Source organism: Macaca thibetana, chromosome X (assembly GCF_024542745.1).
Source record: "Macaca thibetana thibetana isolate TM-01 chromosome X, ASM2454274v1, whole genome shotgun sequence".
NCBI classification, from domain to species: Eukaryota; Metazoa; Chordata; class Mammalia; order Primates; family Cercopithecidae; genus Macaca; species Macaca thibetana.
In genome coordinates, this window is record NC_065598.1 from 130,845,369 (window position 1) to 130,989,547 (window position 144,179).

Sequence of the window (144,179 nt, forward strand, 5' to 3'; positions counted from 1 at the left end):
AGTGACAGAGCGAGACGCTTTCTCTAACCAAAAAAAAAAAAAAAAAAAAAAAAAAAAAGTAGAAGAAGAAGACATCTAAGATGAATCATATTTACTCAACTTTACTTATATAATTTTTGTGCAGGATCTCATTTTCCAAACCTTTAGTCATGGTCATTATTCTTTTCTGGGCCCTCTCCAATTTCTTCACCTCTAAGACAAAATTTTACACAATACTTGATCGATATCAAGTGCAGTATAATGCATTCCTTACAAATGTAGTTCTATTTATAAACTTCACAATCAGGAAGAACCAGGAGATAATCTCTCTATAGTTGACAGGAAAGTGCTTCCTTCTCTGCCCGTGGGAGGTAGTAAGATAGAAAAGATAGTTGACCAAAAAACTCTTACAGCTTTGTTTTAGCTAAGATAATAGTCAAATTGAAATTAGCCTTTTCAGATCCCCTATAAAATTACCCCTTCTTCAAGACCAGCCTGGCCAACATGGTGAAACCCCATCTCTATTAAAAATACAAAAAAGTTAGCCAGGCGTGGTGGTGAGCGCCTGTAATTCCAACTACTCAGGAGGCTGAGGCAGGAGAATCACTTGAACCCACGAGGCGGAGGTTGCAGTGAGCCAAGATCGCACCATTGCACTCCAGCCTGGGCAACAAGAGAGAAACTCCACCTCAAAAAAAAAGAAAAAAAAAAAAAAGAAAAGAAAAAGAAAAAACCATTTTAATATCAATTTATCTGAAGCAGAAAATGATTAAGAGTTTTCTTGTAAGACCTGAGCTATGCTTCTTTTCCTTTAAAAAGATGAGGTTATAGGAAAAAGGAAATTCAATAATGAATCTGGTATTTGTATAAACCACCGATGCCTTATCCTAGTCTTCGGGGAGGTCACCCATGTCCAGATATTGAGTTTTGTTTTCTCTATTGCCCTGTTAAGATGCATTTCTCACGCTCTTCTTTTTTACCTGTTTACCCATATATTGAGTGCAAGAGAAACTAGCCGTGTTTCACATTTTCTAGTAATACATGGTTAAATTATGTTCAGGGAGTGAGATTTTAATTGTCTTTTCTGTAGATTCCAACCTGAAGGGAAGCCAAGGTATTCATAGTCACAGTTACCAAGGACTCTATCACTGAAACAAGTATCTTGGGTTCACTCATACATGGTTCTTTAAGTTGCAGTTAATCCCAAAGGTGCAAGGTACAGCTAGTGGTAGCACTATTTTCATGAGCTTTTAGAACAAAAGTCAAACCTCATGAGAAAGTGCATTTAAATTCCTAAGTGACCCCAGAAGTGCTGTTTGTTTTTCCAAAGAAAGAACCATTTTCCATATGTACCTTGGATAAATGATGTGGATGTTATTAAAGATGGGGATAATGGTCTCTAAAGCGTTTCCTACTGAGATGTTATTTGTGAAGACTCATCATGTTTCCCAGGGTAGTTCACTGAATAGAGAAAGCACTGCTATCCCAGACTTGTCTTCAGGCTAATTGACTTTATTACATGCCACCCAGCTCCACGAGTATCTTCACACACTACTTATCCACGTCTCCATTTTCCATGCAGATTCTCCCTCTCTCTGGCACACTCTGTCCTTTCCCACCTGGTTCAAAATTCCACTTTCCTTAGGAATATGCTCCTGGCTATTATAGATATTTATGATGTATATATCTATTGTAGGCACTAAACGTTTCTTCGAGCTATTTATATTTTGTACAACCTCTCTGGGTAACACATTCTAGAAGTTTACTACCTGCTGAGTAAACTAGTACTTTCAATACTGAAATCGCATCCTGTTTACTTTTTTCATCTTTACCAAAGTGGTATGAGCTCACTGTAAGAAATTCAAGCAATAAAAAAAGTATTTGTCTTGAAGCATTAAGTGGTACCTTGGTATTTTAAGTTTTGAATCTTAGTAAACAGTACTGTGGTTACATGATTCATATCTTTAAGTTTTGTTTATTTACTGGATGATTTATACTACAGTGGTTAAAAGCATATGCTCTGGAATCCTATTGGGTTTGAATCCTTGCTTTTCCTTTTCTACCTCTGAGAGATCGGAGAAGTTACTTAACTTCACCATGCCCCAGTTTTCTCATCTGTGAAGTGAGGATAATAATAGTGTTTACCTGCCTAGGTTGTTATCAGGATTGAGTGAGATGATACATACAAAGTGATTAGAATAGTCTTACACATAGTAAACACTAAATAAATGTTAGCCATTGTTGTTGTTGCTATTGACTCTTCTAGCTATTTTTCCAAGCTAAAGAGGTTCCTTACCTTTTTAGTCTTTCCTAAAACGTCAGTTGCTTCTCCCCTTTGACTATTTTAATTGCTCTTCTCTGGACCATTTCCAGATCTACTAATATTTCTCTTAGGGTTTCATTACCACATCTGCACAAAGTATCCTAGGTTACTTGTATGAGGTTAATATGATTATTCATTTCAAATAGCCTTCCTAGCTGGGCGCGGTGGCTCACGCTTGTAATCCCAGCACTTTGGGAGGCTGAGGCGGGCAGATCACTTGAGGTCAGGAGTTCAAGACCAGCCTAGCCAACATGGTGAAACCCCGTCTCTACTAAAAATACAAAAATTAGCCAGGTGTGGTGGTGCATGCCTGTAATCCCAGCTACTTGGGAGGCTGAGGCAGGAGAATCACTTGAACCTGGGAGGTGGAGGTTGCAGTGAGCCAAGATCACACCACCGCACTCCAGCCTGGGCAACAGAGCAAGATTCCATCTCAAAAGAAAAAGAAAAAAAAAGAAAAAGAAAAAATCAAATAACCTTGCTAATGACACTGCAAATCTTATTTGCTCTTTGAGCACATTGGGTTGGTCTGTTGAGAAAATAAACTGAAACTGATCCAGTGGTCCTGTAGACTGTTCTTTTTGATAAACGTAGAAATTGACCCTTCTGGTCTTAAAACTTGAAACTTACATTTGTTTGATCTGAGTTCCTTTCTCAGGAAAGGACCTTCAGGCCTCTCAAAAAAAAGCATCAAGTAACTGAAATTCACCAGACCACCACAGCAGATACCACCACACCAGATGCCAGACCCCTCATTCATCATGATTGCTTCCTTTCCCCTCCCCACTTTTTGTCTTCTTATACATTATTGCATTTCTTCCCTGCTTTGTAAACCCCTAGTTTTAGTCGGTCAGGGAGATGGATTTGAGACTGAGCTCCCATCTTCTCCGCTGCAGCACCCAATTAAAGCTTTCTTCCTTGGCAGTACTCACTGTCTCAGTGATTGGTTTTCTGTGCAGCAAGCAGCAGGGCCTAGATGGGACTCCTGGTATTTCAGTAACAAAACTGAAAACCTCAGCATCCTTATCCTGGGTATATCTGTGACCTATTCTTTGTTCCACACGAATATAGGCATTTTCTATACTACTACCTCAAGTCCAAGTCTCTTTACACCTTCTCTTCTTTGGCGCTGTCACAGCGTCAATATTATGCATATAGCTCAAAAATCCATCGCTGGTCCAGTCTTTACTCCTGAACTGCAGAGCCAAGTTTCTAAGTGCCTATGTTGACATCTGTTCTTGGATATCCTACCAGTTCCTTAAATCCAACCTGTCTATAGTTGAGCTCTACTTTCTGACTCCCACATTAATGCTACTGACAGCCCTCTGTTTTTCAGTTATGCAAGTTCAAACCTTTGGAGTCATCTCTCAGTTCTTCTTCCTCAGGCACTCCCCACTCACCCACCCAATCAATTCCAAGACAGGTTAATCCTACCTCTGCATTGGCTCTTTGCATCTAACTTTCCATATACATTCCTACTGCACCTGCTAAGTTAAGGCCTCACTACTTTTCAGCAAGATGACCTTTCTAACCTCCTACCTGGCCTCCCTAGTACTTATCTTTCCACATTTCTTTTTTTTTTTTTTTTTATTGAAACGCGGTCTTGCTCTGTTGCCCAGGCTGGAGTGCAGTGGCACGATCTTAGCTCACTGCAACCTCCACCTCCCAGGTCCAAGCGATTCTCCCACCTCAGCCTCCCGAGTAGCTGGAATTACAGGTGCACACCACCACGCCCAGCTAATTTTTGTATTTTTAGTAGAGATGGTGTTTTACCATGTTGCCCAGGCTGGTCTTGAACTCTTGACCTCAAGTGATCTGCCCACCTTAGCCACCCAAAATACTGGGATTACAGGCATGAGTCACTGCACCAGCCTCCACATTTCATTCACCCTCTTTCCTGTTGCCAAATTAATATTGGGGAAGTTTTTGACCAGGAAAATGAATGAGTTAAAATTTTCTGTGGCATAGAGAACTTCCACAATATGACATCAACCTAGTTTTTCAGCCTGTCCCCAATATGTGATTTTTTTTTTTTTTTTTTTTTTTTTAAGGACGGAGTCTCACTCTGTTGCCCGGGCTGCAGTGCAATGGTGCAGTCTCGGCTCACTGCAACCTTGGCCTCCCCGGTTCAAGTGATTCTCCTGCCTCAGCCTCCCGCCAATACATGAATTATTCAATTCAGTGTTTATCAAGCACCTCCAATGAATCAATGACTATGTTGACTAAACTTATCTATGCTGTTCAGTCATCTAGTATTACACTGAGTGAAGCTCTCTTTTCAGTTTATCCTTTAATTGAATCTCTCTACCTGGAAAAATGTAATGTTATCTGCAGATATGAAGATTTCTTTGGCACTTAATTAAATTTAAGAGATATTTATTTATTATTTTTAGAGTCGGGGTCTCACTCTGTTGTCTAGGCTGGAGTGCAGTGGCATGATCATAGGTCACCGTAACCTCGAACTTCTGGGCTCAAGCAATCCTCCCACCTCAGCTTCCGAAATAGTTGGGACCACAGGTGCACACCACCATACCTAGCTAATTTTTAAAATTTTTGTAGAGATGAGTTCTCACTATGTTGCCCAGGCTGGTCTCAAACTTCTGGCCTTAAACAATCCTCCTGCCTCAGCCTCCTAAAGTGCTGGGATTATAGGTGTGAGCCACCATGCTTGGCCTAAGAGACATTTATTGATGCACAGATATGTTTTATTAAGTTTCTGTTTTGGTTAGGCCTTATGCTAGATGCTGTCTGTAAGGAAATAAATGAAGCCTAGTTCCTGCCCTCAAGATGCTCATGACCTGTTGAATGACGAACTTGTCAATCAAACATGACAATACATCATGAGAGCTACTAGGATAGAGATCTTCCCAGGGGGCCATGGAACCCTTTCTGAAGAGGGGCCCTGTATTAGTCTATTCTCACACCGCTATAACGAACTACCTGAGGACTGGGTAATTTATGAAGAAAAGAGGTTTAATTGACTCACAGTTCTGGAGGCTGTACAGGAAGCATGACTTGGGGAGGGGGATCTCAGGAAACTTGCAATCATGGTGGAAGGCAAAGAGGAAGCAAGGAATGTCTTCTTATGGCAGCAGGAAACAAAGAGCGAGGGAGGAACCGCCACACACTTTTAAACCCTCAGAGAGCCTGAGAACGCACTCACTATCACAAGAACAGCATGGGGGAAATTGTCCCCATGATCCAATCGCCTCTCACCAGGTCCCTCCCCCAACACGTGGGGATGACAATTCGACATGAGATTTGGATGGGGAGACAGAGCCTAACCATATCAGGCTCCTAACTCAGCCTGAGGGCATCCTGGAAAATTTGGTGATCTTTAATCTGAGTTTTGTCAGACAAGTAGAACTTAGTTAGGTGAGGGAAAAAGTTGAGGACTATCTAAGCAGAAGGAATACATGGAAAGGCACATCGATGGCAAGAAACCACATGAAGTATTCAAGGAACTAGAAGGAGTTCAGAATGGCGGAAGCAAAATATATTTGGGAAATACGGACAGGATATAAGGGTGAAGAGGCAGTCTGGAGGCAGGGTGTGTGGGGCATTGGGTGCCAGGCTAAGGAGCCATAGCCAAAAGCAAGGCGGGGGGTATTAGAGGATTTGTGTTCCAGAATCACCCCTCTTATAAAAGTGTAGAGGAATGATTGGCAGAGACTAAAGAAAAGGTCAGCATATCTTTCTGGCAAAAGGCCAGATACTATATATGTAGACTTTGCAGTCCACAGTCTCTTTCGCAACTGCTCAACTCTGCCCTTGTAGCGCTAAAGCAGCCATAGACAATAAGTAAAGGAATGGACATAGCCATGTCTGATAAACCATTATTGAGGAACACAGAAATTTGAATTTCACATCACTTTCACATGTCACAAAATATTCTTTAATTCTTTTTTTCTCAGCCCTTAAAACATGTGAAAAACATTCTTAGTTTCAAGACATACAAAAAGAGGTAGGAGGCTGGATTTGGCCCTCAGACTGTAGTCTGATTTTTGATAATCCCTGGACTATCCCTGCACTCCCTGGATGGGAGTGCAGAGAACGCAGACAACTCCTTTGAGAAGCTTATCTCTGAAGAGGAAAGGAGAGATAGTGCAGTAGCCGGAGGGGTGTGGATGAAAAGGTGTTTCTCAGAGGAGACCTGAAAATGTTCATGGAGAGCAGAAAGAAATGATAGAGAAGGAGCCACTGAAGATAGTGGAGGCGGGGGCGGGTTGGTGGGGGGGCGGTGATTGTTGGAGTAGATCTTAGAAGAAGAGGAAAGGAAGTGATGACATGCAGAGTACAGTTTGATCAATTCACTTTTTTTTTTTTTTTTTTTTGAGACAGGGTCTCACTCTGTCACCCAGGCTGGCCCGATCTCAGCTCACTACAACCTCCATCTCCTGGGCTCAAGCCCTCCTCCTTCCTCAACCTCCTCAGTAGCTGGTGCTACAGGCACGCGCGCACCACGCCCAGCTAATTTCTGTGATTTTTGTAGAGACAGGGTTTCGCTATGTTGCTCAGGCTGGTCTTGAACTCCTGGGCTCAAGTGATGCACCTGCCTTGGCCTCCCAAAGTACTGAGATCATAGGCATAAGCCACCATGCCTGGCCAATTAGCTTCTTAAGGGAGAAGGAAACACCTCTTCCACTGTGGCTGAGAGGAGAAAGAAAGGATGGGCACTGCTGGGATATTTAAGTAGATAGCAGGGTAGGATTTTTCCAGAATGCCTTGACTTTCTCAGTGACAAAGGAAGCAAGGCTGGATTCGGGGTGAGTTGTCTATATGAGCAGTGAAGTCACTCAGGATGATGTCAGGCCTGGGGAGTGGGGTGGGAGGAAAGAGGAAGCCTGTGAACCAGATTCCCTAGTACTCAGTGAATGTGTAGGAGTGACCAGGAAGCCAATAAGTGACGACCATGGGGAAGGAGAAGGTGTTAGAACTTCAGTGGAGGGTGGAGGGGTGAGTTTGAAACAATGTGAAACAATGGGAAGTGAGCACAGTGCCAACTCCTTCACCTCACCTGATGCAGGGTGTGAGTTGTGTATACGTGTAGGACAGTGGGGCTGTGACCAAATGAGAATGAACAACCTCCACTTGCAACAGCGTCTGAGTGTGTGACATCCTGGGAGAGACGTGGGTTCTGGTAATGAAAGGAGATGGAGGGGCCATCCATGCAGTGACTGAGAGGATTGAGTAGTATGTTTACAAGGAAGAACATTCCAGGGAGCACAATGACAAAGATGGAAAGGGAGGGCAGTAGCAAGAGGAGAAACCGGGGTGTAGGCGTCAGAAGTATAAAGCAGTGTTAGATGAAGAAAGAAGTACATTCTGGGGGGAGCGGATGCCACAGGGGGATTGGCTGCCCTGTAGAAGTTATTACCATTTCAAGATTCCTCCTGGAACTCGAATACAAAGAGGTTGCTGAGGGGCATACTAAGTTGCTGGGGCCACATAAACAGAGGTAGTAGAGTCTGGTGCTTGAACACATTTGCTGACTCTGGTCAGGGAAGCAATCTGTGGCTCCTTTTTTTTTCTTCAAGTTCCAAACACTCAGTGAAAAGTGGGTTTGTGCTGGGACAAAACAGCCTTGGAATGAGCAGTTAGGCGTGAAGAAGCAGGTAAGCTCATTTACTAGGTCTTCTGGGGAGGGGATGATGGGGAGACTGGGAAGGATCCTCACCTAGGTTTCTTGCTTCCACAAAGCCCAGCCCTGCGTGAACAGAACAGTGTGGTTCGAGTGGAATCAGAGTATATGGGAACAGGCAGCCATGAGGTTTCTTGGGAAGACACAGACCCAAGTATTAACAGCAGAGAATGGGCACACAGTCACTGGCTCTGATCTGGGACAGTTCCTGACCCGATGGACAGAAAGTGGAATTGGACATCGTTTGAGTGCTTTTTTTGTTTAGCTTATCATCCTGAGAGCTTAGAGAGCCAGTTAGTGAGGATGAATACACACAGGGACAGCTTGGAGTTGCCTGAGTATTACTTGTTTTAGCAAGGAGGTTATATGGCCATGAGATGGAAAGAAAGATTTGAGAATCATGAGTTCCAGGCAGAATGATAGGAATTGAACTGATAGTGGTACCACTGATGGTATGAAGAATTTGAGAAGGAATTTGCACTTGTAGGGGGAACTCATTTCAAATGAGCTCATTTTAAAATATTTTTAGTTTTGAGGGTGGTAGGAGCCTCAACAGGGTATGCTCAGAATCCAACAGGTAGAGGCCTGAAGTTAGGGCAGCAGGCCAGGGCTTGAGACTTGTAGCTCATTCATGTTGAAATCAAAGTCTTGAGAAAACGAAGAGCCCACACAAACTAAGGAGCGATCTGAGAAATATGGAAAAAATAGGAAGTCACTGTTCTCAAAAAACAAAGCTCCAGTATAGAGGTGATAACTGAAAATTCTGGTGAGAGAGGTTGGACAGGCTGAGAACAGAAAGAAAAACACTATCCTGAGGAATACTAAAGAGGAGAGATGAGAGATAGGGGTCAAAGGTGACTTCTGAGCTGGGAACATTTACTTTAAAACAGCAGTTAAAAGGAGCAAGAGGAGAAGGAGAAATCCACCACACTACCCAAGATTTCTTCTTCAGGAGGGAAGTGTTTACGAGCATTGGAAAATCTAAGCACAAACCGATCCAATCTTTGCTGTAAGGTTGATGAGTTTCTGTGTACAGATTCCTATTATGAGAGATGACTTATATCAGATGTTTACATGTAAAGAAAACCGACTACACAGACACACACATAATCCATACCTTCGAGTCGATTGTTTTATGAACTGCTACAGTGCTGTGTGTGTGTGTGTGTGTGTGTGTGTGTGTTTTCCAATGAGGACAATACAAGGAGAATCCGATTTAAATTTAAATTACAGAGATGGAGATTGAGGCTCCTCCCAAGGGGACGACTTATCCTGTTAAGAGACACTGGGGGACGATATTGAGATGGGTTATGAAAGATCGATTCCCCTGAGAGCTCTAAGAATAGGATCAAAGTAGACAGCGCAGTCTGCCTCTGCTTGATTACACTGAGCTGATATTTCTTTAGCCGAAGGCAGTGGGCTAGTTTAGACGGCCTTTCATTCCCCGGCAGCGCCTATGGGTGCGTGTGACCTAGGACAGAGGGGCAAAGGAACGGGGCAGAGCGAGCTTGGGATGCGCGGCCCCTTTAAGAGCGGCTGCGGCGGCGCGCGCTCCGACGGCTACCCCCGGGCCCCGCCCCTTTCCCGTGAGCCCTCGGGGAGTGGTCCGACCGCGGGCGGCCGCCGGTGAGGTAGGGGCGGGAGGCGGGGGGAGACATGGCTCCGCGCGGCTGGCGGCGGGCACCCCTCCGCCGTGGCGTCGGCGGCGGTCCCCGAGCCCGCAGGCTCATGCGGCCCCTTTGGTTGCTCCTCGCAGTGGGCGTCTTTGACTGGGCAGGGGCTTCGGACGGCGGCGGCGGAGAGGCGAGAGCCATGGACGAGGAGATCGTGTCCGAGAAGCAAGCCGAGGAGAGCCACCGGCAGGACAGCGCCAACCTGCTCATCTTCATCCTGCTGCTCACCCTCACTATTCTCACGATCTGGCTCTTCAAGCACCGCCGGGCCCGCTTCCTGCACGAAACCGGCCTGGCTATGATTTATGGCAAGTGCCTGAACCCTTGTCAGCCCCTTGGCGCTGCCCCTTTCTCTGCCCGCCGGCTGCTTCGCCTCCTCTCCTGGCCCTGCTCGGCCTACGTTCGGCTCCCCTTCCAATTCCTTCCATTTTCTGCCTCGCCGTCCCCCTACCCCGCGTTTCTCTGCCTCACCCCCTTTCCTCTTAAGCCTCGCGCCCCATTTTCTTTGCCTCTCCACACCTTTTTCGCTTCCGACCCCACCCCCTTTTTCCTCCGCACCCCCACCCCCCACCCTTTCCTTGCCTACCAAGCTCGGGACCCGGGGCTGAGGATGGAAAAGGAGTGGGTGCGGTGTCTGGAATTGGGTTGGAGCCTGGGGGAGGGGAGACACCATTGCGATCCATTTCTCTGGGGTGTCAGTTTGTTTAAGGTTCATTGAAACTGCAGTAGTATCTCTACTGCCCAGAATCTGGCGTTCTTCTGGAGCCAGAGTCGACCTTTACTCATCATCTAGCTCCTGCTACGCCCTGTCCTTTCGAGGTTGCAAAGGAAGATCTTATTCCTGTGGAGTCCGAAAAAAAAACCCGAACGTGAAATAGGCTACAGAAGGCTTAGGGCATTTTTAATGATGTCCCATTTATTGTACTATTCCTCTAATATCTGATATGGATACATATGGTTGACCCTTCCAATTCAGGCGAACAAAAGTGAGGACGAGGAAGAGTTAAGGTCCTTCCAGCAGTGTAGTGTACTATACGATGATCAGGACAGTTCAGACAAACAGTAATTACAAACACCACGCATATGCAGTATGGGTGACTTGCTGTTGGCATGAGGTTATTGACCGATTGTAGAATAAATGGCTTCGGTTCTTGTGTCTCAGTCTGCTTTCTGAGGTTTATTTATTTGTTTTTTGGTGACGAGGCGAGAAGGGTAAATCAAAGTGTGGGCTCAGAGGCATTTTGAGCTGTGCTGGGGCCTCAAGAGGGGAAAAGAAGATACATATTGCCGGCTGTATTAATCTGACTGTGCGGGTATTGCTGAAGAGATGAGGGCGGACAAACAGTTCTTTCTGTGCAGTACATTTGTGAAGATTATCTTCATTTGGAACATTTAAACCAATGAGCTTGTCGAGGTTTGTCTCTCAGACTTGCAGATAGGTAGATGAAGCTTTGGCACAAAAGACATTTCTCCATGCAAACCCCCGCCCCCCAGTAAATCCAGACTTCTGGAATGTGCATCTTTCAAGGGTAGCAAGGAAAGGTAGTTGTGTGCCTCAGGAAAATGCATGAACTCAGGCTTATTTTTCCTTTGTAAGAGAATACAGTTTTGAGCCTGCGTGTAAAATATCTCTGCTCACTAAGATTCCTAGTTTTTAGACATATTAGATGGCTTTTATATTTCATATATTTTGCATTTCATTTGCAGTGCGCCTTAAGCCACATTGGCCAGATAAGCTATACATTTCTATGTAATTTTCTGCATAACAGTGTGTGATTTACTATCCTCAACAAACATTTATTGATAAACCTTCTATGTATTATGCTCAGAAAATACAAAGAGGTGTAAGATCTTTGCCTTCAAGGAACTTGTAGGCAGATCTTATAAATAAAATAATGGCATCTTAAATTTGGTTAAATGCCAAATGAGTGTTATTGAGTTAAAGTAATGAACTGATCACAGATACTTCTTTTATAGAGGGACATAGTATGATGTGGTAATTAAAGGTACAAGGCTTTAGACCAGAGGTCAGCAATTTTTTTTTTTTTTCTGTAAAAGGCCAGGTGGTAATGATTGTTGACCTTGTGGATACGTAGATCTCTGTCTCTGTTGCATTTTTTCTTTGATTTTTTTTTTTTTTTTTTACAAAGTTTGACAAACATAAAAACTATTCTTAGCTCTCGGGCCGTACAAAAACAGACCAAGGGCTGTAGTTTTCCAACCCCTGCTTTAGAATCAGACCTAGATTCCCACCCCACTCTGCCCATAGGTATGTGTGATCTTAGACAAGTCCCTTACTCTTTTTTTTTTTTTTAATTTATTTATTATTATTATACTTTAAGTTGTAGGGTACATGTGCATAACGTGCAGGTTTGTTACATATGTATACTTGTGCCATGTTGGTGTGCTGCACCCATCAACTCGTCATTTCCCTTACTCTCTTTTACCATCATCTATACTTTGGGGATGATGATAGTAGGATTACTGTGAGGAAGACATGCTTTTAGACTAGTAACTGACGCTTAAGTAAATGCCCAAGAAATGATAGCTGTGCTATTATTATTATTATTGCTGTTAAAACTGCATTTTCTCAGATTAGGCCCAGAACAACTCTTTTAATTGGTCAGTCTCATAAGTCAAGGGACAAATAACAGTCTTTTTAATAGAATCAAATAGGGGCTTTGAATTGCCCTGGATATATTTTCTCTTTGGTAGCTGATATCACTAACCTCATCTAACTCTAGGACTGAAGTGGAAAAGAAGGATTACTGATTGCATTTTGTGAGGTTTCTAAGTTAATAAAAAGTGATAGAGTACCTTGGTGTTAATATTTTTTGAAGGAAAAACAAGGGTATCTCTTGTGGACTGTAGAGTGCGAGAGTGTTAGTCTGGGAGTCAAATCTGGAGTTGACTTGGCGTTCTTTAGCCTATCCTATTTTCTCATTGTGGGCAATGGGTGCTGTGGACCAAACAGCCTCCTAACTTAACTCGCAAGTCCAGTTTGAGAATAGATGGGATTGAGTCAAAGTATTTCCTTCCTTCCTTCCTTCCTTCCTTCCTTCCTTCCTTCCTTCCTTCCTTCCTTCCTTCCTTCCTTCCTTCCTTCTCCTTCCTTCCCCCTCCCTCCCTCCCTCCCTCCCTCCTTCCCTCCCTCCTTCCTTCCTTCCTTCCTTCCTTCTTTTATTTTTGTGGGGGGTCAAAGTATTTTCAATACCATGAAAATTGAAGTTTTCTTTTTCTTTTTTTTTTTTCTATTTTTGATAGAGTGTTGCTCTGTTGCCTAGGCTGGAGTGCAGTGGTGGGGTCATAGCTCACTGCAGCCTCAACGTCCTGGGCTTAAGCGATCCTCCCACCTCACCCTTCTGAGTAACTAACTACAGGTGTGCACCACCACACCTGGCTAATTTTTTATTTTTATATTTGTGGAGACGCGAGTGTAGGGGGGTCTTCACATGTTGCCCAGGCTGGTCTCAAGCTCTTGGGCTCAAGCTCTCCTCCCACCTTGGCCTCCCACAGTGCTGGGATTATAAGTGTGAGCCATCTTGCCTGGCCAGAAATTGAAATTTTCTAGTCCTATTTAATGTCTGTCATTTTTCTTACAGCTCTCACAACATCATGGCTATCTTATTATTAATAATATATTATTTTAAGACCTTTATTTTTCCGCATGACTCTGGGGTCAAAATGGAATGCCTAAACCTCTAAGATTCAGCCCACCAGTGATCTTATTCCTGTGATATTGGGTTAGCTATGTAAATCCTGGAAAATGCTATTAAAAATGAGCTTTTCCTTTATCTGAGAAGCAAGAGTAAAAACAGTTTAAATTGCCAAAGTAGTCAGTTTCTAGATTGTAATATAGACCAATTGCTCCAGTTACAAACACACAATCGCAAAGCACCCACATGTTTTGCTCATTGGGCTAGCTTTCTTAAGAAGCTTAAAAGTGAGTCACTGTTAGTAAAAGTTGCCGAGGTAGTTAAAATTTAAGTCTGAAAAGTGATCACTCACTATGGTGTGCTTATAGATGGTGTAAAAAGCAAAATATGGCAGAAATATTTGTTTTGCCTTAAGCTTAAGGCATCCGGAGTCTGAGGCTTAACCAATGTGATTCATCAATAAATATTGATTAGATGTCTATGATGTATGGGATATGATGAGAAATACATGTCTAAGCCACAGTATCAGCCCACAAAGCACTTATCATCTAATGACTATGGCTCATACCTTATTTCTCATCATATCTTTCACAAAACTAATCTGTAGAAATTGTATCAGTTTTGGTCACACTTAATGCCCTAGTGATGTTCTTCCTATATTTTTTGACTATCAGAGGCTTCAGGTGTGATTGGCTGGAAGAATGGGCTGAAATCCATGAGGAAACCAGTCGCTGCCAACTGGGAGAATCACACATTAGTGGGGCCTTGGGTGATGCTGAATTTTGTATCACTGGGGGAGTTTTCAGCACAGGAGGGTCAGAAATGTGTAGAAGGGGTAGGACCTCTCTGTTTTGTGAAAGATATCTCTTTGTGGTTATGTTTTTCTGTTTTTGTTTTTGTTTTGAGATGGAGTCTCGCTCTGTTGCCCAGGCTGGAATGCAGTGGCGCTATCTGGCTCACTGTAAGCTCCGCCTCCTGGGTTCACACCATTCTCCTGCCTCAGCCTCCAGAGTAGCTGGGACTACAGGTGCCCGCCACCACGCCCAGCTAAATTTTTTGTAATTTTAGTAGAGACGGGGTTTCACCGTGTTAGCCAGGATGGTCTCGATCTTCTGACCTCGTGATCCACCCGCCTCGGCCTCCCAAAGTGCTAGGATTACAGGCGTGAGCCACAGCGTCCAGCTGTGGTTGTGTTCTTTGTTGCCTGTTAGTGGTCATTTAAAATTTCATAATACAAATATTTTCTGTGCCTCCCTCTATGTAGGAGGCTAGAAGTTTCTGCTTTAGCCTCTTAACAAAGCACTGTTTTTGTATCCCTTCACTGAGAATTGCTTTGACTCTCTGACTAGGATTTGGCCTTTTAAAGAACCCTTGTTAACTTTATCTGTGAATTTTTTTCAGATAAATCCCAATTTTTCAGAGGCTGGTGCCATAATAAAGGGATCTTGATTTTGTTTCCAACCTAAATAATTATTCTCCATGCTGTTGTTTTATTGACCAAAGTATGTGTTTCAAATTTGCCCAAGTGCTGAGCTCTCCTCGGGGTACCCAGTGATGCTTTAGCATAGGGTTGGGCTGACAGTAGAACCAGTGGGCACTCGGGAGGCGGAGGTTGCAGTGAGCCGAGATCACGTCACTGCACTCCAGCCTCAGCAACAGAGTAGGACGCCGTCTCCAAAAAAAAAAAAAAAAAAAAAAAAAAAAAAAAAAAAAAAAACCATGGTTGGGCTTGGGGACATGGAAAGAATTTATGCTACCATTATTAGTATTTGTAGTAGCTCGTCTGTGATTTTTGCATGTAAATATAAGAGGACAGCTTTTCCTGAGCCTCTTAATTAGCTCTCGTGGAATAGTAGAGAAAAGAGCTGTTTCTATCTCATACAGGCAGAACGACTGGATCTACAGGCTTTTCTAGGTTATGTCTGTCAAGCACAGTTGCTATCTAACAGTCAGTTTTTAATTTTGTTTTTGGAGGTAAGATATTTTTAAAGGGTGTCTTTCGTTTATTTTAAATTTGAACCTTTGTTTAAACGTTTTTAAAGTTGGTGTCATTATATTACTGTTCAGGAATTAATCATTACTACTCTAAAAAATATATGTGACTCTAAATTGACTAGAAGGATCACTCCTCTCTACTCCCTCCCTGCTTCCTGGGCAACTACTGCCCTTTTTTTTGGACAGAGTTTTTGCTTCATTGTCCAGGCTGGAGTGCGGTGGCATGGTCTCGGCTCACTGCAACCTCCACTGCCTGGGTTCAAGCAATTATCCTGCCTCAGCCTCCCAAGTAGCTGGGATTACAGGCGCCCGCCACCACCCTCAGCTAATTTTTGTATTTTTAGTAGAGATGAGGTTTCACCTTGTTGGCCAGGCTGGTCTCAAACTCTTGACCTCAAGTGATCCACCCGCCTTGGCCTCCCAAAGTGCTAGGATTACAGGTGTGAGCCACTGTGCCCGGCTGGCAACTACTGCTCTTATACCTCCTCATTTCTGCTTCATCACTTCTCATTTGGGTCTGGTTTCCACCCCTGCTACTCCACTGAAACTGCTCTTATCGAGGTCACCTATGGTCTCCTTGTTGCTAAACCCAATGGATACTTCTAATGCCTGCCTTACTTCACTTTACTGTAGCATTTGATAGTTTTTGTCACTTCCTTCTCCTCAAATATGAATTTTTTCCCTTTCTTCCTGACTTTGCCACCACTGGTTCCTTTTTTTTTCCTACACCTGTGGGGTTTTCCTTCTCAGACTCCTTCATCAGCTCCTTCTCCTCTAGCAGACCCTTAATGTTGGCTATTAATAGATCAAACCCCAGATCTATATCATGGTCTTCTTCCCATTTTATTTGCTCCCCTGGCGATCTCATCTACATCTGACTTCAACCATCTTATGACTGCACAGTGTATAACTCCAGTTGAGACCCCCGGCTTTAGCTCCAGATACCATATACTCAACTATGCCTGTGTCACAAGTACATCCAACTCAACCTGTCCAAAACTGAACGTAGCCTTTTCCCCTGTAAATCTGTTCATCTGTATATGTTCCTTACCTCATTGAATGGCCTTGCTATCCCCCTCGGTGCTCAGGCCAACTTACCTACCTGGTTACCAAGTCAATTAAGGTTCCTCTTAGTCTTTCATCTCCCTTCCTCACAGTCTATTCTACTCAGTCAATAAATCTTACTAAAATACAATACCTTCTTAAAATCCTTCTCCCCTCCTGTCAGTACTCTCTTAGGTTAGGACCTAAACTCCTATTGCCTGAATGCCTGCAGTAGCCCTGTATCTAGCCTTTTAGACCCTCTCTAGTCTAGGCCAGTCTTTCTAAAGTAGAAATCTGATATCAAGCCTCTGCCTTCCATGACTTCATTTTACTTTTGGGATAAACTTCAAATTCCCTTCCCCAACAGATAAGATCTTTTATGATTCAACTCCTGCCAATCTTTCAAACCTCAACTCTTGTCACTTTATAAGCCGGCCATACTGAACTACTTGATTCACTGGATGGGCTGTGTTCTCTCCATCCTTGACTGGATATGTACTACTATTCCCCTACTTGGAATATACCTATTTCTTCTAGTTTGTTACCTGCCCAGGTGACATCTCCGGAAAGACTTCCCTAATGTCTTACTCCCCCAGGCTTGGGTAGTTGTCTCTTTTCTGTTTTTATAATACCTTGTGTGTGTGTGTGTATGTGTGTGTGTGTACGTGTGTGTGTATGTGTATATATATATGTGTATATATATATATAGCATTATGATTGTCCAAGTTTTCCTTGAAGGAGGGACCTTGTTTTCATCTCTGAACCCTGGAGGCCTACCTAGCATAATACACTCATTCACATATTAAAAGAATAGCTGGCTAGTCAGAATGAAAGGCAATAGGAAGGTAAAATGCAGTTAGTAGTGGTATACTATGCATCTTGGAGTTAAGGAAAGTTCCAGAAGTTTAGGTTTTATTTGTAGTTGAGGTATGTCCATACAATGAAATATCATTTGGCCATAAAAGTAAATGAGGTTCTGATCCATGCTACAACATAAATAAACCTTGAAAATATTATGCTGAGTGAGAGAAGTCAGACACAAAAGGCCATATATTGTAGGAGTTCATTTGTATGAAATGTCTAGAAAAGGCAGGTCCATAAAGAAAGAAAGTAGATGACTGGTTGCAGGGACCTTGGATTTGGGCATGGGGGAATGGAGAGTGACTGCTAGTAGGTGTGAGGTTCTTTTTGGAGGGATGAAAATGTTCTAGAATTAGATAGTGGTGATTGATATCCAACTTTGTGAATATACTAAAGACTACTGAATTGTACAGTTTAAAAGGATAAACTTTGGTGTTTGAATTAGATATCAGTAAAGCCATTATTAAACAATTACAGTTGATCAATGTGGTTTTATAGGGCTGGGCATGGTGGCTCACGCCTGTAATCCCAGCAGTTTGGGAGGCCAAGGTGGATGGATTACAAGGTCAGGAGTTTGAGACCAGCCTGGCCAACATGGTGAAACCCTATCTCTACTAAAAATACAAAAATTAGCCGGGCGTGGTGGTGTGCGCCTATAATCCCAGCTACTCGGGAGGCTGAGGCAGGAGAATTGATTGGACCCAGGAGGCGGAGGTTGCAGTGAGCCAAGATCGTGCCACTGTACTCCAGCCTGGGCAACAGAGGAAGATTCCATCTCAGGAAAAAAAAAATTAGTTTTATAGTACCTAAAACATTGTGCATATTTGAATGTCAATAGGATGATCCAGGTATAATCTTAGCAATCTGTATGTCATAGTGCCAGATTCAGGACTTCTATTCCATGTTTTGATTTTGAAGCAGATAATTTAAAATTAAAATCTGATCTTTTAGAAGTAGAAGAACTCAATCAACCTACAAATATTATTGACTTTTCAAGTTGTTAAATGTGCATTATTTGGCCAACCATGTGCTTTGGGAATAAACTTATGAAGTGCATTGTTTAAGTCTTATAAATTGATGGATGGAGGTGGAAAACACATTTCTTTTTCTTTTTCTGTTTTATTTATTTAATTTTTATTTTTTTGAGACAGAGTGTTGCTTTGTTGCCCAGGCTATAGTGAAGTGGCATGATCTCGGCTCACTGCAACTTCTGCCTCCTGGGTTCAAGCAATTCTCACACCTCAGCCTCCTGAGTAGCTGGGATTACAGGCACCCGCCACCACGCCCGGCTGATTTTTTTGTATTTTAGTAGAGATGGGGTTTCACCATGTTTCCCAGGCTGGTCTTGAACTCCTGAGCTCTCAAGCAATCCACCCATCTCGGCCTCCCAATGTGCTAAGATTACAGGCATAAGCCACCACGCCTGGCCAGAAAACACATTTCCAACATGATTGCACTGTCGAGTTGGGACACATTGGAGTACATTCTGTCTACAGATGATGTGAAGATATTTTCTCCTTTTGTTACCTTCCTCATTACTTGTTTAGATATTGATCTAGAAATGCAGCGATCTGTGCTGCTGTCCTAGGGAATGTTTTTCTCTCCTGTTTCACTGGATTACATGAAGACTGGGCTGTTTGTTGTATGAATTTAGTAATACTTTAAAACTTAACTGCTTTCCATCTAAAAATCAGTTCTGACCTACAGGGAACTACCGTAAGAGATTTTCTCTTATTCATAGTTATGCGTGGGGTACAAAAGAAGTGGTCTCTGTTGGCAAGAAGAGCTTATGTTGTTCTTTTTTCCAGGTCTTTTGGTGGGCCTTGTGCTTCGGTATGGCATTCACGTTCCGAGTGATGTAAATAATGTGACCCTGAGCTGTGAAGTGCAGTCAAGTCCAACTACCTTACTGGTAAATGTTAGTGGAAAATTTTATGAGTATACGCTGAAAGGAGAGATTAGTTCACATGAACTCAATAATGTTCAAGATAATGAAATGCTTAGAAAGGTAAGTTCTTAAAGGAAATGTTTGAATCTTTTTTGTGTCTAACTAGCAGCAAAATGATTCAGGAGAAAATAAGTAATGGATTTTTAATGATATTTAAAATAATGAGTCTTTTTAAATGGAGTAAAACCTGAATTAACAAATGTAATAATGTAAGGAAATGGATATGCCTGTACAACTCATTTTCTGATTGAGGCTAAGTAGTATAACTCTTTTTTGTTTCACTCTAGGTTATTTACAGCTTGTTGTGATAAACGGAGACTGGGATTGAGTTAAGCAGAATTTATAAGCGTTTCTTTCCATTTGCAGATGGTCCTTATAGTTTTCTTTTTCTTTTTATTTATTTGTTTTATTTTTTCTGAGATGGAGTCTCACTCTGTCGCCCAGGCTAGAGTACAGTGGTGTGGCTCACTGCAGCCTCTGCCTCCTGGGTTCAAGCAGTTCTCCTGCCTCAGCCTCCCAAGTAGCTGGGATGACAGGCGCCCACCACCACGCCCGGCTAATTTTTGTATTTTTTAGTAGAGAGGGGGTTCTACCATGTTGGCCAGGCTGGTCTCCAACTCCTGACCTCAAGTGATTCCCCCGCCTCGGCCTCCCAAAGTGCTGGGATTACAGGCATGAGCCACTGTGCCCAGCCGATCCTTATAGTTTTATAGTACTTCAGCACATTGGCTTTATTTGATAATACCTAAAATATTCTATTAATATTTCTTTCAATTCTTTCTTGCCTTGCTTGTATTCTATACTGATCACAATTTAATCTTTCTTTGATTCACAATCTGACACAACTTCAGGGGCCCTAAGTGGGAGTCTGAGGTATTGTACCATGCTGTACATAAAGCTTTATGTTAGAGTTTGGGTTGCAATTGTACTCGCTCCCAGCCATCCCTGGAGCTGCTTTCTCCTGTCTCCCTCATAGGTTTATCATGGTGTTTCTCAGTGCTACTTTGCTCATATCTCTTTGTTTTCTCCTGCCCTTTGCTGTTTGCCTTCACTTCTGTCTGCTACACTGGCAGGACTTGACTTTTTTTTTTTTTTTTTTTTTGACATAGGGTTTTACTCTGTCACCCAGGCTGGAGTGTAGTGGCATGATCTCAGCTCTCTGCAACCCCCGCCTCCCAGGCTCAGGCGACCCTCCAACCTCAGCCTCCTTAGTAACTCAGACTACAAGCACGTGCCACCATACCCAACTAATTTTTGTATTTTTAGTAGAGCTGGGGTTTCACCATGTTGTCTAGGCTCGTCTCAAACTCCTGGGCTCAGGCGAACCACCCACCTCAGCCTCCCAAAGTGCTAGGAGTGCAGGCAGGACTTGACTTTTATAGCTACTTGGTTGTGTTTCTGACCATATTTATTGCTTTTAAAATTTCATATGAACTTGAGGTTTACCTTGCAGCAAGAGTTCTTTCCACCTGTGGAAAATTCCAATTCCTTAAAAGTTTTAGTAAATGAAGTTTTAGCATGGGTTTGTGTGTAGCTGCTTTGTGTTCATGTCACATTCTGCTGCAGCCTTATGAACAGAAGGGGGCATTTACATTTTTATGGTGACTAGATCTTACAATGAGTGGACTATCGAAAGTAGAAATCTGAGCCGTACAGAAACTTTTTACTACAATATTATACACCTTTAGAGATGTTATCTATGTAAGAAATCTGTTTCTTTTTGCCAACAATAATACTGTACTCTTAAGTTTTATATTACCAGTTTGGGGTTTCGTTCATTCATTCATTTATTTTTGGGACGGAGTTTCGCTCTTGTTGCCCAAGCTGGAGTGCAGTGGCACGATTGTGACTCCTCCGCCTCCTAGGTTCAAGCATTTCTCCTGTCTCAGCCTCCCGAGTAGCGGGGATTACAGGCATGCACCACCATACCTGGCTAATTTTATATTTTTAATAGAGATGGGGTTTTGCCATGTCGGTCAGGCAGGTCTCGAACTCCTGACCTCGAGTGATCCACCTGCCTCGGGCTCCCAAAGTGCTGGGATTACAGGCGTGGGCCACTGCACCCAGCCAGGTTTCTTTTATTTAAAGCAAAAATAATGTTCATCCTTTCTCTTATTTATTTATTTATTTATTTTTTGAGACAAAGTCTCACTCTTTTGCCCAGGCTGCAGTGCACTGGCACCATCTTGGCTCACTGCAATCTCTGCCTCCCGAGTTCAAGCGATTCTCCTGCCTCAGCCTCCTGAGTAGCTGGGATTACAGGCACGTGCCACTACACCCGGCTAATTTTTGTATTTTTAGTAGAGATGGGGTTTCACCATGTTGGCTAGGCTGGTCTTGAACTCCTGACTTCAGGTGATCCACCCACCTCGGCCTCCCAAAGTGCTGGGATTACAGGTGTGAGCCACTGCGCCTGGCCCTATTTTTAACTTTTTGTTTGTTTGTTTAGCTGGAGTCTTGCTCTGTCACCCAGGCTGGAGTGCGGTGGTGCAATCTCAGCTCACTATTAGCCTCTGCCTCCCAGGTTCAAGCAATTCTCCTGCCTCAGCCTCCTGAAACATTTTTTAATCGCATAGTATTTTAATACACCTTCCACAGATAGGCCTTAACCGATTGTTCCAATGCTATCTCCTGGTCGTTTGGTTGAGAAGTAGAACAGAAGCTATCCTTTTCAGGCTGGAGTGCAGTGGCCGGATCTCAGCTCACTGCAAGCTCCGCCTCCCGGGTCTGCGCCATTCTCCTGCCTCAGCCTCCCGAGTAGCTGGGACTACAGGCGCCCGCCACCTCGCCCGGCTAGGTTTTTTTTTGTATTTTTTAGTAGAGACGGGGTTTCACTGTGTTAGCCAGGATGGTCTCGATCTCCTGACCTCGTGATCCGCCCGTCTCGGCCTCCCAAAGTGCTGGGATTACAGGCTTGAGCCACCGCGCCCGGCCCAGAAGCTATCTTATATGAAATATTTTAAAGTTAACACAGTAATGTTCTTGCTTTTGACTAGTTTAACATTTAGTATTTTTTCTTTTTGATCATTTGATAATGGAATATGAGGTCTTCTAGGGAATTGATCTAAAAGAACTCTTTATTTTAACAGGTTACTTTTGATCCAGAAGTATTTTTCAACATATTACTTCCTCCTATCATATTTTATGCAGGTTATAGCCTGAAAAGGGTAAGTCCTTTTGTCTTTCATATACTTTGAATAATCTGAAACTCCGTGGGCTTTGTAATATTTGACACTTCAGAAATGGGCTGTTCTTTCCAGATTCCCTCCTTTCTCCTCTCCATACCCTTTTTAGATGTTAAAATTTATACCTGTACAAGAATGCTTTCTCTTATTTATCCTAGTGAATAATGCATTTAGTCCTAGTGAATAATGCATTTAATATTAGCATAGCATAGAAAACCTTTTCTTTTTCAAATAACTGGTAAGTATTCTAACAGTGTAACTTTTTTTTTTTTTTTTTTTGTCAGAGACATTTTTTCCGAAATCTCGGGTCTATCCTAGCATACGCTTTTCTTGGAACAGCAATTTCTTGTTTCGTTATTGGGTAAGTATTTGAAGCTTAAAATACTTTGTAGCCTTCAAATTATAATTTTAAAATCATATATTTTTGATTTATGCAGTGTTATATTCCTGACTGGGTCTAAAGACTTTTGCAGTATTCTCATAGGTAATAAGTTGTTTGAATTTTCCTTAAGACCAAAGTATTACCATATTTCAATGACATGAATTAAATTTGGGATTAGTCACAAAGTACTACAGTAAACCCATCTTCTTATTCTTACTTTATCCTAATTTTTTTAACAGTTGATATTTTTTTCTAAAGTAGGACTGTGTTTATTGAACAGGTCAATAATGTATGGCTGTGTAACGCTGATGAAGGTAACGGGACAACTTGCAGGAGATTTTTACTTTACAGATTGCCTACTGTTTGGTGCCATTGTATCAGCAACTGATCCAGGTATGTTTTATATGAGTGGAGTTTACATACTTGAGGTACATTGTTTTGCAGTCAAATACATGTGGGTTTTTCTTTCTTTGAGGTGTAGAATTCATGATTAGGTACTTCCTTAGTACTATACTTTCTAATTGTGGAGGAAAAAACAAAATTCATGATTCCTTTTGGCTTCAGCACAAATTTGTTTCCTTTTACTTTTTTTGTTTTTATTACATTTGCCTATTACTGGTCCACAAGTTGATGCTGTTTCAACAAGGACCGTAAGGTACTTTCTTCAGAAATTCATGTTGGTCTTTATCCCTAGTGATTGGGTATAGAAGAAGATGAACTAGATTATAGATTAGTTTAAATGGGTAGTAATTATATGTTTCCATTCAAGCTTTTAGAAAACCAGTTCCCTAAAAATCTTTCTGTTTCTATTCAGCTGTATGCATTTAACAGTAAGAAAAAAATGTTTAAAAATGATTGTTAGAAGGCAGTTGTGCTAATACAGGTTTGATTTGTAGTCATTGGAGGACTTTAATATACATTAAAGAATTGTTTTTATAAAATTAGCTTTATGATTGTACAGTTGTTTGTTTAATATTAACACAACTTGTTCCCCTGTACTTTTAGTGTCAGATCTTCTACAAGTTGTGTTCCAGAATGATTTTAATTGTACTGAGTTAGGGTTTGGTTTTCCTGATAGAGTATTGGTAAACTTAACAGCTACATTCAAATTAGGAATTTGGAGAAGATACAGAATGGAAAGGTTGGGGTAGGAACACAGACTGATGTTTTTGAACTAAGGATGGAAGTTTTCTTTTAGCATGCTTTAAGACTCGTTGAAGTTCATTTTGTTTTGCTTTTTAACCTTGTAAGTTAATCATCTTTAATTGTCACCCAGCACAATTAAAGGTAGAATCCTAAGGTTATCTCTGAATTCCTGTGTTAACTCTGATAACACAGGGCTTTGTGGGAAGGAGAAAAATGTGTTCAATACTCTATGAGAGATATTTTGGCTGGGCACAGTGGCTCATGCGTATAAATGCTAGTGCTTTGGGAGGCCAAGACTGTAGGATCACTTGAGACTATGAGTTCAAGACCAGCCTAGGCAACACAGTGACACCCTGTCTCTACAAAAAAAAAAAAAGAAAAAAAAAATAGCTGAGCATGGGAGTGCATGCCTGTAGTCCTAGCTAGTTGGGAGGCTGAGGTGGGAGGACCACTTGAGCCTAGGAGTTTGAGGCTGCAGTGAGCTGCAATGAGGCTGCAGTCTCACTCTGCCTGGGCGACAAGAGCAAGAACTTGTCTCCAAAAAAAAAAAAAAAAAAGATTTAAAGATTAGTTAGAAGGCCATTTTAGAGAATTTGTGTAGTTTAGCATTTTTAAAACTGGAAATTAAATTGCTTCCTTAAAGACCACCAAGGCTGTCCTCTTGTTGTTTGTAGCTACTCCCATTATCAACATGAAGGTAGGATGGTTTTTGCAAGGAGCCAGTGGTCTCTGGCTTCTGTGTCCTTTCATTATAAGCAAACTTCTCAACTTTCAAATCCTATGAGAAATCTCATTCCATTGGCTTGGCTACATTATTTCAACTTTCTGGTTTTGTTTGGTAGGACTATTGCCTGAATAGCCCAAGCAAATATCTTTTGCTTATATAAAGTTGAACTGTTATTTTTTTCTGAATTATGTAGGCACTTGCCCCATTTCTATTATTTTGCCATAGTTAACTTGCTCTTAGGTGGGTATTTGTTTTCTTATTTCTTTAAGAAATTCTGCACTATTGCTCTACTCTCCTTCTCCCTTGTCTTGGTGAGCTTTGGTATCAGTATATTCCAGCTGCAATGCTTTGTAGTAGAAACTAGAACTTTTAAAATGTACTGGACATGGTGGCTCATGTCTTTAATCCCAGTGACTCAGGAGGCTGAGTCAGGAGGATCACTTGAACCTAGGGGTTTGAGGCAGCAGTGAACTGTGATTGTGCCACTGCACTCCAGCCTGAGTGACAAAGCAAGACCCTGTCTCTTAAAAAAAAATTAAATAAATAAAATGCAGGTTTCTTGTTTTTATGATTGGCATTTGAAAAAGCTCTCTTGGCCGGGCGTGGTGGCTCACACCTATAATCCCAGCACTTTGGGAGGCTGAGACAGGTGGATCACGAGGCCAGGAGATTGAGACCATCCTGACTAACACAGTGAAACCCTGTCTCTACTAAAAATACAAAAACTTAGCCGGGCGTTGTGGCAGGCACCTGTAGTCCCAGCTACTTGGGAGGCTGAGGCAGGAGAATGGCGTGAACCTGGGAGGCGGAGGTTGCAGTGAGCCGAGATTGCGCCACTGCACTCCAGGCTGGGCAACAGAGCAAGACTCTGTCTTAAAAAAAAAAAAAAAAAAAGGCTCTCTCACCTCTGGTTATATTAATCTTTCATGTCCGCTTGGGTTTCTTTAGTAACTGAGCTATGTGACTTAGTAATTAAAGTTAAAATATAACTTCAATCTCATCTGATTTTCTGAGATTTCTCACATAATTGCTTTCCTAAAAGGAAGATTTATTGTTTTTCTTCTTAAGCTGGAGTATCCTCATAGTTGGCTTCTTATTAAGACAACTACAGCAGCTGTAATTCTGGTCATAAATTTTACCCCAACCAAAAACTAAACCTATGTTTTCATTTCCTACTGTCTTTGCTAAACCTTTGTGCTTGCAATTTGTAAGTCAAGTACAAATGAGTTGTAAGGCCCAAAGAAACACAGTTTGCAACATTAGATTCTTTTCATAATCTTCTTCTTCATTAAAGATTAATGACTACATGGTCTATAAGAAATTCTGAATATATTCTTTGTAAGATCGAGGAAGGTGGGAAAGAAATGTACAAGACATGATTATTAACATCTGCATGAAGAATGTAGGTCAACTCAGTTCTTCAAGTTTACTTTCAGCCATTTTTAAGAGAGAGAGGAGAAGTTTGTGCAGGTACACAATTAGAAAGAAAAATATTTACATAAAATTACAGGATCTTTAATATGGTAAGAGAATGTTTATTACGATTGAATTCTAGGAGGAAGAAATGAATTTCTAAATAACTCTTATAGTCATCTACTGAGGAGAATATGTTATACTTGTAATGTCTAAGTATTCCTCTGACTCTTTTTACTTGCTAGTGACTGTTCTTGCTATATTCCACGAGCTTCAAGTTGATGTTGAACTCTATGCACTTCTTTTTGGTGAAAGTGTCCTCAATGATGCTGTTGCCATAGTGCTGTCCTCGTAAGTGTTTGTTTTCTTATTATATTATGAATATTAAGTGTGAGGGTACTAGGAACTGAAAGTCACGTATTGAATAAAGTACATTATGAATGGAAACATTTGGAAGAATGAGGCATTTTTTTCCCTCTTGAAAAAATCCATATTTTATAGATAAATTGGAAAATACAGGGAAGAAAAAAATATGTACTGCCACCACCTAAAGACAATTACTGTAAACATTCTAGAACATTTCCCTTTTCTATGTATGATATTGTTACATAGTTGTGATTGTAGTGTCTATATAATTTTGTATTCGATTTTAACATTACAACATGAACATTTTATTTTTTAAATTAGATTTAATATTTTCTTTTCTTTTTCTTTTTTTTTGGAAATAAGAGTCTCACTCTGTCACACAGGCTGGAGTGCAGTGGCGTGATCTTGGCTCAGTACAACCTCTGCCTCCCAGGTTCAAGTGATTCTCCTGCCTCAGCCTCCTGAGTAGCTGGGATTACAGGCGCCCGCCACCATGCCCGGCTAATTTTTGTATTTTAGTAGAGATGGGGTTTCACCATATTGCTCAGGCTGGTCTTCTCCTGACCTCAGGTGATCGACCTACCTCAATCTCCCAAGGTGCTGGGATTACAGGCGTGAGCCACTGTGCCCGGCCTTAATTTTTTCTGAATACATAATATATTCATGTGGCTCATAAATCAAAACCATGTAAAAAGTTACACACAGAAAATTTACACTCTTACATCTGTCCTCATCCACCTGTCCCCCTACTTTTTTTTTTTGAGGTGAAGTCTTGCTCTTGTTCCCCAGGCTGGAGTGCAATGGCACAGTCTCGGCTTGCTGCAACCTCTGCCTCCCAGGTTCAAGTGATTCTTCTGCCTCAGCCTCCTGAGTAGCTGGGATTACAGGCTCCTGCCACCACGCCCAGCTAATTTTTGTATTTTTAGTAAAGACAGTGTTTCACCACATTGGCCAGTCTGGTCTTGAACTCCCGACCTCAGATGGTTTGCCCACCTCAGCCTCCCAAAGTGCTGAGATTACAGGTGTGAGCCACCGCGCCTGGCCTAGATAACCATTTTTATTAGTGTCTTACCTATCTTAGTATTTCTTTATTCAAATGCAGGCACAACTGTGAATAAATAGTCTCGTTTACCTCTCATTTCTTATTTTTAAAGTCACACACTGTCTATCTTCTGGAGAACTTTGCATATCAGAAGAGTGAGTATTCTCATTCTTTGCAGCTATATAGTATTCTGTGTGTGAACTGCATTATTGTTTATTTGCTCAGTCTCCTATTGCAGCACATTTGAAGGGTTTTTAATCCTTTGCTGTCCCAAACGGTGCTGCAGTGATTAACCTTGAACTTACCTTGTTTTATACATGCATAGGTATATTGGTAGGCTGAATGCCCCAAAGTGAGGTTGGTAGGTAGGATAAAGGGTAAAAGCCATTTGTAATTTTGTTCGACATTATTAAGTTGCTCATCAAAGGAATTGTAGCACTTTGCACTTTCACCATTAAATTACTGGTCTGTTTCCTCACAGTTTTGCCAGCAGAATATTTGTCAAACTTTTATATTTTTGCTAACTTGATAATTGAGAAATACCTCATTGTAGCTTAATTTGTGTTTCTCTTATTTGACATAATCACTTCAAAGCATTTTAATCTCTAGAAGTGTTAATATATATTATAGATAGGTAATTATATAATATATTACTTATAACAATTTAATTGCAGACAATTTTGAATGAGCAATATTTTTTATCTAATTATAGAAAATACTATACATGTTACTATAAGGTGTTTGCAGGTTGAAGAATGAGTCTGAACCTCTGAGGAATTCAATCCTGCCTCCCTACTCTTTTTTTTTTTTTTTTTTTTTCCTAAGACGGAGCTTTGCTCTGTCACCCAGGCTGGAGTGCAGTGGCACAATATTGGCTCACTGCAACCTCCACCTCCCAGGTTCAAGCAATTTTCCTGCCTCAGCCTCCTGAGTAGCTGGGACTACAGGCATGCACTACCACGCCTGGCCAATTTTTGTATATGTAGTAGAGACAGGGTTTCACTGTGTTGACCAGGCTGGTTTCGAACTCCTGACCTCAGGTGATCCACCTGCCTCGGCCTCCCCAAGTGCTGGGATTACAGGCGTGAGCCACCATGCCTGGCCCCTGCCTACCTACTCTTATTAGGCAAATATCTAACTCTATGGGCAGTTGCCTTTACTTCATACCAGAACTTTCTGTGAGAGAGAAGTAAGAGCCCTTCACATTTTCTCTTTATTTTTATTTCTCTCCTTAATTTCCACTTGTTAGTTATGAAAGAGTAAAACATCACTGGCTCTGTTTTGCATAGCCTGATTGTCTTCTGCAAAGTTGGAAATTATTATTTCTGAGATGTAACATTAATCCCTTAAATGCTGTGTATGAAGATATACAAAAGGCCATATCCTTTTTTGTGAATGCAGTATATGTAAATATTACCCCCTCCCCACCATATTTATTGCCAGATTTTTTTGCAGCTGTCTGCAACTAATATAAATTTAACTTGAGAAATAAAACCTAAAGGCTGTAACTCATATTGATACTGAACTTTAGCACGTTCAGTGATGATAGGTGCAGAATAAGAGTTTTATATTATTTGAAGTAAGGGAGAAATGGATAGTGTGGTTGTAAAACATTTTATAAAAAATGGAGCAACAAAGATTGTTGAAGCTTCCAGTGCGTAGGTACATGAGCGATTACCAGCAGTAAAAAGTGAAGAGAGTAGGTACAGGCAGTCACTTTTAGCATCGATTCCCTATCCTAGACAACTATTCCACTGTTCAATCATTTTACTAGTAACTGTTGTCTTGTCATTGCCCTAACGGCCTAATGGATTAAGAGTTAGAAAATCTCTGTTCTGGTCTTATCTTTAAATGATGTGCCCTGTGCCTTAGTTTTTTCCTGTTAATAAAATAGCCTATTTTCTGCATTTTAAGGAACAGTTGATTAGTGTTAGCGGAAAAGATAAAAACCCTCATTGAAAGATTTTGAGTTTGGGGTTATAAATAACCTATTTCCTGCAACGTCAGGAATAGTTGATTAGTGTGAAAGGGGGCAAAACTTCATTGAAAGATTTTAAGCTTGGGGGTGTACATACCAATGTTGGTGAAGAATAAATGCTAAAAAGAGAGAGCCAGCTGGGTACAGTGGCTCACACCTGTAATCCCAGCACTTTGGGAGACCGAGGCGGGCGGATCACCTGAGGTCAGGAGTTCGAGACCAGCCTGGCCAACATGGCAAAACCCTGTCTCTACTAAAAGTACAAAAATTAGTCGGGCGTGGTGGCACATGCCTATAATCCCAGCTACCTGGGAGGCTGAGGCAGGAGAATTTCTTGAACCCAGGAGACGGAGGTTGCAGTGAGCTGAAATCACGGCACTGCCCTCCAGCCTGAGCAATGGAGCAAGACTGTCTCAAAAAAAAAAAAAAAAAGAGAGCGAGCCCTTTCCATAGCATTTCTCACAAAGGGCCATACTTCTCCTTCTCTTGCAGCCTTTCTCAAACAGGGTTTTCTGTGAGAGAATGAAGCCTTACGGGAAACGATTTGAGTGAGTCTTTTCTCATTTCACCTAAGGATGATAGCGAGTTAGTGCCATTTTAGATTTGTAAGAGATAATACGTTAACTCATTACAACCTCAGTGGGACTCTGGTGGAGAAGGACTGTATCTAGAGAGGAGCATAACAGATAAATTGTTAGCTCTGTCTTAATAGAGTTGAAAAAATGAGTTACTGCCCAAAAGCTGAAGGGAAAGCAGTTGTGTGCTCGCTGTGGGAGTTTACTAGCTGGAATGATCAGTGGTATGATGCTCATCATTCTTCATTTACCTTTTATGTGTTTTGAAGTGGGTTAGATGCAGATAATCTACTTTGTGTTGAATTTTCTTAGTTTGAGGATTGTCTGTATTCTGTGTAAGCAGCTTTGCATCAAGGGGAGGGAACCCAAAAGGAGTTCTGTTTGGCAGTTAACAGGTTAAGGCAACTCATCTTGAAGTTTATGTTGGAGGTTGTTTTTGTTTCTGTCTGATTTTTTTTTTCCAACTTTTAAGCTCAAGGGTACATGTACAGGATGTGCAAGTTTGTTACATAGGTATATATGTGCCGTGGTGGTTTACTGCACAGGTAAACCCATCACCGAGGTATTAAGCGCAGCATCCATTAGCTATTCTTCCTGAAGCACTGGTTTTTGTTTTGTTTTTAACCTATTGGAGTAGCAGCTCTTTTATTTTTATTTTTATTTTTTAGTAATACTTTTAATCCAGTGAGGGTGAAGTGAAATTGACTCCCTCATACATGGCTGCATGAGGTAGATCTATATGTATATTGTTATATTATGGTAAATAAAGTATATGTAGTTAGAGGTAAATTATAAGTTGCATAGTATTCCACTGAATAGATTACTGTGATTAGCCTGGAGACCTAAATTCACATTAGTTTAAAATATGTTGTTTAGTCATTTATGTTTTTATAAAAGAGGATGTACAGAGAGATAATAAATGTGATAAACTGTTTAACTTCACTAATTATCAAAGATACATGCTAGGATCAGTAGCTATTTCTACCTATTCAATTAACAGGACATAACTTTTTTTTTTTTTTGAGACAGAGTTTTGCTCTTGTCACCCAGGCTGGAGTAAAATGGCACGGTCTTGGCTCACTGCTACCTCCGCCTCCCAGGTTCAAGCGATTCTCCTGCCTTAGCCTCCCAAGTAGCTGGGATTACAGGTGCATACCACTATGCCTGGCTAATTTTTGTATTTTTAGTAGAGATGGGGTTTCACTGTGTTGGCCAGGATGGTCTCGAATTCCTGACCTCAGGTGATCCACCCTCCTTGGCCTCCCAAAATGCTGGGATGACAGGCAGGAGCCACTGTGCTCGGCCAGAATTGTTAATGGTAATAGTTACTACTGGTAATGATATAGTACAGTCATTCTTACAATTTACCACCCCCCACCCCACCACCACACACACACACAGGATATTTCACAGTGTCTGGGGGCATTCTGGCTGTCATCAATGGGAGGGGGTTCCAACTGACATGGCCTAGTGGGTAGAAGCTTTCAATGCACAGGACAGCATTCCCCTCACCCCACCTGCATCACAGCCAACAAATAAATATCTGGCCACAAATATCAATAATGCTGTGGTTGAGAAACCCTGGTGTAGTAAAACTAGACCACTCATATGTTGCTGTTAATATTGAAATTGGTATTACCTTTTATCACTATTTGTGATAATGTTAAAATATATTTGTGGCAAAAATTCAAAGCATTTGACTCAGAAAGTAGAAAATTCCTGAAATTTCAGCTCAGAAATAACCACTATTAGGATTTTAATCCAGACTTTTTCCATTAAGATAGTAATATGCATATAAATGTGTTAATAATTTTTATAAACAGAAAAAGGCATAGTAGTATATATACTTTTCTGTAACTAGCTTTTTTACTTGGATATTATACTATATTAATACCTCTATTATCACATTGGATGGATGCATTACAAATTTACCTCTCCAATCCCCTATTGATTGATTAATATTTGGTGTTTTCTAATATTGTATTATTATGACTAGCATGGCAGTGAGCATATTTATGTGTAAATCTTTGTGAATCCCTGTGAATATTTCTGTAGGGAATTTTTTAGGAGTAGAATTGCTAGGTCAGTGGGTATGATCATTTAAAAAATTGGGAGATATTATCGTATTTCCCTCCCAAAATGTATCAGAGACCTTTTGGAAGGCAGTGGAGCAACATGTAAAATGAGCCATAGGTATGGTAATAGTCTATTTTTAGAAATATAGTGCAAGGAATAGTCTAAAATATGTAAAAAGCAAGAAGGTGTTCTTTCAGTTATTTATAGTAGCAAAAATAGTAGAAGCAACTTTTAATGTCTAACAATGAGGAAATGGTTGAATAAATTGTCCTATATCCATTTGGACCATTGTGAAGTCTTAACTGTAGTTATAAAGACTATGATTTTTTTTTTTTAGATGGAATTTTGTTTTTATTGCCCAGGCTGGAGTGCAATGGCGTGATCTCAGCTCACTGCAACCTCCACCTCCTGGGTTCAAGCAATTCTCCTGCCTTAGCCTCCCAAGTAGCTGGGATTACAGGCATGCGCCACCACGCCCGGCTAATTTTGTATTTTTATTTTTAGTAGAGACGGGGTTTCTCCATGTTGGTCAGGCTGGTCTTGAACCCCCATCTCAGGTGATCTGCCCACCTCGGCCTCCCAAAGTGCTGAGATTACAGGAGTGAGCCACTGCATCCGGCCAAGACTATGAATATTTTTATGTCATTGTCAGTTAAAAAAGCAGAAATCAAAATCACACATTCACTGTGATTACAGCTAAATAAGAATTAGCATGCATGTAACACAAAGAGGGGAAAGGAATACAGAAGGAAAATAAAATCGATCTATCAGGGTAGTGGAATGATGGGAAGATTTTTCCACCTCAACTGTACATTATATTACTTTCAGGATTTAAAAAAAACTATTCATAAAAAATGTTACTGCCTCAAGATAAAATATCAATTGATATGGAAAAGATGAGTTAAAATTTCAATCCAGAGGCCAGTGTCTGCCTAAGAAAGAACAAGCCTGTCATCTGCTCTCAGCCCATCATGTTTCCCATGTGTTCTTATACATTTTAATGATTAAAGAATGAAATAATGATTAGTGTGAATCTTGAATTTACGTGAATTAATCCAGGGAAAGCAACCTCAGGAGGCATAGCATAGATACTTTGTTCCAGACAGCATTTTGAAAAATACCACCAAAGGAAAAGAAGGTTGTATAGCAATTTTTTTCTTTTCTCCAGCCAGCTACTGTATTTTCATGTTATAATGGAATCAGGTCTCGTTCATGGTAGTAGGACCCTTTATGTTTAGGTAAGGTAGCCTGATGTTAAAGGCCATTTCATATTTATCAAAATGATATCAAATCCTCTCCAAAATGATGTGGTTACTTTGCACATTTAAACGTAAATGTTTAACATTTTCAATTTAGAGTGAGTCTCAGAAATTTCTGGATCCCATTATCAGAAATTAATATTAGTGCTATATTTCAATAAAATAAGTACAAATTAGGAGATTTTAGTTTGATCTTAGATTTTTTTTTTAACCTGGGAGATATGAAAAGAACTTGTACGTGGTATAGCAAACACATTTTTCAGCCTTGAATCAGAAAAAAACATTGCAGCAACCACAGGGAGAATTCATTATATTTTTAGGAATGTGTTTTTCCTTCTTTTCTTTGACGTGATTTGTATGATGTTGTTGAGTCTGGACTTTTTATAATGCTGGTCTCAATTAACTGAGATGAGAACTGATTTAGTAACGGTAAGCACCGTTGCCAGAGACCTGCTGGCAACAGCAATTTTCTCAGGCATTTCTATTTCCTGGGTTGGTAACTGTTATAAAAGAAGCTTTTTCAGACCAGGTTTGGACTGTGAGTTCAAGATGGAGAGCATCTCCGATAATTGCCTGTCTTGGCCTGGTATAGAGTGACTTTCTTTCAGAAGCTTTAGGTGGAAGATCCAGCTGGTTATGCTGAAAGTACTGTTGAGTGGATTCTAATTCCTTGGGAGGTCTTTCGAGTGCTTTTTCCTATAATAGTCCATTTCAGTGAATGAATAGATATTAGGCATTTGGCCCATTCTGGTATTCTGAAAGTTGGAAGGGTCTGTCAGTTACCTTTTTTTCTCATAGGAAAAACAAAATGTGACTGGGTTGAGTATTGAATAATGTTCTTTATGTTCTTATGCCTCTACTGGAAACAAGTGGGATTTTTCATTAGTTTGTTCACATTAGTATGTTAAGGCTTTCGGACACTCAGTACTAGTAATTCTGAAATAGAATCACAAAAGAATAATACTGCACAGTATCTTGGGGATGGGGGAAAAAGCTTGGTGCAATTTTCATATAGAGGATTTTACAATGTTCTACCCTCCTGAAATTAACATTTAAGGAAAAGCCAAGTTTTCTTGCTAGCCAGACACATTGCAGGATTTTTGGGTAATTTTGTCCTTATTTTGGCAATTCCAATCAAAACATTTTTTTTCTTCTCCCTCTAATTTCATCTTTCAAGCTCTATACTACATAATGTTTTTTTTTTTTTTTTAAGTAAAAGTTGCTTCCAGAAGTAAAAGCAGTCTCTCTTCTGTAGCTCAATAGTGGCATACCAGCCAGCTGGAGACAACAGTCACACCTTTGATGTCACAGCGATGTTCAAGTCTATTGGAATCTTCCTTGGAATCTTCAGTGGATCTTTTGCGATGGGTGCTGCTACTGGAGTGGTGACAGCTTTAATATCCTTTTGTTATATTTATCTTTTCTTGTTAACATAATGCAGTAGTCGAATGCTGTATTCCATTGTTTTTCTTAGTTCTATGATTAGAACTGTGTTAGAATTATTAATCTTATAACTAAGTACTTGGTTTGAAAACATTAAGCAACATAAAAGAACTGTATTGTTCTGTGTAGGGTTTCATGCCCTAAAACTTTCACTGCAAGCGTATAATTAGAGATGGTATCTCTTTGAGGGTGAATTTTATAGTTGTAGATTAAATAACTATAAAGGTAGCCGTATTCCAAAGAGCCTCTGGGTGTTCTGTGTTGCTGGTCAGCCTGGCAGTCTTTTGCTCTTTTTTTAATAGGACAAATAGGAAATGTACAACGGCGATGCCAAGTGAACAAAAGGTGGTTCCCTGGTTAGGATAAGTAAGAGTTCATCTCAGTTCTCCCGATTTTAACCTTTGTGCTCTAGAGCCCTGGACGGGCAGCTCAAAGGACCTGAGTTGTAGTCCTGGTACTACCACTAGTCAAGTTATTCTTGTGTTCATGCAAAGGCCATTTTATCCTGGACTTCACCACCATGCAATACATCCATGTCATAAAACTGCACTTGTGCATCCTGAATCTATAAAAACAAATTTTATTTTTATTTATTTATTTATTTTTTGAGACAGAGTCTTGCTCTTTCCCCCAGGCTGGAATGCAATGGCATGATCTCGGCTCACTGCAACCTCCGCCTCCCAGGTTCAAGCAGTTCCCCCGCCTCAGCCTCTCAAGTAGCTGGGATTACAGGTGTGCAACACCACACCCAGCAAGTTTTTTTGTATTTTTAGCGGAGATGGGGTTTCACCATGTTGGCCAGGCTGGTCTCGAACTCCTGACATCAGGTGATCCACCCACCTCGGCCTCCTAAAGTGCTGGGGTTACAGTCATGAGCCACCGTGCCTGGCCTAAAAACATGTTATAAACTCCCAACCCAAAACAAAAAGCCAGAAGGAATGTCTTGATCACCTGCTATATGTGCTGTGCTCTGTGTATCAAAGCTAAAGAAGACAAACATGACCCCTGCCTCCCTGCTGCTTTCAGTATAGTGGCAGACACAAACATGCTAGAAGCTTTGACACTTCACCTCTTTGGATCTCAGTGTAGGAAAGTGGAGGGTGGGGATGGTAGGAAAGAGGAATGGGACTAGATGATGTCTAAAGAGTTTCCAGCTCTAGACCGAGCATCGTGGCTCACACCTGTAATCCCAGCACTTTGGGAGGCTGAGGCAGGCGGATCACAAGGTCAGGAAATCGAGACCATCCTGGCTAACACGGTGAAACCCTGTCTCTACTAAAAATACAAAAAATTAGCCGGGTGTTGTGGTGGGCGCCTGTAGTCCCAGCTACTTGGGAGGCTGAGGCGGGAGAATGGCGTGAATCCAGGAGGTGGAGCTTGCAGTGTGCCGAGATTGTGCCACTGCACTCCAGCCTGGGTGACAGTGCGAGACTCCGAATCAAAAAAAAAAAAAAAAAAAAAAAAAGTTTCCAACTCTAAAACTTCTATGATACCTGTATAAAACAGATATCTTATTCTTAGTTGGTATACTTCAGCCTTGTGCTGGAAGAGGCTTCTTTTATGGCTTTTTATAGGTGAACTGAGGCATAAAGCAGCAGTAAAAAGTGTTCTGAAGGTGATGCCAAGACAGGTAGTCTCTCTTCCCCATTACAAGTTCCTTGAGGGGAGAGAATATATCTTGTTAATCATTTTGTTGTAGTGCCTAGCTGTAGAAATGACTCTAAATTCTAGCCTGAGATTGGTCGTAACTTGGCACAGGCCCTTCCACCGTCAGCTAACAAATAGTTGTTCAACTAGTATAAGGGAGTGAAGTGCCTCAATTTCTTCATCATGGAATGAATGCTGTATATCACAGAGGTGGTAGCAGATCAAATTAGTGTAAACTCTCTTGGAAATTATATATTTTTATAAATGTAAATTGCTATAATTATGGAAGCTGTCTAGCTTTAGGTCTCAGATTAATAGAGGTGGCATGTTATGGATCTGATCTGTTATTCCCATCTCTGTCCATCCTTTACTGCATGGTTTCTGGCAAGGTATGTGATACCCATGAAACAATTGGAGTGGCTAAGCCGTAAGGCTTCCTCACTGAAGGGAAGGCAGCTGACTCCTCAGTGAGATGCTCATTTAAAAAGTTTCTCCACTCTGGTGGTACCTCCTTATTCTGGGATTTTTGTGTTAGAGAAGCTAGAGAACCTTCTTTCATGGTTGCCTTGCTTAAACTGTCGTTTCTTTCTAGTCACACTTTTGTGTTACAAGATCTCATTACCAGCCTTAACAGTCTTACGTGACAAAGTTCACCAAATTACGGGAGTTCCAGTTGTTGGAGACAGGCCTGTTCTTCTTGATGTCCTGGAGTACCTTCCTCTTGGCTGAAGCATGGGGCTTCACAGGTAGGTGACTTGCTCCCTTTGATTGTCAACCCTTAAAAGGAGTGACTTTGCCAGTCAATTTTGCTCCAAGTGGATCAGCTCCATTAGTATTTGAACATACTTATTATGGTTGGGATTTAGGTTGTCACTTTAGAACATCAAAAAAATTTTCAGTGGAAGTGGTTCCTCTTAACAAAGTAAGTCACAAATGAGAATTTCCAGACAAAGCCTGTAATCTACTGTGAAAAAAAAATCTCAGTATAAAAGGTGGGAACCATCCTTTTATGTGAACTTGAAATTTGTTGTCTTTATAGGTGTGGTTGCAGTATTGTTTTGTGGCATCACACAAGCACATTATACATATAATAATTTGTCCACGGAGTCTCAGCATAGAACTAAACAGGTAAGAGGAACTTTATAGTTTGTGAATAGACTTTTCCTTCTTTCAGCAAAACAGAAGTCTTTTTTACTAAAAAAAAAAAAAAAAAAAAAAAAGTCTTTGATCTGTTCAAGATGATATCTACTCATTTCAGCTCCTCTTTCTTTGACTCTAAAAGTAGGTGGGATTGGCAAACTGAAGAGTGACAGCGTTTAGGGTGGAAATAGATCAGCAGAATAGCCAGAGACTATTATTATCGTGGCTTCAATAACCAGTGGAGTAGCTTCCCTTTCTCTCAGTGTTTTCCCAATTTAATGGCTTTATAGGGGAATGTTTTGGAAGCTCACTCTGGTTTTACTCGAACTACTGTTGTGTGACGTAGACAAGATTAACTTCTGATCTGACCAGACCTACTAAGAGATGACGTAAAGAAGATTAACTTCTGATCTTACTAGACCTTCTAAGAGATGACGTAGATAAGATTAACTTCTGATCTGATTAGCCCTACTAAAAGAAGATCAACTTCCTTCAGTCTTTGCTCAGGTGCTGCAAAGCTACTATGTTTCCAGGAATGTCGGGACTAGTCAGTGGTCTGGTTTTATTTGGTACCGAATGATCAGTTGTGCAGGGTATCTGAAGGGAATTATAAAGGAGATAGAATAGAATTTTCTAGTCTTAGGAGGTATAGAGGACAAATACATGAACAAAATGTAATATCTGGAATAGAAACAGGTACATACTTGACTATGGCTATAGTGAGAAACAGGTTTAAATTTTGCCAAATGACAAGAAGGTTATGGGATTCGCCTGAAAAGGAGTGGTTCTAAAAGCAGGAGCAACAGTATTTATTCTTCCTGCTGGAGCCACAAATTAAGTTTATGACCTATGCTTTTCCCCAGCTCCTCAAAAGAGATTAGGCTTTTTTCCCCCAAGCGTATACATTAGGGCTACAAATCTTTTTTACAAATTAATTCAGTGCAATAAGTAAAGAGAAGAAAATCAGCTGGCGGGGGGCAGGGTGGGAGGGGAGTCAGCATTTTTCCAAGTCATGGGTGGGGAATAAAAAACAAGAACAGGCCGGGCGCTGTGGCTCACACCTGTAATCCCAACATTTTGGGAGGCCGAAGTGGGCGGATCACCCGAGGTCAGGAGTTTGAGACCAGCCTGGCCAACATGGTGAAACCCTGTCTCTACTAAAAATACAAAAATTAGCTGGATGTAATAGCATGCGCCTATATTCCCAGCTACTCAGGAGGCTGAGGCAGGAGAATCGCTTGAACCCAGGAGGCAGAGGTTGCAGTGAACTGAGATTGTGCCACTGCACTCCAGCCTGGATTACAGAGCAAGACTCTGTCTCAATAACAAACAAACAAAAAGCAACAATAGTAAACAGGAACAGAGTAAGAGCTTCCGGTGTTGTTGGTGATATGAAGCTTATGTACATTTAAAAAATATGAGGAATAGGAATCCTAGATTATGTACTTCAGATTATATGTCATAGAAGACATCAGAGAAGTAGGGGAAATGGTTTGAGGCTTGAGGATCTGGAAAGCTATCCTAGAAGAAACAGTACCCTTAGAAGGATGGGGAAGATTCAGGAAGGCCTAGGGGAGGCAGTACAGATAAAGGCAGGAATAAAAAGAAGGCAGTAAAGTGTAGAGCAGAGGGTGGCGGACTCCAGCCCTTAGGCCACATCCGGCCCTTGCCAGTCAATGAGCTAAGAATGTTTTTCTTTCCATCCATTTTTAATTGATTGGCAAAAGATCAAAAGAAGAATATGTTGTGACCCATGACAGTTATATGAAATTCACATTTCCGTGTCCACCAATAAGATTTTCTGGGCACACAGCCACACCCATTTTTTAAAATATGTAGTCTATGGCTACTTTTGTGCTCCACTGGCAGAGTGAAGTAGTTGTGACAGAGACCTCTTGGCCTGCAAATCCTCTCATGTTTCTGGCCATTCACGGGCCATTCATGGGCAAGTTTGCCGATCCCTGTGTTGCAAAGTAAAGCCGGGACTCTGGAGTCTCTGTATTGTTTTAAATCCTGGTTCTACCACTTGCTGGCTGTGTGACCAGGAGCAAGTTCCATAACTTCTCTGTGCTTCAGTTTTGCCGTCTTTGAAAATGGAGATAATAATAATACCTACCTCACTGAGTTTTTGCGGGATTAAAACGAGATAATGCATATGAAGTCCTTAGTATGGTGTCGGACACCGGACACACAGTAAAAACTGAAAAAGGTATAACTGTTATCATTAAGTATAAATAAGTAGTAATAATAGCATATTAAATAATTTAAAGAAAATTAAATACACGTTTACTTATTTTAATTTTTATTCTCACTTTTGGGTAATAAGGCAACCCTGGTTTAAAGAGATTAACTAACTTGCCCAAAGCCACACAGCCAGCAAAGGGGAAGACAGGGCTAAAGCCTAGGCATTTTGATTCCTAAGCCCATTTCTTAACCACTTTTCTGTTATGTGTCAGAGGGCTCATAGTAACAAGCCATTGTAGATAACACTGGTGGCCAGAGGGACACCAGATTATGAAGGGCCTTAACTTCATTCAGCAAGTATCATATACCCTTGCCAAGGCTATGATGTGAATGGGATGGGGCGGACGGGCAGCAGGGTTTAGTTCTCCCCACAGATAGTTCTGCTATCCTACACATCGATCTCTTCCACAATGTGGAAGCCCTATCTGTAGGATACTTACTCCCTACACAAGGGTAAGACCCACGCAAAAAGTGAAGTCACAGGGCAAGCCGGGAATACGAGAGTTCTCACGAAGCACTCTATGCCAGGATCAAAAAGTTGAATCTTATAGCTTGCAAGAGGAAAGTATCTTGAAACTATCAGTTTTAGAGATTCACTGATTTGGGGGAGCTGGAGGATGAGGGATGGTTAGAGGTCCTTTTTCATCATCATGGGTAGGAAGTGATGAAAGTTTGACTAGGGCAGTTGCAGGAACACAAGGAACATTCAAAAAAAAACCTGACAGTTTGGAGGAGGAGGAGAGGAGTAATTGGAGATGGGGCTTTGGAGAAGGAAAGCTGATTAGGGGAAATGAGGGGGGAACGTTTCTGACTTTTTCTGCAGGACTAGAAATGTCATCTCCACATTTGCTCCCTTCTGAACCACACATTTTGTGTGTGTGCATGAACTTTATCTATTTGAGTGTCTGTTTTATTATCTTAGTAATACTCATGCTTTCAAATTATGTAACTTTATTTACTGGACTAATCTTTTACAATTTCGTTTCAGTTGTTTGAGCTTCTCAATTTCTTGGCAGAGAATTTCATCTTCTCCTACATGGGACTGACACTGTTCACCTTCCAGAACCATGTCTTTAACCCAACATTTGTAGTAGGAGCATTTGTATCCTTTGTTATGTGTTTTATTATGAAAACTATTTTTAATTGAGATTTTTATGTGGGTTTTGAGTATGTGGTTCATAAGAATACATTTAAATATATACAGTTTTCCTTTGAGTAAAACAAATAAGGATTCCAGTTCCTTTTTCTAGTATATTTATTTTATTATATTCTATTTCAATTTGTGGTTATTGCACAAATAATGTTGACAGATTAAAATGACAGACAAGTGTCCCACTGTTCTGCCAACCCCAAAAGATAAGTGTTTTCCCTTTATTACTACAGGGAAGGAGAGGTTGGATACTGGGGAACAGTTAGCAGTCTATGCCACACGGCAGAAGGTGAAAGATAAGGAAACGTTGAATGAGGCCGCTTTCTTTCTCTTTCTCTCCCTCCCCAACCCCTTTCTCTCCCTCTCTCTTTCTATCGCATATATACAAAGAGTCTTAAAAAAAACCCAGCCTGGGCAATGTAGCAAGACCCCATCTTTACAAACAAAATTTTTAAAACTAGCCAGGTATGGTGGTGCATGCCTGTAGTCCCAGCTACTTGGGAGGGTAAGGTAGAAGGATCCCTTGAGCCCAGGAGTTTGAGGCTGCAGTGAGCCGTGATTGGGTCACTGCACTCCAGCCTGGGTGACAAAGGGAGACCCTGTCTCAAAAAAAAAAAAAAAACAATTGGAAGGAAGAAACTGAGTATATGAAAGAGAGGAGGCAATAGTGAAAGCCTCTTGAGAAGGCAGGAATGAAATCCAAAGCATGTAGAGAGAAATTTTGCCTTCACTGGGAGGAGAGACAACTCTACCATGACTACAGGAGAGGATAGGGTATGTAGAAATGAAGGCATATTTGTAAGATGGAGCTCCTCTCTGATGGCTTCTATGTTTATCTGTTAAGTAGGAGGTGAGATCATCTGCTGAGAGTAAGATGGGGAGTTGTCTATTGTGTAACAAATTACCTTAAATTTAGCAGCTTAAAACAACAGACAGTTATTATCTCACACAGTTTCTGAGGGTCGGGAATCCTGGAGCAGCTCACCTGAGTGGTTCTGGCTCCAGGATCTCTCAAGAGGTTGCAGTTGTGCTCTTGGCTGGGACTGCACCTTCTCAAGACTTGACTAGGGCCAGGGAATCCACTGCAAGCTCACTCAACTCACATCACTGTCAGCAAGAGGCTTCTATTCTTCTCCACGTGGATATCTCCATAGGGCAGCTTACACCATGGCTTCTTCCCCCAAACTGAGTGAGCTGAGAGAGCCCTAAAATGAAAGCTGAAATGCCTTTTGTAACCTAATCTTTGAAGAGACATACCAGCATCACTTCCATAATATTCTATTGGTTATACCGACCAAGCTGGTACAGTGTGGGTGGGGACTACGCAAGGGTGTGAATACTAAGAGGCAGGGATGGTTAGGGACTATCTTGGAGGATGGCTTACACAGATCATAGGGATTCTGAGGAAGGTGCAGGTTTGTGAAATAGTTGTAGAGATTGGAAGAATAAGTTAACCAAAGAAACTCAACAGGACTGCTGAGAAGTACTAGGGATCCATTGTGTTTGAGGAATAGGAATTAGCAGTAGAACCAGTCTTCCCCGTTGAATGACTTTATCCAGCAGTACTTACTGTGACCGTGGAGTAAAGAGATAGTTGGCTCCTTCCAGGTTTGGAGTTTTTTCAAGTGGGTGCAAGGCAAACAGAAGGACAAGAGATCATAGTGTTATTACATGACTGATGCAATCTAAACACTTCATTTAATGTTTAACATTAAAAGGTGTTATTAACATGATGGTAAGAAGGGAAGTGAGGAAAGAAGACATTGTTTCAGGAAAGAATATAGGGATCTTTGGACTGAAGGTCCCAGTGCTACGGAGGAATGATCACAGTGGGATAGTTGAACACAAAATATGGAAGGAGCAATTGTGGTCAGTGGGAATGTTTGAATAAGGAATTTTTAAAAGAAATATTTTAAAACCTCACCTCAGAATGAAGATTCTGCCAAAGAGATTAGCAGAAGTTTTGTTTTGTTTTGTTTTGTTTTTAATTAAAACTCTAGATAGGATCTCTGTTAGAAAGTGAAGTATTATTGAAATACCATTCTTCAGAGCCTTAGTCTGCAAATGAACTTTAGGCAAAAAAGATAAAGTACTGTTAATAGGAGAAGATCTTAGCTGAAGGACAACCACAAGATCAGTAACTTAATGTCCTGCTAGTCTTGGAGAAAATTTTGAACAGTCAAATGGCTCTATCCACTGTACTTAATCTGGAAACAAAGCTAAATATTCTCTATAGGTTTCTGAGTCTGTTAGGAATTAAAATTCTTCAATACAAAATCCTACCATGAAAATGGCCTCTTAACAGGAGAGAGTTGCTCTATTTCTGGCTATATTAGTTAGGACATAGGTTTGGTTTCATGTGAAAAGACTCAAACTAATCCAGGTTTAAACAGCATAGAAATTTCTTTCTTATCTAAAAATCTGAACTGGTATGGCAGTTCTGCTCCATACGGTCATCAGGGACTGAAGCAATATTGTTGCTAACATCCTTAGGGACTTGCTCTTGTTCTTGTGATCCAACGTGTCTCACCCCTGTCTGCCGGTTGCCTTGAAGGGCTTGACCCAGAATGTGCACACGTCCCTTCCACTTAACATCATTGATTACACCTACTCACAAGGAAGGCTAGGAGTTATATACTTTATCTGGACGGCTGCATAAAGATGAAAGGGAGGAGTGCCAACTACCAAGGAAGAAAGCAAGAACAGATGTTGGGGAGAACTAGCAGTCACTGCCGCATTGGCCCACATGTTTAGTGGTTATGTTTTCTCTTCTTTTTGGGGAATCACTTTTTTTTTTTTTTTTTTTTTTTTGTGAGATGGAGTCTCCCTCTGTCACCCAGGCTGGAGTGCCGTGGCGCGATCTTGCTCACTGCAAGCTCCGCCTCCCGGGTTCACGCCATTCTCCTGCCTCAGCCTCCCGAGTAGTAGCTGGGACTACAGGCGCCCGCCACCGTGCCTGGCTAAGTTTTTGTATTTTTAGTAGAGACGGGGTTTCACCATAGTCTCGATCTCCTGACCTCGTGATCCACCCGCCTCAGCCTCCCAAAGTGCCGGGATTACAGGCGTGAGCCACCGCGCCCGGCCGGAATCACTTTTTAAAATTTTTGATTTTAGAATAGTTTTAGGTTTACAGAAAAATTGTGAATATAATACAGAAAGTTCTCATATGCCCCACACTCAGTTTCCCCTATTATTAACATATTAGCATGGTACATTTGTCACAATGAATGAACTAATATTGATATTACTAATTAAAGTTCGAACTTTATTCTGATTCCCGTAGTTTTTCCCTAAGGTCCTTTCTCTATTCCAGGGTCCCATCCAGGATACCACATTACATTTAGTTGTCATGTCCCCTTAGGCTCTGCCTGCCTGTGACAGTTTCTCATATGTGTTCTTTGTTTTTGGTGACCCTTGACAGTATTGAAGGGTACTAGCCATGTCTTTTGTAGAATGTCCTGCAGTTGGAACTTGTCTGATATTTTCCCCATGATTAGACTGGAGTTACATGTTCTTTGAGAGGAAGACCACAGAGGTAAAATGCCATTCTCGTGACATTATATCAAGGGTATATACTTAATAATGTTGATGATAGTCTTAATCACTTGGTTAAGATAGTGTTTGTCAGATTTATCCATTATAAAGTTACACATTTCCCCCCTCCCCTCCCCATGTTGTACTGCTTGGAAGGAAGTTGCTATGAGCAAAGATTGAGGAATGGGGAGTTAGGTTCCACCTCCTTGAGGACACAGTATCAGCAAAATTATTTGGAATTTTTCACACAGGAGATTTATGTATTCCTCATTTGTTTTATTCAGTCATTTATTATTATTATTATTATTATTATTATTTTTTGAGACAGTTTCACTCTTGTTGCCCAGGCTGGAGTGCAATGGCATGATCTCAGCTCACTGCAACCCCCACCTCCCGGGTTCAAGTGATTCTCCTGTCTCATCCTCCTGAGTAGCTGAGATTATAGGCATGAGCTGAGATTACAGGCATGCGCCACCACACCTGGCTAATTTTTATATTTTCAGTAGAGGCGGGGTTTCGCCATGTTGGCCATGCTGGTCTCGAACTCCTGACCTCAAGTGATCCACACGTCTCAGCCTCCCAAAGTGTTGGAATTACAGGCGTGAGCCACCGCACCCAGCCCAGTCATTTATTTATATCAATATGGATTCATTGATATGTATTTTATACTCTGAGTTATAATACAACTTTTTTTATTTTGTTGCTCAAACTGTTCCAGCTTGGCCATTGAGAGCTCTTTTGGCAGGCTCTTCTGTGTGCCTTGGATATAGCCTCATCGTTTTAAATTTTTATTCTCATCATTGTTTTTAATTGTTTTTTTTTTTTTTTTTTTGAGTACTTCCTTACTCCCTGGAACTACAGGATGCTTCAGGCTCATCTTGTATCTGTTCTGGCTCAGCCCAAGAATTGGCCATTTCTCCAAGAACTCCTGGTTCCGTTTGTTGGAGAATAGTATTAGAAATCAAAATCTGAGCACTAGGTGTGCTCAGTGTTACTTGGTGTCTTTGCTTCTAGGCTCTCTCAGCTGACAGAGCAAGGAATTATATATATATATATCTATATATCCATATACATAGATATAATATATGCTAACTCATATATGCATATATATCTATACATATTTCTGCATATAACCATGTGTATCTCTATTAAGCTCAATATGGGTTCATACTGATGTCTCCAACTTTAATCCATTACCACATGGATTATTCTGGCCTCCTCCCCTTTCTGAACTGTAAACTCCCATTCTAACAGTAAGAAACTTTGCTGTCACCACTTGCCGTTCGTTTACCTAATTGTTCAGTTTCAGTATACATGTATAATAGTATCAGAATTGTTAACCAGTGTTCCCATGGGAAACAGCTTTGTCATGAGCATAGAATGCTTTTGTGCACTTCTTCTGCCTTTAGTCTTACAGATTCTACTCTTTTCCAAAGTTACTTAGACCAAACACCATTCCCCCCACCTTGTTTTTTTATTTGTTTGTTATTGAGACAGGGTCTCACTCTGTCACCCAGGCTGGAGTGCAGTGGCACAATCTCAGCTCACTGCAGCCTCTGCGTCCTGTGTTCAAGCAATTCTCGTGCTTCAGCCACTGGAATAGCTGGGATTACAGGTGTACACCACCATGCCCAGCTCATTTTTGTATTTTTAATAGAGACAGGTTTTTGCCATGATGGCCAGGCTGGTCTTGAACTCCTGGCCTCAAGCTGTCCTTCCGCCCCGGCCTCCCAAAGTACTGGGATGACAAGTGTGAGCCACTGCACATGGCCTTATTTTGTTTTTAATCTTAAATTTTCCCTTATATTTTTCTCAGGAAATGAGGTGGAGACTGTATCATGACTCCTGAAATAAAAATTGCCATCATAAAGTAGGAGTCCTATAGACAGCAAACTGGAGAAAAAGATACTAAAATTGGTTTCTAGTTAAAACCAGTCTGAATTCACATTAAACTTTCCCTTTGAAGCAAGTTGGAAGTATGAACTCAGTGGAGTACAGTGGGTCTGGCAGCCATTTTAGTGCTATGAGGTGGTGATTCAGCTGCACTTTTCTTTATTCTGAGGAAGGAAGGGGAAGTTTTCTCAGCATTGCTCTTTTTCCTACCAACACTAACAATGAAAGTGAATTAACCTGTTCTATTAATAATCTTAGAAGTATAGTAAAGAAACTCCGCTTTTAAACACGTTTCTCTTAATCTAGTAAATTTCCTGCATGTTACACCTGCTCTGTCCAATTTGGTAGCAATTAGCCAAATGTGATTATTTTAATTTGAAGTAATTAAAATGAAATAAATTTTCAGTTCCTTGGTCACTCTAGCCACATTTCAGGTGCTCACCGAATTGGACAGTGCAGATATAGAAAATTTCCATTGTTGCAGAAAGTTCTGTTGGACAGTGCTATGTTAGACAATGGAACCAAAAGACTGTGTGTTAGAAACTGAGTTCCCTAAAATAGTCTTTCACCATCTTGAATGTATAGTCTAAATAATATTAATAGTAAAATGAAATGATCCTTAACCTATTAATAATTTTAGGTTGCTATTTTCTTGGGAAGAGCTGCCAATATTTACCCCTTGTCCCTCTTACTTAATTTAGGTAGAAGAAGTAAGATTGGATCAAATTTTCAACATATGATGATGTTTGCTGGTAAGTTATAACTTTCTTCTCTTGCCCACCTCAAGCGACCATTCACAATGCGTATGCCAGCTTGATGTAACACTGAGATGTTATGCTGGTCATATAATACTCCTTTATTTTTATATTATTTATTTATTTAGAGACACTGTTTCACTCTGTCACCCAGGCTATAGTGCAGTGGCACCATCTTGGCTCACTGTAACCTCTGCCTCCCAGGTTCAAGCAATTCTTGTGCCTTAGCCTCCCGAGTAGCTGGGATTACCAATATGCCTGGCTAATTTTTGTATTTTTAGTAGAGATGGGGTTTCACCATGTTGGCCAGGCTGGTCACGAACTCCTGACCTCAAGTAATCCACCCACCTTGGCCTTTCAAAGTGCTAGGATTATAGGCATGAGCCACCGTGCCTGACCTATAATACTCCTTTAAACATTGAAGTTGCATCCTTGAATAGAAAATATATATATGTATATATTTTATATATATGTATATACATATATTTTATGGGACAATATAATATGTATATACATACACACACACACACACACACACACACACACACACACACATACATATATATATATATATTTTTTTTTTTTGGTCCCATTCCCTTCTGTGGGAATTTTTCATATTCTGGTTCCAAATCCTTGGTTTAGAATTATGTCATAGAAAGTGAGAAAGATAAAGATGAAGTCATTTTCAAACAAAAACCTGGAGGTGAATGTTTATAGCAGTTCTTTTCATAATTGCCAAAACCTGGAAACAACCCACTTGTCTGTCTCTCAATGCGCAAATAGCTAATCAAACTGTGATACATCCATGCTATGGAATACTACTGTGCACTAAAAAGAACAAACAATTTACCCATACAGCATGGATGAATCTCAGAGGCATTATGCTAAGTGCAAGAAGCCAGTCTTGAAAGGTTACCTGCTGTGTGATTCCCTTTACATGACATTCGCAAAAAGACAAAGTCATAGCGATGGGGAATGCATCAGTGGTTGCCAGGGGTTTGATGGAGTGACAAGAGGTTAGACTAAAAAAGGGTAACACAAAGAAATTTCACTGGGGGAGGGATGTTTAAACCATTCTGTGTCTTGATTATAGTAGTAGTCACACACACCTCTATTAATTTGCCAAAACTCATGTGGCTATGGACCAAAAAGAGTGAATTTTACTGTTTGTAAATAAAAAATGAATTTTAAAAAATTATTAAAACATCAGTACATGTCAGTAACATATACAAGTTCTATTTCTATTTGTACTTTTTTTTTTTTTTTTTTTTTTTTCGAGATAGAGTCTTGCTCTGTCACCCAGGTGGAGTGCAGTGGTACGATCTTGGCTCACCGTAACTTCTGCCTCCCTGGTTCAAGCAATTCTGCCTCGGCCTCCCGAGTAGCTGGGATTACAGGCGTGTGCCACCATGCCCGGCTGATTTTTGTATTTTTGGTAGAGATGGGGTTTCAGCATGTTGACCAGGCTGGTCTCGAACTCCTGACCTCAGGTGATCTGCCCACCTCGGCCTCCCAAAGTGCTGATTACAGGTGTGAGCCACCTTGCACAGCGTATACATATTTAAGTATGTTAACATTTACTGCATATTTGTTCACATGCTTCTAAGTTTTTAGAATGCACTTTATTGCTCTGAATTTATGAAGCTTGCATTGGTAATGAGTTATTGAAGAAATACCTTTTCTGTTCCCCTGTAGGCCTTCGTGGTGCAATGGCATTTGCCTTGGCCATTCGAGATACTGCCACTTACGCACGGCAAATGATGTTCAGCACCACGCTTCTGATTGTGTTTTTTACTGTGTGGGTATTTGGAGGTGGCACCACTGCAATGCTGTCATGCTTGCATATCAGGTAAGTACTAACTGGAGACCTCATTTTAAGATTAAATTTTAATTTGGTTTATTTTTCTGCCCATTTTCAATTTTTAAGCTTTGGTGAATCTGTAATGTTTAATTTTTTCCTTTTAAAAAATATGTAGTATGTAGTACAGAAAAAGGAAAATATATACGCAAAAGAAAAATTCATTGTTAACACTTTGAGGGATATCTTTCCAGACCTTTTGCTATATATGATATGTATTTTTGACAAAAAGGGGCAATACTAAAGGTACTCTTGTAGCCTCATTTTTAAATGTAAAATAGCATGGACATTTACATTGTAAATATGTTTACATCATTGTTTTAATGGCTGCATATATCCTGATTTATTTACTCAAATCCCTGTTGTTGGGCTTTTGTATTGTTTCTAGGATTTTGCTATTACCATTACAATTTGAGGATTTTGCTATTACTATTACCATTAACAGTGTGAACATTCTTAAATGTATACACCACTGTGTACTTGTCTGATTATTTCTTTGAATGCATGTCTAGAAATGAAATTGCTTGCTCAAAAGGATATGTATATATTTAAGGCTTTTGATCAGTATCACCAGGTCAGATAAAAAATTTGCCTTCTACCTGCAATGTATGAGACAGTGCAGTTTACCCCAACCCTAATCACTACTAGATATTATCATTTTTCTCATCAGCACTGTTTTTAACCTAACAATCCAAAGCCAAGATCATGAGGTCTTAGTCTTGAATGTGTACCAGTTAATGTATTCAATTTGAAAGCTCCCTTGTATCTCAAGAGTTCTGCATTTGTTTCCATGGATACAGCAGCCTATGCTGCTAAAGCCTTTGTAGATTTTAGTTCTGTGTTTGGCTGAAACTTCATAGACATTAAGAGCGACCAAGCTTCCAGAATACATAGGGCTCATTAGAGAAAACAGTATTTCACACTTTATAGATCCTGTCCTCCATTTTTAAAATTCTATTATGCCTTTTTAAAAACATTCTAAAAACCAGCCAGCCCTAAATCACACTTTGAATGTTGTTGTTATTGTCTTAATTTCTCTTTACTATTCAAATCCCTTATAATTTCTGTGCTTTTATTGTGCATAGTACAAAATACACAATATTCTTATAACCTTAATTACTACTTTAGGGAGGACCTGGCATTTATTGAACACTTACTATGTGCTGGGCATTGTGTTAAGTACATTTTACATATTTATCCAAACGTGATAACTCCATTTCACAAGTGATGAAATAGAGGCTTAGAAAGGTTCTGAGTTGTTCAGGGTCATCTGGATAATTAAATGGCAGGCAGAGGAGCCTCCAGTCTTTCTTAATTTCTTTTAGAAATTAATTTCATCAAACAATGGGCATGGTACATTTTGAAAGGACACAGTTCCTTTCTTTTCTCAAGAGCTTGTAGATGAAGACTTTCCCTCATTTTCCTAAGGATAACAAAATTAAATGTAAGAACAAACCAAACAAAATATCTATGCTTACCATCTTCCCAAAAAGAAAAGACAAAAAAAAAAAAAAAAAAATACCTACTCACACAAAATTTAATCTACATCACTAGCTGTCAAAGCTCTTTGGCAGCATAGTGCCTGTCCTGTAACAGTTTGTCACTTAATTATAATACTGTCTTATAGTCTTAGGTTACTTCTTATTGTTTTCTTGTTTTATTGGTATTATTCTTGGCCTGTTCGTGAACAGGGGCTGTATTTTAAGCTTCTCTTTCCTCCCCCCAAATTTGTCTAGTACAGTTTTAAGGGCACTGCTAAGTCCTGAAAGTTTAAGATTCATGCAGACTTAGACTTGGCTTTGACTTCTTGCCCCTTCATTGACGAATTCTGTGATCTTAGGCAAGTTCTTTAACCTTTTAAAGCCTCAGTTTCCTCATCTGTAACATGTATGTTATAGTACCTACCTCCTTGGGTTGTTGTAAGGATTCAGTGAGCTAGTATCTGTAAAGTTCTTAGCACAGCATTTCAAATATACCTTTTATTCATTCATTTGATAAACATTTACAGAACACCAGCCATGTGCCAGGCACTGTAGGTTACAACTCAGTGGTTCTTTTTTTTTTTTTTTTTTTTTTTTTTTTTGGAGACAGAGTCTTGCTCTGTTGCTCAGGCTGGAGTGCAGTGGTGCAATCTTGGCTCATTGCAACCTCCACTTCCCAGGTTCAAGCAGTTCTCCTCCCTCAGTCTCCTAAGTAGCTGGGACTACATGCATGCACCACCACGCCTGGTTAATTTTTGTATTTTTAGTAGAGATGGGATTTCACCATGTTGGCCAGGCTGGTCTCAAACTCCTGACCTCAAGTGATTTGCCTGCCTCAGTGTCGGGATTACAGGTATGAGCCACCTCGCCCAGCCTCAGTGCTTCTTAAGGATACTTTTGCCCCCCTCCCCGCAAGGGACATTTGGCACTTTATGGAGACATTTTTGGTTGTCACAACTGGAAGAGGGAGCTGCTGCTGGCATCTAGTGAGTAGAGGCCAAGGATGCTGCTTAACATGCTACAATGCATAGGACAGGCTCCTCACCAACCCTCACCACCTGCCAACAGAGAATTATCTAGGCCAGAATATCAGTAATGCTAGGGTTAAGAAATCCTGCTCTAGAGAAGCACAGTGATCATAATAAGATAGAGAAGGTTCCTAGACTCATAACATCTAAACTTTAGTGAGAGAAGACAGACAATAAACTAGTAACACATAAATGAACCTGACAACTGTAGATGATATTAAATGCTATGTTGGGAATCGGGCAAGGTACTGTGATAGTGACTGGGGATGGGTATGTATTTTATACAGGGAGGCCAGGGATGGTTTCTCTAAGAGGTTACGTTTGAGTTCAGTCTTACCTGCGTGACTAGATGTTGCCAGTTAAACAGTTATCAGGAAGAAGAGCAGTCTAGGCAGAGGGAAGAGCAAGTTACAGAAGTCGTGAGGCAGGGGCAAACTTGGCCTGTTGAATGAACAGGAAAAAAGCTCTCATGGCTGGAGTATAGTGACTGAAGGGTAGGTAGGAAGTGAGGTTGGCAAGATCCTATGGAAGCAGAGGTCTGCCAACTTTTACTGTCAAGGGCCAGAGAGTAAATATGTCAGGCTTTAGAGGCCATACAGTCTGTCTCGGCTACTCAACTCTAGTGTAAAAGCAGCCCTAGACAATACGTAAATCAATTGGCATGGTTGTATCCCAGTAAAACTTTATTATTTACAAAACAGAAGAGGTACTGATGTGGCCCGTAGGCTGTAGTTTGTGGACCCCTAATACAAAGTTTTGTGGTAAGGGATTTGGATTTTAAAATACAATAGGAAATCCTGGAGGATTTTAAAGCAAGGGAGTGACATGAAGTCATTTACAGTGTAAAAGGTTCACTTTAGCTGTCATGTGGACAGTGGATCCTCAGTAAATTTGAAACAGCCAGCTATTCCCATGTCCTTTCGCATAGTTTGTGACAGTCACATTTGGCTCTCTATCATTTACTACACATCCTTTGCACTTCTGTGTCTCTGAGCCTTTGCTCATACTGTTCCCTCTGCCTGGAATGCTCTTTCGCTGTTAGTAAATGACACAGCTTAAGTGCCACCTCCTTTTCCCCCTGTTCTTTTCCCTCAGAACCACTCTTCTGTTGGTGCAACATTGGGCCTCTCCAATTGTAGAACTTATTTTATTCAGTCTTGTAATAATATTGTTATAAGAGCTACCACTTAGTGTTAATGTTTCAGATACTCTTTTAAAACCTTTTCATACATTTTTTCATTAAATCCTTGCAGCAACTCTGTGTGGTGGATATTAGCCTCATTTTCCAGGTGATAAAGTGATGATTTATAGGACTGTATCACTTGACTGAGTTCACACAGCTAGAAAGCAGCCAAGTCCAGATTTGAAGCCAGAGCTCCCTGATAGAAGCCCTTAGGGATTATGCCCTAGTTGTGTCGGTTTCCCCCACTAGTCTGTGAGTTCCTTGATGGCAGGGGCCATGTTTAATTCATTTCTATGCCCTGTGCCTAGTACAGTGCCTGGCAAATAATAAGTGCTCTATAAATGTTTATTACATTGACTTAGCTTCTGATAATGTACCCTCTGAGTATTGCAAGTGTGCTATCTTCAAGACCACTAGATGTCACTCGAGATGCATAAATGTGGTTAGAGTCTAATGTGACTGAGAAGATGTTAAACAGCTCCTGGCCATTTTAACAAAGGAAAAATGAGCCATTCTTTGAATTATGAATCTGGTCATAGCGATCTGTTTTCAAGTCCTTGACCATGATTCCCTTGCTTTCCAGATGCAGCCTTGCATCATTTTCTCCCTTCAGTGTTATTTGTGTTCTGGGATGCTACTGCTACAGCTTCTAGTACTGCTTTTTTTTTCTGTGTTGTCTGTAGTAGTTAATTTAATCAATAAACATTTGAGCACCTATTGTGTGTCAGGTACTGTGCTAGACTCTGGGCATACAGAGATGAATTGAGACATGGCCTTTACCCTCAAGGAGCTCACAGTCTTTTTGGGGAGACTGACAGGTAAATAACTATACTCTACTGTGCTAAGTATCATAACAAAGGACTGTAGAAAGTGCTGCAGATGCACAGAGGAAAAAATGATTCTGCTTGAAGGGGTCATAGAAAGGTTACTTTGGAACTTGAAAAACACGTTAAAAATGAGGGAAAGCACATTGCAGCTGGAGAGAACAGCATGAGCAATGGCATGGGAGGCTCAGGAGAGGATGGATTTGGGGAGAGGAGCAGGCAGGTATGGCTAGAATGGGGCATGTAGAAGAGAATGATGGAAAATGAGGATGGAAAAGTAGATTGGAGTGGGGTGAGGATGCTAGTTTGTAGAGCGTCTTGAATGCCCCACAAAGGACTTCAGACTTGACCCTCTGGGTTGTAAGCCACTCTCAGAGTCCTTTGTCAAGGGAGTAACACAGCAAGCTCTATGCTGGCGACAGCTGACTCTCAGGGAGAGCCTGGCAGCTGAAAAAGCTTCCATGACAGAGCCCATGAGCCTCAGGATGAGGGCTGCCCTTGAGCAGTTGGGATGGACAGGAGAGAAGACTTGAGAGAGCATTTAGAGGAGGAGTGAACAGAGTTGGTGAGTGCCCGTGTTTAGGGAATAGAGAGAAGCCAGAGAACTTTGTAATGAAGCTTTTCCCTGGGATACAGAAAGCAGGAATTTTAACCAGATAAAAAAAGAATTGTGAAGAAGCAAGGCTAATGTCTATCCATTAGCCTATGAAAAACCTGTAATTGGACCCTCTCTTCAGTCATCAAAACAGAATGTTGCCATGAGAGCTGCGAGGTGAATTGCACTGTGCCAGCCTTGTTTTTGGAGCTACCCAGTAATTCTTATTTAGCAACTGGGGCAGTGCTGCTCTCTCTGATTCTGCTTCGAATGGACCTATATTCAGAGAAGAAAATGCTATTTTTTTTCTGAAACTGGTAAGTAAGATTGCAGGAAGAGAATCATGGGTACACCCTGCTTGCCTTAGAATCCAAGCTGTTGCTAAGGAAAGTGGCAGGAGCCAAAAATCTGCATCAACAGCCATAGAGAAGCAAGAAAACATTAACCATTCCATAGCTTCTGTGTTGAGAAAAGTGGTTGCCTGACAATGTACATGTGTGAGTAGACCATTTTTTGGCTTCCAAATCTCATTTGCTCTTTGTGTTTCTTCTTTAGGGTTGGTGTTGATTCAGACCAAGAACACTTGGTAAATATGCGTTTTTGTTGTTCCTGGCATTTCTATCAAATGTGCAGTCATTTGGAAAGAAAACAACCAACTGTAAACTTCATCCTTCTATTTAGATCCTGTCCTCTTTGCCTCAGCTTTTAACTGACATCATTCCTGGCTTTTCTCACTGCTCCATAGAGACAAAACCAAGTTTGCCACAGTGCCATAGTGTGTGGTTATCAAGGGCGACAGCTTTCATGTCTCTGGGCCATCCTGCCTGGGCTTTTGCCCCAGAGGAGAGCAGTCTCTTAAGGACTTCTGGGTTTTCGAGTGACTCCTCTGGCACGGGGAGGCTTTTTCCACTTTTGTTTGCGCATGAAGCCTTGTCTCTGATGTAAGCCCCACTCCAGCTGCTCTTCCTGTGTAACTTTCAAATTGGATGACCAGCAGCTGCCCTAGAGAACTGCCTAGAAGCTTTTGAGTCTTCAACCAGTCTTCCCTGCCTGCTCAGGGGAACGCACTTTCTTACCTTGCCCCTCAGCCTTGGCCACGTTTCCTTGCTTCCTTCCTTCTGTTGTGTCAGTTTCTCAGTTGTTGCTATGAACTTGAGCCCGTTGGACTGAATGCATTGTAACTCGCTGCCCTCTCTAGACTGACCACCCTTGTCTGGTATTTTCCATCTGTTTTTCAATCGCTTCTGAGCACCATTGAATATATGCCTCCATATAGACATTAGATGAGAAATCACAGAAATTAGATTTTTGAACATGGAAAGCATCTCTTTCAAAACACAGTTTTTTTCTTGTCTGAAACAAACCCCAGTCAGTATATTTGTCTTCAGGGTGAGGTTAAAAAAAACATTTGTCAGATTCATTTCCTAAATGCTAATTTTGTTAGCTGTTGAGTGATGAGTGTGAATGTATGTATGAGATATAGTAAGTACTTGCCTCTTGTGATCAGATCCTTAAAGTAGAATTCCATGGGCTTGACATACTTGTAAAAACCAAGCTGGATAAATTCCCATGATGCCAGGCTCCTGGGGTAATGTCCAAGGAGTAATAACTCCTCAGTGCCTTCTCCCTGTGTCAAAACAAGAATAAAGTTAATCATGCCGTTCAAAAGACAAATGCTCGATCGCTCTCTGTACAAGTCTCCACCAGCTGTGTCACCTCTGTAACCACAGAGGAGAAATGGAAAAGGAGTAACAGGGAGAGAGCCAGGTAGGTGAGTGCCAGTCATGACATACAGAACAAAGAACTGTTTTTTTTCCCCTTACCTTCAAAACTCTACGGCTGGGCCTGGCATGGTGGCTCATGCCTGTAATCCCAGCACATTGGGAGGCCAAGGTGGGTGAATCACCTGAGGTCAGGAGTTTGAGACCAGCAGGGCCAACATGGCGAGTCAGGAGTTCGAGACCAGCCTGGCCAACATGGCGAAACCCTGTCTCTGCTAAAAATACAGAAATTAGCTGGGCGTGGTGGTGGGTGCTACTCAGGAAACTGAGGCAGGAGAATCACTTCAACCCGGGAGGTGGAGGTTACAGTGAGCTGAGATCGTGCCACTGTACTCCAACCTGGGCAACAGTGCGAGAGACTGTCTCGAAAAACAAAAACAAAATTAAAAGAAAACAAAAACCCTGTGGCTGTCTTGGTTATATTGTTTCTTTAATATTTTGAATGTCCACCAGAAAGCGCAGAGGAACATTATACTAAGTGTGGAGTGTGTGGGGGTGGGATGTACAGGTGTTCATGTGGTGAGGGATGGTGAAATGTTGCTTTTCAAGAGGTGGAGGCACACAAAGATACTTCTAATGATGTGAAAGGAATTGCAGGTGTTCTTCAGCTTTTGTAAGCCCATACAGTGTTTCCAAACATTTTTGTGTTGTGTATAAGTTGATATATGACACATGACACGTTGAGGGAGAGAGAAATTTATTTTGAGCATTAGGAAGGACAGGAAGAAACCAAAACCCAGAATCTAAACTCTATGCTTGCTTGCTTGCTTGCTTATTTGTTTATTTACTTACTGAGATGAAGTTTCACTCTGTCGGCCATGCTAGAGTGCAGTGGCACGATCTCAGCTTACTGCAACCTCCACCTCCCGGATTCAGGCAATTCTCTTGCCTCACCCTTCCAGGTAGCTGAGACTATAGGTGCCTGCCACCATGCCTGGCTCATTTTTTTGGTGTGTTTTTCGTAGAGATGGGGTTTTGCCATGTTGGTCAGGCTGGACTCGAACTCCTGACCTCAAGCGATACACCCGCCTCGGCTTCGCAAAGTGTTGGGATTACAGGCATGAGCCACTGTGTCTGGCCTAAATTATGTGCTTTTAGAAAAGAAGATTATGGAACCATAGAACATGAGCACTGGAAAGGACCTTCAGGATTCTCTAAACCTCATCATGTTTTTATACATAAAGAAATTCGAGCCCAGAGAGAGAAAGGGACTTCCTTAAACTACTTAATGTCAATAAGCTGGGACTGGAAGCAGATTGCCTAACTGCCCAACTGCTGACTGCACCACATTACAAATAAAGACACAGTTTATATTTTTGGAAACTTTTAGGAGACGCCTACTTGCTGTGTTAGTTTCTCCTCCTGGCTGGTCAGGCTTACCATGGAATTTCAGTACTTGTTTTATTTTGCTAATGTTTCAAGAACATAGTAGCAACTTTGAAGTTGCTAGTTACTTTCGAGATCCATGACAACTCCCAAATATAGGGATGTTGATGTGATGTTTTCTAAGGTGCTATTACTTTGAGAGTTAAATCTTTCAGGTTCAGTACATGAATTATTCCACATTGATTTTTTTTTTCTTTTTTTCTTTTGTTTTGAGATGGAGTCTCGCTCTGTCACCCAGACTGGAGTGCGGTGGCACGATCTCAGCTCACTGCAACCTCCACCTCCTGGGTTCAAGTGAACCTCCTGCCTCAGCCTCCTGAGTAGCTGGGATTACAGGTGCACCCCACCACCCCCAGCTAGTTTTTGTATTTTTAGTAGAGACGGGGTTTCACCATATTGGTCAGGCTGGTCTCGAACTTCTGATCTCATGATCTGCCCGCCTCGACCTCCCAAAGTGCTGGGATTACAGGCGTACCCCACCACACCCGGCTAATTTTTGTATTTTTAGTAGAGACGGGGTTTCACCATATTGGTCAGGCTGGTCTCAAACTCCTGATCTCGTGATCTGCCCCCCTCAGCCTCCCAAAGTGCTGGGATTATAGGCATGAGCCACCGCGCCCGGCCCCCACATGGATTTTTTTAAGTGAGAGTAGATTTGTAAATTAGCAAGCAGCCTGAGTAATGGAGGTGTTCAGAAAAACATTTCAATTTTTTATTCCAAAGCTTCAATATTCAAGCTATTACATTTCTAATATTACCCTTGTTGCAGAGTGTCTTATAGCATAGTAGGCTCTATTTCTGATTCTCCAAAGGAATGGCTCTAAATAAATGTTCATATGTTTGTATAGATATTGATTTATGTATTATCTATCTGCAGGGTATTCCTGAAAATGAAAGGAGAACTACCAAAGCAGAGAGTGCTTGGCTTTTCCGGATGTGGTACAACTTTGATCATAAGTATCCTTAATTGAGAGAAAAAAAAAAAAAGGATAGTGTGGACATAGATAATTACAGTTTAATGGAACAAGTGTTTTGACTGTTCTCTTCCTGGAGCAGAATATAAAACCTACCTTTCATCTTTCCTTTCCCCATCAGTGCTGTGGAAAAGGAAACCCACACAGATAGATTCCTCTGCAAACCCATGAAACCATACGGACTGGTTATTTCAGAAGCTGGCTGTGTAAAGGGAACCAAAGCCCAAATGACATACTTTCTTTGATATATAGGTTTATTTATTGAGCAAACTTTAATATTTATTGTCCTTTAGCTAATTTAGCGGAAGGTATTTCTTGGTTCTTGTCAGCGTACTTGGCAGGGTAAGAGAGGAAAGGCTTAGGGAAAAGCATGAGAATGAAATCAAAATGCGATAATGTTCGATACTGCGCTGTTCAGCAATACACTTTTTTTCCCCTGACCTTTCCAAAGACTAGGAGATTATCTCTATTCAGCATGCCATAGATAGCTAATGTTTTTGTTTGCCACATTTCCTTCTTGCCCTGTTGTAAGTCTGTTTCATAGCTGGTAGTGTTGATATTCTATAACCTCTTTAAATCAGGGGTCCCCAACTCCCAGGCCACGGAGCAGTACTGATCCACACAGCAGGAGGTGAGCAAGGGGCCAGTGAACATTACCGCCTGAGCTCCGCCTCCTGTCAGATTGGCAGCATTAGATTCTCACAGGAGCCCAAACCCTATTGTGAACTGCACATGCAAGGGATCTGGGTTACATACTCCTTATGAGAATCTAATGTCTGATGATGTGAGGTGGAACAGTTTTATCCCAAAACTGTTTGGTCCCCAGCCCCATCCATGGAAAAATTGTCTTCCACAAAACCGGTCCCTGGTGCCAAAAGGATTGGGGACCACTGCTTTAAATCATGCTTTTTAAACATTTTATCATTATTAAAATTAATTTCTTATTTGAAAATTCACCTAGCAAAAAGAGCCATGGAGTTCTTTCAGGCTCTGATTTATCTGATTCAAAACTTGGTTTATGTTCTACTGGAGCAAATTGGAGGCAACCGTGTAAGAAATATGTCCTTGCTTTCAACTTTCTGATGAAAGCCTTGTATATTTAAGAAAAATCACTTGACGCTTAATGATTAGAAGCTACTACTTACCATGTTCTTTTTGGTAATTTTTGCATTCACTGTTTGCAAGTACTTCAAAATTAAATTACTGTATGGAAACAAGAATGCAAGCTTATCTGGGGTATTAAGACTCCCATTAGAGAAAGAGAGCCTGGCTCTTAAAATTTTTTAAAGATTATGTCATTACTTTTGGCTCCATTGTCAGGGTTTTGGATATAAGCCACTCCCATATCTCTTGGGACTTTTTCATCCCTCTAATTTAGCAGTAATTTTTTAGTGAGTTTTCTGCATAAAATGTTTTGTACATTTTCTGCATAATATATAAAACAATTCAATGATCCTAATGTTGAGAAAGAGTAGAATAATAGCTTATTCTTCTGTATATTTTATAGAAGTAAACACCAAGGCTTGTTTGACTCAGTACTGCCCTATTAAATCCTACTCAATGAAGACTTGATCATTTTAATACCTAGCACCCTGATATAATTAAATATTCATTATTTTAGATTTCAGTTCATTTGTGTAGGCAAATGATTTGTTATAATTGAGATATAACTTGAATACAAGAAAGTACATGAATCTTAAGTGTACAGCTTAATGAATTTCAACCTGTGTCAACAACTGTGTGCCTTCATCCATATAAAGATATAAATGAACATTCTCTATCCTCCTCCACAAAGGGGTGACCATGATTCTGACTTTCATCAACACAGGTTAGTTTTACCTGATTTTGATCTTTATATATACGGATTCGTATATTAGGTATTCGTTTCTGTCTTGCTGCTTTCACTCGACATCTGTATAATTTATCCATATTGTTTCATGTAACAGCAATTCATTCTTTTTTTATTGCTGTAGTAGGGTAGAGCTCTAATAGGAATATACTACAGGATTTTTGTTTTTAACCAGTCTACTGTTAATAAATATTTGAGTTGTTTCTAGCTTTTGGCTATTATGAAAACCTGCATGAATATATATCTTTTGGTGGACATAAGCACTCATTTCTCTTGAGTATATACCAAGGAGTGCAAGGAGTGGAATTCAGGACAAGTATATGTTTAAAGTTTTGTTTGTTTGTTTTGCTTTGTTTTGTTTTGTTTTGGAAGTAGTGTCTGGCTCTGTCACCCAGGCTGGAATGCAGTGGCACAATCTTGGCTCACTGCAACCTCTGCCTCCCAGGCTCAAGTGATCCTCTAAACTCAGCCTCCTGGGTAGCTGGGACTCCTGGTGCATGTCATCACGCCCAGCTATTTTTTTTTTTTTTTTAAATGTAGAGACAGGATTTCACCATGTTGCCCAGCCTGGCCTTGAACTCCGGGACTCAAGCGATCCACCCACCTTGGCCTCCCAAAGTGCTGGAATTATGGGAGTGAGCCACTTGCCCGGCCTGTTTAGCTTTAAAACAGACATTGCCAACCAGTTTTCCAGAGTGATTACAACCAGTTTAATTGGTTTTAACCAACTTGGTGACTTTATGGTTATTTCCATCAGCAAAGTAAGGGAGTTTTATTTTTCAGTCTTTTAAATTTTAGCCATTTTGATGAGTGTGTAGTGATACCTCATATGGTTTAATTTGCATTTCTCTGATGACCAGTGAGGCTGAGCTCCTTTTCTTGTGTTTTGACCATTTAGATATCCTCTTTCGTGAAGTCCATTGTTTAACTGAGTTGTTTTTTTCTCTCACTGATTTATAGTTTCTCTATATTCCTGAATTGGGATTTTTTGTTGTTGTTGTTGATTATTGTATTTTCTCTTGGTAGCTTGCCTTTTCATTTTCTTAATCCTGCATTTAAGGAGAAGTTCTTCAATTTAATGAAGTCTATTATATTTTGTTTATTTTTAGGATCAGTTCCCACTCTCACCCAGGCTGGAGTGGAGTGGTGCAATCATAGTTCACTGTAGCCCCAACCTCCTGGGCTCAGGTGATCCTCTTGCCTCAGCCTCCTGAGTAGCTAGGACTACAGGTGCGTGCTACCACACCCAGCTAGTTTGAAAAATTTTTTTATAGAGACAGGGTCTCACTTTGTTGCCCAGGCTAGAAGTCCATTTTATTCACCTTTTATGGTTAGAGTTTTCTGTGTCTTAAGAAATCTTCCATATCCCAAGGTCATGAAGATATTTTCCTGTTTTCTTCTAGAAGTATGATTGCTTTAACTATCACATGTAAGTCTTTGATCCATCACAAATTCATTTTTGTGCATGATGAGAGATAGTGGGTCAAGATCTACTTTTTTCCATATGCATATCCAGTCGATGCAGCACCGTTTATTGAAAAATACCATCCTTACCCCACTGAATTGCAATACAACAAAGATTTGTTGAATAAGTGGGGATAAGTTTCTGGACTCTCTTTTTTATCCTGTTTCTCTATTTTTATATCAATACCACATCCTTTTAATTACTGTACTTTATAATAAGTCTTACTATCCAGTAGAGTAATTAAAATCTGGCTTTTTTCTTCTCCAGTATTGCCTTGGCTATTTTGGGTGCTTTGTGTTTTCCTTTAAATTTTAGAAACAGCTTGTCAAGTTACACACGTGCACACACGTACACACACACACACACACAAAACTGCTGGCAAGTATATTGGGTTTGTATTGAATCCATAAATGAATTTGTAGAGAAATGATATCATAACAATATTCAGACTCCATATCATAAACAGCATATTGCTCCATTCATTTAGGTCTTTTAAAATTTCTCTCATTAATGATTTGTACTTTTCAGTGCACAGCTTTTGTACATCTTTCATTAGATTTGTCCCTAAGTATTTGAAGTATTTGATCCTATTGCAAATGGTATTTATTCTATTTTATACTTGTTTGATGTAAATATATAGATTTAAATATATATATATATATATTTTGTTTGTTTGTTTGTTTGTTTGTTTTGTTTTGAGACGGAGTCTCGCTCTGTCACCCAGATTGGAGTGCAGTGGCGCGATCTCGGCTCACTGCAACCTCTGCCTCCCAGGTTCATGCGATTCTCCTGCCTCAGCCTCCCAAGTAGCTGGGACTACAGGCGCCTACCACCACGCCCAGCTAGGTTTTTGTATTTTTAATAGAGGCGGGGTTTCACCATGTTAGCCAGGATGGTCTCAATCTCCTGACCTCGTGATCTGCCCGCCTTGGCCTCCCAAAGTGCTGGGATTACAGGCGTGAGCCACCACGCCCGGCCTAAAATTTGATTTTATATATGGACCTTGAGTCCAGCAGTCTTGCTAAGTTCACTTATGATTTCTGATAGATTCTTTTTGGTCTTCTATATTCATAATTAAATGATCTATGAGTAATGATGTTTTTTTTTTTTTTCTTTTCCAATCCCTGTATTTCTTTTTTGTGTCTTTTTACATTGGCTTTTGTAGGGGACTTCTCCAGTGCAATGCTGAATATAAGTGATGATACTGGACGTTCTTATCTTATTCCTGACCTCAGAGGGAAATTTTTCAATATTTCACCATTAAGTACGATGTTAGCTGTACGTTTTTGGATATATCCTTTAGCAGATTAAGAGCATTCTCTTTTATTTCTAGTCTGCTGAGAGTTTTTATCATGAGTTTTTGTCTGCTGAAAATTTTTAGTATCAGATGCTTTTTCTGCATTGAGATGATGATGTATTTATATTTTTCTTCTTTAATCTGTTATTTTGATTTCCATTGATTGGTTGTTTTAATGCTAAACCAGCCTTGCATTGCTGGAACAAATTCCACTTGGTCATGATGTGTTATCCTTTGTGTATATCACTGGATTTAATTTGCTAATATTTTGCATCTGGTTTCTGTATCTATTTTTATGAACAATAATGGCTTGTGATTTTTTCTTATAGTGTCCTTGTTAGGTTTCTATAACAAGATTAAGCTGGCCTCATAAAATGAATTGGGAAGTATTCCTTCATTTTCTGTTCTCTGAAGGAGTGTTAAGATTAGTGTTTTTTGTTTGTTTGTTTTTTGGTTTTTTTTTAATGTTAGGAAAGTTTTACCAGTGAAGCCATTTGAGCCTGGAGCTTTTTGTAGGAAAAAGTTTTTAATTTCATTAATAAATACAGGACTATGTAGGTTTTCTTTCTTCTTCTTCTTCTTCTTCTTCTTCTTCTTCTTCTTCTTCTTCTTCCTCTTCCTCTTCCTCTTCCTCTTCCTCTTCCTCTTCCTCTTCCTCCTCTTCTTCTTCTTCTTCTTCTTCTTCTTCTTCTTCTTCTTCTTCTTCTTCTTCTTCTTCTTCTTCTTCTTCTTCTTCTTTTTTAAACCATTTGTCAACATCTGGCAAGTTTTGTTTTCTAAGGAATTTTTTCTCGTAGAGACAAACATCAAGACCTGTTAGCCTCAATACTACCCATTCAGTACCAGAAGATGAAGACCTGGTCATTTCTTTACCCAAAACACTAGTGGAATTCATCATTCCAGTTTTTTAGTGGCTTTGTGTTTGGCCAGATGTTTTATAAAGCATGTTTATATAGAGTGCTTTAATCTTTACTTATAATTTATTAATATGAGGATTCATGAAATTTTCTCTGACTTTCTCATTTTTAATTGAGAACCACCTTAGGTTCTCATTTTAGAAAATGAGGAGGGAGGGCATGGAGGCTCACGCCTGTAAACTCAACATTTTGGGAGGCTGAGGTGGGAGGATTGCTTGAGGCAGGCTCAGTTCAAGACCAGGCCTAGCAACATAGTGAGACCCTGTCTTTGCAAAAATTAAATTAAAAAAAAATAGTTGGGCATTGTGGCATGTACCTGCTATTATCACCCACTGCACTCTAGCCTGGGTGACAGAGTGACAGTCTGTCTCAAAAAAAAAAAAAAAATAAGCAAATGAATAAATAAATAAAGTAAGGAATTTATGTGTCTGTATCATTTTCTCCTTTTTCTTGTGATTCCCTCTTTTTCCTTCTGTCATGTTTCTCATGTCTGTTTTTATTTTTTGGCAAATAAATGAATACTGAAATGAGGGCCTATGATAAAGGGCCTCATGATACATAGTTTTTAAAAATGTCTTGAGATTTGACTTGCCTTTCCTTCTTATAGCTTCCTAAGGAAGTCAGTCTGATACTGAAGTTTCAACTTATAGCATGCAGGAGGCCAGCTGAATTCACAATAAATGATGAAAAACATTTTATTACTATGTTCTGCTGGAACATTTAATTTCCTCTCTGGCCATTAACATTGTTTACTTTCTCCCTTATCTCCTTTAGTGCTCAATTTACAGTGATGTTCCTTTTGGTTTCAGTAAAATCAGAAAAGCAATGTGATGTGGTGGTAAGGGCACAAGATTTGAAATTCAGACCAATTTGGGCTAGCAGATTGGTCCCCGTTTACCTCATTGTGTGGCTTTAGGTAGGTCATTGACCTCTCTGAGCCTCAGTTTCCATATCTGTGAAGTGGAGATGATAAAATACCCCTTTGCTGTTTCACTGCCATAATGTGAGGAGGAAATGAGACCATAGACGTGAAAGCCCTTTGCTGTCCTCCGAAGTGGTTGCTACACCGTGATGGTGATTATTATCAAACGGATTGCTCTTTTAAATTTGTAAAGAAAGGACCACAGCTCTTCCTTAACCACCGCAGCTATCTGAAGCCTCTGCTGACTCACAGCGGGCCTCCGCTGACAACAACACTCCCTGCCTGCTGTGGACCCATCGCCAGGTGCCTCACCAGCCCCCAGGCTTACGAAGTAAGTCGGTTTTATCCAAAACTAAATTCTTCAGTAAGTTAAATTTATCTGCTCTGTGGATGAGTCACTGGTTTTATTTTATTTTGGTTTGGTTTTCTGCCTTTGAGGTATAAATTCCATGAGGGAATTTAAGCATATTTTGCTCAACCAGAAAATACACTGAAACCTATAAATATAATTCACAGCCTTTGAAAGAGCATTTGAAAACAGATATAGAATCGTGCCTCATCTTACTGTGGGTGATTTTAGTAAATAGTTCTATTTCCATGCTGGCTTTCATTTCTTTGCAGTATGTGTCCTGAGCTCAGTACTAAATGTGTATGCTTTCATCCACAAATGAGGGTTGTCTCAGTTACATTGAGAGGATTTTAAAACAATTTTGACATCCCTAAAGTGCAACAGATGGTCTATTATTTCACACCTCTCAACCTTTGGATGTTTGGGAAAGCTTATCTGCCTCTGTTCCACCTTGTTGGGACGCATGAACATATCTAGATAGAATCTAGATTCCATATTTTTTTTCCTTAGCTACCAAAATGTGATTGGTAATTTGATAAATATTGCTACTAAGAAAAAAAATAACAGAAATGCTAGCCAGCCTTTGTTTTTAAATGTGAGCATTTTTATTTTCCAATTTCTTTTTTAAAAACCTTCCATTCTGGCCAGGCGTGGTGACTCATGCCTGTAATCCCAGCACTTTGGGAGGCCGAGGTGGCGGATCACCTGAGGTCAGGAGTTCAAGACCAGATTAGTCAACGTGGCGAAACCCCATCTCTACCAAAATTACAAAAATTAGCTGGGCACAGTGGCGCGCGCCTGTAATCCCACCTACTCGGGAGGCTGAGGCAGGACAATTGCTTGAATTGGAGAGGTGGAGGTTGTGGTGAGCAGAGATCATGCCACTGCACTCCAGCCTAGGCGACAGAGTGAGACTCTATCCAAAAAAAAAGAAGAAGAAGAAGAAGAAAAAGCCTTCCATTCTAAACCAACCTTTCAGAAATAATCTATGACATCATATAGGCTCCCTTGTTAACAAAGCCCACCAGTTTTGACTACTCAGATGCAACACGCAGAACCTTGAGAGGGGAGGCTGTATAAGAAATGGACAGGAAAGAGTAGGCAGAGTAGGGGTGGCATCTGGGCCAGGGAGGAGCATCCTACGGCTTTGTGTTATGTCGAGTCAATGCATGTTTCTGACAGACTGTGCCCGTGAGATGGGGAGCACACCCCATGTTGCCCCTCCTCTCCCTTCCACATTGCCCAGGCTCCCCTCTCAAACATTGTCTGCATTTCCGCTATGCCCTGTTAACCCACATGACTGTGCAGAGAAGTCAGCCAGCTCTGTTGGTTCAGGCAGTGAAGCTTGGCTCTTGGATTCCAGAGACCCACTCGCCGTCACCAAAAGCCAGAAGAGGTCCACAACAACCCTGTGTCCTTGGAATGTAGCAAAACACAACAGGCTCCCTAGAGCAGCTGTAACAAAGTACCACAAACCGAATGGCTTAAACAATAGAAACTTATCATCTCTTAGTTCTGGAGGCTGAAATCCAAGGTCAAGTTGTTGGCAGGGTCAATTCCTTCTAGGCTGTGAGGGAGAATCTGCTCCAGGCCTCTCTTCCAACTCCTGGTGGCTTCCTGGCGATCTTTGACCTTCCTTGACTTATAGATGCATCACTGTGTATCTCTACTTTCATCTTCACATGGGATTCTACCTGTGTGCGTACCTACCTCTGTGTCCAAATTCCTCCTATTCATAAGGACAGCAGTCATACTGAATCAGGGCCTATCTTATTTTAAACAAGACCCTATTTCCAAACAAGGTCACATTCACAGGTGCTGGGGGTTAGGACTTCAACATCTTTTGGTGGGGAGGGCGGGGGAGGATACGGTTTAACCCATAACAACCATCACACTTAATTTTTTTTTAGACAGAGTCTTGCTCTGTCACCCAGGCTGGAGTGCAGTAGCGCGATCTTGGCTCACTGCAACCTCCACCTCTTGGGTTCAATGATTCTTATGCCTTAGCCTCCTAAGTAGCTGGGATTACAGGTGTGCACCACCACACCCAGCTCATTTTTCTGTATTTTTTAGTAGAGATGGTATCGCCATGTCAGCCAGGCTGGTCTTGAACTCCTGGCCTCAAGTGATCCACTCACCTTGACCTCCCAAAGTGCTAGGATTACAGTCATGAGCCACTGCACCTGGCCCAGACGTAATTTACATTATTTTTGTTAACTGCTTTTTTTAGTTATAAAACTAGCAAGCTCATGACCAAATATCCATGGAGTATGGAATGTACAAAGTGAAAAATCAAAGTTGCCTTCCTCCTACCTGCAGTCCCCGAGGCAGTCTTTATTATAGGCTCACTGTGGATACTTCCTGATATATTTTCTTGCAAATGAATATGTGTATATATGGCTTTGTTATTATTTTACACAAATGGGATTATAATAGGCATATTGTCCCATTACTTGCTTTTTTTTCAATTACTGATACATCATGGATACCTTTACATGTGAGTACAGTAAATGTCTTACCTTCTCTTTTCATGGCTACAAATTTCCATTTCATAGCTATAGCAAAATTCATATATTCAGTCTCTTATGGATAGACATTTCAGTCATTTCCTTTTTTGCTATTATAAACAATACTTATAGTGAATATCCTTTTACATATAAACTTACCCAACTATGTAAAAGTATATAGAATAGATTTTAAAGGTAAAATCACTGGGTCAAAAGGCATGTGCATTTTACAATTTGATAGATATTGCCCCAAACCTCAAACTTAATAAAGATATTAGAAGGTGCTGAAGAGCCCCTGAGGACCTGGGAAGGAGCCACAGAGCTAGTGAGTATTGCTGAATTAAGTGATAGATACCGGTTAGATAGACTTACTGTCCTAACTAGATTAGATAGGAAGGGATTTAGGCTGGTTGGTGGCTATGAGTTTGTTTGTTTGTTTTTGAGATGGGTTCTGGCTGTGTTGCCCAGGTTAGCCTCAAACTTCTGGGCTCAAGCAGTCCTCCCGCCTTAGCCTCCCCAGTAGCTAGGACAATAGGCATGTGCCACCCGTACCCAGCCGTTTGTTTTTCAGTTCACACTTGTTTTGGCCTTTGAGTATTTGGGGAAATTTCTAGCAACAGCAGATTAAATTCCTTTTTAGATTTTGTCTAATAGTCTTCTCAGTCTATTTGACGGTCTTAGACAAATTCAAAATTTTCAAACAGACATGGGATTTAGGAATCTGGAGAATATACTTCCCTCAAGGAGCATTAATGACAGACTGTTTCATGCTAGATCAATGTGCATATTTAGAATGATCCTTTCTCTTTAAAGTCATTTAGAAAAAATGACTTCTTCTGTTTTTTAAAAGTAATATGTACTCATTATAATAAAATTTCAGATAATACAGAAACATAAAGAAGAAAAGACTTCTCTATGCACTCTTACTTACATTTTTTATTTGCCAAAATAGGACTATGTATTCCTGATACTTTTCCCTTTCGTAGAACCTTATTTAAGTATACTATTTTGGCTGTAATATTTCCATGAGAACCCAAGCTGCTGTGGAGCTGCAGTGAGGGCTTGATAAGTTTCTCTGTGCCCCAAACTGTATTAGGTGGTTGGACCATGTAGCATTTACCCTGTGTCTTCACCACATGTGTATCGGTCTGCTCCCCTCACACACTAGACTGTAATCCTCTTGAGGGCTCGATACACACACAGTTACAGCTCAAGGGTAAGTGCCACTACAGGGAGAGGGCCAAGTACAGGATGCCATGAAAGCACACAGGAAGGACACCTAACCTAGTCCTAGAAGCTCAAGGAAGACTTCAGAGCTAAAGTGATAAAAGGGTGTTAGTCATGTGAAAGGAAAGAGGGGTCATGTAGAAGGACCTGGAGGTAAGAGAAACCACGAGGAGTCTGGGCAGCTGTCAGCACTTCAGTCTGGCTGGCAGACAATGGGGCTGTTGGTGTGGGAGGGGCAGATTGTGGCAGGAGAGGAACTAAAGAGGCCAAGTCACGCTGTATTTTAAGCCAAGGTGTGGACTTTATACTTTATCCTGAGGGCAGTGGGCTACCACTTAAGGTTTTAAATAGGGAATCCTCTAAAATACTCCTGTTGGAAATGTCTCTTGAACTCAACAATTCTTAAATCTTACTTTGTTTGCATTTAGAACCAGGAACAGTTGAAAGATGATGATTCTGATCTTATTCTCAATGATGGTGATATCAGTTTGACATATGGAGATTCTACTGTGAACACTGAATCGGCCACATCCAGCGCTCCAAGGAGATTTATGGGAAACAGTTCTGAAGATGCCTTGGATCGGGAGCTTGCATTTGGGGACCATGAACTGGTCATTCGAGGAACACGCCTGGTTCTTCCAATGGATGATTCTGAACCCCCGCTAAATTTGTTAGATAATACGAGACACGGTCCAGCCTAAGCTTACTAATACTCACTTAGTGATTTGTAAAATTTGCACATGTGATTGTGAAGAAATTTGTACTACCTAAAAGTCCCAGTGCATGTCTCTGAATGTGTAAGCTATATAAATGCTATTTATATGGCATAGAAAGAATATAAATATCCTGTACACGGCAGATTGTGAACAAACTATATTCCTTTAAGTTTTCCTGGTTGCACTCTGTAGACTGGATCTGTTTTAGAAAGTTACTTTCACAGTGATGTTATGTGTTCTGTTAGTTTTATGTCTCAGTTAAAGTACAAAAAGTGACGGATTTTCTCTTTCTTAAACTTACCTGACACTTAACCAGAGTACCAAGTTCTCGTGATGTGAATTAATTTTTTTGTGTGCTAGGGGAGGGAGAGTGAGGAGGGCATGTTAGTTCCCTGGGAACCCAGGGAGGAGAGGTTCCTTTATTGGGAAACTTGTTGATAGCTGCTGCCTTTGTCCTGACCGTTTTCTTTCCCTTTTCTCTGGTGGCCTGTTGTGGTGCAAGGAGCTGATGGCATTTGATCTTGCCCCATTCAGGTTGGGGAGTGAAGTGTGGGGACCCTTTTCCCCCGCTTGCTGTGAAAGCACAGATTCATTGACTAGAGTACACTGTTGTTCAGAAAAGAAGGCTGCAAATGACTTCTGAGACCTTATGTCTTTTCTTCCAGACCAAGACCATAGAAGGAGTAGCATCTAGCCGGCTTAGCCAAAGTACAGGTGTATATAGTTCAGGGCACTTGATTTAGATTTGGAGGGGCTGGGGTGGGCAGAGAGCAAGAGGCAAGTAAAGAGAATGATGGTTTCAGAGATCTCTCTTCCCAAATGTGTAAATATTCTATACCAGATAAGTTTAAATAAGAAATTTAATTGCTGCTTAATTTTTGATTATGTACTTATCTGTATAGCAAGCTTTGTCGTCAGAAGTTTTTATATCAATTTAAATTGCTGCTCTTTAGCAGCCAAACAGGAGCAAAATGTAAAATTTTTGAACTTACTGTGTCTAATCATCATTTGTTAGTCTGTAGTTAATGTCAACAGTTAATTTATGAACCCACGATCGTTCCACACTACACCAAAGTCAGTCATAAGAGAAATCGAATATTCTGGGCATTGATTGCAGCAAGTTGGCTGCTTTGTGTGCAGGAGGTGTAGTAGTCTTCATTTTCACGGTACTTTTTAACATTAATTATCTAAGCTGCCATGCATTTTTTTTACAGTTTTCAAGGAAGAGCACAGAACAATTTCTCATTTCATATTTGGAGTATGAAAGTAGATTCTATTTTGTAATGCCGATAATACCTAAAGGTGCATGGAATGCTTGGAAGAATACTTTTTGATGTTGATTTTGACCTGTTCATGATTCAGAAGAAAAACAAACTGTTTTGGATTTTTTTCCCTCAGGTCTGAGTAGCATTGCCTTAAATCTTACCCAGTTAGAACATTGGTTTATTTACATGATGTTCAGATTTTCCAGTGAAAAATACCCTTCCGAAAAAAACATGTACTTACTCTCCAAAAGGTATCTGTGCTATTACAAACACTCCTTGAGATTTTAAGGGAATTCTAATGTTGTACCCTTTCGTGGCAGCTTTGACTGTTGGCATAGCCATTTGTTATGTAGTGGTAGCGACTTTCCTGCTATGCAGGAATCCCTCCCATGAAGTGTATGTTTTACATGATGTGTGCCTCTTCACACAGTAAATAGTTTCTTGTTAATGTATGTTTGAGGGGTTTGAACGTCAGTGTCATTTACCCATAAAGTTATTCAAGTTGTAAAAGGTTATACAATAATTTAACAACTACCTTTTTTTATTCTGTCGGGTTACTGACCTCACTTTATGTAAATACTTCGCATGACAAATTCAGTAACTCGTCTATTTCAGCATGCATAAGACTTTTCACTAGGGAAACTGATAAAGCTTGAGTCAAATAAATCTGCCTTCATACTTTATCAAGGGGAACCAAGCCTGCTGTGTTTAACATCAGCATCTGGAAGATTTTCCTCTCCTCTAATCTGTGTACACATCTCCAAGAAAGGAAGAAAAAACAAACTCTGCTCAGACGCCTATGAAACACCTGAATGAACTTTGATGAAGTCCAGTCTGAGTTACCATCATGCACAAGTAGAACTGCTCTTGGACTTGTTTTCCTGTTGTTTGTGGAACCTACACGTTTGAATGACTTGAACGTTGCATCTTTTAAAGTTATTTTTTAAGATTTCTTGGCATTTATCCTAGTTGTCCGTGTTTGGCAATGTGCTGTTAAAGTAATAGACTTTTAATCTTTATGTATTTTTTGTTTTCTCTGGAGTACTTGGACAGATGTTACAGTGGTTTCTTTTAGGAAAATCTGTCATTAAAAAAGTTATAGCCTTGCAAATAACCACTCACAGTATTTGAGTCACAGTTTATTCTAGTGAGACGTAAAGAGTGCTGACTTCATTTATTTTTCTACCTATATACCTACTGGAAAAGGGGAAGACTAATGTTTTCAAATAAACAAACAGAAACCTAACAGAACTTAACTTATGGGGTGGCAGATTTTTGGTGCTTACGTGTAAGGGTGGATTTATTTGCTTATGGTCACAATTGGACTCTTTAGGAAATGTGACTCAAAGCAGTCAAATTCCATTACATGGATTTGTAGCCTGTTAGCTTAGTAATGGATAATGTTATGAAAATGCTGGGATGAGGAGAGAGAATTCTATATCCAGTTAGGTAGGAAGGCAATTCCAAGTATATCCAGTTAGGTAGGAAGGCAGTTCCAAGTTTGGCTGAAAGCATGATCACACAAATACAAATAGTCCTCCTTCCAAGTTAAAGACATGTCTCTCTGTGCATGAGAAGTTTTATAGTCTAGAGTGTGCTGACTGCAAGTTTGTCTAGTCCAGCAATGGCACCACCACGCTATCTGTTGTGTTTTGTTGTCATCCACTCCAGCTTCCTTGTTTATGGCCCAGTGAGAGACATTGGTGGGGGATGATCCACACACAACAGGCTCTTTTCTTGAAGGAACCCATGTTTTCTAATTCACCACACAAAACCCTACATTAGATCTGAGCAGGTACAGTTGTTAACCTGACCCAATCCAGGAGTATAATGAGATGAGAGTCCCTGACAGGACGTATGCCACACAGATGATGTAGTGTGAGGCTTGAAAGTAAATTGGAAATGATAATAGTTCTCATTTTTGAGCCCTTCTTAGGTACTGGTCATGTGTATACAAGGCATTTTAAAATCTATAATTCAATCATGCGTTGAGGGCACATTCTATCATCCTCAGTATACAGATGAGACTGAGGTGCAGAGAAGTCACACAGCAAGTTAAGTGGCAGAGCCAGGACTCAAGTCTGGCTCCAAAGCCCAGATGCTTACTACTCTGCTGGCCCCAAAGGCAGGCTCTGCTGATTCATCCTGAGTGTAACCAGAAGGATGAAGGGAATTGCAGAATTGCTTTCTAGCCTGCTGCCCCCAACCTGCTTGTCATCAGGCCAGGCTAGAGCATGAAGTCTCAGCTCTGTCCCTCCACTTGCTGCTGTGCTCTTGGCTGTCAGGCATGCGTTACCTGGTTGGGAGGGTCCTCGCATTCATAGCAAAGGGCCCTCCAGTGTCTTGTTGGGCCTATGGGCAAGCAGCCTGCCTAGCAGCATTTCTTCATGCTCTAACTGCCAACATTATCACCAAGGGGCCCGGATTTTATAGCGGAGTTTGCAGTCCTGAACAATGGCTTTGCATCCCCACAGTTAAGCATAGTAGAAAAAGCCCAGGCTCTGGAGTGACACAGACCTGGGTTCAAACCCAGGCTCTGCTGCTTGCTTATTGTATAATGTTGACCACTTACTTCACTGAGCCTTTTAGTTTTCTCAGCTGTAAAGTTAATTCATCCAAGAAATATCTGAGTGCTTACTTTGTGCCACACACAGTGGAGATAGCAGCAAATAACTAAACAATCCCAGTTCTCATGGAGAGTATTCTACGGGAGATGTAACAATCTCATGGAGTTCTTAGGAATCATTCATGCAGCAGGAAAGACTGATTGCCTTCTTGCCTTCTAGTGGGGGCGGGTTATCTTGTTTTGTTTTGTTTTGTTTTTGAGACAGAGTTTCACTCATTTCGCTCTTGTTGCCCAGGCTGGAGTGCAATGGTATGTTCTCGGGTCACTGCAACCTCTGCCTCTCGGGTTCAAGCGATTCTCCTGCTTCAGCCTCCCGAGTAGCTAGGATTACAGGCACCCACCACCATGCCGGGCTAATTTTTGTATTTTTAGTAGAGACGGGGTTTCACTACGCTGGCCAGACTGGTCTCGAACTCCTGACCTCAGGCGATCCACCCGCCTCGGCCTCCCAAAGGGCTGGGATTACAGGCATGAGCCACCACACCCAGGCAATATCTTTCTTAAGTAATCAACAAATAAAAGAATCATGGCTGGGCGCGGTGGCTCAGGCCTGTAATTCCAGCATTTTGGGAGGCCAAGGCAGGTGGATCATGAGGTCAAGAGATCGAGACCATCCTGGACAACATGGTGAAACCCAGCCTCTACTAAAAATACAAAAATTAGCTGGGCATGGTGGTGTGCGCCTGTAGTCCCAGCTACTCGGGAGGCAGAGGTTGCACTGAGCTGAGATTGCACCACTGCACTCCAAACTGGTGACAGAGCAAGACTCCGTCAAAAAAAAAAAAACAAAAAAAAAATGTAAGTGCTAGCTGGATGTGATGTTGTGCACCTACCTATAGTCCCAGACACTCAACCCAGGAGGTTGAGGAAAGAGGATTGCTTGAGCCCAGGAGGTCAAAGCCCCAGTGAGCGGTGATCACACCACTGCATTCCAGGCTGAGCAACAGAGCAAGAACCTGTCTCAAAAAAAATTTTTTTTAAATGCAGGACACTATGAGAGGGTACTGTAATCTGGTGGTAAGGGGACTGGGGAAGATTGTCCTGATAAAGTGACATTTAGATCTCGAGCAAGTCAAGGGTCAGCCATGTGAAGCAGGGTGAGGACAAGGATCATTCCAGGCGGCGCGAACACTGATATTCCACCCGACCTTTATTCAGTCAAAATGTTATTGAGTGACAAACACACCACGTGCTGTGCTATCCTGTTTACATACAGTGAGGAATACCATAGACACAGGCCACCCTTGCGGCCCTTACAGGTTAGTAGGGAAGACAGTAAGTATCCAACAATTACATAAGCATAGCGGGGAGCATCTTGGACCAAAATCTGCCCCCGCAGCATCCTCTCCCTCACCTCTGTCCCACTGGATCTCTTAGGGCGAGTTCACTCCCTGCTTTTGTGTTGCCACCTTCAGACATTTGAAAGGAGCTGGTATGTCTTCCCTGAGTCTTTTTGTCCCCATACTAAACAACTCCATTCCCTTTCTGTCTTCAGGACGTCTGCCAGAAGTCCATTATTCTTTTATGAACACACCTAAGCACATACTGGCTTTGTTACAGTGGTCGCCTCACGTGCTCATATTACAGTGCGTGGACTGTCCACAGAAAGTCTGGACCAATAGTGCCCTGCCCTCATAGAGCTTACATTCCAGTCGGGGAAGGCAGACCGTAAGTCAACATACACACAAAATCATTCAAGTTGGGATAAGTGACAAATAGGAAATGAGATAGAGGGTGATGGGTGTGCAGAGGTGGGGTGGGTGTAGGAGGGGCAGTCAGGAGGTCTTGCTTAAGGGGTAACATTAAAACCAAGACCCGAAAGAGCCAACCAGGCAGAGAATAGTGGAAGAGTGGTGAAAAGGTCTGGTTTAGGGTAGATGCTCAGTGCATGTTTGTTGAAAAGGAGTGTAATGCTCTCCTGACCTTTATGGAGCTGGATTTTGAAGTCCAGGGTGGTGGAATAAGAGAAGCAACAGGGTAACAGTCAGGAGGCCTGAGTCCTAGCCCCGCCTGCCGCTAGGCACTTTTAGGAAGCCACTTCAACCTGCCTGCGCCTGTCTCTTCCTTTACAAAATGATGGCAGTTCACTGAGCTATTACCATGTGCCAAGCACTGTGGTAGGTACTGGATACTGGTTTCAGCCCCAAGTCACTGCCAGGCCTGTTGCGGGGGATCAGATGAAGTGATGTACATTGAAATGTTTTGACTGGGATTAAGAAGACTCTCGAAACCGAGATTGAATATTCGGTAAGGTTTTGCTGATGAGGTGCTATTTGAATAAAATATGGAAAAGTCTTTGCAGACCACGCAGCTACTTTGGGCTGCTTTCCTTTGGAATCTCCAGTTCAGCAATTTGGAGGTGCCCCAAGTAGTTACCATGGTAAAGACTGAATTCTGAGAACTGGCTTAGTTGGGGTTGTCATGGCTGAAGCCTGAACTCCATGAGACCTGACAATTTCTGGCCAATTCTGCCCAGTGAAAGAACCCTTTCCTTTTTTTGTTTTGTTTTGTTTTGTTTTTTTGAGATGGAGTCTCACCCGGGCTGGAGTGCAATGGTCTCGGCTCACTGCAACCTCCACCTCCCAGGTTCCAGCAATTCTGCTGCAGCCTCCTGAGTAGCTGAGATTACAGGTGCCTGCCACCACACCCAGCTAATTTTTGTATTTTTAGTAGAGACAGAGTTTCACCATGTTGGCCAGGCTGGTCTCGAACTCCTGACCTCAGGTGATCCACCCTGTTCGGCCTCCCAAAGTGCTGGGATTACAGGCATGAGCCACCGCCCCCGGCCAAGAACCTTTTCCTTTACCATGAACCTGTACTGCAGTTGCAGCTTGAGGAGAGGACTCCTGTCCTCCGTGTCCGTTGGACACCAGGTTGGCTCACTTTCCACTTGCTGCTGTCTGGTAGGCACTGGGTCCTGCTAAAGAGACACAGCTTAGTTTTGCCAGTCACTTCTGTTTCAGTGATGAAAAAATGTATTGAAAGCTCTCTGAGCACTTCTTGGAAACAGGGTTTAATTTCTCCAGATTCGTTGGAATTTTGAAGTAGTTCACTGTGTGTTTAAATACAAATCCTACAAAAATTGCTTGAGAAGTATTCAATTTTTGGTTGCTCTGGGAGTCACGAGTCTTCATTGCATGATTTTTTTTTGTTGTTCACTTGAATTTCTTATACAGCTGTGTTCCCATGTGTACTAGGCAAAAAGCATGTGAGCTGTTTTTTCACCAGAAAAAATCTGGAAGACTTCTGTCAGATAATAGAAGTTGCCTGTTTTTTCAATTGTAGAGTTGGTTTCATGTGAGAAAACAAGATAATGGCAATTGGACACCCCGATTGTGCTACAAAATTGGTTTTTAAACACTTTTTTGAAACTCAACAATCAAAGTTTCATTTGCTGAGGGGAACGAAGAGGTTGATATTTAAACACTACAGTCAATCAATATTTTGCTTACTAATATCCAGTCAATAGACACTGAGCACCTCACCTGGGCTGAGACCTGGGCCAGGCACTGGGAACACAGAGGTGACAAAATCATAGTTTCAATTGAAAAACAAATGCAGCCAATTAAGTAAGAGCATTGCCGTTGTGTGAAAAGCATTAGAAGGGGGGCGCTGTATGAAATTCAGGTTCCTCACCTGCTGCTGCCTATGGTGGGCAGAGTAATGGTCCACCCAAAATATCCACACCCTAATCCCTGAAAGCTGTGAATATGTTCAGTTACATGACAAAGAGAATTAAGGATGTTGATGGAATTAAGGTTGCTAATTAGATGACCTTGAGGTGGGAGTTTATCCTGGATTATCCAGGGGGAGCCCAATCCCCTTAAAGTGGGAGAGCCTTTCCTGGCTATGGTCAAAGAGACGTGATGACCGAAGCAGGGTCAGCGAGAAGCATCTACGTTACTGGCTTTGTTTTTTTTGTTGTTGTTGTTTTGAGATGGAATCTCACTCTGTCTCCCAGGCTGGAGTACAGTGGCACGATCTTGGCTCACTGCAACCTCCACTTCCAGGGTTCAAGGATCCTCCTGCCTCAGCTTCCCTAGTAGCTGGGACTACAGCTGCACGCCACCATGCCCAGCTCATTTTTGTATTTTTAGTAGAAACGGGGTTTCATCATGTTGGCCAGGCTGGACTCGAACTCCTGACCTCAGGCGATCCACCCGCCTCGGCCTCCCAAAGTGCTGGGATTACAGGCGTGAGCCACTGCGCCCGGCTCAGATTGCTGGCTTTAAAGATAGAGGAAGGTGGCCTCTAGAAGCTGGAAAAGGAAAGGAAAAAAAAAAAAAAGGATTCTCCCCTAGAGCCTCCAGAACAAACACAGCCCCACTGTCCCCTTGATTTTAGTCCAGTGGGATCCTCGTCAGACTTCTGACCTACAGAACCATCAGGTACAAGTGATTGTTGTCTTAAGCCAGTGATCCCCAACCTTTTTGGGACCAGGGACTGATTTCATGGAAGACAATTTTTCCACGGATGTGTGGTGGGGAGAAGGGGGGATGCTTATGGGATGATTCAAGTGCATTATTTATTGCGCACTTAATTTCTATTATTATTACATTGTGATGGATAATGAAGTAATTATACAACTCACTGTAATGTAGAATCAGTGAGAGCCCTGAGCTTGTTTTCCTGCAACTAGACGGTCCCATCTGGGGGTGATGGGAGACAGTAACAGATCATCAGGTCTTAAATTCTCATAATGGGCACACAACCTAGATCGCTTGCATGCACAGTTCACAATAAGGTTTGTCCTCCTAGAAGAATCTAATGCCACTGCTGATCTGACAGGAGGCAGAGCTCAGGCAGTAATGCAAGCAATGGTACCGGTACTGGTCTGTGGCTTAGGGGATGGGGACCCCGGTCTTAAGCCACTAAGTTTGCAGTATTTTGTTATGGCAGCAATAGGAAACTAACCCACTGCCTTTGAGGGAGAGACTGTTGTCTCTGATGCTATTTTATTCTGAGTTCTGCTCTGTGCCAGGCACTGTGTGTAGTGCTGCAGATACTGAATTGAGCAAGACCCAGACTTCACAGTCTGGTGGGGGAGACTAGCAGGTATACAGATAACCTCGGTGCGGTGCAATAGGAGCCAAGATGGAGAAGAGTCCAGGTGACAAATGCCAGGCTGGAGAAGGTCCTGCCATTTGTCTGACATTAACATTAACCTAGCTCTTTTTTTTTTTTTTTTTTTTTTTTTGAGATGGAGTCTCACTCTGTTGCCCAGGCTTGAGTGCAGTGGCACAATCTTGACTCACTGCAACCTCCACCTCCTGAGTTCAAGCGATTCTCCTGCCTCTGCCTCCAGAGTAGCTGGGATTACAGGAGTGCGCCACTGCGTCTTGCTAATTTTTATATTTTTAGTAGAGATGGGGTTTTGCCATGTTGGTTAGGCTGGTCTCAAACTCCTGGCCTCAAGTGATCCACCCACCTCGACCTCCCAAAGTGCTGGAATTACAGACATGAGCCACCTCACCCAGCCATGAGCCACCTCACCTAGCCTCTTTTTTTTTTTTTTTTTTTTTTTTGAGACAGCAGCTGGGTGTGGTGGCCCATGCCTGTAATCCCAGCACTTTGGGAGGTGGAGGTGGGCAGATCACTTGAGGTCAGGAGTTCGAGACCAGCCTGACCAACCTGGTGAAACCCCATCTCTACCAAAAATACAAAAACTAGCCGGGCATGGTAGCAAATGCCTGTAATCCCAGCTACTCAGGAGGCTGAGGCAGGAGAATCACTTGAACCTGAGAAGTAGAGGTTGCAATGAGCTGAGATAGTGCCACTGTACTCCAGCCTGGGCAACAGAGTGAGACTCTGTCTCCAAAAATAAATAAACAAATAAACAAACAAACAAATAAGACAGGGTCTTGTTCTGTAGCCCAGGCTGGAGTGCAGTGCCACGATCAAGGCTCACTGCAGCCTCAACCTCCAGTGCTCAAGTAATCCTCCCACCTCAGCCTCCCAAGTAGCTGTTATTACAGGCATGTGCCACAATGTGTGGCTAATTTTTAAAATTTTTTATCAAGACAGGGTCTCGCTATGTTGTCCAGTCTGGTCTCAAACTCCTGGTCTCAAGCAATCCACCTGCCTCAGCCTCCCCAAGGGTTGGGATTACAGGCTTGAGCCACTGCACCCAGCCTAACCTAGCTTTAACTAGCACTTTCACATTACTCGCCGGTGTAAGGATTTTTCCCAGGCCACCATGCTTAATATGTTACCAGGGAGTGGCAGTGTATGGAAGACATGATCATACAGGGGTTTTAGAAAGATTGCTTACTGTGGCTACGGTGAGAAGGATGAATTATTTGGAGATGGGTAAGAGTGGACACAGAGATGATCGTTAGAGGACTTGGTCAGGTGAGAGAGAATGGTGGCCTAAGTAGAGAAATACAGTAGGGGTTGAAAGGAGGGGACAGATGCAAGAGACATCTGGCTGGTGTTGATTTGGAGACTAACCATAGTGAATAGGCGAGGGGGACAGTTTACAGCGATTACCGGCAACCTGGATTGGGCAAATCAGTGGATGGAGTGGTGGGAACCACAATTTTAGAAGATACCTATTAGGACCAAGAGATTGAGAGATGTAGTGGCCAAAGCACAAATCTAAATTTGTTTCTGGATCACTTAGGTAAGGGAAGGTGGAGCCCAATTAAGAAAAGAGGGAGGGAGAGGAAGGCTAAGGGCCCCAAACAAAAAGTCTGGGAAAGGATACAAGTTTGAAAAACACCAGGGTTTACCATCCATTCTCTCATTATAACCTAAAAACATCTGGAGCTTTTTGCTATGGGTGGTGTCTGGGGAAAAATAATTGCTTTAACCAAAGTACAATGGATGGAGGAAAAAATAAATTATTTTCCCTCCTTATTAAAAACAGAAAGCTACAGAAGTTCTCAGGGAATGATGGGTGGTGTTATTAGGAAACTTTTAAATGTACATCACTCTGGATTTCAGTGTATCCACCTCCAGTCTGGCCACAAGAATGAAAATATATGTTGCGGGCTCTCTAAAACGCAGTTTCTAGCATTTTCCAGAAAGGTCAAGGGCCAAGGAATGAATACTGGATGTGGAAAGGAAGCCATGGCTAGTTGGCCAGTCCCTTTCTGGTTCTGTGGGGGTTCACATGCAAGCTAAGAGACTGCTTCGCTTTTTGCTTTTCCTCAGAAGCTGTTGCGAGAGTTCTCAAGCAAATCCAATCTAGCGTCCAAGCCCACTGGTATGCTGTTCTCAAACACTGTGTGCTTGCTGAAACAGTCCGTGCCTGACCTGCTGTCTTTATGGAAGTTTGAACCAAATAGCAACTGTTGGGATGGAGGTCATCCAATAGGCATGGATGCAAACTTTGAAAATATCGGGCTTTGCCTCACTAGAAGGAAATCAGCAAGTGACAGTATAACTGAAAAAAGAAAGCTTGGGGGCCTATGTTAAGATGAAGGAAACATCTGGTTTTTGTTTTCTCAACTTTTATTAATTCATCTGAGGTGTGAGTCACCAGTACACTCAGCCAATGTTTCCAAAATGAAGTCCTCATTGCCTTCAGAGTGGCTGAGAAAAGTCACTTCAGAACTACCTTGAGAGAAAGATGATGGACAAAGAGGTGTCATTTTTTTTTTTTTTTTTTTTAAAGAAATATAGTGTTGGTCCTGATACCTAGAGGTCTTTCCTAAAATTGCTTGCGTTAAACCCCAATTACATTCCTTCCTCAGCAGGAATTTATTTCTTCACCCAGAAACTGTAGGAGTGATATGCTGACCTAAAAAACATACATTACATGCAGAACCTCGCCTTCACCTACAAAGGGAGTCCAGGACAAAGCTGGCTGTTCTGTGTAACGATGGAGCCCACAGCTCTGGTCTTATTACGCTGAGCTCTGTTCTTTCTGACCCATTGGTGGGGATGTCAGTAGTGCAATTCCAAACTCTGTTTCATAGGAAACCAATGACTTGATTCTACTAATTCTTCCTTCATTCCTTCTGTCTGATCTAGAAAGTCAGAGGTACATCAGGCATGCTGCCTACCCCAAGGAGCTCACAGTCTAGTGGTGAAGACAGCCTTGTCATTAGATGGTTTTAGAGTTCAGCATTTATTAGATATGTGGTTTTAGAGCTCAGCATTTCTAGTTTGTAAATGTAATAGATCAAAATGGCCATTTTATTTTGTAGAGAACTTCATGCCATCTTTTCATTACGCCCTTTAGCAGGATCAATAGCTTATTATTAGATATTTTTTGGTATTTCTCTGATTTCTCCACTGATTTTATTTGAACAAGCAGCATCTGTGCATGTAGTTTCTGTACCACGGATTTGGAGTCACTTCTAAGGATGAACAGAAGAACTTACAAGGTAAATTAAAAACAAAAGTACTTGGCATACTGCTTCTATCGGTGCTGAGCCCGCTGCCACTTCCTTTCCATAACACTGGTATATTATAGAACTTTCTCTTGTTGTTAGGCTAAGGAAGAAGCGAAAGGGTAACTTCAGGCTGGTGGCTCACGCCCATAATCCCAGCACTTTGGGAGGCCGAGGCAGGTTGATCACCTGAGGTCAGGAGTTCGAGACCAGCCTGGCCAACATGGCAAAACCAAATCTCTACTAAAAATACAAAAATTAGCCAGGCTTATTAGGGAGGCTGAGGGGGGAGAATCGCTTGAACCTGGGAGGTGGAGGTTGGTTGCAGTGAGCCAAGATTGTGCCATTGCACTCCAGCCCGGGCAACAAGAACGAAACTCTGTCTCAAAAAAAAAAAAAAAAAAAAAAAAAAAGATAGCTTCAGATACCACTCCAATTATACAGCATTCAGCGTCTGTACTTATAGGCAATGATCCAATTCTATATCAAATAAAACACAAACCAGGTCTTAGATATTTTAATGACATGACTGAATTCAAATAACAGTATCTAGCTGGGTAGTTCAGGACAGAAATTTCCAGCTTGTGGCCAATGTAGTTTCTTACTCTAAGATAGTCTTTATATCGTGCCCCTTGTAGTAAATGAAAACCCCAATCTTTATAAAGAAAATGATGTCATCGGCTTGCCCTTTTCTCTAGTCCCCATGAGATTGAATTTAAATATGATACCGGCAAGAACAACAGGGTAAATGATCAGTTTGTGATGTATCTGGTCCTAGGGGGATTATTTTGACAGTCTGTTCTAACCATACAAACAATGTTTCCAATAAAAAGTTTTATTAGGTGTTGTCACAGATATAAATGTTTCATAAAGATAGCACTCCAGTTGTAAATAATATACTTGAAATCATTCTAAAGTCACCTCATTAGATACCAAAAAAAAAAAACTATGTTTTTCACATAAATTCTGGTCTCATGTGACTTTAAAAAAAGGAGCAAAGAACAGAAAAACAAAACTCAAGTCCCAGCCATCTAAGGCTAAACTTTAAGAGAACTGACAGGAATAAGAAAATTTCCCTTGTCTGTTTTTGTAATCTTTCTAAGATCATACACTTCAAACATTTCATTATCTTCCTGGGTCCATCAGATTCTCCAGAAATGGCAGAAGTGGAAAAATAATCTAAACTCACTTTTTCGAAAAACTCTGGCTCATCGGCAAAGCGCGGTGGCTCACACCTGTAATCCCAGCACTTTGGGAGACAAAGGCGGGCAGGTCACCTGAGGTCAGGAGTTTGAGACCAACCTGGCCAACATGAAGAAACCCCGTCTCTACTAAAAATATAAAAATTAGTCAGGCCTGGTGGCACATGCCTGTAATCCCAGCTACTCGGGAGACTGAGGTAGGAGAATCGCTTGAATCCGGCAAGTGGAGGTTGCAGTGAGCTGACATCACACCACCGCACTCCAGCCTGGGTGACAGAGTGAGATTCTGTCTCAAAACAGACAGACAGACAAACAAACAAACAAGCAAAACCTCTGGCTTATTGAAGTATGATTTATATGCCATAAAATTTATCCTTTAGCATATAGCTCTGCGAGCTTTGAAAAACACAGACGGCCCAGTGTGGTGGCTCACGCCTGTAATCCCAGCACTTTGGAAGGCCGAGGCCGGTGGATCCCCTGAGGCCAGGAGTTCGAGACCAGCCTGGCCAAAATGGTGAAATCCCGTCTTTACTGAAAATACAAAAAATTAGCCAGGCGTGGTGGTAGGAGCCTGTAATCCCAGCAATTCAGGAGGCTGAGGCAGGAGAATGGCTTGAACCCAGGAGGCGGAGGCTGGAGTGAGCTGAAGTGAACTGAGATCACAACATTGCACTCCAGCCTGGGCAACAAGAGTGAAACTCCATCTCAAAAAAAAAAAAAAAAAAAAAAAAAAAAAAAAAAAAAAAAAAAGAATAAAGAAAAACACAGACATGTAACTGTCACCACAATTGAGTCGGATCGGGTTCATCTCTTCAAAAACTTCCCCTGTGCCTGTTTGTAGTTAACCCCTTCCCCCACCCTGGGCTTCTGACAACCACTGACATATTTCCTGTCCTTGTAGTTTTGCTTTTTCCAGAATGTCATATAAACAGAAGCATACAGCACATAGTTTTTTGTAGACCCTCACTTTTGAAATTAATAACATTGTTTTCAGATTATAAAAATAATACATGTTCATTGTGGAAAAAATTAAAATATTTAGGAAATGAGACACGAAAATGTTGCCCAAAGATAACCATTGTTAACATTTTAGTGAGGTTTCTTCTAGTCTTTTTAATCTATATGCATAGGCACTCACACATTCAGAAACTTTGGAAAATTGAAATTCTTACTGTATATAGGATTAACTCTTTCTTGAGGGTGAAAGGCAAGAGCCTAATCAAGGGGCTGAGGGATAGAAAAGAAACAGGCACAGAACAAGATGCAAAGGAGTAACTTACCAGGCTGCCTTTGGAGGCTCACTGGCCTCTGCATTTGGTTTCCCAGGCTGCTTGCATTCACTTGTTTTAAGCAAAGACCATCTTTTATTTTTTAAAATTGTTTTGTAGGCAAGGGGTCTTGCTACATTTCTCAGGCTGGTTTCAAACTTTTGGACTCAAGTAATCCTCCTGCCTTGGTCTCCCAAACTGCAGGGATTACAGGCGCCAGCCACCGCTCCTGGCCATCTTTTCGATTTGGATGCTGGCTTTTTCGCTAACTGAAACGAACACATTCCCAGGTTGAGTTCGATGCTGGTTCCTCTGGGGACTGACAGTGCCCTGTGCTCCTCAGCTGCAGAGAAATCCTCTTACTACATTAGAATTGTTCATTTATTTTATCCATCTCCCCCACTAGACAGTAAGCCGTAGGCTCAGACACCCTTGTCTCAATCGTCTGATTTCCCCCAGTGTTAGGCATACTACTGAGCAAAGAGTAGATAGATACAGGAACCTACCAAGAATGTGAGGGATGAACAAAGGAGCGAATGAATGAACAAACCAAGATCAAACATTACCTTTACTGGACTGGTGACTGCCACTCATTTTTTTCTCTTCTGCTTTACCCACAGAAGAGGAAAAAATACCTTTTTAAGCATTACTCTGGTGGCTGTCACAGAAGGGGTGAATTCTGCCTTCAAATGTTTTGGCATTTTTTTTTTGACTCACAGCTACACAACCTGGTAAAATAGCCAACTAGCTACTTCTCATGTTGCTGTGGCATGCCTCATGCGCTGCTCTGTGGAGCCGACCAAACCTGTATTGGCTGGGAGATGTAAAGTGCCAAAAACGGACCTGGCAAGGAGAAAGAAGAGGCAATCTGCTTGGAGTTGCCTTTGGTAGGCACACAAACCTGTGAGTGGCTCATGTGTGCTTCTCCATGGCCGTGCAAGCTCTTGCCCTCCCTGCACTTCACAGGGCTGAGAGAGAATAGAAAGTCTGTGTTTAAGACCAGGATAAGCTCACACCTGTAATCCTAGCACTTTGGGAGGCCGAGGTGGGTGTCCCACCTGAGGTCCAGAGTTCGAGACCAGCCTGGCCAACAAGGTGAAACCTCCTCTCTACTAAAAATACAAAAAATAATTAGCCAGGTATGGTGGCAGGTGCTTGTAATCCTAGCTACTCAGGAGGCTGAGGCAGGAGAATGGCTTGAACCTGGGAGGAGGAGGTTGCAGTGAGCCGAGATCCTGCCATTGCACTCCAGCCTGGACAACAAGAGTGAAACTCAGTCTCAAAACAAACAAACAAACAAACAAACAACAACAACAACAAAAAACAGGGTAAGTTGAGAAAGAAGAAGGTGAGGAGAGGGAGAAGTACAACAACAGAATTAAGGCCGTTGTCATTTTCCCCTTTGATCTGAATCATCGGCTATTTCCCGCATGTAATAATAATAGCAGTTGTCTCTTGTTGAAGCACCTAATCTGGACCAGGCACAGGGTTAAGCCCTTTATAAGCATTGCCTCGTCGAATCCACAAAACAACTCTCTGAGCTGAGTGCCATTGCTATCCCCTTTCTTACCGATAAGGAAGGAACTGGGGCTCAGAGAGGTTCAGCGAAGGCCCAAGATCACACAGCTACTTAGCACAGTGCCCGGCCTACAGTGAAAACCCTGTCAATGGTAGCTGCCATGGAGATTATTACTATGATGAATCATAAGAAATGGCTGGTGCCACAGTTGGCTCAAAGCAGACTGAAGTCTCAAGGCCCAAAGCAGGCTCCGAGGTGTAGACTACCGGGGGCCTGCTCAGCAGGCATGAGGACCTCGACTTCCCTTTGTGCTTCTTCAAGACTTGGGATGGTGGCTCCTTGGGTGGTGGGGAAAATGATGCCATACTTGTGTCTGGCTCCTTCTTGGTTCCCACAAATGTCTTTAACATTTTCCATTTTCTGAGTGGCTTTTGTGAAACTGCTCTGATGTGGTTGACAGAACTTGTAGTGGGAGCCAAGTCAAGCCTTCCTCCAGAGGAAAGTTGGAAGCCTTAAGGGTCTTGTCAGTGCTCATGTAGCCCACGGCCTCCTGCCTAGCATCGCCCAAGGCCAAGGCTTCCCGGCAGTCAGCTCCGGATCACAGCACACTCATTGATTCCTGCGCTGTTTCTGGGAGTGGGAAATCAACCCCCATTGGCCTGGCTTGGGCTTGCAGGGCCTTTTCTCCAGGGAGAGCTTTGCTGGAGCCTCTGATCTGCAAGTGATGCTCTTCATGGTTCAGGGGCTGCTGTGTCCAACTCAAGATGATTTCCCTTTCCATGTTTTCTGCAGCTTTTTTCTTTTTTTAAGGACCCTAGAAAAACTTTGAAACTTAAAATTATTCGTGTGCCAGGAATTCCCACAGCCTCCTTGTGAGGGGTAGATGAGCACCATATGCTGTTTACACAAAAATAAATGGCTTCCCCCCGTGAAGCACATGGGCCCAAATCACTGGCTAACCCCCCTTTTACCTTAGCAGCTGGAGCAATGGCCCTCTGGATGAGAATGCATACGCAGATAGAAATTTGGCTCTAAAAAGCCCTGAACAGTTTGTTTGTACAAGAGCTTGGTCTCCTAGAGAGGCAGGTGGTGGGCAGGCCAGTGTCCCTCTGTGGGACTAGCTGAAGAAAGTAGGAGAAGACCAACATGCAGTGCTGGACAATTACCTTCTGCCTCCCTGGGGCAGACTTTCAGGGAGGTCCCCTCATCCTAATCACCACTTCCCCAACATCATGAGCCCTAGGACTGGGTGCAAAGGAGGGGGATCTCTCTTTTTGAACTTAAAATACTTGAAGTTATTGCTTCACTTGGGCAATAGATGTCTATTAATTCATTCATCAAGCAATTATTGAGCACCTAGTATGTGCACATCTGAAATTGTACCAAGTGCAACCCCAGCCACTTGTCCCCAGTGCTGACCCAACAACACTGGGCCAAAACTAAAACTGGAAGTGATGGAGGCTACAAGTCGACAACCTGGGCAGCTAGAGAGTGAAAGTGTCAGTTGCTGCATTTCAATGGGATTTTATTCACGCATCTATTCATTCATTCATTTATTCAGCCAAGATTCATGAGTGTCTACTGTGTGCCACATAGTGTGCTAGGCACTAGGGATATCAGAAGGGAGAATGCCAGCTCTAATCAAAGGGAACTTCAGATAACAGTAGCTAACATCTACAGAGTATTTATGTGTGCCAAGCACCATCATGAGTGCTTTTGATAGCTTCTCTCTTTGAATGCTCATTCCAGCAGTGGCAGGGAGGTCCAGACAGATGGGGAAGCTGAGGCTCAGAGATTTTACTGACTTGCTGAAAGTCACATAGCCAGAAAGTAGCAGAAGTAAACTTGCAAAATCCAAGTGAGCCCAAGGGCCTGAGGCTGTGTTCTCTGCTGGTTACTACACATTACTGTACATTACTGCCCGCTGCAGGGATTAGCTAGCTATAGCCCACAGGTCAAGTCAAGCCCATTGGCCGTTTTTGTACTGCCTGAGAGCTAAGACTGGTTTTTGTATTTTTAAGTGGTTGTAAAAAATCAAAAGTGTATTTTGTGACACGTGAAAATTATATGAAATTCACATTTCAGTGACCATCAATAAAATTTTATTGGAACACAGCCATGCCCATTCATTCATGTCTTGCCTAAGGCTTTTTCACTACAGTGGTAGAGTAGGGCAGTGGTGATGGACCTATGGCCCGCAAAGTGAAAAATGCTTACTATCTAGCCCTTTACAGGGGGAGCTTGCCAATCCCTGGCTTAGTAGGTCACTGACAGAAAAGGAAACACATCTCAGCCCATCTCTGAGCTTAGGTGGTCCCCAGAGCCCTGCCTCCCTATCCCAGCTCTTCCTCAGCAACTCAGAAAGACCACCAGGGAGCCTTGAGTGAGCATTTCAGATGATGGCTGCCTTTGAGTTATTTCCAGCACTTCCTTCAGAGTCTTTGAGGCTGAAACGTTTAGGGTGGTATTAGGTTTTTCATCAAATGTTTAGATGAGAATGTAGACAGCAGACTTGGGGTTATTTGTGAACAAAGCCCTGAAGGCAAATCTTGTTGGTCTTTGCTGAGAGGTGCCAAATTATCTCAGGCTCCACTGGGAGCTGCTTGTGGGGCCTTATATGGGCATAATCTCCTAAGCCAGGCTTGCCTCACTCTGCAGCATGGTTGGATCCACTTTTAAGGTTATGTGTGAACATTTCTTGTCTTCCTGTTTGCTCAAGCTGTGGGGAACTTGGCTTTTGCCACACTTTAAGGGAACATAAATGCTGTCCACTCTGAACATGTTTTATTTGTATGTCAAAGATGACAACTGCCTTCCTTTTGGAATTCTTCTCCCTTTATATTTGTCTGTAGGTGGAAGGAAGCATTTTTGTAAGAGCTGGAATGGGGGAGATGTCGCTTCATTATCCTAGTTGCTTCCTGGGATTAGTGTGTCTGAAGAGATGTTGATAAAGGAAACATTTACTGTGTGTCTATAGGCAATGAATGTGTCTGAGGCATTCCATGGGCGTTAGCTTACTCAAACCTTGCAAAATGCCTTCACTCACTCTTTCAACAGGTATTTATTGATGCTTACTAAATGCCAAGTCGCGTGGTAAGCCAAGACAGTAATGGGGAGAGCTACTCGAGACTGGGAAATCAGAAACAGTCTCTCAGAAGACATTTAAGATGAGGCCTGAAGGATAAGAAGGTGCTGGCTGGGAGACTCTTGGTAATTGGATTGGAAATCTTGGTGCAGACATTTGAGTTAAGAGAGTTAATGAAAGAACTGCGCCAGCAACTCAGTTGACCAGAGCCCCACACTGAGGAACCCAAGGTTATTGGGGATTTTGTTCTAGAGACCTCAGAATGGAACCCTAACCTAGGCTTGCCCTGGAAAATATAGCTCTGGTCCAAAGGAGATCAGCTGAGCAAGTGAGGCTCCCCCCACTATTGGACACCAAATTCTGCAAATGTTGATGGAGCTCTTCTCATAAGCCCAGCACTACCTAGGTTTTGGGAATCCAGAGACAAATCAGATAGCAAGGAGCTCAGGGTCTAGTGGAGGAAATAAGTCATATAATCAAATAAATGACTCGACGATGTACTAAGTACAATGAAATAAATATGTATAAGATCACAAGGTAGCACAGAAGAGGGGGTGCTGAACACACTTGGGAGGCCCAGGAAACAGCCAAGGGAGGCTGAATTTTGAAGAACCAGAAGGGCCCTTCCAGGACAAGAAGCCTGCATGACCAAAGGCACAGAGACACAAAGCCACATGCCAGAGGCTTCATGCCGCTCGGCCTTTGGGGAATGAGAGGACTTCTGTTATTTTTGAGCCTGAAGTACAAGGTGGAGAGTGGTGGACATTGAGATTTCAGCAAGGGCAGTTCAGGGCAAGTTTTGGGAATAAGTGTTTAGGATTTGAGCCACACCAAAGGTATGTAAATACAAGAAAGGAGATCTCTCTGTTAACTTGCCTGGATAATGCCCCTCTTGTTACCTAATCCCATAGGTTTCGACTTCATCTTCTAGGAAGCTATGGTATTTCAAAGACACTGCCTGATCCCTTTCTAAACAAATTTTATGCTTTTGGAAGTGGCTTTTTCCCCCTAAGTACTTTATACTGTTTTCTTACAACTTTCCAAAGCATCTGCCATATGGTATTTCTCCCAAGTGAGAGATTATTGCCCCTTTATTGAGGGGGAGCTGAAATGAAGTCATCTGTCCACTGAAGTGACAGCTGCAAGCAGAGATGTACTCTCCAGGCAGCAGGCCTGCCGTCAGAGCCCAGCCCAGTGCGTCTTCTCCATGAGCGGTTTCCCCTCCCAGCCTCCTGTTGCCGCTTTCCCTTTCTTCTTGTTTCCCGTTATATAAGAGCATTTTTGCAGAGATGAACTCTGGGCTTGTTCTGAATATTTTAGGTGTCAAACATCCTGTTTTTCTCTGAGTAATGTGACCCTGTCAATGACCCACTGCATTTCAGAATGACATCATGGGATTCAACCGAGAATGGTTGAAGAGAAGTGATTATGGGAGCCCAGGGACCTCTGCTTGCCCCTTTACCTTTCAGCAAGTTGTTTGGAGATGTCAAACAAGAAGTCTGCAAATGAGTGTCTGCTTTGCACAAGAGCAGGGGTTGGCAGACTAGGAACTGCAGACCAAATCTGGCCCACAGAGCAAATCCATTCCCGACTGATTTTGCAAATAAAGTTTTATTGGCATTCAGCCATGCTCATTTGTTTGAGTATTGTCTAAGACTGCTTTTGCACCACAATACCAGAGTCAAGTTATGTAACAGACCCCATATGGCGGCAAAGCTGAAAATTTTTACTATCTGGCCCTTACAGAAAAAGTTTGCTGAATCCTGTGCTGAAGTTCTTTCCTCCTACACCCTAGGAAAAGGGCATGTAGATTTGGCGTGCTCTCATTCTATGACTTGAGTACCACTGCCCATTCCTTTCCCCTCCTCCTCAAACACCTGATACAACAAAAAAGGTAAAGGTTGATTTTTAACAAGCATATTGGGGCTTTTGTGTTTATTAAATGTCATCAGAACTTGCACATTTATTAAATGTGTTGCCTCTCCAAGAAGTTCCCTAAAGAAATTGCGCACTTAGGCTGGGCGTGGTGGCTCATGCCTATAATCTCAGCACTTTTGGAGGCTGAGGCAGGTGGATCACCTGAGATCAGGAGTTCGAGACCATCCTGGCCAACATGGTGAAACCCCGTCTGTACTAAAAATACAAAAATTAGCTGGTCGTAGTGGCATGCACCTGTAATCCCAGCTTCTTGGGAGGCTGAGGCAGGAGAATCACTTGAATCCGGGAGGCGGAGGTTGCAGTGAGCTGAGATCACGCCACTGCACTCCAGCCTGGGTGATAGAGCAAGACTCCTGTCTGAAAAAAAAAAAAGAAAAAAGAAAAAAATAAGAAAAACGAAATTGCACACTTATTCCAATGTGGCTGCCAGTGTGCTAGACATTGCAGGGGGTACTCTTCAGAGCCAAGTGATGTGACACCTGAGAAAATCCACTTCACCTTCTTTTTGGACCCAAAGCAGTGCAGCCTTATTGGAACATCTGCCTAGTTGCCATGGATCAATGTTGGCTTATTTTTTCAAACAATAACAAATTCAGCACTAAGGACATTCCAAGGAATTGGTTGCATGTTCTGAGGTTAGTTCCTTTAAAAGCGCTCAACATACGATGTCTTCAGAGGCAAGGTAGCCTCACCCAAGGACTTCAGAGTCAAAGTTAGACTTTGGAAACACCTTTTGGAATTGTAGTGCATGTTTTCAGCCTTTGGGCCATTTTATGTCTTACAGAATGAAATGCTCAGCGTGTGGCTCTCCTCTCTATTTAGGGACTATATCCATACTTCAAACGACTTTACCATCTGTCTTGTCTTTTCCCATCTCTTCCCAGCTGCTGTCAGTGGATTTTGCTATGGCGTGGTAAATTGTACCCATTTGGCTAATAATGGCATGAGCTGAGGGTTGAGGAAGCCCTCTGCTCAGTTCCATTTATCATAGTCAAGTTTGGATGGGAAAGAGTACCCTGGGAGCTGGAATGTGGTATGCTGTGGATGGGCATGTCAGCATTCACTGGTTCTGCTCATATCATGGACCACAGTGTGCTCTGGACTGCTGGGGTGGAGGCAGTGTGGAGTTTGGTGGGTTTAGAAAACCATGAAATGTCTACTTATTGCTCCACATTTTTGCTTTCTCATTTTCCTTAAGCCCATTCTGCAATGGGGGTATTGGTGTGGTCACTCCTGAAGTAAAAAGATAACAAGTTGCTTTTTAGTTTTTTTTTGGTCATTTCTTACTTCTTTTCCTCCCCTCCTTTGCATCCAGAGCCACTGTCTCCCACACAAAATGTCTTAAGTTTTATGAGCTCACGGTTGCTTCACTGATTTCTGTGCTGCCAGAGTCTGAGATGCAGGACTCTGGGGGGACTTGCTCAGATGTAAATAGCAAGCAAGTGGGACTTTGAAGTGTTTTTTTTTTTTTTTTTTTTTTTTTTTTGAGCTTAATATCTGTTCTGGTAGTACTTAATAATCAAGTAATTTGTCTGTGAATCCTCCAAGGGTCGAACCCCACAGGACTTCCATCAATCAGCCAGCATCTGAAGGAACTTGTGCTTTGTTCATAAAATGCCTGGCATCACTGGTCCTTGGGAGATGGCCAAACTGGCATGGCTTGCCACCAAAAAGAGGGATGGGGGAGGGACTCTTTGCTAGAGAGCTTTTTGGCTTACAATTTTAAAAAAGGAAAGCAGGTAATTTCAGAACTGTTTACTGGAAAGCACAGGACCTCAGTTTTGATGCTGAGAGAGGGAGAAGTTATCTTGGCAAGGGCTCTGTTTCGGTTTACTTCTTAGTATTCACAGGGGTAAGGAGCCCTGTTTAGTAGGTTGGACACGTTCCGGTGGGCAAAGCTTCTGGAGGTGGAATGATGGCTCTTTGTTCTCTCTTGGGGAGGTTGGGGAGTTGTTTGAAGATAGCTCAAGGCCGGGCAGAGATGGAATGCAGGGACTCTTAGCCCACATTCCTCCTCACTGCCTTCCAGAAAAGCCGAGATTGTTCAAAAGGACCATTAGACCTCCAGATAGCTCAGCTTTGCCCTGGGTTCTATTATTAGCCAATGGTCTACTGTTCTTCATGAGTGTCCGTGTGTCCATGTGATATCTGTGTCCCAGGTCTTACCTGTCACCGATTAAGCAGTCTCCAGCACCCACCCAAAGTTCTAAAAAGCTGCCGTCTGCCAGCCTCTCCCTTCAGCCTGCCATGGGGGGCAATTTGTTTTTTCTTCCTATATCAAGAGTCTGCCCCATTTGGAAACGTAGAAAAAGAACCTTCCCTAGTGTCCTCCTTTAATGAGTGCCAGAGGCGATGCATGCTGGGAGAGTGTAGACCACCCCTAGGGAACATCTGATGACTTATCTTAGATCCCAGCTGGGGCAGTACAGGCTCCTCACTTGGTTTACCATTTCCACTTGAGGATTGCTGCTCTCCTCTGAGGGTTACCTTTGGTTGTTTGATTGACCGATCATTCACTATTAGCTCATTCATTCAACTTATCCAACATGTATTCATCCAACACTCATCCTATCACATTCCAAGCATTTGCCTAGATGCTGTGTGACAACGTGGGGCAAAATCAGACAAAGGCCCTGTTCCTATGGTGTGTATATTCCTATTGGGGAAAACAGCCAACAAACAAACAAAAAGGAAACACACAAACATGGAAAAGACCCAAGAGTGGCAAATGCAACACAGAGAATGAAAGTAGAGTGATGTGATAGAGTGACTGGGTGGTTAGCTCAGATAGCATGGTCAGGACAACATCCATGAGCAGAGGACCTCAAACAGCAATCTGAAGGATAAGTAGCCAGACTTTCAAAGGTGAGGGTGAGGACTATTCCAGGTATAAGGATGAGCTGATGGAAAGAGCCTGCTATGAGCTAGACCTGACATGTACAGGGGAACAAAAAAGAAGAAGTAATTCCAGCTACGGGGGAGAGTAAGGTGGGAGGATTGCATGAGGCCAAGAGTTTGAGACCAGCCTGGGCAACATAGAGAGACCCAATCTCCAAAAAAAAATTTAAAAATTAGCTTGGTATGATGGCTCACAGCTGTAGCCCCAGCTACTAAGGAGGCTGAGGTGGGAGGATCACTTGAGCCCAGTAATTGGAGGCTGCAGTGAGCTATAATCACCCTACTGCACTCCAGCCTGGGCAATGGAGTGAGACCACCTTTCTAAAACTAATAATGATAAAATTAAATTTTTACAAAAAGAGAGAAGACGTCCCTTCCCTCCAGAGCTAATAATTTAGTTGGGAAGACAGACAGATAGATAGGCAGTTACAATGCAGTTAGATCAATGCTATGACAGGAAAAACAGACAGAAAGCTCTGGAAACATAGAGTAAAGGTTCTGAAGGCTGAGTGTAAGGATCACAGAAGGCTTCTTGGAGGAAGAGGCATTTAAACTGAGTAGAAGTTAGCCAGGTCAACTGGGAGAGGATGTGTGGAGGGAAAAGTGCTCCCCTGTCTAAGCAGAAGGGACCACAAGTGTGAAGGGCCACTACTCACAGTGCAGCACATATCTGAGGAACCAAGAAATGCTCACAGAAGCTCAGGAAAGGGGAGGGGTTATGGGAGATGAGACTGGAGAGCACACACTGGCATGTTATGGGTTTGGGATTCTGGTTCTGACAATAATGGAGAAACCATTAAACAGTGTTAAGTTGGAGAGAGGCAGGATCCAAATTATGTTTTGAAAAGACCATGGCTCGACCGGGCGCGGTGGCTCACGCCAGTAATCCCAACGCTTTGGGAGGCGAAGGCAGGTGGATCACCTGAGGTCAGGAGTTCGAGACCAGCTTGGCCAAAATGGCGAAACCCTGTCTCTACCAAAAATAAAATACAAAAATTAGCCAGGCATAGTGGCACGTGCCTGTAGTTCCAGGTACTCAGGAGGCTGACGCAGGAGAATCACTTGAACCTGGGAGGCAGAGGTTGCAGTGAGCCGAGATTGTGCCACTGCACTCCAGCCTGGGTGAGAGAGTGAGACACCATCACACACACACACACACACACACACACACACACACACACACACAGAAAGATAGAAAAAGAAAAGACCATGGCTCTGATTGCTAAGGGGAGAGTGGACTATAGGGGAGGAAGACTGGAGGCAAGAAGATCAGTTAGGAGACAAGTTCATGCACTCAGGTAAGAGAGGATATTGGTTTGGCCAGAGTGGTGGATGGAGATGAAGATAAGTGGACAGATTCATGAGACATATAGAAGGTAAGACTGACAGGGCTTGATGAGGGAGTTGTATATGGAGGTGAGTGAAGTTGAAAGAAGAGGAGTCAGTGATGCCCCTGAGGCTTTTGGCTGGAGCAAGTAGATATCGGCTGGTGCTATTTAAAGAGATGGCAGAAGGTGAGCACTGTGGTGCATTCCTGTGGTCCCAGCTACTGGGGAGGCTGAGGCAGGAGGATCGCCTAAGCCCAGGAGTTTGAGGCTGCGGTGAGCTATAATGGTGCTACTGCACTCCAGCCTGGGTGACAGAGCAAGACCCCATATCAACAACAACAACAACAATAATAAAGAGATGGCAGAGACAGAGTATGATATATGGTGAGGAGATGGAGGCAAGATGAGAGCTGTGCTCGGGACATTTTGAGTTTGAGGAGATGTCCAGCAGGCAGATGGAAATACAGGGGAGTGTTCTGACATAGGAAGAACTGTTAGTCCAGAGATGAGAGCTGTGACAGTCAAGGCCACGGGAATGGAGAGGAATGCTAAGAGAAGCAGGCGCATTTAGAGGTCACCGCATTTCGAGGTCAAGTGGAGAAGGAAGAGTAGCCAGTGAGATGGAGGAAAACCCAGAAGTTGTTTATTTGAAGCAGATGAGAGGAAAGACTGTTTCAAGGAGGAAGAAGCTGTTCATATGTCTAATGCTACTGCTGAGTCTTCAGATGAAGACAGTAGAATGACTGTTGCATTGGCTACAGGGAAGCCATTAGTGTCCTTGACAAGATCTATTTCAGAAGAGGTGAGGGGGCAAGGAAGCCTGATATAAAAAAGTGGAGAAGGGCATGGGATGTGAAAAAGTGGAGCAGCAACATTTGCAGGTTGGGGTACAGCCTATGGTTGCCATCCTCCTGCCCTGCTGTAGGTCCTATATATGTATGTGTGTGTGTGTGTGTATATATATATATATATTTTTTAAATCAATGTATTTAGGTACTATAACAACCACAATAGTAACTGACCTCTGTAAAGGAATATTTAGGTTACAAAACACTTTTACAGGTTATCTACTCTGCTTACCAGTTTTTACTTACCAGTTTTCAACCAATACTGCCTTTCAAAAACATGGAAAGATAATCTTCACTTAACCAAGATTAGTATTTTTCATTTTCCCCAGAAAGTCCAGGACGGGAGTGACTTGACATTGAAAAGCCTTACCAACAAATTAAGGAATGACATGTAGGCAGCACAGTCTTTTAAGGGGCTATTTTCCAACAATTCATTTAAAAAACAGTTCTTGGCTGGACTCGGTGGCTCATGTCTGTAATCCCAGCACTTTGCCAAGGCAGGTGGATCACCTGAGGTCAGAAATTCGAGACCAGCCTAACCAATATGGTGAACCCCTGTTTCTACTAAAAATACAAAAATTGTTAGCCGGGCGTGGTGGAGTACGACTGTAGTCCCAGCTACTAGGGAGGCTGAGACAGGAGAATTGCTTGAACCCAGGAGGTGGAGGTTGTAGTGAGCCAAGATTGCGCCACTGCACTCCATCCTGGGCAATAAGAGCGAAACTCCGTCTCAAAAAAACAAAGAAACAAAACAAAACAAAAAACTCAAAGATGACTTAAAAGACCGGAGAGACACAAGAATCTTGGATAGGAAGACTCAGCATAGTAAAGATGTCAATTATCCCCCAAATGATCTACAGATTTAACATAATTCTTATCAACATCCCAGTAAATAAAATAAAATAAAAACCAGTTATTGCTCCAAAAGCAATTGAAATACACTTCTTTTTCATCAGGAAAATAGTGTCTAGGTTCTTAAGATGGCCCACAAATGCCCATTTTACCTCCCACAATTCTGCTGAGCTGCAGTTCACACACATTACACTAGCCTACATGTTGGGGCAATTCCCTCTGGAACTGGGGAATTCCACCAATTCCCTCTACTCCTTTAATGAGTATGATTTGCCTAAAAGGCCATGCCAGGAATTTAGAAGTCACCCTAGACCTCGTCCTATCTCACACCTTCTATGTCCAACTGGCCACTAAAGCTTATCATTACTACCCTTCTCAAATCTACCTCACCATGCCGTATTTCCATTGGCTTTTCCTTGATTCACGTCCTGAGTCCTAGTCTCGCTCATTCAAGTCTATGTGCAACCAGATATGATCATTTCTCTCTCTTCCTAAAAGTTCAGTAGCTTCCTATTGTCTGCAGTAGCATTTCTCAAACTGGTAAAAGAGTACCTTCAAAATTAAACAAAAAATTTCAAAAACATCCCCTACATAAATTGAACTGGATTAAACAACGTTTAGCAGGCCTCTCACTAGCAAGGTTGTGCAATCTTACAATGCACAATACTACATATTTTCCTGTCACGAGGAATCGGGGTGGGGGGAGCCCCAACCGGGTTCCAAGGACGAAGTTAAAACTTATTGCAAGACATGTAAGATCCTACAGACTCTGGCCCTGCCTAGTTGTCAATGCCATCTGCCATTCATCAATGATTATCATTCACCCATTACAAACCTTACGTGTCATTCACTTACAACACAATCTGTAGTTCTTCAAAGACCCCTACTGTTTCCTGACTCTAATTCTTTATATACAATATTCCTTCTGCCCAGAATGCCGCCCTTCTCTAACTTAGTCTGGCTGAAGAGCTCCTACTTGCTCTTCCAGGGCCAGCTCAGACTACTAAACTTTGATTGTCCTTTCCACCTCCTAGCAGACGACTCCTTCAACCTTTGTCCTGCCTCTGCAGATATCAGAGCACTTGTCCAACACTACTGAATTTAGAGACTAAAAACCTTAAAGTTTGGGAACCAGACAGGCATCCAGCAGTATAGCTGAATAAAGGAGACAGGGCAAGACTGGGGGAAGAAGGGATGGAATCCCTCTTCTTTATTTGGGCTAAATTTGACAACAAAATAATTTTGTCTTTGGCGTGCTCTTACATCTCATCCCTATCCTCCTTTCCCAGCTCTCCCAATACCCTGTGATATGGTTTGGCTGTGTCCCCACCCAAATCTCATCTTGAATTCCCATGTGTTGTGGGAGGGACCTGGTGGGAGGTAATTGAATCATGGTAGCAGGTCTTTCCCGTGCTGTTCTCATGATAGCAAGTAAGTCTCATGAGATCCGACGGTTTTAAAAAGAGAAGTTTCCAGCAGCATGAAAACAGATTGATACATCCTGTGTTCCCAGGTCCCTTAGTGGCCTCATGTGACTCTATACAACCCCCACCACAGCACTCTTCTTCAGATCAACTACTTGCTCTTCCTCTTAATTAGGAGTCCTTCTGTTCAGAAATTATTTTATTTTATTTTAGACAGAGTCTCACCTTGCTGCCTAGGCTGGAGTGCAGTGGCAGGATCTTGGCTCACTGCAGCCTCCACCTCCCGGGTTCAAGTGATTCTCCTGCCTCAACCTCGCGAGGAGCTGGGATTACAGGCTCCTGCCACCACGTCAGGCTAATTTTTTGTATTTTTAGTAGAGACAGGGTTTCACCACATTGGCCAGGTTGGTTTTGAACTCCTGACCTCAAGTGATCCACCTGCCTCGGCCTCCCAAAGTGCTAGAATTACAGGTGTGAGCCACCACGCCCGGCCCAGAAATTGATACATAAATGAGTGACAGCTTCTCGTGGCTATTAATCTAAGATGAATCGCTAAGAAACAAAATCTAAAAAGAAGTATGGAGAGGATAAGTGTAGCATGCACTGTATCACACAGAAAGGCCTGCTAACAGGTTCTTTGCCTGGAAACTAAGATTAGATCCTCAATGGGCTGAGCAGGAGAAGTCACTCCAGATAATTTTATATTCAATCAACATGTAACACCTAACACGCTCCTACTTGACACAGGTACACTCTTTCCTAAATGCGTTCCATTCCCTCAACTTTCCAAAGTTCCCATAAGGAGTCCTCCTCCTGTGCGCTAGGAATCCAGCACACGCATGATAAAACTCCATCATTCTTTTTTTCATTGTTTTCAACTGGCTACTGTTAAGTGCACCATATGGGCCCTGAGAATGAAGCATTGAAAAAGGCAAATTCCTGGAGTTTACAATCTAGTGGAAGAGACAGATGAGGAAAACAATAAATAAACATGCCATTTTCCTGACAGAAATGAATGCATTCAAGAAAATAAAACAGGGTAATAGGATGAGTAGTGATAGGGCAGGGGAGAGACAGAGTGTGAGAAGGGCTCCTTTAACCAGGATGGCAGAGAAGACCTCTCTGTAGGGAAGACATTTGCATTCTTTTTTCTTTTTCTTTTTCTTTTCTTTTCTTTTCTTTTCTTTTTTTTTTTGTCTGAGATGGAGTTTTGCTCTTGTTGCCCAGGCTGGAGTGCAATGCCACGATCTCTGCTCACTACAACCGCTGCCTCCTGGGTTCAAGCAATTCTCCTGCCTCAGCCTCCCAAGTACCTGGAATTACAGGCACCCGCCACCATGCCCGGCTAACTTTTGTATTTTTAGTAGAGATGGGGTTTCACTATATTGGCCAGGCTAGTCTTGAACTCCTGACCTCGTGTTCCCTCTACTCAGCCTCCCAAAGTGCTGGGACTACAGGTGTGAGCCACCATGCCTGTCTGACATTTGCATTCTTAATAGAGTTCTATTTGTTTCCTTCCTCACAATGACAACCATAACAACTACATCTGCTGCTGCCACTGAAAAATGAAGGTCAGAGTAAACGAGTTGGCTGTATTGGGTTCCTGGTCACCAGGGCTGCTTTTAACTCTGGCCAAGTGTATGTTGTCATCATTGATGACCCTGTCATTGACCTCAACTACATGGTCTACATGTTCCCTTCTGATTCCACCTATGGCAAGTTCCATGGCACACTCAAGGCTGAGAATGGGAAGTTTGTTATCAATGGAAATCCCATCGCCATCTTTCAGGAGCGAGATCCTACCAAAATCAAATGGGGTGATTCCGGCATTGATTATGCTGTGGAGTCCATTGTTGTCTTCACTCCCATGGGGAAGGCTAGGACTCATTTGTGGGGGCGGGGGGAGCCAAAAGGGTCATCATCTCTGCCCCCTTTGCTGATGGTCCCAAGTTTGTGATGGGCATAAACCATGAGAAGTACCCAAACAGCCTCAAGATCATCAGCAATGCCTCCTGCACCACAAGATGCTTAGCCCCCTGGTCAAGATCATCACCTGACCTGCCTTCTGGGAAGACCTGGCAAATATGTTGACATCAAGAAAGTGGTGAGGCAGGCATCTTCACCTGCCTTCAGGAGGGCCCCCTCAAGGTCATCCTGGGCTACACTGAGCACTAGGTTGTATCCTTTGACTTCAACAGCAACACTCAATATTCTACTTTTGATGCTGGGGCTGGCGTCACCTTGAATGACCACTTTGTCAAACTCATTTCCTGCTATGACAATGAATTTGGCTGCAGCAACAGGGTGGTGGACCTCATGGTCCACATAGCCTCCAAGGTGTAAGAACCCCCAGACTGCCAGCCCCAGCAAGAGCATGACAGGAAGAGACAGGCTGGACTCTCAGCTGTTGGGGAGTTCCTGCCGCACTCAGTCCCCCACCAAACTGGGATCTCCCCTCCTTAACACGATTTTCATGCCAGACCCCCTGAAGAATGGGGGGGGGGCCTAGAGATCCTCACCTTGTCATGTACAATCAATAAAGTCCCCTGTACTCAGCACCTCTGAAAAATCTGATCTCAAGAATTCTTAAGAAATGTAACTCCATGAGATTTACAAGACTTCTTAAGTTCTACAATGAGAATTCCAGTTGTACCAGCAAAAATGTCTGGACACCATAGGTACAGAAAAGTATAAGGCCATACATTAAGATTTTTCTATTGCATTTGAAAATGTATAGTTGTTGGAGTTTTGTGAAAAATTGTAAAAATACAGAAAACTACAGAAAGTTACATCATACTTATGGTCCCATTATCCAGGACTAATGACTGTGAATATTCTGGCATATTAACTTCACATATTTAAAATTTTTATTGTGGAGAATTTCAAACATACATAAAAGTGGAGAAGAGAGTAGAAGGAATAGTATGATCAATCTCCAGGTACCCATCAGTCAACTTCAAAAATGATCCTGCCATGGTGAACATTTTTTCATCTGTTCCCTTACCCATTTCCCTCATAAATTGTTTTGAAGGAAGTCCCATATATTATATAATCTTAACTACAATGTAATCAGTATACATCTGTAAAATATATCTTTGACATCCTCTTCACATTTATAATAGCCTCATGATATCACAATTTTTTTAAGTTTGTTTAAATTTGGTTCCAAATAAGGTCCACACATTGCAATTACTTGATATGTGTCTCTTAATCTGTAAGTTCTCCCGCCATCCCTCTTTTTTTTTTTTTTTTTTTTTTTTCTTTTTTTTTTTTTGAGACAGAGTCTCACTCTGTCCCCCAGGCTGGAGTGCAGTGGCACGATCTCGACTCCCTGCAACCTCTGCCTCCCAGGTTCAAGTGATTCTCCTGTCTCAGCCTCCAGAGTAGCTGGGATTACAGGTGCCCACCACCATGCCCAGCTAATTCTTGTATTTTTAGTAGAGACAGGATTTCACTATGTTGGTCAGGCTGGTCTCGAACTCCTGACCTCAGGTGATCCACCCACCTTGGCCTCCCCAAGTGTTGGGATTACAGGCGTGAGCCACTGTGCCTGGCCTCTTTTTTTCCCCTTAAAATGTATTTGTTGAAAAAACTGGCTGTTTATCCTATAGAAGGTTCCACAGTCTGGAGTTTACTACTGCATCCCTGTGGTGTCATTTAACATACTCTTCCGTTGTTTGAATTTCCTGTATGTTGCTGGTTGGATCTAGAAGCTTAACCAGATTTGGGTTTATTTTTTTGGCATGATCACTTCATTGGTGGTGGTGTGTCCTTCCATTAGGAGGTGCAGAGTTGTCATAATGTCTTTGTGTGATGTTAGCAGCTGTTGGTGCTCCACTGGGGGTTGCAAAGTGGTGATACTAGAATTCTGTCATCTCACCTTCATTTATTAGCTGGAATACTTCTATAAAAAGAAATGTCCCCTCACCTACTGTATGTTTCTATAAAAAGGCAGGAAAGATGCTTGATTTCTTCCCTTTACTTACCAGTTTTTAAAAATAATGAGCTGGGGCTGGGCGCAGTGGCTCATGCCTGTAATCCCAGCACTTTGGGAGGCTGAGGCAGGAAGATCTCTTGAGGTTAGGAGTTTGAGACCAGCCTGGCCAACATGATGAAACCCCATCTCTACTAAAAATACAAAAATCAGCTGGGCATGGTGGTACACACCTGTAGTCCCAGCTACTTGGGAGGCTGAGGCAGGAGGTTCACTTGAGCCCCAGAGAGGGGGAAGTTGCAGTGAGTCGAGATTATACCACTACACTGCAGCCAAGGTGACAGAGTGTGATCCTGTCTCAATAATAATAATAATAATAATAATAATAATAATAATGCTTGTCCTTAGCACCCTCCAATAGTGAGATTTTTTCCCCATCTCACTACAGGCAGGCTTTCACCCTTCACCATTCCACCTAAATGGCTCTTGTCAAGGTCATCGATGATCCTCATGATGTTCAATCCAATGATATAGCCCTTCATCCTCAACTTAGGTGAAGTGTCAACAGCATTTGACACACTCCTTTTGCAACATTTGTTTTTTCACTTTCTTTCTAGGATAATCTAGAACTGGTTTTCTTCCCATCTCCTTGTCTATCTCCTTTGTTGATTTCTGCTCTTCTGCCTGACTTATTTTTTCTAAATGAGATATAAATCACATACCATAAAATGTAACCTTTCATAGTGTACAATTAAGTGGTTTTTTTGTATGCTCACAGAGTTGTGCAATCATCACCACTAATTCTAAAACATTGTCATCACGCCAAAAAGTAACCCTTTATGCATTAGCAATCACTCTCCATCCCTACTGCTGGGCCCCTGACAATTATGAATCTACTTTGCATCTGTATGGATTTGCCTATTCTTCTCCTTCACTTCTTAACATTGGAACGCTCCAGAGCTCAATCCCTTTTCCTTTTTATCTATCCTTAGTCCTTGGTGATCTCATTCAGCTCTATGGATTTACATACAATCCACACAGTGATAACGCCAGCATGACTTCTCCCCTTAAACTCTAGATTTGGATACCCAACTGCCTATCTAAATCTGTCCCCATGGATATCTAATAGACACCCCAAACTTAACATGTTTCAAAACTAGCTGCTGATCTCCTAGAACCTGCTCCGCCTGTATAGCCTTCATCACAGATTATGACAATCTTATCCCTCCAGTTGCTCAGGCACCAAAACCTTAGAATCATCTTGGACTCTGTCCTCTCTCATTCACACCCCACATCTACTAAATCAGGAAAGCCTGTTGGCTCTAACTTCAAAATACAGCCAGAATCTGACTATGTCTTACAGCCTCCACTGCTATTACTCTTATCCAAACCACCATCACTTCTCATCTAGTTATTTCAGTGATCTCCCTTCTATCACACTTGTCCCTTCTACAGTTTATTTTCAACCCAGCAAAGGGTGATTCTTTAAATATGAGTTAGGTGATGATGATCATGTTATAATAATACCTATTCCACCTGCTACATGCCAAGCCCTACAAGGCCTTACATGATCTGACCCTGCTACTCTCCCTGTCATTCACTCATTCATTAATTCATTCATACCACTATATACTGGCCTCCCTGCTGTTCTGAACCACCTCCTCAGCATGCTTCTATTTCAGGGCTCTTGAGTTGCTATTGTCTCTGCCTGAAACACACTTCCCCCAGGTATCATCATGGCTCCTGGCTCACTTATTCATTTCTATTAGGTCTTAGCTCCCTTGTCACCATCTTAGGTGACCAACCCATCCAAAACTGCCTCCCACCCCTAATCCCAGCATTCCTTATTCTCCTGCCCTGCTACATTATTCTCTACAGCAATTATTATCTTCTGACAAACTATGCATTTGACATTTTTGTTGATTGTTTGTTTTCCCTCAGTAGATTTAAAAACATTTTTTTTAAAGAATTATGCAAAAATAGAGATGAGGGTCTCGCTAGGTTGCCTAGGCTGGTCTTGAACTCCTGGGCTCAACTGATCCTCCCACCTCAGCCTCCCAAAGTGCCGAGCCAACCCCGCAGTAGATTTAAGGTCTCCTGTTAAATGATTTTGGTGACTTTCTTCTCTGCTATATTCCCAGCACCTAGAACAGTGTTTCACAAAAAGGTGCCCAATAAATATTAGTTAAATGACTGAATAACAACACCAGTAACCAAGTAACAGACACAAACTGTGTAGTTAGACAACTCACATTCATGATATCACTTCATTTTCATAACAACCCCAGGAAGGTGGACTATTGTCCGTATTTTACAGATGAGGAAACTGAAGAGTTGAGTGAATTTCCTAGATACACACACACCTCTGGTAAGTGCCAGAACGCCAAATCCAGCTTCTACAGGGTCACAGCTGTTCTTGCCTCCTCTCAAAGTGCCTTGCCCCAAAAGATGATTATTCTTTTTTTGAGACGGAGTTTCACTTTTGTCGCCCAGGCTGGAGTGCCGTGGCACGATCTCGCCTCACTGCAACCTCCGCCTCCCTGGTTCAAGAGATCCTCCTGCCTCAGTCTCCTGAGTAGCTGGGATTATAGGCATGCACCACCATGCCTCGCTTTTTTTTTTTTTTTTGGTATTTTTAGTAGAGATGGGGTTTCACTGTGTTGGCCAGGCTGGTCTCGAACTCCTGAATTCAGGTGATCTGCCTGTCTTGGCCTCCCAAAGTGCTGGGATTACAGGTGTGAGCCACTGGGCCTGGCCAAAAGATGATTACTCTATGGGTGTCTCCAGACTCTTAATGCAAACATGTACGTGGGACCCAAATAATGAGATTTCCTTTTTAGGAGCTATCCAAAGGCAGGCAAGGCTTTGGAGGTTTATTTTGCTGTAGTGGCTGTGCATCTTTGGAGGTACAGCCACAAAGGACGAACTTGGTCCTACTCAGACTTCAGAGATAACAGAACTGACAAATGCATCAGTGGGAAAGAACATTGTGACGGGAGTAGGAGATTATTGTTTTTTCTGGAGTGAAAATTGTGTACAGCAGAGGCAATTTATCATGTCGTATCATCACTGAAATTATCTCCCTGCTGCCTGCCAGCCCAGCTTTGCTTCGGTAGCTTCCTTAGTGTTATTTAAGCAAATGAAATATGCTTGCTTTTAGCTTTACTCGTTTACATATTTTGTGCACTGCTTTAGTAAGAGAATGCATTTTAATAACTTTGATGTATCTAATAGTCATAGATATTTGTAACACTATTTTTGCAGTCATATAATAAAAACAAGCATTGCATTCTTGACAGGGTCAGATTGACCATCATTTGTTAGCATATTCCTTTATCTTTGATGTCAACAGCACTATATTAGATACATTTTAAGCAAAAACACTTGAGCATAAAGACTTGGTGGGTTTTTCACACAGCTGGACTTCAGTTTTGGAGGGTCAAGGAGAGTGCAGTTGAAGAGGATGTTTTTAAAGGGGTCATAATAAGGCCCGTTTTAACGCTGCTTGAAGGACGCAAGATTTTGAAATGGGAGGCCCCATAAATGGACTGGAGAATCGAGACAACATTTGGAACTGGTCTCTTTCCTATGAAAATACAACCTTGGAAGTTGGTATTAGCTCAATTTTATGGAGGCATCTTGGGGAAGTTGCAATAACCTTGCCCCCTGCCTTCTGTGTCTCATCCATTTCTAGTTAAAAAATGTTTACAGGCAGCCCCACTGACCACTTTTAAGAGATTGTAAAGAAAAAGTAATGAGTAATGATTGAACATAGGTAGCAGCATGTTTCTTTTCTCAATATCTTTGAAATTCCAACTATCTTGTGCAGGATCTCAGGCATTAGGATTTTTTTTTTATCTTACCTTATTATTTTTGGAGGGTAGGGGTGTGCAGAGTCTCACTGCTTCTCTCAGGCTGGAGTGCTGTGGCGCAATCTCGGCTCACTGTAGCCTCCGCCTCCAGGGTTCAAGTGATTCTCCTGCCTCAGCCTCTTGAGTAGCTGGGATTACAGGCACCTGCCACCACGCCAGCTAACTTTTCTCTTTTTAGTAGAGACGGGGTTTCACCATGTTGACCTGGCTGATCTCAAACACCTGACCTCAAGTTATCCACCTGCCTTGGCCTCCCAAAGTGCTGGGATTACAGGTGTGAGTCACTGCGCCTGGCCTATTTACTTATTATTGTTTTGTAGACAAGGTCTTGTTCTGTCACCCAGGCTCGAGTGCAGTGACGTGATCTCAGCTCACTACCACCTCTGCCTCCCAGGCTCAAGCAGTCTTCCCACTTCAGCTTCCTGATTAGCTGGGACTACAGGCATGTGCCACCACACCCAGCTAAGTTTTGTATTTTTGTTTTTATTTACTTATTTTTATGAGACGAGGTCTCCCTCGGTTGCCTTGGCTGGAGTGCAGTGGTATAACCTCGGCTCACTGCAATGTATGCCCTCTGGGCTCAAGTGATCCTCCTGCCTCAGCCTCCCAAGTAGCTGGGATCACAGGCATGAGCCACCGTGCCTGGCCAAATTTTTGTATTTTTTTGTAGAGATGCTATTTCACCATGTTGCCCAGACTAGTTTCAAACTCGTGAGTTCAAGCAATCCACCTGCCCCAGCCTCCCAAAGTGCTGGTATTATAGGCGTCAACCACTGTGCCCAGCCTTATTTTATTTTTTAAAACTTATTTTAGCAACAGTGTCTTGCTCTGTTGCCCAGGCTGGAGTGTAGTGGTGTGATCATGGCTCACTGCAGCTTCAATCTCCTGAGCTCTAGTGATCTTGCCTTAGCCTCCTAAGTAGCTGAGATTGCAAGGAGTTTTCTTCTTATTACAGAATTCAAGTTGGCATCACCGTCACTTCTACCTGTAGGTTGAGCTCTGCCCTCCAGAGTGAACAGCTATGCTCTCTTCCATATGTCAGCCCTTCCAATATTCAAAATTTAAAAAACCTCCCATGTTCCTTCCTACACTTTCATCTCAAGATCCCCTGTATATAGCAAGGTAAACTTTCTCATTACCATCTTAATTTTTGGTTTATATATCCTTTTAAATTTGTCAGAAACTTTTGGGTAGTGTTTCATCTGGTCTCTAAACCTAAGTCCAGTTATAAAGAAAATAACTGGCCGGGTGCAGTGGCTCACATCTGTAACCTCAGCACTTTGGAAGGTCGAGGCTGCCGGATCACTTGAGGTCGGGAGTTCAAGACCAGCATGGTTGACATGATAAAACCCCGTCTCTACTAAAAATACAAAAATTAACCAGGCGTGGAGGCACATGCTTGTAGTCCCAGCTACTCGGGAGGCTGAGGCAGGAGAATCCCTTGAACTTGGGAGGCAGAGGCTGCAGTGAGCTGAGATCACGCCATTGCACTCCAGTCCGGGTGATGGAGTGAGACCCTATCTCAAAATAAATAAATAAAATGCCATTATATTAAGTGCACAACTATACTGTAAAATAAAATTCAAATGAGGAAACATGACTTCCAAGGACTGTTCACTGACAGAAAATAAAACATTTTGTTTTACAGTTAATTTATTCATTTATACACTGAAATACCTCATGCTTTTCAAAGGAAATATATGCAAAAAAACTTGGGGCAGAAATGAATAAATTGAACCTCAACACTCAGTTGTTTCAGGATATGAAATCTCAAAAATCTTTCTGTAGTGGCTGGTGATTGGCACTTGTGAGAGTTTAGTGTCCTAAAACAAGCTCTCGGACAGATTATCAATGTGTGCATTTTTACACTGAAAATACCACAAAAGGGCTGGGCAAGGTGACTCACGCCTGAAATTCCAGCACTTTGGGAGGCCGAGATGGGTGGATCACTTGAGGCCAGGAGTTTGAGACCAGCCTGCCCAACGTGGTGAAATCCTATCTCTACAAAAAATACAAAAATTAGCTGGGTGTGGTGGCGGGTGCCTGTAGTCCCAGCTACTAGAGAGGCTGAGGCACGAGAATTGCTTGAGCCTGGGAGGCAGAAGCTGCAGTGAGCTGAGATCACGCCACTGCACTCCCGCCTGGGCAACGGAGTGAGACTCCGTCCCAAAATAATAATAATTAAATAAAAGAAAATAACTCATTGACTTTTGCTCAACATTAAAATTGTTATGAATTTAACATTCGAATATTCTAATGAATATTGGAAAGATCGTCAGAAGGCTTTACTTTATTTTCCTAGTTAATAATTCTTTCACCAACCCCATTCTGTCCTACATGAAATAATTAGGATTCAAAGAGATTTGAAAATGATGGGCTGGAACCAACAAGATGAAATATAAGAGATTTTGCATCTGCTAAAGCAGCTTAAATTACATAAACTTTTAAAATTGTCATGTCACATGGCTGACTCACACAAAACTTGTGGTCAACTGAAGCCCCCACGTCTTTCTCTGTGGTGCCAAATAGGTCTTTCTCATGCTCTACTTTAAAAGTACTAGACATTATAGATTATCTTATTGGTTTCAACGTATTTTTCTTGCATGTCTGGATTTTTTAAAAAAATTATTAAAGTATAACTTATGTAAAGTGCATAGGTCTTAAGTGTATAGCTTAGCACACACACACACAAACACACATATTTTTTATAAAACCACCACTCAGATCAAGAAACAGAACATTACCAGCATCAAAAAGAGTCCCCTGTGCCTCCTTCCAAGGTTGGTTTTGCCTGTTTTTGAACTTTGTATAAATGGAATCATACAGAATGTACTCATTTGTGAATGGCTTTTTTGTTGCTTGTCTTTGTGTCTGTGAGATTCATCCATACTGTTGCGGATAGCAATAGTTTGCTCTTTTTTATTGCTAAGTAGTAGTTCATTGAATGAATCTATTTTTAAATTCTTTTTTTTAATTTTTGAGACAGTGTCACTATCTCACCTAGGCCGGAATGCAGTGGCACAATTTTGGCTCACTGCAGCCTTCACCTCTGGGGCTCAGGCAATCCTCCCACCTCAGCTTCCCGAGTAGCTGGGACCACAGCTGGGTACCACTAAACCTGACTAATTTATTTATTTTTATTTTTTGTAGAGACAGGGTCTCACTATGTTGCCCAGGCTGGTCTTAACCTCCTGGGCTCAAGCCATCTTCCTGCCTTGGCCTCCCAAAGTGCTAGCATTACAGGCGTGAGCAACTGCACCTGGCCAAATGAATCTAATGCAATTTGTTTATCCATTCTCCTTGATGAAAATTGTGGATGTTTCCAACTGCTGGCTAATATAAATAATGCTATAATGAACATGCTTGTACACATCTTTTGGCAATACATGGATTTATGTTAGGTATAAACCTGAAATGACACTTGCTGGATCATAGAGTATATGTATGTTTAGCTTTAGTATATATTGTCAAACATTTTAAAAAGTGATTGTGGGCCAGGCACAGTGGCTCACACCTGTAATCCCAGCATCCGGGGGGCTAAAGAGGGCGAATCACTTGAGCTCAGGACTTTGGGACCACCTAGGCAACAAAGTGAGACTCCCATCTCTACAAAAAATACAAAAATTAGCCAGGCATGGTGGCACGTGCCTGTAGTCCCAGCTACTTGGGAGGCTGAGGTGGGAGGATGACTCAAAGCCTGAGAGGTAGACGTTGCAGTGAGCCATGATCGCACCACTGCACTCCAGCCTGGGTGACAGAGCTAGGCACTGTCTCAAAAAAAAAAAAAAGTGATTGTGGTAATTTACACTCTATGATGCTGTTTTATATGTCCTTGGTTAGGCTATACTTTTCAGTTATTCAATCAAACATCAATCTAGGTGTTGCTGTGGAAGTACTTTGTAGATATGGTGAAAGTCCACAGTCAGTTGACTTTAAGCATGAGAGATTATCCTAGATAATCTTGGTGGGCTTGATTCTGTCAGGTGGAAAGCCTTAAAAGAGCAGAGCTGAGGCTTCTCAGAAGAAGAAATTTTGCCTATGGATAGCAGATTCAGCGTATGCCTGAGAGTTCCAGACTGCCCTTTTTGTCAGCCTTCCCTACAGATTTCAGTCTTGTCTAGCCAGACTCCACAATTGCATAAGCCAATTTCTTGCAATAAGTCTTAAAATATATCTCCTACTGGTTCTTTTTCCCTGGTTGAATCCTGACTGATACAAATTTTGGCATCAGAAATAGGGTGTTGCTGCAACAAGTACCTAAGTATGTGGAAGTGGCTTTGGAATTGGGTAATGGGTAGAGGCTAGAAGAATTTTGAAGAGCATGATAGAAAAATCCTACATTGCCTTGGATAGACTATTGATACAAATATAGATGTTAAAGATTCTGTCAGGAAGGGCTCAAAAGAAAGTCAGGAGCATGGTAGAAAAACCTGTATCTTCTTAGAGAATACATATGTCATTATAAAGAAAATATTGACAAGACACTATACCCTCCCCATTTTTCTTTTCTTTCTTTTTTCTGGGGGGTGGGCAGGGTCTCACTCTGTCATCCAGGCTACAGTGCAGTGGTGCAATCTCAGCTCACTGCAACCTCTGCCTCCTGGGTTCAAGTGATTCTCATGACTCATCCTCCTGAGTAGCTGAGACTACAGGCCTGTGCCACCATGCCTGGCTAATTTTTGGATTTTTAGTAGAGATGATGTTTCAACATGTTGTCCAGGTTGGTCTCGAACTCCTGACCTCAGGTCATCCACCCACCTCAGCCTCCCAAAGTGCTGGGATTACAGGCATCAGCCACCGCACCTGGCTTCATTTTACAAATATAGATAAATCAAAAATTACTTTTTAAAAATGTTCAAGGGATTCACAGGTAAGCAGGAAAAAGAGAAACAGAGGAATGAGAGATAGAGGGAACAAGGAGAAAATAAATAATAAAACAGCAAATAAAGTATAACAGAGCAATAGTTATATTAATGTAAATGATCTAAATATGCCTATTCTGTTTCTCTGACAAACCCTGGTAATACACTTCCTGTCATTTTAGCTAGCTTATATTAACCAGATACCAAAACAGACAGATAGTACACACACATACACACACACACACCCCACTACACATCAATATTGTTCGTGATAGACACAAAAATCCTTCACAAAATATTAGCAAATAAAATTCAACAATGTACAAAAATAATTACATACCATGAGCAAGTGAAATTGAATCCCATTTTGCAAGGGTGGTTCAACGTCTGAAAATCAACCAATGTAATTCACTATATGAACAGGCTAAAGAAAAAATCACATGATCATAATGATTATGTCAATTGACACTGTAAATGTATTTGACAAAATTTAACACCCATTTATGGTTTAGAACCTCTCAGAAAAATGGGAATAGAAAGAAAATTCCTCAACTTGATACCAAGCAGGTATTAAGTTGGTGCAAAAGTAATTGCTTTTTTATTAAAAGTAATGGCAAACCTGGCCAGGCACGGTGGCTCCCGCCTGTAATCCCAGCACTTTGGGAGGCTGGGGCGGGCAGATCACTTGAGGTCAGGAGTTCGAGATGAGCCTGGCCAACATGCTGAGACCCCATCTCTACTAAAAATACAAAAATTAGCCATGTGTGGTAGCGCACACCTGTAATCCCAGCTACTCAGGAGGCTGAAGCAGAGGAATCTCTTGAACTCGGGAGGCGGTGGAGGTTGCAGTGAGTGGAGATCATGTCACTGCACTCCCCACTCTCAAAAATCAAACAATAAATAAAATAAAATACAAAATAAAAAATAATCACTTTTCTATATATCAGCAATGCACATGTAGAAAAGGAAATTTCTTTCTTTCTTTTTTTTTTTTTTTTGAGACAGGGTCTCGCTCTGTCACCCAGGCTGGAGTGCAATAGCGAGATCTTGGCTCACTGCAAACTCCGCCTCCCGGATTCACACCATTCTCCTGCCTCAGCCTCCTGAGTAGCTGGGACTACAGGCGCCCACCACCACGCCTGGCTAATTTTTTGTATTTTCGGTAGAGACGGGGTTTCACCGTGTTAGCCAGGATGGTCTCGATCTCCTGACCTCGTGATCCACCTGCCTCGGCCTCCCAAAGTGCTGGGATTACAGGCATGAGCCACCACGCCTGGCCGAAAAAGAATTTCAAAACACAATACCATTTAAAATTGCTGCCCAAAAGAAAATCCTTACATATAAATCTAACAAAACGTGTGTAAGACATGTGTGCAGAAGATTCCAAAATTCTGATGAAAAAAAATCAAAGATGGCCAGGCACGGTGGCTCACGCCTGTAATCCCAGCACTTTGGGAGGCCAAGGTGGGCAGATCACCTGAGATCAGGAGTTTGAGACCAGCCTGACCAACATGGTGAAACCCCATCTCTACTAAAAACACGAAACTAGCTGGGCGTGGTGGCACTTGCCTGTAATCCCAGCTACCTGGGAGGCAGCCTGGGCAACAAGAGTGAAAATCTGTCTCAAAACAACAACAACAACAGCAGAAAAGAAAAAAAACAAAACAAAACAAGAAAGGAAATAATCAAAGATGACTTAAAAGACTGGAGAAACACAAGAGTCTTGGATAGGAAGACTCAGCATAGTAAAGATGTCAATTATCCCCCAAATGATCTACAGATTTAACATAATTCCTATCAGTATCTCAATAAGGTTTTTGTGGATTTAGACAGATGTATTCTAAAATTGAAATGGAAGGGCAAGAACCTTGAATAGCTTAAAACAATTTTGAGGAAGAAGGATAAGGTGGGAGGAATCATTCTACCCAATATTAAGGCTTCCCAGATAGCTGTGGTAATCAATACAGTGTGGTGTTGGTATAAAGATAGTCACATAGACTGGTGTTTAGCGGGAGTAGGGCAGGTATTATCTAAAAAAGTTTCTCTTCCATTAGGGCCATCCTTTTCCTAATCCCTTGGGTAGGGAGAGCAGGCTCTTCTTGGAGCCTTTTTTTTTTTTTTGGTCTGTGCCTGTTGGAGGTTCCAACTTTCAGGCTTCTCTGGCACCCTGTTTGGAAAATATAAGGGGCCAAAGGGAAACCCAGAAAGCACAGCACCATGTTGTTCCTGAAGCCCCAAGTTCCCTGCCAAGTTAACCTTCTTCTTTCCACCTGTCATAGTTTGTTCAAGCTGTTAGAACAAAACACCATAGACTGAGTGTCTTATAAACAATAGAAATGTATTCCTCCCAGTTCTGGAGGCTAGGAAGTCCAAGATCTAGGTGCCAGCAGATTTAGAGTCTGATGAGGGCCCATTTTCTGGCTCATAGACAGTGCCTTCTCACTATGTCCTCACATGGTAGAATGGGGGAACACATATCTTCAGGCCACTTTAGTAAGGGCACTAATTCTATTAATGAGGACTCCACCCTCATGACCTGTTCACCTCCTAAAGGCCCCACCTTCTAATGTCATCATCTTGGGGGTTTAGGATTTCAACATTTGAATTTGAGTAGGACACAAACCTTCAGACCACAGCATCACCTTTGAAAGTCTTCATATGTTTGTTTGTTCTGCTATGCCCAGACTTTTTTAGTTGTAAGAAGGGCTTTTTTTTTTTTTTTTGAGACAGGAGTCTTGCTCTGTTGCCCAGGCCGGAGTGTAGTGACAGTGGCACGATCTCCGCTCACTGCAACTTCCACCTCCCGGGTTCCAGTGATTCTCATGCCGGAGCCTCCCGAGTAGCTGGGATTACAGGTGCACACCTAGCTGTTTTGTTTGTTTGCTTGTTTGTTTGCATTTTGTATTTTTAGTAGAGATGGAGTTTCACCATTCACCATATTGGCCGGGCTGGTCTGGAACTTCTGGCCTCAGGTGATCAACCCGCCTTGGCCTCCCAAAGTGCTGGGATTCCAGGTGTGAGTCACTGTGCCTGGCCCCTTTTGTGGTATTTCCAGTGTAAAAATGCACACATTTATAATCTATCTGAGAGCTTGTTTTAGGACACTAAATGCTCACAAGTGGCCTGTAATCACAGCACTTTGAGAGGCCCAGGTGGTGAATCACCTGAGGTCAGGAGTTGAAGACCAGCCTGGCCAACATGGTGAAACCCCATCTCTACTAAAAATACAAAAAGTTAGCCGGGTGTGGTGGTGCCACCTGTAGTCTCAGCTACTCGGAACACTGAGGCAGGAGAATTGCTTGAACCTGGGAGGTGGAAGTTGCAGTGAGCCGAGATTGTGCACTGCACTCCAGCCTGGGCAACAGAGCAAGACTCTGTCTCAAAAAATAAAAATAAAATAAAATAAAAAATGCTCACAAGTGCCAATCATTGGCCACTACAGAAGGTTGTTTTGGATTTCATGTCCTGAAACAATTAAGTGTTGAGGTTCAATTTATTCAATTCTGTACCAAGTCTTTTGAATACATTTCCTTTGAAAAGTGTGAGGTATTTAAGTGTATAAATGAGGAAATTTGCGGTAAGATTTAATGTTTATTTTCCGGCCATGAACCGCCCTTCACAACAACAGTCATGTTGTCTCATTTGAATTTTATTTTATAGTATAGTTGTGCTTTTAATATGACAGTATTTTTATGTGTTTATTTATTTATTTTGAGATACGGTCTTGCTCTGTCACTCAGGCTGGAGTGCAGTGGTGTGATCTCGGCTCACTCCAACTTCCACCTCCCAGGTTCAAGTGATTCTTCTGCCTCAGCCTCCTGAGTAGCTGGGACTACAGGCAGCACGTGCCACCATGCCTGGCTTACTTATTCTTTTGTATTTTTAGTAGAGACGGGGTTTCATCATGTTGGCTAGGCTGGTCTCGAACTCCTGACCCTAAGTGATCCACCCACCTCAGCCTCCCAGAGTTCTAGGATTACAGGCGTAAGCCACGGTGCTTGGCTGGCTCTTTCATCTTGATAGGACCAGGAAGTCAGATTTCTTTCTGGGCCTTTTTGAAAACTGATGCTGTCATGCAAGGTATTTAACCACCTCTTCCAAGTTTTATGCCACTTCCACATTCAGTTTCTTTTTCTTTTATTTTTTTGAGATGGAGTCTCACTCTGTTGTCCAGGCCGGAGTGCAGTGGCACAATCTGGACTCACTTCAACTTCCGCCTCCCAGGTTCAAGTAATTCTCGTGCCTCAACCTTCTGAGCAGCTGCGATTACAGGCGTGCACCACCAACCCCAGTTCTGTTTTTTTTTTTTTTTGTATTTTTAATAGAGACGAGCTTCGCCATGTTGACCAGGCTGGTCTCGAACTCTTAGCTTCAAGTGATCTGCCCACCTCGGCCTCCCAAAGTGCTGGGATTACAGGCGTGAGCCACCATGCATGACCCAATTTCTAGTCTTCATTCCAGTTACTGATAAGAAATGTTGAGCTTAACAAACAAAGAAGTAGTTTACCCTGCTTACTAACCCTTCTTTCACTTTTTGTGCTTTATTCCTAGTCTATGTCCTGCCTTTCACAGTTTCCTGGCCAATACTCCCAATTCTACATACTAGCTCTAATTTGTCTATTCCTTGATTATTCTGCTTCTGTGATTTTTATTCCTGGTCCACCACAGAATAGCACTGCCAGTAACCCCATTTACACTTAAAGTATATAAAAAAGCTCTTGGTTACATAAAAATAATCTGGTGACGGTGTCTATATACATTAATGTTTGGGAACACCATTTAACTTAGGGGATTTACACACACACACATAAATGTAGTCATGTGCCATGTAAAGATGGGGATGAAACCACCTTTGCAAAAATTATAACAGTGAGAAGATTATGACAGTGAAAGAGATCTAATTTAACCAACCCCCATTTTCCTTTAACATCTAAACTGCCCTTAGTCATCTCTGGGCTTTGACCAAGCTAACTTGGGGAGAAATTTACTATTTATTTATTTATTTATTTATTTATTTATTTATTTATTTAGAGATGGAGTCTCACCTTGTTGCCCAGGGTGGAGTGCAGTGGCGCAATCTTGGCTCACTGCAACCTCCACCTCCTGGGTTCAAGTGATTCTCCTGCCTCAGCTTCCCAAGTAGCTGGGACTACAGGCATGTACCACCATGCCCAGCTAATTTTTGTACTTTTAGTAGAGACAGGGTTTCACCATGTTGGCCAGGATGGTCTCGATCTCTTGACCTTGTGATCTGCCTGCCTCAGTCTCCCAAAGTGCTGGGATTATGGGCGTGAGCCACTGCGCCCAGTCAAAATTTAGTATATACTTTAAATGGTAATAACCCTTCCCCAAAAACTAAACTGCCTTTGTAAAGCTAGTGAAAGACCACCAGGTTAGGAGGATGAGAGGAGACTGAATTCTGCTAAAGTGTGGATATAAACGATTACCACCCATTTTTCTTGAGATGACAAGATTTACAACCTCCCCAATTACTCCTACAGATAACATCACTATCGTAGAACCCAAGATTGTCCTTTTGAGATGTCTTCTCAGGTTTTTCATTTCCGACAACCAATGGCTCCACCCAGACCCACCAAGTGGTCCTGTGGCCCAACCCAAAAGTGGACTCAGCACACACGAGGACCATTTTCCACACTCCTATGATTGCATCCCCAACTAATAAGCACCACCCATTCCTCAGCCTGCCAAACTATCCTTGAAAAATTCTAACCTCTGAATTTTGTGGGAGGCTGTGATAATAAAACTCTGGTCTTCTGTTCAGTTGGCTCTGTGTGACTTAAGCTCTTTCTCTATTACAATTCCCTGTCTTGATAAATTGGCTCTATCTGGGCAATGAGAAAAATGAACTCATTGGGTGGTTACAGGGATATGCTCTGAGAAATGTATCATTAGGCAATGTTGTCATTGTGTGAACATCATAGAGTGTACTTACACAAGTAAGTGTACTACACACCTAGGCTATTTGGTATCGCCTATTCCTCCCAGGCTAAAAACCTGTACAGTATGTTATTGTACTGAATACTGTAGGCAATTGGAACATACGGTAAATATTTGTGTATTTAAACATATTTAAATATAGAAAATGTACAGTAAAAATATGGTACAAAAGATGAAATAAAAGTATTAATACACCTAAGAAATATAGAGTATTTACCATAGATGGAACATCCGGGACTGGAAGTTCCTCTGGGTGAGTCAGCGAATGGGTGGTGAGTGAATGTGAAGGTCTAGGCCATTACTGTACACTACCGTAGACTTTATAAACACTGTATACTTGGGCTACGCTAAATTTGTAAACAAACAAACAAACAAAAAAGTTCTTTCTTCAATAATAAATTGTGGCTCATGCCAGTAATCCCAGAACTTTTCGAGGCTGAGGTGGGCGGATTGCTTGAACTCAGGAGTTCAAGACTGGCCTGGGCAACATGGCAAAACCCCGCCTGTACAAAAAATACAAATATTAGCTACAGGCATGTGCCTGTAGTCCCAGCTACTCGGGAGGCAGAGGTGGAAGAATCACGTGAGCCCAGGAGGTTGAGGCAGCAGTGAGGCATGATTGCACCTCTGCACTCCAGCCTGGGTGACAGAACAAGACTCTGTCTCAAAAATTAATTAATTAATTAATTAACTTTAGCATACTGTAACGTTTTCATTTTATAAACTTTATTCATAACACTGCTTAAAATACAAACATTGTACAGATGTACAAAAATATGTTTTTCTTTATATCCGCATTCTATAAGCTTTTCTCTATATTTTTTAACCTTTTAAACATTTTTGCTAAACCTAAGACACAAACACACACATTAGATCAGGCACACACAGTCAGGATCATCAATAACACAGTCTTCCACCACCACATCTTGTTCCCCACTGGAAGATCGTCAGGGGCAATAAACATGAAGCTGTCATCTCCTGTGATAACAATGCTTTCTTCTGGAATATGTCCTGCAGGAACTGCCTGAGGTTGTTTTACAATTAACTTTTTTCTATATAGTAGAAGGAATCTACTCCAAAGTAATGCTAAAAAGTATAGCATAGTAAATATATAAACCAGTAACATGGTCATTTACTATCTTGTTTTTGTTCAAACATTTAAGTTAGGCACAGTGGCTCGTGCCTATAATCCCAGCACTTTGGGAGGCTGAAGTGCGAGGACTGCTTGAAGGCAGGAGTTTGAGAACAGCACGGGCAACATAGCGAGACCTCTTCTCTACAGGAAAAACAAAAAACAAAAAACAAAAAACAAAATTAGCTGGGTGTGGTAGTGTACACCTGTAGTCCCAGGTATCCAGGAGACTGAGGTGGGATAATTGCTTGATCCCAGGTGTTAGTGGCTGCCACTGCACTCCAGCCTGGGCAACTGAGCAAGACCTCATCTCTTAAAAAAATTATTGAGCATTTTTTATGGGACAAGCACTGTGCAAGGTGCTGGGACGTAAGAGTAATTACAACAAAGTCCCTCAAGGAGCTCATAGTCTAATGGCAAACCACAGAGTTAACAGAGGCGGAGTGGTAAATGACTTATGCAATGAGGTGGAAATAGCTAGGTATGTGGAAACGTGGGACTAGAGCTAGAGAGAGGGCATGGTAGAACTTACTGTAAGTAAAACCCCTTTGATTGAAGAGCTGGGCTGCATACAGAAACACATTACAAAATCTGCTTACAAAAACCTTGAGTTTCCAGTTTTCCCCACAATTGAATTTATGTCTCACAATGAATTAATCTATCATTTGACAGCATTTCTATACTTGGCCCCAAAGCCTTGGAGCATGCCATCAATCTGCTGAGACACAGCAATTTAGTAGACAGCTTAAAATCAAGAAGTATCCGACTCCAATTTTAGCATTAGGAACTATATTAAAACACTTCAATTAAATGAATGAATGTAAATGTACAGCACATTTACGATACTTCTACATGTAGCAGTTTGGAAAAACTCTCCTCTAATCCTCATCCAGAGTATTCTAATAATTGATAGATACCAAAGAAATTAGATAATTTGTCACTTTCCAATATACACACTCTTTCGGCTGTACAAGGGCAAAAAGTGTTGCCTGAAAGTAGTGGATAAGTAATCTAAGCTCTATACAGATATATACAAAGACATCACATTTGGATCCAATGTACAACGGTAACTGCAAACATGAACCAGTGTAAGGCAATTTCTTTTGTGATATATGACATAATCCCTGAAGGAAAGGATGGAGTCCTCAAACAACCGTCCATTTCAGGCCTGACTGTCATTTTCATGACATCCTTTGTGATGAAGCTATTTCAGGAGGCAAGATGTCTATTCCGATGACAAAAAGCAGTGCATAATTATACATTGAGTTGTTTTCAAATGTGCAAACCAGAATTATTCAGGAATCTAAGTCGTGAATTACTCAAAAATAATACTGGTGGTAATGCTGCTACTAACAGAAAACAAGAGCACTCCATGTCCATTGCTGTAAGAATCAAATGTGATGTATAATTCGCCACAGAGGATGTTCCCCCAGAACCTCAACAATACCTGAATTTCCAAATGTTATCAGTTGCTCATGTCAAGCAATTTTTCACTTTGCTGAGGACTTTCTTCTTCTTCAGGGCGTTCTGTACATCCGATCTCAGATGAAGTCCCAGTGCTCTCAGATGAAGTCCCGGCACCCTCAGATGAAGTCCCGGCACCCTCAGACGTGCAGTTATCTTCGTAATCTTTCTTCAATAGACACAAACAGGCGTCACCAGGTCCATTGGTGTTATTTACATGTAATAAGAAAGAGTCTTCAGAAACTGGAATTTCCAGTGTGATTTCTACCGGCGCGCTAACTACAAAAATGGTCTGTTCCTGGAAAGGTTCCAAGTGGTGAATGTCTTCATGCGTAACATATGCTAGTTTTCCCAATTCTTTGTCATTTGTTAACTCACACAGTTGCTGAGAACAATCTCCAATTAGCTTATCCAAGGCATCTTCTGTTGCTGATAATTTGGAAAGTTCCTCCTCTAACTTTTTTTCTTCGGGTGTTGCTCCAGAATTAAAATCAGGTCCAATCCACTGAATATGGTTCTTAGGCATTTTTTTAATTAGTTTGACTCCTTCTAAGACACTGACGATGTCATATATTCTTCGTCTGTGCACTGCCAGTTTTGCTGCAACCTGGCTTAAGTTAAGAACACCTCCAGGAGCTGATTTGAGAATATCTATAAATTTTCGTGTTGTACAAGCCAGTGATGCCTTATTATGAGGTTTCATATTTACAGTTTCTCTTTCAGACTCAGGTTGTACATCATCTTTGGAATTAATGCTTATTGTTGATGGCAATGGGTACTCTGCATTGGTGGCGTCTCGGCGGCGAACCGTCTCCTCTGCCGGGTTAATGGGCAGGTTGGTCAACTTTCCTGCAGGCTGCTGTTGACTCATGCTGCTCGGCCGGACGGCCCGCGGCCCTCACACCCCGCAAGCTCTCCCGCCTTCTCTCGAGCAGCTGGAGCACCGCTCCCAACTCACCAACTTCTGAATACTCAGCACGAAGCGGGTCCAAGGCCTGCTCGGAGGTGCAGTTCGACTAGGCCTTCTGGTTCACCAGAAAACGCGCCACAGCCCTACGCGCCGCGCCACGGCCCAGCCCGGGAGCTCCAGATGCAGACGGAAGTGGGCAGGGCGACACGAGCGGCTCTCGGGTGGTCTGGCTCAACCGTCTGCCCACATGTGCACTGCTGACAATTGTTACCAATTATGTACTGTACAGAAATGCATTTGTTATACTTTTATACCACAAGCAACGCAGTAGCTTCTTTTACAGCAGCATTACGACAAACACGTCCGTAATGCATTGTGCTACCACGACACTAGGTGATAGGAATTTTTCTGCACCGTTATAGTCTATGGGACCACCATCATATGTAAAAGTCTATGGTTAAATGAAAGGTCATTAATGCGATGCATGGCTGTATGTATATAGTTTTATACACTTTATTTATTTATTTATTTATTTATTTATTTATTTATTGACAGAGTCTCGCTCTGTCACCCAGGCTGGAGTGCAGTGGTGCAATCTCAGTTCACTGCAACATCCGCCTCCTGGGTTCAAGCAAGAGGCTTGCCTCCCCCTCCTGAGTAGCTGGGATTACAGGCACCCACCACCATGTCTGAATTTTTTTTTTTTTTTTTTTTTTTTTTTTAAGTAGAGACAAAGTTTCACCATCTTAGCCAGGCTGGTCTTGAACTCCTGACCTCGTGATCCACCCACCTTGGCCTCCCAAAGTGCTGGGATTATAGGTGTGAGCCACCGAGCCTGGCCTAGGTTTTTTTTTTCTTTCTTTCTTTTTTTTTTTTTTTAAATGGAGTCTCCCTCTGTCACCCAGGCTGAAGTGCAGTGGCGTGATCTCATCTCCCTGCAACCTCCTCCTTCCCAGGTTCAAGCAGTTCTCCTGCCTCAACCTCCCAAGTGATTGTGATTACAGGTGCACACCACCATGCCTGGCTAATTTTTGTATTTTTAGTAGAGACGGGGTTTCACCATGTTGGCCAGGCTGGTCTGAAACTCCTGGACTCAAGCGATCTGCCCACCTCTGTCTCCCAAAGTGCTGGGATGACAGTCGAGAGCCACTGCACCTGGCCGGCTCTTTCATCTTAATAGGACCAGGAAGCCAGATTTCTTTCTGGGCCTTTTCGAAAACTGATGCTGTCATGCAAGATATTTAACCACCTCTTCCAAGCTTTCACCTTCAGTTTCTTTCTTTCTGTTTCCTTCTTTCTCTCTTTCCTTCTCTCTCTTTTTCTTTCTTTCTTTCTTTCTTTCTTTCTTTCTTTCTTTCTTTCTTTCTTTCTTTCTTTCTTTCTTTCTTTTTCTTTCTTTCTTTCTTTCTTTCTTTCTTTCTTTCTTTCTTTCTTTTTCTTTCTTTCTTTCTTTTCTTTCTTCATCTCTCTCTTTCTTTTTTCTTTCCTCCTCTCCTCTCCTCTTCTCTCTTCTCTCTCTCTCCTTTCTTGTTTTGAGACGGAGTCTTGCTCTGTCGCCCAGGCTGGAGTGTAGTGGCATGATCTTGAGTCACTGTAACCTCTGTCTCCCGGGTTCAAGCTATTTTCCTGCCTCAGCCTCCCAAGTAGTTGGGATTACAGGCACGGGCGCACCACCGGGCCTGGCTCATTTTTCTTTTTTTTTTCCTAGAGACAGGGTTTCACCATGTTGGCCAGGCTGGTCTCAAACTCCTGGCCTCAAGTGATAAACCCACCCTCGCCTCCCAAAGTGCTGGGATTATAGGCATGAGCTACTGCACCCAGCCATAATTTTATACACTTTTAATACTTTTATTTTATGTGTCTGGGCAACAATTTTTTTGCATTTAACTACAAAAGTTCAGGCAACAAAAACAGAAATAGATAAATGAAATTGCATGAAGCCCAATACTTTATGAAGTAGAGGTGGAAGGATAACTTGAGTCCAGGAATTCCAGACCGCCCTGGGCAACACAGTGAAACCCCGTCTCTACAAAAAATACAAACATTAACCGGGCATGGTGGCACACACCTGTAGTCCCAGCTACTCAGGAAGCTGAAGTAGGAGGATCGCTTGAGCCTGGGAGATTGAAGCTGCAGTGAGCTGTGATCGCGCCACTGCACTCCAGCCTGGGCAACAAAGTGAAACTCTGTCTTAATAATAACAATAATAATAATAATAATAATAATAATAATAATAATAATGCCGGGGTGGCTCATGCCTATAATCCCAGAACTTTGGGAGGCTGAGGGAGAAGGATCACTTGAGGCCGGGAGTTCCAGAACAGCCTGGCCAATGTGGTGAAACCCCATCTCTACCAAAAATACAAAAATTTGCTGGGTGTGTTGGTGTGCGCCTGCAGTCCCAGCTACTCGGGAGGCCGAGGCAGGATTGCTTGAGCCCGGGAGGCAGAGGTTGTAGTGAGCCTAGAGTGTGCCGACACACTCCAGCCTGGGCGACAGGAGTGGAACCCTGGAGAGAGAGAGAGAGAGAGAGAGAGAGAGAGAGAGAGAGAGATTGCGTCAAACCAAAAAGCTTCTGCACAGCAAAGGAAACATTAACAGAGTGAAGAAGCAACCTACGAATTGGGAGAAAATATTAAAGACCTAGAGGAATTTTTTCCTCCCTCCTCACTTTTCTGTTCTCTAAACCCCAGCCAGACCTAAAGCACAGAAGCAGTCCAGACTGCCAAGTAATGCTTACAATGAGAGACATCCTTTTTATTGTCTAAGATTTTTTCAAAATTCATCATTTATGGTTAATTACTATATGCCAGATGCTGTGCTAATAACTGCATACATTCTCTCTAATCCTCAGACCATTGCTGTAAGGTAGAAGCTAGTATTATATGCATTTTCAGAGAATGAAACTAAGGCACAGAGAGGATAAGTAACTTTCCCAAATCACAGAACCAGGATTTCAAACCAGGTCTCTGTAACTACAAATCCCAAACTCTTAGTCATAATGTTCTCTAATGACTTCCCTAATGACTTTGCAATAAAGGGATTTAATCTTTGAGTTGACATATTAACTGATATAACTGGTTATACTAATTTACATTAAGCCATCGCCTCTCATTGCTACCTTAATATCAATTCTTTTTTTCAGATTAGGCCAAACATGAAACAATGCCCAGAGGGAACTGAGAGAAGGACTGGGGAATTATTATGAGGAACAAGGGAGTTTGGGGCCACAGGCATAGTAAAAGCTGAGATTATGGGCCACAGTCCTGGGTGGCAGTCCTATCAGGGCACCATAGGGGCAATTGCAGCCTGTGGATGAGGATGGGAAGAGGACTGGGCAGGGAGTCAGCAGAGCTCAGTTTTAGTCTCAGCTCTGTCATTAACAAGCTGTTTGAGCTTGAATAAATTACTTGACTTCTCTGAATTTCAATTTTATCATCTGTCATTGAGATGGTTAGAGTATCAGAGGACATACACAGGTGATCTGTGGTCTGTGTGAGGCCAGTAGACATGTTTTGTTTGGATAGTTGAGTATAAAACAATTTTTTATTTTAAACACCTTTAAGCAAGATATGTACTCTCTAGATCAGCACAGGCTCCGTCACTCTCTCTCTGCTTCACCTCAAGGTGGTCTCAATCATTTAGTTCACTGCCAGCTCCCATAGTCCTTTTGGGTTTTGACCACTGCCCTGGTCACAGCTTCTTGAAGAGATGTTCAGCCCTAATTACATTCATTACAAATGAAACTACATCTGCCCAAGGGGATCTAGCCTGCTAGAGTGGGAGTGTACTGGATGAAGAATCAGAAAGGCCTGAGTTCCAGGCCTGCATCTGACACACAAAACTGAGTGATCCCAGGTAAATCAGCTAACTTCTCTGATTTCTGATTTTGTTTGCTTCTCTATGCAATATCATGCTCTGCTATGCTCACATAGTTGTTGTGGAAATCAAATACAGGTTGAGTGTCCCTAATCTGAAAATTCCAAATCTGAAATACTCCAAAATCTAAAACCTTTTGAGTGCTAACATGACGCTCAAAGGATATTCTCATTGGAGCATTTTGGAGGTAAGCTTTTCAAATTAGGGATGCTCAGGTGGTTAAAGTATCTGCAAATATCCAGGAATCTAAAAAATCCAAAATCCGAAACACTTCTTGTCCCAAGAATTTTAGATAAGGGCTACTCAACTTGTGGTATAAGTAATGTATTAGTTGGGGTTCTTCAGAGAAACAGAACCAATAAGAGATAGATATCTATTTATATCTATATCTATATCTATCTCTACCAATAAGCTTCTTTAACAGACTTTAAGGTAAATTTTCTTATTTCTGGCCGGGCACAGTGACTCATGCCTGTAATCCCAGCACTTTGGGAGGCAGAGGCGGGTGGATTGTTTGAGTTCAGAAGTTGAAGACCAGCCTGGGCAACATGGTGAAACTTTGTCACTACCAAAAAATAAAAAATAAACAAATAACCAGGCACGGTGGCACATCCCTGTGGTCCCCGGGAGGCTGAGCCACGAGAAGAATCACTTGAGCCTGGGAGGTGGAGGTTTCAGCGAGCCGAGATCGTGCCATTGCACTCCAGCCTGGGTGACAGAGTGAGAACCTGCCAAAAAACAAACAAACAAAACACCAAGAAAGAATGTTTGTTTGCAGGAGTCCTTGGTATTTCTTGTACTTAAAACTTTTAAAGTGATGACTTTATTTTTTTTTCTTTTTCTGAGATGGGGTCTCACTCTGTTGTCCAGGCTGGAGTGCAGTGCCCCAATCTCAGTTTACTGCAACCTCCTACTCTGAGTTCAAGTGATTCTCCTGTCTCAGCCTCCCAAGTGTCTGGGATTACAGGCACATGCCACTACACCCTGGTCATTTTAGTAATTGTTTTTTTTTTTTTTTTTAAGACAGGTTCTCACTCTGTCACCTAGGCTGGAGTGCAGTGGCACAAACTCTGCTTACTGCAACCTCTGACTCCCAGGCTTAAGCGCTCCTCCCACCTCAGCCTCCCAAGTAGCTAGGACTACAGGTGTGCACTGCCATGCCCGACTACTTTTGTATTATTATTATTATTATTATTTTGTGTGTGTGGAAACAGGGTTTTGCCATGTTGCCCAGGCTGGTTTCCAATTCTAGGGTTCAAGTGATCCACGCGCCTCGGCTTCCCAAAGCGCTGGGATTACAGACATGAACCATCGAACTGACTGACCTTTTTTTGATTTGTGTGTGTGTGTGTGTGTGTTTTACCATTCAAGTTATGAGAATGTCTCATTTTATCCTCCTTCCGTAAAAGTCTGGAATTTTTCAATACTGTTTTTAATTACAGGAATACATGATGAAATATAGCAGAAATAGCACAGGCTTTGTAGTCACATCCAGGTTCCAGTCTCTCCTGTACCACCTACTGGCTGAGTGTCCTTTGGCAAATCATTTAGCCTCAGTTGCTTCGTGTGTACAGTTAGGTTAGCAACAGCTCCCTTATGGGGTTATTGTAAGCATTAGAGATAATGGGCCCATGGAAGGAATGCCATAAAAGACAGCTCTTGATATTCACTACACTTTATTATATGATGAGTAGGTGCTGAACAGAAGTGAAACCTCCTGATTTTTTTTTTTTTTTCCAGTCTCACTCTGTCGCCCAGGCTGGAGTGCAGTGGTGGAATCTTGGCTCACTGTAGCCGTGAGCTCCCGGGCTCAGATGGTTCTCCCACTTCTACCTCCGGAGTAGCTGGGACCACAGGGGTGTGCCCCCACCCCCAGCTAATTTTTGTATTTTTGGTAGAGATGGGGTTTTGTCATGTTGCCCAGGTGGGTCTCGAACTGCTGGGCTCAAGCGATCCACCTGCCTGGGCCTCCCAAAGTGCTGGGATTGTAGATAAGTGTGAGCCACTGTGCTTGGCCCTGTGATCTCCTTTATGTCCTCCTCTAAGGCTCAGCAATGCTTCTCACCGCTTTCCCACTGGCTCACATAGTTCCAGCCTTTCTGGCTTCCATGCTGGTCCTCAAAAATGTCCCATACACTCAATTTTCATGGCCTTCACACTTGCTGTTCCCTGTCTAGAATATTCTCAGATATCTTCATGGCTTGCTTCCTCACTTCACTCAGGTTTCTGCCCAAATGTACCATCTTAGACAAGAGGCCTTTCCTCACCACCCTAAATGGCATACTTCCACATCCTTCTCTATGGCCTTGATCTGCTTTATTTTTTATGTAAAGGCATTATCGCCACCTGACATATGTATCTGTGTATTACATGTCTCCCCTTCATTAGAATGTAAGCTCCAAGAGAGCAGGGCTTTTTGTCTGTTTTGTGAACTGCTGTATCCCTGGTGCCTAGAACTGTAGGTGTTCAACATGTATTTTCTGAGTGAACAAATAAATGTCCAGGTGAGTAGAGAAGTAAACATTCCATTGCAAAGCAGTGTGATCAGTGCTAGGAGAGCTTTATACCGGGTATTGTGGGAATCCCTAGTCTGACTTGGGGGTGGAGTGGGGGTAAGAATTGTTAATGAAAATTTCTTAGAGCAAGTCACATCTGAGTTGAATCCTGCAGAATGAGTGGGAGTTTTTAGGCCTAGAAAGTGGGGAAAGGGTATTCCAGGGAAATTAAAACAGTGCTGCAAAGTCCTATATGCCAGAAGCTTCAGAAATTTTAGATAGTTCAGAGTGACAGAAAGGAAAAAAAGAAAGATGGAGGGAGGGAGAGAAAGAAGGAGGCAGGAAGGAAGGGAAAGGAGGAGAAGGAGGAAAGGCAAGGAGAAGGAGGAAGGGGAGGGATGGAGTGAGGAAGGAAGAGGAGAGAGAGGAGGAAGGAGGGGAGGAACGAGGGGAGAGAGAAAGGAAGAAAGGAGAGAAGGAAGGAAGGGAGGAAGGCAGGAAGAAAAGGAAGAAGAGAGAGGGAGAGAGAAGGAGGAAGAAGAGGGAAGGAGAGAGGGAGGGAAGAGAAGGGAGGGGGGAAGGGAAGAAAGGAAGAAGAGGGAGGGAGAGAGGGAAGGAGGAAGAGGAAGGAAGGAGAGAGGGAGGGAAAAAAGGACAGGGAGGGAGGAAGAAAGGAGTAGAGGAAATCTGTGCTCTCAAGGAGCTCATGATTTAGTACTAGGGGATAACCATGTAAATGACTGAAAATCTGTTTGATTAAATTGGTGGTAGAGCTATATTCAGGGTAGAGTAGGAACACACAGGGAAGGGGTCCTCCTTCTGTGAAGGGAGGAGGAGCTCTGGAGGGAAAGAGAAGGCTTACCAGAGAGTATTGAAGGCCTGACTCTTCACCAGGCAGATGGAGGGGAGAAGGTCCAATGGAAGATGAAAGAATAAGACTTGCAAGGACACAGGGCTGTGAGAGCAGAGTGGCCTTTGGAGGTTAATGGGCATAGAGGCCTTTGGGGCCGCAGTAAGGGGTCTGGATTGTATTCCAGCAACAGTGGGAGCCACTGAGGGACTTTAAGTGGAGAGGAGTGAGGGAAATGTTATGGATTCAGGATTAGCTCCTAAATAAATCTTTATATAATTTTAATTGTTGTTTGTTTTTTTGAGATGAAGTCTCACTCCATCGCCCAGGCTGGAGTACAGTCGTGTGATCTCGGCTCACTGCAATCTCCGCTTCTCAGGTTCAAGTGATTCTCCTGCCTCATCCTCCGAAGTAGCTTGGACTACAGGCGCAAGCGATCACACCTGGCTAATGTTTCCCCCTTTTTTTCATTTTCATTTTATTTTTATTTTTAGCAGAGACGGAGTTTCACCATGTTGGCCAGCTTGGTCTAGAACTCCTGACTTCAAGTGATCCACCTGCTGGGCCTCCCAAAGTGTTGGGATTACAGGTGTGAACCACCATGCCTGGCCCTAAATCAATCATTTCTATCTTCTCTGTGAAGAATCAATTGAAAATAAGATCAAGCTTGGAGGCAAGGAGATCATATTTGCAGACCACGTTCTGCAAATATTCTGCAAATATCTACATAAGCTATGCTACAGCAGTGGCTACTCAAAGTGCACCACCTGAGATCATGTTAAATAAGCAGAATTTCAGGCCTCACTGCACACTTGCCAAGTCTGAATCTGCATTATAACAAGATCCCCAGGTGACTGGTGCCCATATTAAAGTTTGAGAGTCATTGGCCAAGACCAAATGGGGATGGAGATGAGGCTATAGATATGGGAGAGTTATTAAGATGGGGTCTACAGGATTTAGCTTCAGCTGTATTGATCTTTTTAAAATTGCCTTATTTCTCCATTTACTGACTTTCCTGTTTTTTGGTGAACAGAGTTCCAACTGACTGCACACTCTCCTGGGTTGGGTCCCCACCACAGCTGAGAAGCTGACCTTCTCTTTGGATCTGGAGCTGTCTGGAGACAAAAAATTGGTTTCTTTTCAGGAGCCCCAGCAGATGCCTCCTTATGCAGCTCAAAATCAATAAAATGTAAAATAAAACCCTGTAGGGTAATTCTACGTATTTTCTTTTTTGCCAAAGCACATTGAGACTCCAGTTGTTACAATGATTTATTTAAGTTTCCTCAAAGTCAACAGTTGACTTTCATTTAACACACTGGAGAGAAGGGAGGTATTGAATTACCTTGAGAAGTTTTGAAAAGTGAAGCATCAGCTCTTTTTTCTAGCCACTAAGGACAACAGGCATCCTTGCTTTCATTATGGATACATAGCTTAAAATCAGGAATTCAGGGGTTTCTCTAACTGTTGCTTAAGATATGGCGAATGGGCTGGCTTTGGTGGCTCACAGCTGTAATCCCAGCACTTTGAAAGGCCGAGGCAGGTGGATCGCTTGAGCTGAGGAGTTTGAGACTAGCCTGAGCAACATGGCAAAAACCTGTCTCTACCAAAAATACAAAAAATAGCTGGGCAAGGTGGTGTGCACCGGCGGTCCCATGTACTCAGGAGGTGGAGGTGGGAGAATCCTTTGAGCCCGGGTGCCAGGAGGCAGAGGCTGCAGTGAGCTGAGATCATGCCACTGCATTCCAACCTGGGCGACAGGGTGAGATCCCATCTCAAAAATATGTATATACACACACATATATATACACACATACATATATATATGCATACATATATACACACATATCTGTGTTCTCTTGATTTTATAATCTAGTGTACATACATAAGCACACACTTTTTTTGGCTCAAACATTTGAAAGTGAGGCAGGAGAATAGGGTCTGGAGGCAAGGAACCAAAGGCCATTTCATGCTGACTTCCTAGAACTAAATAGAAAGGAAAAGTCTAACCTTCTAACCTAAGTAACAAAAGTACCAGAGACTACTCCCTTTGCAAGCCCCCACCTTTTCTGCACGGCAGATGGGAAATTGAAAGTATCTCTGATTGGTTGCTTTTTGCAACCAATCAGACGTTTATATAGGAGTGTAACTTTCTAACTGTACTTCAGCCTCTGATTGTGAGCCAAGTCTTCATTTGCATAAAAGTGCAACTTTATAATTTCACTTTAATCTCTGATTGCAGGCCACCATTCTATTTAAATGAGGTGAGCACCAAGTAGCCAATGGGAAACTTCTAGGGGGTATTTGCACCCGAGAAGATTCTGTATTCCGGCCCTTGAGCCATGGCTCGGGCCTGCTGCCACACTGTGGAGTGTACTTTTGTTTTCAGTAAATCTCTGCTTTTGTTGCTTCATTCTTTCCTTCCTTCGTGCGTTTTGTCCAATTATTTGTTCAAAACGCCAAGAACCTGGACACCCTCCACTGGTAACAAAAGTATGTGTTAAGAACTGTGAGGGTCTGAGATTTTATCCTATTTGAAAACCCACAAGTTAGGCCAGGCAGGGTGGCTCACACCTGTAATCCCAGCACCATGGGAGGCCGAGGCGGAGGGATCACTTGAGGTCAGGAGTTAGAGACCAGCCTGGCCAACATGATCAAACCCGGTCTCTACCCAAAAATACAAAAATTAGCCAGATGTGGTGGCTCCAGCCTGTAGTCCCAGCCACTCAGGCGGCTGAGGCAGGGGAATCGCTTGAAGCTAGGAGGCAGAGGTTGCATGAGCCGAGATCACGCCACTGCACTCCAGCCTGGTGGCAGAGCCGTCTCTGGAGATATATATAGATCGATCCATCTATCTATCTATCTATCTATCTATCTATCTATCTATCTATCTGAGGGAATCTCAGGAGTCAGAGTCCTAGCCAAGCTAACATCACAGGAACAGACTGGTTAGGTGCCCTGCCATCCCCTCTGGATGCTGAATGCTGACATTGGCACCGTCAGCACTGGTCATGGATACCATGCCAATAATCGGTGCCAATGAACACTGGATCCTGCAGCTGCTGCCATCAGAACAAATTTGGAGCTATCTCTTGCTTCTTTGCAACACTGGCTCCAGATTCTAAGTCCTGGATAAGGGTCCCAGGGTGGCTAAGCCTAGGTCACATGCCCTTGCCTAGGCTGCCAGAGGTCGGGGAAGGCGAGTATCTGGCCTTTTCGATTTCCTCAGTAGATGATGGGCCCTGCCTCCCCTCACAACTCACACAATGGGGGTTCCCCAACACACTCTCTCCTCAGGTGATCTCATCCTGTCCCATGGCTTTAAACACTAGGACAGACTGGTGGTTCCCAAATTGCTGTCTCTAGCCAAACATCTCTACTAAGTACCAGACTCCTATGTCTTCATGCCTTCATGACATCCCCACTTGGATGTCTAATTAACAACTCAAAGTGATTTTGGCTGACAACGAATTCTTGATTACTCCATTTCCACCCCTATAAGCTTACATCTCCCTCAGACTTCCTGCCTCACTGAACTGCACTACCAGTCACTTGAACCCAAATCCAAGGGATTGCCCTCCATTTCTCTCTTTCCCCAATCCTCCATATTTAGTCCTTAAAGATATCCGATGATTGCTACCTCCAAAATGTATCTCAAATCTCCCCTCTTCTTACCACCTGCAACACTACCACTGTCATCCAAGCCACCATCATCTTTTTGCCTGCAACAGCCACCTATGCTATTCAGGACACCAGTGTAAAACAGATGGCACACTTCAAAGAGATTAACCAAAGAGAGTTTAATGATGCAACTATTAGCCAAAATGTGGATAGGGTTAACAAAACACCAAAAGATGGTGAAACACCAGGAACAAGCAACAGGATCTATGGCTGCAGCAACACAGTCACAGTTGGGACCCAAGTAAGGAAGGAAGGAAATGGGGTATATGGGAGTGTAAGGAGTACCCTGACCTCTCTTATTCCACCTTCTGGTCTCCTGCCAGTGCCTCTATTGGCTAAAATCAACCAAAAACCAGCCAGCAACGGATCCCTGGAAATGCTGTCTACAAAGATCAGCCTTTAGGGTTAGAAGGGAGCATAGAATGAAATTGGAGAATGGGTAAAAATCTTTAGGGGAATAACCAACACATCTTTTTTACAATTATAATTTCAACTTTTATTTTAGATTCAGGGGGTACATGTGCAGGTTTGTTGCATTGGTATATTGTGTGATGCTGAGGTCTGGAGTGTGATTGATCCTGCCATGCAGGTAGTGAGTATAGCACCCAATAGGCAGTTTTTCATCCCTTGCCCTCCCTCCCTCCCTCCCTCCCTCCCTCCCCGCTTTTGGAGTCTCCAGTGCCCATTGTTCCCATCTTTATGTTCAATGTTTAGCTCCCGCTTATAAATGAGAACATGTGGTATTTGATTTTCCATTCCTGTGTTAATTGACTTAGGATAATGGCCTCCAGTTGTATCCGTGTTGCTGGAAAAGACATGATTTCATTCTTTTTAATGGCCTAATAGTATTCCATGCTGAACACGTGTTCTGACTAGCCACTTTGCTTCCACTCTTCCCCATCCTCCAAATTCCAGATCTATTCTCCACAGAGCACTCAGAGGAATCCTTTATAATGCGATCATGTCAAACACCTGTTGAAACCCCTCCAGTGTCTTCTCATCACACTCAAAATAAAACCTCTTTATAGCCAATATGGCCCTACATGATCTGACCCTACCTCTTTGATATCATCTCCCATCACCCACTGCTTTTCTCTTGCTTACTAAGTTCCACGCACATGCCAAACTCCTTCCTTTCTTTCTTTCTTTCTTTCTTTCTTTCTTTCTTTCTTTCTTTCTTTCTTTCTTTCTTTCTTTCTTTCTTTCTCTTTCTTTCTTTCTTTCTTTTTCTTTCTTTCTTTCTTTCTTTCTTTTTCTTTCTTTCTTTCTTTTCTTTCTTTCTTTTTTTCTTTCTTTTTTTTCTTTCTTTCCTTTTTTTTCTTTCTTTTCTTTCTTTCTTTCTTTCTCTTTCTTTCTCTTCCTTCCTTCCTCCCTCCCTCCCTCCTCCCTTCCTTCTTTCCCTTCCCTTACCTTTCTTCCTTTCTCTCTCCTCTCTCTCTCCTCTCCTTTCCTTTCCTTTTTCGAGATGGACTCTCACTCTGTCGCCCAGGCTGGAGTGCAGTGGCATGATCTCAGCTCACTGCAAGCTCCACCTCCCAGGTTCACACCATTCTTCTGCCTCAGCCTCCAAGTAGCTGGGACTACAGGCACCTGCCACCACGCCCGGATAATTTTTTGTATTTTTAGTAGAGACAGGGTTTCACCATGTTAGCCAGGATGGTCTCGATCTCCTGACCTCATGATCCGCCTGCCTCGGCCTCCCAAAGTGCTGGGATTACAGGCGAAAGCTACCGTGCCTGACCGCCAAAATCATTTCTTAGTCTTTGCATTTGTTTTCCCTCTGTCTGGAATATTCTTCCCTCAGCTCCCTAATTACCCTATCTAAATTAGTTGCTGTCTATCAAATGACTTTATTTTATTTTCTTCATGGGTGGCAAAGGATTTTGAGACCACCACTCAATATCTGAGTTCCATTTAAGATGTTGATTTAATTTTCCAAGTAGTGATGTCAATTAAGGAGTTAGAGATCTTTTAGTTGTTGTTGTTCTAGGCTTTGGAGGTTTATGTTTTTAATTTTAATTGGATTTTAATTTATATATAACAAAAATTCATAAATCTTAAGTGTTCAGTTCAGTGAGTTTAGGTAATTATATACCTCTGTGTAACCAACACCCAAATCAAGCCATCAAACATTTCCATCACTCCAGAAAAAAATTTCATGTCCCTTTGCAGGTAATCACCCCTTCCCCACACAGAGTGATCTGATTTCTATCCTATAGATCCATGGTCCTCAACGTTTTTGGCACCAGGGGTCGGTTTCCTGGAAGACAATTTTTCCACAGAAGGTGGGAGGATGTTTTCAGAGGAATTCAGCTCTCATAAGGAGTGTGCAACCTAGATCCCTCCCATGTGCAGTTCACGATAGGGTTTGCGCTCTTATGAGAATCTGATGCTGCCACTGATCTGACAGGAGGTGGAGCTCAGACCAGTACCAATCCATGGCCCAGGGGTTGGGGACTCCTGCTATAGATCACTTTTGTCTGTTCTTGAACTTCATATAAATAGAATCATACATTGTATACTTCTATGTCTGCTTTCTTTTGTTCATGCTTTTGAGATTTATCCATGTTGTTGTATGTAACAGTAGTTGGTTCCTCATACTGGTGACTAATATCCCATTGTATTAATTTATTACAATTTCTCCTTTCTCCTACTGATGTATGCATGCTTTGGTCCTCCATCCCTAGTTTTTGACCATATGAATAAGGCTGCTATGAGGATTCTTGTATGAGTCTTTTCATGGACATATGCTTATATTTATCTTGGATAAATGCCTAGGATTAAAGTTGGTGGTTAGATCATAAAGGTAGATACATGTTTAACAAGAGTTTGCTAAACACTTTTCCGAAGTGGTTCACCATTTTTTTTTAAGACAAGATCTGGCTTTGTCTCCCAGGAGTGTAGTGGCATGATCCTGGCTCACTGCAACCTTCGCCTCCCAGACTCAAGCGATTCTCATTCCTCAACCTCCCAGGTAGCTGGGATTACAAGTGTGAACCACCATGCCTGGCTAATTTTTGTATTTTTAGTAGAGACGTGGTTTCAACATGTTGGCTAGGCTGGTCTTGAACTCCTGGCCTCATGTGATCTGCCTGTCTCGGCCTCCCAAAATGCTGGGATTACAAGCGTGAGCTACCGCACCCAGCCTGGTTCACCATCTTACATTACCATCAGCAATGTGTGAGGTTTCCCATTACTTCACATCCTTGCTAATATTTTGTGCTGTCAGTCTTTTTGATTTTAGCTATTCTAGAGGGTATGAAATGGCATTTCACTGCAGTTTTAGTTTGTATTTACCTGATAGTTAATAATGCTGATAAACTTTCCATGTGTTTATTGTCCCTTCATAGATCTTCGTTTCTAAAATGTCTATTCAAGTCTTTTGTCTATTTTTCTATTAAGTTTCTGTATTTTGTTCTTTGTCAGTTATATGTATTGTGAATATTTTTTTCCCAGTTTGTGGCTTGACTGTTAATTTTCTTTAAAAAAAAAAACTTTTGTTTTAGGTTCATGCGTACATGTACAGGTTTGTTATATAGGTAAACTCGTGTCACAAGGGTTTGTTGTACAGATTATTTCATATCTAGGTACTAAGCCTAGTACCCATTAATTATTTTTCCTGATCCTCTCACTCTTCCCAGCCTCCACCCTCAATTAGACCCCAGTGTGTGTTGTTACCCTCTATGTGTCCATGTGTTCTCATAATTTAGATCCCACTTATAAGTGAGAATATGCAATATTTGATTTTCTGTTCCTGCATCAGTTTGCTAAGGATAATGGCCTCCAGCTTCTTACACGTTCCTGCAAAGGACATGATCTCATTCTTTTTTATGGCTGCACAATATTCTATGGCATATATGTACCACATTTTCTTTAGCCAATCTACCGCTGATGGGCATTTAGGTTGATTCCATGTCTTTGCTATCGTGAATAGTGCTGCAATGAACATTGGTGTGCATGTGTTTTTGTGGTAGGATGATTTATATTCCTTTGGGTATATACCCAGGAACGGGATTGCTCAGTGGAATGGTAGTTCTATTTTTAGCTCTTTGAAGAATTGCTACACTGCTTTCCACAATGGTTGGACTATCCATTTTCTTAATGGTGTCATTTTATGAGGAGAAATGTTTAATTTTAATTGGTTCATTTATCATTTTTTTCCCTTTTAAGGTTAGCGCTTTCTGTGTCTTATGTAAGAAACCATTGCCTATCCCATGTCATGAAGATAACTGCCTACGTATTATTTTAGAAGCTTTAGAGTTTCAGCTTTTGCCTTTAGGCATATGATGCATCCAAAAGTAATGTTTAATTAAGTAGTGAGCTAGGGGGTCAAAGTTCCTTTTCCTTACATAAGAATATCTAGCTGTGGCCAGGTGCGGTGGCTCACGCCTGTAATCCTAGCACTTTGGGAGGCCGAGGCAGGTGGATCCCCTGAGGTCAGGAGTTTGAGACCAGCCTGGACAACATGGTGAAACCACGTCTCTACTAAAAATACAAAAACAAATTAGCCAGGCATGGTGGCAGGCACCTGTAATCTCAGCTACTTGGGAGGCTGAAGCAGGAGAATAGCTTGAATCTGAGAGGCAGAGTTTGCAGTGAGCTAAGATCATGCGCCATTGCACCATCCAGCCTGGGCAACAAGAGTGAAAGTCTGTCTCAAAAAGAAAAAAAAGAAAGAAGAAAGAAAAAGAATATCTAGAATATCTAGTTATTCCCAGCTCCATTTGATGAACAGACTATCATTTCCCCCAATGAATTGTCTTTGCACCTTTGTTGAAAATTACCAGGCAGAACCTGTATGGGGTTATCACTGGACTCTCTATCCTGTTCCATCAATCTATTTGCCTATCTTTATGTCAGTACCACACAGTAGTTTTAGAGCAAGTGTTGAATACAGGCAGTGTGAATCATCCAAAGTTTTTCTTTTTCAAGTTTGTTTTGTTTAGGTCTTTTGCATTTTCAAATAAATTTAGAATCAGCTTGTCAATTTCTATAAAAGAAATTGACTGGGATTATAAATGGGACTGCATGAAATCCAGAGATCAATTTAAAAGAGTTTGACATCCTAACAGTATTGATTCTTCCAATCCATCAACATGATATATCTCTCCATTTATTTAGGCCTTCTTTAATTTCTTTCAGCAATGTATTCTATTTTTCAGCCTAAAGATCTTGAACTGCTCTCATTATATTTTTTCTGAGTATTTGAAATTTTTAAAATTTTATAAATAATAATGTGTTTCAAATTTTCTTTTCCCAGTTTTTCATTGCCAATATACTATTCGTTTTGTATGTCAACCTTGTATCTCAATCTTGCTTAATTTTCTTATTAGTTCTAGTATTTCTTTTGTAGATTCCTTAGCTTTTTTTCTATACACAATTATGTTATCTGAAGAAAAGTTTCATTTCTTTTTTTCCAATTTCTGTATCTTTTATTGATTTTTCTTGCTTTATTGCACTGGCTAGAACCTCCAGTATGATGCTGGATAAAAGTGATGAGAATGGACATCCTTGCTCTGTTACTAATTTCTGAAAGAATATTCTGGCTGCTGGTAAAAAAAAAAAATGATCCATGAACAAGTAAAGGCTAAAGATATAAATTTGTGATTCATGAATATATAGATGGTATTTAAAACATGAGCCCTGATGAATAACAACATTTAAAGATTGGGAAATAACTTAAAATAAAAATAAACTGATAGCAGGACTGGAAAAATGAAAAAATGCTGCCAGGAGACCAGAAATAATAACAGATAATATTTATTGAATGTTTACTATTTACCACGACCTATTCTAAGCACTTTTCATGTATTATCTTATTTCTACTTTGCATAAGTAGAGGAAATGGGGAAGTAAAAGACACTGCAGGAGAAGCTTGAGGATGTGGGATATCACAGAAGCAAACAAACAAAAAAGATTGTCTTAAGAATGAGAGAATGACTGACTTTTGGATATCACTGAGAAGCTAAATAAAGACAGAAGAATGTTCCTTGGACTTGCCAACATTGAAGCAAGAGGTTCAATAAAGTGGAAAGTCTGGAAGATGGGTTGGAGCGGGTTGAAGAGTGGATGGGAGGTGAAGAGGAAGAGGCAGTGTGAGTAGATAATTCTTTGGAGAAGTTGGGCTAAGAAGGGAGCAAGAAAAAAGTATCAGATGGAGAGAGCTGTGGGTCAATGAAGGAATGTTCATGCCCCTAGTGTTCCGGTCACACTATCTTTGTCCAGCTCTCCCACACTTGCCTTTGCCCACACTTTTCTTTACATATGCCAAGTTGTATCTCCATCCTTCTCCACCTGGCAAACTCTTTTCCTTTAAGACCCATGTCAAGTGCCCCTTCCTCTGTGAAGACTTCACTAACAATCAGGGTAAAGCGAGCCACTTCCTCCATCATGCCTCTAGGTATCATGTACACACTTCTATTAGAGCACTCAGCACATTGATTTTAATGTAATTGTTTTATTTGCTGTGTGTCTCCCCTACTCTACTATGTCTTCCTCAAGGATCATGGGCAGATTTTACCCATTTCTTTTCATTCCCTTGTTAAAAAATCCTTCACTGGAAGTGGGTAATTGGCAATACAGGTGTGTTCCGGTTGTAAAAATCCATCAAGTTCTACACTTACACTCAATACAAAGGTTTTTTTTTTTTAACGTACAAAAAATAAGCAATGTAAAAACTCTTTCCCTATCCCATTTATTGCAGGTTAAAATCCAATTATTTGAGTACCTACTATGTTCCCAGCACTGTGCTAGGTTCTTAGATGATCCAAGCAGGCACCTTTGGCCTTCCTGTCCCTCTCCAGCCCTTGGTCTGTGCTGGATGGAGTCTGAAGAAATCATAAACATGTTCTGCTCCAAGATAATCGGCTCCAGGATGGTCAGATCCTTGCTTGGCTCTGTAGGATACTTCACAAGAAGCTTGAAAATGCTGGATAAACAAAGAGGATGAATTTACAAATATTTTGGGCTTCATGTTATCTTGTTAATATACTTCTGGAAAGCAGCAAAGTCTTTTGCAATAATACCTTAATATTTCACATTCTGCTTGTGAGCTATTTATCTATATATTAATATTCCTGTTGGGCCATATGTCATTAACCAACAACCAGCAAAGTTCTGAGAAACTGATCTTTGAACTAACGTGATGGAATGTTCTGCCTACTTTTTAAAGGCTCAAAATAAATTTTTCATATGTTTATCCAAAAAGTTAAAAAAGCAAAACTTATTTCTTCATTTTTAGTATTGGAGTGTATTACTTACACTTAATCTGTGTTTAGCAATCTGAAATAGGGCCTTAAGAGTGTTTGAATTCCTGGAACTCTTTCACATTTCTGGACTTCTATTGAGTGAGATGAACACAATGCAGCAGTAGCAATCTGTAAACAGGAAAAATCAACACATATTTAGCAATTGAAATAGGAATATGGCTTGTGTAACATTCCAGTTTTGAAGTTTAGCCTTGGCTAAATTGTCTGACTTCAGCTAAATTGCTCAACTTTCCTGAGCCTTAGGATCTCCATCTTATAAAATGGAAATACTATAGTCTGTAAGATTAGCAATGAGAAGGAATATACTAATAATTGTAGAGCTTTTTGCTAGGAGAAAGTATGATTACTCATATGAATCCCTTTATCTGAAAGAAGGATAATAATTCTGCCCTCCAATTACAGAACCTTCTGAGGTGTTCTCATGTAGAAGTCCTTAAGAAGACACAGGAACTTGTACATTAAAATGGGTGTTGATGGTGTGTAAATATACTTCACAAAAGCTGCTTTTGAAAAAAGGCATAGATCAATTTGAGCGCAATGTCTCCAATCTAATAGAACCCACTAAAGAAACTTCTCTCAGGTTCCTATGCCAGGAAAATCTGCACTCTTCCTGAGCAAAACTATGGTTTATCTTTTTTAATTTTATTATTAATTAATTTATTTATTTAATTTATTTATTTTGAGACGAAGTCTTGCTCTGTCACACAGGCTGGAGTGCAGTGGCACAATCTTAGCTCACTGCAAGCTCCACCTCCTGGGTTCAAGAGATTTTCTTCTCTCAGCCTCCTGAGTAGCTGGGACTACAGGCACGTGCCACCATGCCTGGCTAATTTTTTGTATTTTTAGTAGAGAGGGGGTTTAACCGTGTTACCCAGGTGGGCCTTGGTCTCCTGACCTCGCGATCCGCCTGCCTCGGCCTCCCAGAGTGCTGGAATTACAGGCGTGAGCCACCGTGCCCAGACTGGTTTATCTTATATACAAGAGAAACTCTATCTTGCTTCCTTCTTTTCTTTGTTCACCAGGAAGCCCAGAGGCAGTTTTGTAATTCACTTATGGCATTCCAGCACACTGTTTTACCTTTACTTTTTGTTTCACTTAATTTTCCTTCCTATATTTTCCCTTGGTCATGAATTTTGTCTATTGATTATTTTTTATCCTGTTACATTACATAGGTTGATGTAACCCACTTCACATCCTCTCTGGAAGGAGGCAGTATGTAACCGACCAAACCACTATCTTCGGTTACTTATTAGTTAACAGAGGAAGGCAGTATGAACATAACAAGTGCCACTCCATGTTGGAAACACCATTGCTGCTAACCATTTTAGAGAGAGTGAAGGGGGAATGAACTCAGGCTCCACTTGACTTACTAGGTTACTTGGCTATAACAATCTCCGAGAATAGGTGTGCAGATAATGACCGTATGTAAATATCCAATTAAATATTTTTGAAATTTGTAAGGCCAAAGCTAATTTATTATGCTTTGAGACACTTATTTCTCATGGACACTCTGTACCCATCTGCCCAGCAAGAAAGAGACACTCTGGAACAGAAGGTCAAGCAATAGGTGATGGTAGGCAACATTTCCATTTTCTCAGTGCACTTGGAATAAGAATTCCACTGCTCACCATGGGCTGGAAGACCCCAAAGAAGCTGGCTGTTGTCTGTCTCTCCAACCTCTTCTCCTTCTGTTTTCTCTCTTGTTCCACAGGCCACCACGGCCTCCTTTCTGGAAATGCCTGGCTTTTCCCCATCATAGAGACCTTAGATTCCTTTGTTCCCTCTGCTTGGAATGTTCTTTGTCCAGCTCTGGGTTCAAGCAATCCCTTCTCATCCATGAGGCCTCAGCTGACATAGCACCTCCTGGGAGAGGTCTTCTCTGACCACCCTTTGTTTCTTTCCTCATAACGCACAATTAGATTGTTTATTTGTCTACTTGTTTTTACTCTGCCTCCTTCACTAGACTGAAACCTTCTCAGGGCAAGGTTATCTTACTCATATGAAGAATATTGAATCTCCATAGTGGTGCCTCCACAGGGACTCTTACCATCCCCTCCTGTTTGTTTCCACTATAGCTCCAATCACAACCTGAAAGCTGCTTTCTTTGAGTTCTTGGTTATGGCCTGGCTCTCCCTACTAGACTGTGATGGTACATGAGGGCAAGAACCAGGTCTCCCTGGCTCACTTCTATATCCCCAGTACCCAGCCTAGGCCCTGACACTGGATCAATGATGAAGCCTTAGCTTTTACATTTAGGGCAAGCACCATGGTCACCTCTTCCTGAGTGAAATCGCTTGCTTTTAACTGTTTAATCTAGAATTACGGTGGCACTGGCTGATGGTTCCAAAGGAAGAAGAATGAAGGAGAAATGACCTTTCTATTCCTGTTATGCAACTAAATCATGGAGGATTTCAGAAGAACTTTTGAATGGTATTGTAGGAATGCAGAAGTGCATAAGCAAATGTTTAGGCGACTGGAAAACTCTCTGTGTTACTTAGCAGCTGCAATATTGAGAAACATTTTTTATGCCTTGTGTACACTGTGAAAAGGCAAATGGCCTTTCATTTATTAGTATTCTCCAAACTCTTAATTTTAAAAAGCCAAAATTAACAAATGGGATCTAATCAAACTAAAGAGCTTCTGCACAGCAAAAGACACTACCATCAGAGTGAACAGGCAACCTACAGAATGGGAGAAAATTTTTGCAATCTACTCATCTGACAAAGGGCTAATATCCAGAACCTACAAAGAACTCAAACAAATTTACAAGAAAAAAAAAAACCCATCAAAAAGTGGGCAAAGGATATGAAGAGACATTTCTCAAAAGAAGACATTCATACAGGAACAGACACATGAAAAAATGCTCATCATCACTGGCCATCAGAGAAATGCACATCAAAACCACAATGAGATACCATCTCACACCAGTTAGAATGGCAATCATTAAGAAGTCAGGAAACAACAGGTGCTGGAGAGGATGTGGAGAAATAGAAACACTTTTACCCTGTTGTAAACTAGTTCAACCATTGTGGAAAACAGTATGGCGATTCCTCAAGGATCTAGAACTAGAAATACCATATGACCCAGCCATCCCATTACTGGATATATACCCAAAGGATTATAAATCATGCTGCTATAAAGACACATGCACACGTATGTTTATTGTGGCACTATTCACAATAGCAAAGACTTGGAATCAACCCAAATGTCCATCAGTGACAGACTGGATTAAGAAAATGTGGCACATATACACCTTGGAATACTATGCAGCCATAAAGAAGGATGAGTTCGTGTCCTTTGTAGGGACATGGATGCAGCTGGAAACCATCATTCTCAGCAAACAATCGCAAAAACAGAAATCCAAACACTGCATGTTCTCACTCATAGGTGGGAATTGAACAATGAGATCACTTGGACACAGGAAGGGGAACATCACACACCGGGGTCTATTGTGGGGAGGGGGAAGGGGGGAGGGATGGCATTGGGAGTTATACCTGATGTAAATGACTAGTTGATGGGTGCTGACGAGTTGATGGGTGCAGCACACCAACATGGCACATGTATACATATGTAATAAACCTGCACGTTGTGCACATGTACCCTAGAACTTAAAGTATAATAATAAAAAACAAGCAAGCAAGCAAACAAACAAACAAACAAACCCTTTTTCATATTTTAAAAGTAGCAATGAAACCAAACCATATAACACAGGCTACATTGACTAGCTTAGAAATTCCAGTGGTTAGCAGGAAATAACAGGGTTAACTGCTACAAGTCGGAGGTAAGTAGTAGAGTCCACAATTTTGAAGGAGTGTTGTCGGAGGTGGAGCAGCTGCTGAGAGTTGTGGCAGAGTGGATCTGGCTGGGGATATTGAGAAATCAACGTGGACCAGAGGGGAGGGAGATATGGGAACCAAATCGAGTCTCCACCTTGCATCCTATTTCTCCTGATATGATTCAGGTCTTCCTCCCCTGCATCTGGCTTCTTGCCTTGGTAGCTTGTCTTCATGCAGTTGACAGATAGGTTTTTATTTTATGGATACGATATCGTGCCATACTAATGTAGTAAGACCCTAAGCTTAAATGTTTAGGGAGTGTAACCACTACACATGGATGAATTAATTTTGTCTACTATCATCCTAGCAATTGCTGAGCTGATGGGGTTTATTGTAAAAATCTTGACTTGCTATGTCCTTTACTAGCAGAACATCTGCTTGAAAGTTCAAAGTTCCAATAGGAATCACGAAGTGGGCTTGCAGCCTAAATATACACTCCGTTGTTTTCAGCTAGAGGGTAACCAACATCTCTTTGTTATTTTCTTTCTTTCTTTTTTATTTTGAGACGAGGTCTCACTCTGTCGTTTAGGCTGGAGTGCAGGGGCACCGTCATGGCTCACTGCAAACTCCGCCTCCGGAGCTTAGCAATCTGACTACAGGCATTACACAGGTGCGCGCCACCATGACCTGCTAATTTTTGTATTTTTTTGTTGAGACAGGGTCTCACCATGTTGCCCAGGCTGGTCTCAAACTCATAGGCTCAAACGTTCCTCCCACCTCGTCCTCCCAAAGTGCTTGAATTACAGGTGTGAACCACTGCACCTGGCCTCTCTTTCTTATTTTCTAATATTTCTTTTTTTTTTTTCTTTTCTTTTCTTTTTTTTTTTTTTTTTTTTTTTGAGACGGAGTCTCGCTCTGTCGCCCAGGCTGGAGTGCAGTGGCCGGATCTCAGCTCACTGCAAGCTCCGCCTCCCGGGTTTACGCCATTCTCCTGCCTCAGCCTCCCGAGTAGTTGGGACTACAGGCGCCCGCCACCTCGCCCGGCTAATTTTTTGTATTTTTTAGTAGAGACGGGGTTTCACCGTGTTAGCCAGGATGGTCTCAATCTCCTGACCTCGTGATCCGCCCGTCTCGGCCTCCCAAAGTGCTGGGATTACAGGCTTGAGCCACCGCGCCCGGCCTTATTGTCTAATATTTCAATGCAGAACTCCCTTAACACTACTTACAGACAGTTGTACAACTTGACATGTTACTTCTCAGGCACTTAGCCTCTTGAAGTATCTGTTTATGTAATTCCACCTAAGCCTGTGGTGATTTTATACAAAATTCTGCTAAAACACCTTGCATGAAAAATATTCAGATCATGGTTTTTCAATTATGAATCGGATTGGGCCCTGTTTGCTAAAGAATAGAATCTTGCAAACACTAAACACTCAGGTCCAAATAAAACAAGCCCTCCCTACTATCCCCTCTAACCACGTACTTGGGAATCTACACATCAGCATTACAGATTTTATTTGTGCTCCTCAGGAAACTATCACCATGCTTCCCATGAGATGAAGCGGGTCCCCCTCCCTATTCTGTTTTGTTTGGGGAAAGTGGAGACAAGAGTGGCATGGCTATTACTTTGTTGCCATATAAGGAAGCATTTTTTTTATTAATAAGCATCACCTTAGGAATCAGAAAAAAATGCAATTTAGCCTTGTAGAAACACATCAAGATTTATTCACTCATTCACTCAACAAATATTTGTCCAACTTCTATAGCTACCAGGTATTGTTCTAGATGCTGGGGATATAGCAGTGAACAAAATAGACAAGGTCTCTACTCCAAGAGATTACATTCTAATGAGACTCTTAACAGAAAAGGGTCTTCGTGGATAGTTCAAACCCTTATTATCTCATCAGGACTATAACACTATTCTTCTAGTTATTTTTCTACCCTCTCCAGGTCAACCTTGGCAACACATCCAGAGTTAGATTTTTTAAATAATTGCATGATTTAAAATATGTATGAATAGAATACATTTATATAATACAAAACAAATAATTCAGAATCGAAAGTCATATAATGAA

General features: G+C 42.0%; 1 protein-coding gene and 1 pseudogene across 4 annotated transcripts; both read left to right on the forward strand.

The window, feature by feature from the left end:
- The first annotated feature begins 9,519 nt into the window (after positions 1-9,519).
- SLC9A6 (solute carrier family 9 member A6) lies at positions 9,520-71,816 on the forward strand. Of its 4 annotated transcripts, none has more exons than XM_050776703.1 (17): positions 9,520-9,574; positions 9,700-9,924; positions 18,981-19,180; positions 22,210-22,287; positions 22,590-22,666; positions 22,968-23,080; positions 26,219-26,324; positions 34,525-34,671; positions 37,005-37,105; positions 37,399-37,487; positions 40,732-40,845; positions 46,961-47,072; positions 48,771-48,924; positions 54,600-54,630; positions 58,089-58,168; positions 64,861-64,966; positions 69,147-71,816. In XM_050776703.1, exons 2-17 carry the CDS (start codon positions 9,756-9,758, stop codon positions 69,417-69,419), a joined length of 1,950 nt encoding a protein of 649 aa, XP_050632660.1. In that variant the 5' UTR covers positions 9,520-9,574; positions 9,700-9,755; the 3' UTR covers positions 69,420-71,816. The 4 variants fall into 4 exon arrangements, with proteins under 4 accessions (XP_050632660.1, XP_050632659.1, XP_050632661.1 ...); XM_050776704.1 differs by having other exon boundaries at positions 9,536-9,569; XM_050776705.1 differs by lacking the exon at positions 9,520-9,574 and adding an exon at positions 53,354-53,443 and having other exon boundaries at positions 9,584-9,924.
- A 23,205-nt stretch (positions 71,817-95,021) lies between these two features.
- Positions 95,022-100,369, forward strand: LOC126945903 (glyceraldehyde-3-phosphate dehydrogenase-like; annotated as a pseudogene).
- Positions 100,370-144,179: the final 43,810 nt, after the last annotated feature.

Bases quoted from the DNA above. Each gene is read 5' to 3' on its own strand.
- SLC9A6 (XM_050776705.1), top strand. From the start codon at position 9,600: ATGGCTCCGCGCGGCTGGCGGCGGGCACCCCTCCGCCGTGGCGTCGGC. The intron at 26,325-34,524 runs GTAAGTGTTTGT...TCTCTTCTGTAG, and splicing joins GTTGCCATAGTGCTGTCCTC to CTCAATAGTGGCATACCAGC. The intron at 54,631-58,088 runs GTAAATATGCGT...ATCTATCTGCAG, and splicing joins ATTCAGACCAAGAACACTTG to GGTATTCCTGAAAATGAAAG.